The sequence below is a fragment of the Chenopodium quinoa genome, unplaced genomic scaffold (assembly GCF_001683475.1).
Source record: "Chenopodium quinoa cultivar QQ74 unplaced genomic scaffold, ASM168347v1, whole genome shotgun sequence".
NCBI classification, from domain to species: Eukaryota; Viridiplantae; Streptophyta; class Magnoliopsida; order Caryophyllales; family Amaranthaceae; genus Chenopodium; species Chenopodium quinoa.
The window spans coordinates 7,690,416-7,834,594 of record NW_018745000.1 but is presented as its reverse complement, the minus strand read 5'-3'; the positions used below and the strand labels follow the sequence as shown (position 1 = coordinate 7,834,594).

General features: G+C 38.7%; 4 protein-coding genes and 1 pseudogene across 10 annotated transcripts; 3 read left to right on the top strand and 2 right to left on the bottom strand.

The window, feature by feature from the left end:
- The first annotated feature begins 46,590 nt into the window (after positions 1 to 46,590).
- On the top strand, positions 46,591 to 76,276 carry LOC110707575 (phospholipid-transporting ATPase 2-like). 5 transcript variants are annotated; one of them, XM_021885599.1, is made up of 26 exons: positions 46,776 to 47,140; positions 47,514 to 47,644; positions 50,517 to 50,730; positions 53,431 to 53,547; positions 54,915 to 55,007; positions 55,099 to 55,273; positions 59,044 to 59,210; positions 59,340 to 59,444; positions 60,597 to 60,694; positions 60,773 to 60,915; positions 62,189 to 62,285; positions 62,419 to 62,528; positions 62,616 to 62,780; positions 63,730 to 63,884; positions 63,972 to 64,052; positions 68,618 to 68,738; positions 69,980 to 70,086; positions 71,151 to 71,282; positions 71,653 to 71,806; positions 73,551 to 73,668; positions 73,759 to 73,932; positions 74,399 to 74,450; positions 74,781 to 74,908; positions 75,271 to 75,421; positions 75,541 to 75,833; positions 76,075 to 76,276. In XM_021885599.1, exons 2-26 carry the CDS (start codon positions 47,517 to 47,519, stop codon positions 76,157 to 76,159), a joined length of 3,363 nt encoding a protein of 1,120 aa, XP_021741291.1. In that variant the 5' UTR covers positions 46,776 to 47,140; positions 47,514 to 47,516; the 3' UTR covers positions 76,160 to 76,276. The 5 variants fall into 5 exon arrangements, 4 of the variants coding, with proteins under 4 accessions (XP_021741291.1, XP_021741293.1, XP_021741292.1 ...); XM_021885601.1 differs by having other exon boundaries at positions 46,783 to 47,140; positions 75,541 to 75,829; positions 76,075 to 76,187; XM_021885600.1 differs by lacking the exon at positions 76,075 to 76,276 and having other exon boundaries at positions 46,785 to 47,140; positions 75,541 to 76,015.
- Positions 76,277 to 76,457: 181 nt separating this feature from the next.
- On the top strand, positions 76,458 to 82,216 carry LOC110707576 (annotated as a pseudogene).
- A 27,467-nt stretch (positions 82,217 to 109,683) lies between these two features.
- LOC110707573 (probable F-actin-capping protein subunit beta) lies at positions 109,684 to 114,114 on the bottom strand. Of its 2 annotated transcripts, XM_021885597.1 has the most exons (8): positions 113,830 to 114,112; positions 112,307 to 112,377; positions 111,559 to 111,672; positions 111,301 to 111,383; positions 110,917 to 110,990; positions 110,662 to 110,781; positions 110,363 to 110,458; positions 109,684 to 109,957 (listed from the first exon to the last, which is right to left on the bottom strand). In XM_021885597.1, exons 1-8 carry the CDS (start codon positions 113,956 to 113,958, stop codon positions 109,874 to 109,876), a joined length of 771 nt encoding a protein of 256 aa, XP_021741289.1. In that variant the 5' UTR covers positions 113,959 to 114,112; the 3' UTR covers positions 109,684 to 109,873. The 2 variants fall into 2 exon arrangements, with proteins under 2 accessions (XP_021741289.1, XP_021741290.1); XM_021885598.1 differs by lacking the exon at positions 109,684 to 109,957 and having other exon boundaries at positions 110,363 to 110,490; positions 113,830 to 114,114.
- Positions 114,115 to 120,204: 6,090 nt separating this feature from the next.
- On the top strand, positions 120,205 to 121,363 carry LOC110707572. The gene is made up of 2 exons (XM_021885596.1): positions 120,205 to 120,545; positions 120,810 to 121,363. Exon 2 carries the CDS (start codon positions 120,813 to 120,815, stop codon positions 121,290 to 121,292), a length of 480 nt encoding a protein of 159 aa, XP_021741288.1. The 5' UTR covers positions 120,205 to 120,545; positions 120,810 to 120,812; the 3' UTR covers positions 121,293 to 121,363.
- A 132-nt stretch (positions 121,364 to 121,495) lies between these two features.
- LOC110707571 lies at positions 121,496 to 123,362 on the bottom strand. Of its 2 annotated transcripts, XR_002508570.1 has the most exons (4): positions 123,286 to 123,362; positions 123,039 to 123,182; positions 122,052 to 122,923; positions 121,496 to 121,962 (listed from the first exon to the last, which is right to left on the bottom strand). XR_002508570.1 is itself a non-coding variant. In XM_021885595.1 (3 exons), exons 1-3 carry the CDS (start codon positions 123,343 to 123,345, stop codon positions 122,330 to 122,332), a joined length of 798 nt encoding a protein of 265 aa, XP_021741287.1. In that variant the 5' UTR covers positions 123,346 to 123,362; the 3' UTR covers positions 121,496 to 122,329. The 2 variants fall into 2 exon arrangements, 1 of the variants encoding a protein (XP_021741287.1); XM_021885595.1 differs by having other exon boundaries at positions 121,496 to 122,923.
- Positions 123,363 to 144,179: the final 20,817 nt, after the last annotated feature.

Sequence of the window (144,179 nt, the reverse complement as noted above, 5' to 3'; positions counted from 1 at the left end):
GACTGACAGATCAGGCCTAACTTCAAACAGCATCAAAACAGAAACAAGCTACACAACAGAACCTAGCTAGGAATGCTAGCTCTAAGCTGGAACAACCACTTGCAATGGCTTCTTTTCCATCTAATATCAACAAGTTGCTGGACCCTAAGAATAACCTTCGTTCGGCATAGCTTTCGAGGGTGCACCAGGGCCTTCTACCAGAGAACATTATTTCTAACAAACCATAAGTAATATACCACAACAGACAGGATAGCAAGCAAGACTTTTTTCCTTACTCGATCTTTACCAAATCTCATCCAATGCTTCCAAGTACGAGCTCCACTATAGTGAACCTTAAAAAAACCAAGCCAAGAGCTATAATATCTAAGCATGCTCTATTGTATTGACAATCAAAGAATAAGTGGTCATGCTTTTCAACAGCCATGTCACACAAAAAACACCTGTCAGTTTCACAAGCACCAAAAATGATCAATTTATCTCTTGTTCTGAGCTTTCCTTGCACAGCCATCCAAGTGATGAAGGAGTGTTTGCGAACATTGAAACGATTCCAAACCCATTTGCACCACCCGACCCTCTCCTGTTCCCCCTGTAACCATTTATAACAAGTCCCAATTTTGTATCTACTACCAAGCCAGTTACCAGAGCCAAACCCCTCTTTCAACTCATCCTTAACAGAGCACAACTTCTTCCAAGCCCACCCATCACATCTTTTGGGAGTATAATCCCACAACTCAGCATCCTTCAAGTAAATGCTATGGACCCACTTGACCCAAAGAGAGTCCTCCTTTTGTGCATACTTTCCCAGGGCAGCTTTATTCTAAGAGCTATAATCTCTAATCCCCAAACCTCCATTCTTTTTGGCTTTACAAATCCAATCTCAGGCCATAGGAGGGGTTCTACCGAGAACAGCAGAACCACACCACAAGAAAGCTTTACAGATTTGCACCATTCTTTGAATTACACCCTTAGGAAGAAGAAGACATTGAGCCCAATAGGAATGAAGACTAATAAGCACAGAATTAATGAGGGTAATTCTAGCACTGTAGGACAAGTTCCTACTTGCCCAGCAAGTCAGTCTAGCAATCATGCTGTCAAAATCAGAAATTCTGAGATACTTAGCATTGAGAGGAATGCCAAGATATTTGAAAGGAAATTTACCAACTGTAAACCTAAAGCAAGCCAACATCTCCGCCTCTCTGTCCTCCTCAACACTCCCAAAATAGATTGCAGTTTTCTCAGAATTTGCCTCCAAACCTGACACCAACTCAAAAGATTTTAAGGCTCTGGTAATCAAACGCATAGTACAGATGTCACCATGCCCAAAAAGCATCAAATCATCGGCAAAAACCAAGTGAGTCAACTGCATATGTCTACAACCTTGATGAAATTTAAAATGCCTCAGCTTACCAACTTTCTTAAGAAATCTTGACAGGTACTCCATCACTATAACAAACAAAAGAGGGGGAAACAGGATCCCCCTGTCTAATGCCCTTCTGACCCTTGAAAAAACTTTGCACACCACCATTAATCATGAGAGAAAATGAAGGAGTCGAAATGCATTCCATGACCCAGCCAATAAGCCTACTAGGAAAGTTCAATGCTTCCAGCATATCTCTAACAAAGGACCATAACACTGAGTCATAAGCTTTCCTTAAATCCACTTTAATATTACACCTAGGGCCTTTTCTCTTGTTATTATAGCTCTTGAGCATATCCTGACAAACCAGAATATTATACAAAATGGACCTACCCCCCACAAAAGCACCTTGATTCTCACTAAGTATATCAGGCAACACCTCCTTCAGCCTATAATAGAGAAGCTTAGAAATGATCTTATACACAACATTGCAACAAGCAATAGGTCTATATTGGGAGACATAAGAAGCATCCTCAACCCTAGGAACCATAGTCAAAATAGTAGCATTGACTTGTTTAAGAAGGCAACCATGATCAAAGAAAGAATGAACAGCCTTACATAAGTCATCCTTGACAATATCCCAAGAAGCTTTGTAAACTTACTTGAGAATCCATCTGGACCCGAGGCTTTGTCATCATCAATACTCCAGAGAGCAAGCTTCACATCCTCTACAGAAAAGGCTCTACATAGGCTATTCTTCTAATCATTAGATAACAGTCTACCTTCTTCAATAACAGCCTGAAGCAACTTCCTATCAGCAGGCTTACTAGAACCCAGAATTTGCTTATAATAGTCAACAAAGGTAGAAACCACAACTTCAGGATCATGAACCAACACCCCATCATTATTCACAATACCACATATCCTGTTATGCATTCTTCTCTTCTTAATAAAAGCATGAAAGTACTCTGTGTTCAAATCCCCTTCCTTCAACTAGTGAAGCTTAGCTTTTTGCCTTGCTAAGTATAAGTAAGCTGCTTTTTTCATGAATGTTGTTTTTGCCTTGCTAAGTATAAGTATTGGACTTAGCTTATATCCTCAAATTTAGCCGATTGTGTTGCCCCTAAGCAACAACAGTCGGTATCCGACTCAGATATTATACATTACCGCATGTTTTAGAGCAATCGGTAGTCTTTGTTATCCTTGTCTCATTTGATCAGTTCATAGAGCAATGTGCCACCCAAATGGGAGATGCTCTCTGCGACGAATTCACCTAGATGGATGTCGCCGAACGCCTGCTCATGTTGGGACAGACGTATTATTTTAATTTTATTTCATCAGGCCATTGGCCTTAATAGGTTGTTAAAAAGAACAACTCATAGCCACTAAGTTTATTAGTCTTTGCTTATATCTACTCATGTTGGAGTAGACTTATTTTTAATATATTAAAGATCATTCGGTCATAGGCCTTAGTTAGATCATCCGGCCATGGGCCTCCTTAGGTTTTTCTAAAAGGAACAACAAATAGCCGCTAAGTTTTTTAAAACTTAGCTTAAATTTGCTCATGTTGGAGCAGTAATTTGAAACACTAAATAAGGCCGCCTATATATTATACAAACGGTACAATTAGAGAAGTACATAAACAGTTGATAACGCAACTTCCATTGATACTTAAGTACATAATAAGATTGCAAGTCTTAGAAGTAGTATTTTTTCAAGTTATCTACGTTCCAAGTTCTGGCTAGCTGCCTGCCGTCTAGTGCTTCCAGGCGGTAGGTGCCGCCTCTTACTTCTTCATAGATCCGGTAGGGGCCTTCCCAATTTGGAGTTAGCTTTCCCTGCTCATTGGCCCCACCAGTCACCTCCATTTTTCGTAACACAAAGTCCCCTACTTTCAAGGGGCGCTTGTGCACTCTTTTGTTGTAGGCTCTCGTCATTCTCAAACAGTAGATCTCATGGCGCAAGGCAGAATTACCCCTTCGCTCTAGGAGTGAGTCTAGTGCTAGCCGCATGGCCACCCAGTTAGCCTCCTCATCATATAACATGACTCGAAGAGTCGGCTCATAGTGCTCAATAGGCGAAACGGCTTCTGACCCATAAACCATGAGAAATGGGGTTTCACCAGTCGCCCCTTTTTACGTCATCCTAATGGTCCACACAACATGTGGCAATTCGTCATCCCATAGGCCGCCAACTCTTTCTATTTTCTTCTTAATGCCTTTTGAGATTAACTTATTAAAGGCTTCAACCTGGCCGTTTGCTTGACGACGGCCGACTGATGCAAAACAATGAGAGATCCCTTGGTCTCCCAACCAACTCTTGAGAGCAGGCGTCTCAAACTGAGGACCATTGTCAAAGACCATAGACATGGGTACCCCATACCGAGTAATGACTTTTCTCCGGATGAAGGAGATAACATCTTTGGTCTTAATGCCTTTGATCACCTTTACTTCGACCCATTTGGTGAAGTAGTCGATAGCAACTAGGATATACCTCCGTCCGCCTATAGCAGGCGTATATGGTCCCAGAATGTCCATGCCCCATTTGGCGAATGGTGCTGGACTATGGATGGCCGTCAGATTAGTGGTCGGACGGTGTATGAGCTTGCCGGACCTTTGACACTTGTCACATTTTTTCACCATTTCCATGGCGTCTGCTTCAAGAGTGGGCCAAAAGTAGCCCTACCGCCTGGCTCTCTTTGTTAGGGTCCTGCCACCTATATGGGAGGCGTAGAAGCCCGAATGCAAATCTTCTAAACCTCTCGTCCCCTCTCCGGGGTAACACATTTCAACAAAGGTTGGAGATAGCCCTTCTTGAAGAGTTCTCCATTATGAATTTCAAAACTGGCCGCACGTTTTTTCATTGCAACCATCTCTGAGTAAGTATCCGGCAGGGTGTCGTCTGTTAAGTAAGCCCGAATGCCATCCATCCAGGTTGAGCTTCGGTCCAGTACTCCAATGGGATTTTCTTCAATACTTCTTCTTTCCATAACTTCCCGAAAGACTGACCTTGGTGTGTCACAAGAGGTGGATGATGCAAGTTTAGAGAGAGCATCCGCCTGATTATTCTCTGACCTAGGCACTTGACTTAGATGAAATTCATCAAGTGTCCTTGCCTCTTCCTTGACCGCCTGCAAGTATTTGATCGTACTCGGATGGGTGGCTTCATAGTCACCATGGTACTAGCTAACAATCAACTGCGAATCAGAGCAGGCGTCCATTTTCCTTGCCCCAGCCGCCTTACACATGCGGATGCCGGCTAGTAGGGCTTCATATTCTGCCTCATTATTTGAGGCTTGGAACTTGAATCGTAGTGCAGATTCATACTTGTCTTCTTCAGGAGACTGACATATGACGCCTACACCACAACCGTTCAGGGTGGAGCTCCCGTCCATATATACCTTCCAAACCTGATCAAGGTTTTCAGGATCAGCCGACCTTGTCATTTCGACAATGAAGTCGGCAAACGCCTGTCCCTTCACTGCCTTTCTTGGTTCAAAGGAAATTTCAAGGCTTTGAATTTCAATCGCCTATTTGATCATTCGGCCGGATGATTCCATGGTTGTCATTGCCCGCTTGATTGGTTGGTTTGTGTAAACCACTACCGGATGCGCCAGGAAGTAAGGTTTTAACTTCTTGACTGCCATAAAAAGGGCAAGTCCAAATTTTTCAACCATGGGGTACCTCAACTCCGCATTCCGTAAAACATGACTGATGAAATAGACCGGGAGCTGGGTGTCGCCTCTTTCAGCAAAGAGAACAGCATTGAGCGCATGGTTAAAGACGGCTAGGTACATGTGACAGGTTCTAGTTGTATCACCTAATCAAAAGTAATTCCTAAGTCCTCTAACTAAAGTAGATAGGGAAGTAGGGTCGAATCCACAGGGAAACAATGTTCTTTTATTCCTAATCAATTATTATAATCTAAATTATCAAGTAATCAATTTGTATTGTGGGAATTAAACTAACAATTAAACTAAGCAAATTAAATAAGGGACTAATCAATAATGAAAGGCCTAGGGTATAGGTTCACCAATAAATAATATTCCAGGGTAAAACATAACAATTAATCATCAATGCATAAATTAATCAGATTATAAAGGGCTTTTGCTACGTATTACAATCACAGAATTAATCTACCGGTAATAAATCGCATCTCTCGAATCTTGAATCAACCATTTATAGATTAACATGCCTATTGAAACTAAGCCTACACATCAATTCTCATCTCTCGAATCTCGAATCAATATTGCATAACTCATACAATTAAATCTGGCCAAATCTAATTGCATAGTATTTAAATCAATCAATAGGAAACTAATCAATCATCAATAATCAACAATAATAAATTACCCCTTCGTATTATTCATGGATCCCCACAACCCTAGAATTAAACCACTCGCTCATAATTAAATCTATACTATTCAAAGCAATTAAAGAAAACATAATATAATAATAACAAGAATAAAATAAACTATTATTGAAAATAAATAACAAAATTAGAGTAAACAAACAATGATAAATATAAAACTGGTACTATAATGTAACAATGAAAATCTCACGGAAAATGAAAGCAACATAAATAAAGTCAACTATCACTAAAATTGTAGGCTACTGAATTAAAAGCTACGGAAAAGCAAAAAAAACAAAACTAACCTAAAATAAAGAAAATTAAAAAATAAGCTAACCTACCCCTAACTACATACTCCTACTCCTATTTATAAAACAACTTCACCGACACAAATAAAAATCAAGTGGGCCTAAACAATTAGCCCACTGATGAAGCAAAATAGCAAGAGCGTGAACAAGGTCGTCGATTGGGCCCGGTCAGCTGAGCAATGTGTTGGGCTGCTTAGATCCTTGGATTTGTAACTTGTGCTTTTATATAATTGACCCAATTTCCTTCTTCTTGATATCCAATTATTAGACTAATAAAATTAGTACTCCAAACAAACTGAGCCCTTAATCGCCGAACCAATTTTAATTAGCTCAATCTTGGGCTTCAAATATACGGTCATAAAATACGATCCAACTCCAATATTTTTGTAATGGTATAATAAGACCGGAAATTGTCATAATTCTGCAAATTCATACAAAATAATACCAACTCTACAAAAACACTAGAAAACGTATATTAGTAATAAAAATAGCTCCGCAGAGCTCAAATAAGCACAAATATGACCATGGGACGGGGAATAAAAATATATATAAAATAGACTCATCAACATGTACAACACTTCCTTTGGCAAAGGACTAACCAGCCTTGGCAAAGAGTGCAAGTGTTGTTTCAACTTTTGAAAGGCCGCCTCTGCATCCGCCCCCCATTCAAACATTGTCTTCTTTTTAATAGCTTGGAAGAAATAGAGGCACTTATCGCCTGACCGACTGAGGAACCTCCCCAATGCCGCCAGACAACCTGTTAACTTCTGAACTTCTTTTACAGTGCGGGGCGACTGCATGTCTATGACCGCCTGTACTTTTTCTACGTTGGCCTCTATCCCTATTTGATCAATCAAAAATCCGAGAAACTTCTCAGAATCAACACCAAAGACACGCTTCTTGGGATTGAGCATGACCTGATGCCGCCTGAGTGTGGCGAATGTTTCTCGGAGGTCTGTAAGATGATCCGTCTGAAGTTTGGATTTGACTATCATGTCATCAATGTACGCCTCCACATTCCTTCCAATTTGATTAATGAAGACTGTATTAATCATTCGCTGGAAGGTAGCAGGTGCATTTTTCAAACCAAACGGCATCACAGTACAGCAGAATAACCCCTGATCAGTGACGAATGCCTTCTTTTCTTGATCTTTTTTCCACAAGGGTATCTGATGGAAACCTGAATAGGCGTCCATGAAGTTCATCAAGGCATGACTGGCTGTAGAATCCACCAACTATCAATCTTTGGCAGAGGATAACTGTCCTTCGGACAACCCTTGTTCAGATCCGTGTAATCAACACCCATGCGCCAGGTACCATTCGGCTTTTTCACGAGCACAACATTGGCAACCCAATCCGGGAAGTAGCATTGTCGAATGAACCTAGCATCCAACAGTTTTTTCACCTCGGTGGCTCCCACCTGGCTTCTTTCTTCACCATGGTTCCTCTTCTTTTGCCTAACCGGCTTCTTTTCGGATCCACAGCAAGTTTGTGGACGGCTAAATCCGGGCTGATGCCTGACATCTCGTCCACTTCAAAGGCAAAGATGTCTTTGAACTCTTTCAATTGGTTGTGAAGGTTTGCACCCATTTTAGCAAAAGCAGCTCATCCAGTACAATATCAATGTGCTCACCAGCCGGCTAGGGACGGAGTTCATCCGGCCGTTCTCCGGTCAATGATTGCTATTGCTTTTCTTTTTTCACGGCCACCAATTGGTCGACCTTTCTCTTTTTGCCGGCTGCTGTGGGGGTAGCCGCGGCTTCCTTGACTTTGTCGAGGTTTGTAGTTTCTCCACTAGGGCCGGATGCGACCACAGTGGGTTTGACGTCAGAGAGATAGCACTCCCTAGCCGTCTTTTGGTCTCCCCGTAGGGAGCCGACTATTCCATCATCCCTTTCAAACTTGAGAAGCATAAGGGAAGGAATGATAACATCTTTGGACTCATTTAGGGTGGGACGACCCAAAATCATGTTATAGGCGGTTAGCTCTTCAATAACTAAGAACCGGACCACCAAGTGGCGTCCCTCTCCCTTTTCTCCCAGCCGAATGGGTAAGTTTATTCGACCTACGGGATGCACAACTCCGCCCCCAAATCCCACTAAGGGATAAGAGACCTTGTGCATGTTCTCAGGCTTGTACTTGAGCTTGGTCAAGCACTTGTGGCTGATGAGATCAGAGGAACTGCCGGTGTCTATGAGGATTCGGCCCACCTTTTAGTTGGCCACTTGCATTCGATGACAATGGGGTCATCATGCGGCCTCCTGACATTGCCCTTGTCTCCCTCAGAGATGAAAACTTCAGGGAAAGTGTCCTTAGACGCCTGCCCCTCATCAACTGAGCTGACATCTAGCCGCCTGATGTAGTCTTTGGTTCCCCAAATTGTTGGGCCGCCTCCAGCATAACCGCCTGCTATTGTATAGATCTGTTCTTCGTCAATATCAGAACTATTAGCAGATTGAGACTTTTTCTTGGACGACTGCCCAGGGTTAGTTTGCAGGGTAACCTTGGACCTCAGAATGTAGGACTTGAGCACTCCTTTGTCAGCCAATCGGTCCAACAGCCGCCTGAGACTATAGCAGTCGTTGGTGTCGTGAATGACAATACTTACTTTTGTTCCGGTTTTTGGCGGAACCTTTCATAGCAGCCGGCTTTTCAATAGTCATCTGGTATTTTATCTCCATGAAGATGGCGTAACAATCTTTATTCAACTCGTACTTTGGGGAGTACGTTTTAGTTTCTTTCTTTTTCTTTTGGGACAGATGTTCAGAGGTATCGGCCACCCAGACTTCTTTTCTTTTCTTTTCTTCTTTCTTAGCCGGCTGTGATGGCCGACCTTCTTTTTTGTCAGACCGCTTAATGTCTGACTGCTTACTGACATTGCAGAGTTCAGTCGCTTGTATATAGGCGTCCGCCTCCATCAACGCTTCTTAGAGGGTAGCAACCCTCTTTCTGACAAGGTCGAACTTAAAGGTTGACCCGTCCTTCAGACATTTGAAAAAGTCTGTATAGGCCACTTCATCAGACAGCCCTTGAATCTGAATTCTCATCATATTGAACCTCCTGATATATGACTGAAGGCCTTCTCTCTCTCCCTGCTGAATTGCACCCAAGTCAAGACTTGTTTTCTTTGCAGGGATGTTCATTGAGAAGTTGGACGCAAACAAGTATGCAAGCGTCTTGAAATTATTGATGCATTCGGCTGGTAGGTTGCCGAACCATTGTTGAGCGACGCCCTTCAATATGGGGGGGAAGCATCGGCACCATGCGGCATCATCCAACCCTTGTAGATACATGAGGTTGGTGTATGCCATAAGGTGATCTTCAAGATTGGTGGTACCATCATAGGTACCTACCAATACATTTTTCACCTTAGCCGGCTGTGCGGCCTCAGTTATTTCCTTGGAGAACACAGAGGGTTGTTCCCTCAGTCTTAGCAGTCGGAGCTGTGACAAGCTCTAAATCGGTCGCACAATCTAGGCTAAGTCAAACATGTTTATAACAAACACCTCACTCAAACAAGTACAATGGCAAGCAAGGGTTCGATTCACGGAGAACGGGAATCAATCGCTAAATAATCTTGACACTCAAGCTAAATCGAAAGGTGTAAGTGGTGATTAACTAACAAACTACAACTAAGGATTGAATTCATGGGATTAAAACACTAGGGGAATGGGATTCACTCGACCAATAGCAATTAGGAAAATAGGGAGGAACAAGGATAATGGAATAGCAAAGACCACATGCAAGACCAACTTCAAACGATATGAAAACAACTCAAATCACTAAGCTTAGATCCCTCATTAACTTAGCAACAAAAGATACATAATCATATTGTAATAGGTAATGAAACATTCAACTCACATTTCCATGTCAAACCAAACATTTCATGCCATCAAGTTCAATAATCTAGTTTAATTACTCCTATCATGAAGAACTAACAAGCAATCCCATATAATCCATTTTAATCACAATCCATCATCAAAATCACTCTCAAACTCACATAATCACCATTAGGTTGGGTTTCACCCAACCCCTAGCTAAGGAACTACTCACACATCATATTGAAAAGCACAAAATCAAAATCTAGGGTTTAATCTTGCTCAACAATCATCAAAGAGAAATTCACCAAAATTGGTGCTAAACATTCAAGTAATCATAAATAGGGACTAAGAGATTCAAATAAACATGCAAAATAATGCAAACAAGAGATTAAGAGTAAAGAGAGATAAGAAATGTTACTAAATAAGAAACTTCAATAATCTTGGTTGCAATACTTTTCAAACTTGGAATAATCTTCAAATCAATTACAAAGTGTTTAAATTTGATTAGGAACTAAACAAAATCAAAGAAAATGTGTTTAAACCCTAAATAGAGCACTATTACTAAGACTTTCTCTCTCAACAATCTCCACTTCATAAATGAGGCAATCAATCTATTTATATTAGTCCAAAACAAAGGGGGCGGAGAGAGCAAGAAACTGCTCTGAAACAGATTAGCACGGACGTGCCAAACACTACACGGTCGCGCAGCACGGGCAGAAGATCTGGAAACTGGAGCTGGGGCCTGGCACGGACGTGCCACATACGGCATAGACGTGCCACATAGTGTCACGGGCGTGCAGCCAAGGTAGAAGCTTCGACGTGCTCAACAGCTATCTTGCATGGGCGTGCCACCATCATGCACGGCCGTGCAGCTCCCAACACGGGCGTGCCAATTGCTGCACGCCCGTGCATCCTTCACAGAAGGTTTTGCCAATCTTCAAACTTCTTTGCACGGCCGTGCCAAGCATTGCATGATCGTGAAGAGCCCCAAGTGGTCTTCAAATGAAATTCAAGCCTAGCCAAAGATACCTTAAGTCCATGAGTTCTTACCCAACCATCGGGATGTCTCGTAAGGGTCTAAGCATACCTGAAAATGCATCAAAACACTAACAAAACCCGTGAAGCATGACAAATATGAAAAAAGTGCGGAAACAGAGCGATAAGTGAGCAAAATAGCTAGAATATTGCAATAAGTGAGCACTAAATCACCCTAGCACTAAACTACGTTGTCAAGCTACCAGTCCAAGGGTTGGACATTTTGTGTCGCCTGCCCTCCAAAGAGAGTAGGCTGCATGTAAGGTTGTCCATAAGGTATGTATGGCTGTTGAGGCACATACGGGGCCGCATGGAGCATCAGGGGACTAGAGTGGGCGGACATGCCGCCTGTCTGGTGCTCTCGGTTTGATAGTGAATACCTCATTGAGGTATTTTGAAAGCTGTCTTGTTAGTTCAATGTTGAAGCTGACTCTGACAGTTGTATGTTCTTCTGCTGCTGGATTAACATCCGGGCATCAGAATAAGTTTTCTTTGAACCATCCGGCTGAACATGCCGGATGGCCTTCCTCTTCCCTGGCTCAGGGAACAGGAATTTGGCTAAATTTATCAAGGGCCTCTGTCCCTCCCTAGGTTTAGGGTAAGGAGTGGCCTCTCGGTCTTTGACCGACTTATTCCTCCCAGAATGGGGGGGCTTCTTGGCCGACTGTTCCCTGGTGGAAATAGCTGTCCGTTTATCAATCAGATCCGTGATTTCTTAGTTGAATCTTGTCTTGAAATTCATGAGCTCATCTCTGGTGATAGGGGATGCGCTTTTGGCCGCCTGGAGTTGACCAATCGGCTGGCCGCCTGGTTCGCTAGGACCCGCCTGTTCGTCGCCCGTTCCCTCCTTTCGGCGGGAAGGATGCGCTTAGTTCTTAATGACCCATCAAGGGCCACGTATGTATCGACTTCATAATCGTCATCAGTGTCTTGGTCTGTATAAACCTAAGTGTCAGCCATAGGCCGCTTCTCGTTAGAAGGCGGTATAGGTTCTTATGAAGCCATCTTAGAAGTACTCTCCTCACAGACGGCGCCAAATGTTTCGGGGTCTTTTCTGTGTCCTGCGGGAGAGTTACAATTCCAAGACTGGTTCCCGGGCACTTGTACCTACAAAATAACGGAGACTTCGGGGGGTGGGAGCTCCGCCTCCGACGATCAAGTTAGAACGTGGTTGGATGTAAAAAGTGCGGAAAGTAAATGGGATCAGGTTCCTCTTAGGAGAGGAGTGATCATCCAGCTATCTCAAACAGCCTCGAAATTCGAGCGTTAGCTCTCAAGGAGTGCAATTAAAGCTGGAGTTAATGCTCAACAATTAATGTGCACGTGCGTTTTATATTTTCTAAACCCTGTTCCTCAGGGGGAACATTGATGAGTGACATTTATGTCACTCTTAGGGGTAGTATTTAGGTCTTTTTCCTCTTTGTTTTTCTTAGGTTTTCACCTCATTGTCCTCTTATGGCTTCTTTTTGTGTTGATGAAAAGTAATGCTTATTTTGATAATCTTTATGCATTATTTTATCATCCCCATGCTCTCGTGAACTTTGGTATCTTCTGCAGGTTCCGTGACGGTCCTATGCACGGTGGGAGGCCCCTTGGCCAAGCATGGAAGCCATGGACAAAGGCAAGAGGAGCAAAAGGGAAGGAGAGGAAGCAAGAAAAGGAAGTGCAAGAGGAGGTGTGGCCGAACCTCTGGAAGGTCCGGTCGAACCTTGGTGTGGTCAAACTTTTCAAAAGTTCGACCGAACCTCCAGGGTGCAGTGAAGGCAGTGTCAAACCTGTTTTCAGCAATTTTGCAGGAGAGGTCGAACCTCAAAAGTTCGACCAAACAAGGATCAGGGAGGTTCGACCGAACCTACACAGGGTTCGACCGAACCTACCCTGAGTCCGACCGAACTTACCCAGAGTTCGGTCGGACCTTTTCCCGATCTCAGCCAATTTTGTACGGACTATTTAAGGTCCTTTTGTGATCGTTTAAAAGGACGGGGAGAAGCAGGACAGTAGCCTAGTTTTCAGAAACCTCCCTTAGTTTGAAACATTCCTTAGGATTAATTTAGCTTAGTTTTCATCAAATCAAATCATTGTATTAGTGAAATTCAAGAATTATTCTCAAAGTTTGGCAATTTGTATTCAACATTTGAAGCTTCAATTAGTAATTTCTCCAACCTTCTTCCTTTTAATTTCAGATTTTATTTGGTATTTGCATGTTATTTAAATCTTCCTAGTTCTTGGTAATTTGTTATTGGATGATAGTTATTTCAATTGTTAACCACTTTTCCCCAATTATTGAAGTATTTAGAACCCTAATTCTTGATTGCATGTTGATAAACATGAGTTGTGAGTAGTCTTCTTGCTAGGGGTTGGGTGAAGCTCGACCTTTTGGGTTAACTATGCAAATGTGGGAGAAGCATTGATGTTTGAATTGCAATTAAATTGATTATATGAGATTGCTTGTTAGTTCCTCATGATAGGTTTAGCTACCCTTGACTAAGGAGCTTGATAGTATGATATGCCTAATTTGACATGGAAGTGTAAATTGAGTACGTCATTACTTATTGTAATTTGATTATGTATCGTCTATTGCTAAACTAATGAGGAATCTAAGTTTAGTAGTGTGAGTTGTTTTCTAATTGCATGAGGTTGATTTTACATATAGTCCTTGCTATATCTTGTCTATTTTACTCCCCGTTTACCTATTTGCCTTGGTTGAGTGGATCTCATTCCCTAGTATCTTTAATTCATTGATTTAGAACCATAGTTTGTTTGTCTTCTTGACGAACCCCAATTCATCAATTGACTTCGAGTTAGCTTAAGTGTAAAGATCTTTGGCAATCATATCCCGTTCCTTGTGGACCGAACTCTTACTTGTCATTATGCTTGGTTTGTAAGGTGTTTGTTAATAAATGTGTTTGATTGAGTGTGGAATGTACGACCATTCCAACGCCCATCAAAATGGCGCCGTTGCCGGGGAACGGTGTTGTTGATAGCTAATTGATTACTTGAGTCTAGTTCACCATAAAAAAAAATTTCAAAAAAAGATTGTTTCTTTTTGGCTACACTTGTAGCCTTGGTACTAATTGCGTTTGTTGAGAGTGTATGCGCAGAACTCATAACAGGATCTTGGTACCTTACGATCCCGAGATTGAGCAAACTTATAGAAGGAGAAAAAGAGCCGGTTCTAGGCCGTTTACTACTCCCCCAGCTAGAGGGACCGATTTCGAGGAGGATCGAGATCAAATGGGTGACGCGGAACCACCACCTCAAAGACCTTTAAAGGAGTTGGGAACTCCGGGAGCTTATAGAGCTTCAAGCGGCATTGCTCCACCCGTTACTCAAGCCAATGACTTCGAGATTCGGCCCGCAATGATTAATTTGATTGAAAGGAGGCAATATAGTGGAGCAAAACATGAGAGCCCTCTTGCACACTTGAACGAGTTCGAAAAATATTGCAACACGATCAAGGTAAATGGGGTAACTCAAGAGTTTGTGAGACTAAAGTTGTTTCCTTTTTCTTTGATAGGAAGGGCTCTTGAATGGCTTGAGAAGGAGGTGAGGCCTAACTCCTTGAGAACTTGGGACGAGGTCACCACGGCTTTCTTAGGAAGATTCTATTCCCAAAAGAAGACGGCCGAGGCAAGAGCTTTGATCCAAGGTTTCCGTCAAAAAGCTAGTGAAACCATTTATGAAGCATGGGAACGATACAAGGAATATCAAAGGGAGTGCCCTCATCATGGCATTCCGTCATATCAAGTGCTTCAAATCTTCTATGGGGGTTTGAGCCCACAAGGAAAGACTAGCTTGGATGCAGGAGCGGGTGGCCCGATTATGAACAAGACGGAGGAGCAAGTCATAGAGATAATTGAGGATGTGGTGAGGCACCACATGGATTGGCAAGAAGGAGAGAGAGATTCTCTAAACAAGGGAGGAAATGCGGTTTACTCCGTTGATCACCTTAATGCTATCAACAATTTGACCTCCCAAATCGCCAACCTTGGAAAGGAGATGACGTCCATTAAGGCAAAACTAGAGACCTCTAGTTCAACACAAGAGCAACCCTCCCAATCTAAGGGGAGAGGTATGAATTCTAACTCTTCTCCCTCTACTTCTAATAACATGCCTCATGGATGTTTGTTTTGTGAAAATTGTGGGTCTTATGACCATGATACCTCTTCTTGTAATTATGATTTCCAACCCCAACCCCAATACGAAGATGGTAATGAAAATGAAAATGAACAAGTCAATGCCTTGTCTTATGATAATAGACATAGGAATGATAATCAAAGATACTTACCACCAAATAGAAGAGAACAAGGGGGGAATGCCTATAACCAAAGAGGAAATGATTACGATTACCATAATCAAAATCAATGGGGAAATAGGAACCAAAGGGACCAAAATCCCCAAGGTAACTACAACCAACAAGGTGGTTATGGTAACCATAATCATAATAATCAAGGAAACTATGGGAATCAAGGGCAATTTCACCAAGGAGGAAACTCTAATAATCGGAACAATTGGAACAACAATAATAATAGAGGTTCTTCAAATCAAAATGCGTCCAATTCGAATGTTAGAGGTAATAGGGCTTCCCAAGACAACCACTATGCACAAGCACCACATAGTAGGTCTAGCTTAGAGGAAATGTTGGAAAATCAAACTAAAATGTTCAATTCTTTCATGGCCTCAAGTGAAAAGAAATTTAGTGAAGTGATGACCCATAATAAAATGCTAGAGACACAAATTTCACAATTGGCCAATGCTTTGAAGGAAGGGACTAGCACTTCTAAACTACCACCCCAAGGACTAGATCCTAAGAGGCCTGTAAATGTTATATCAACAAGGAGTGGTAAAGTTTTGGAAGAAAGTGTTCCTAAAAAAAGCAACGAGAGAATGAACATGAGTGAGCCTCCCTTTAAAAGTGATTTTAAACAAGAGAGAGAGCAAAACCATGAGAATGAAAAGGAGAAAGAATGTGAGAAAGAAAAAGATTTTGAAAAAGAGAGTGAAGAGAGAAGAGAAAAAGAGAGTGAAAAAGAAACCAAACAATTGCAAAGACTTCCATATCCCCATAAATTTGTGAGACACAAATTAGATGTGCAATTCGGAAAATTCCTTGAAACACTGAAGCAAATTCACCTTTCAATCCCTTTTACCGATGCTATCAAGCAAATGCCTAACTATGCTAGGTTTTTAAAAGACATTTTGAGTGGAAGGAGAAAGTGTGATGTGGTGGAAACGGTGAGTCTCACCGAGAATTGTAGTGCAATTATCATGAACAAGATGCCACCCAAATTAAAAGACCCCGGTAACTTTTCTATCCCATGTGCAATATACAGGATGCAAATTGATAATGCTTTGTGTGACCTAGGGGCTAGTGTTAGCCTAATGCCATACTCGGTATACCAAAGACTTGGGATAGGGGAACTTCTACCCACCAACATCACCCTACAATTGGCCGATCGCTCTATTAAATTCCCAAAGGGTAAGGTAGAGGATGTTCCTCTAAGGGTGGGGAAGTTTGTAATCCCGGTGGATTTTGTTGTGTTAGAGATGGATGAAGATGTTAACATTCCAATAATTCTAGGAAGACCTTTTCTTGCTACTTCGGGAGCTTTAATAGATGTTCAAAGTGCTAAAATTTCACTAAAAGTAGGAGATGAGGTGATAGAATTTGATTTGAATGAGAGCATGAAATATCCAAGCTCTAGTCTTGATAATTGCATGATGATTGATACTATTGATTCTATTGTAACTTCTATGCATGAGCACTTGCTCACTACTAACGATGCCCTTGAGAATGTCCTTTTGAACAAGGAAAAGATAGGTGACAAAAGCAAAGAGATGGCATTGTATGAAGAGATGCTTGAAGGAAGTACGGAACCAAGCAATGAGCAAGTGTGCATGGGAATCACAACACATGATGCATTAGAAGTAGCTACCTCAAGAGAAGGTAAGGGTGTTCCAATGGTAGAGTTGAAACCTCTACCATCACACCTAAGGTATGAGTTTTTGGGCCCCAATTCAACTTTTCCGGTTATTGTGAATTCTTCTTTGAACGAGTGCCAAACTCAAATGTTATGTGGTGTTTTGAGAGATCACCAAGGTGCTTTAGGCTATACCATAGATAACCTCAAAGGTATTAGCCCCGCTTTATGTATGCACCACATAACACTTGAGGAGGGTGCTAAGCCTTCCATTGAGAGGCAAAGGAAACTCAATCCTCAAATGGGGGAGGTGGTGAAGAAAGAAATCACCAAACTCCTTGATGCCGGCATCATCTTCCCCATTTCGAGTTCTAGATGGGTTTCCCCCGTTCATGTGGTCCCTAAAAAGGGAGGAATGACCGTAGTTGAAAATGAGAATGGTAATCTCATTTCAACTAGAACGGTGACTGGTTGGAGGATGTGCATAGACTATAGACGTCTAAATGCATCCACCAACAAGGATCATTTTCCTCTCCCTTTTATCGACCAAATGCTTGAAAGACTAACCAAGCACAAGTATTATTGCTTTCTTGATGGCTATTCGGGTTTCTTTCAAATCCCTATAAACCCGGATGACCAAGAGAAAACAAATTTTACTTGTCCCTATGGAACCTTTGCATACAGGAGGATGCCCTTCGGGCTTTGCAACGCACCGGCAACCTTCCAAAGATGCATGATGAGTATTTTTGGGGACATGCTTGAAGCCGAAATGGAAGTTTTCATGGATGATTTCTCGGTAGGGGGCTTTTCGTTCGAGGATTGTTTGTCCAACTTGGGCAAGTGCTTGACAAGATGTGAGAAGGTCAATTTGGTTTTGAATTGGGAGAAATGCCACTTTATGGTGGAAGAGGGAATTGTCCTTGGTCACAAGATTTCAAACAAAGGGATTGAGGTTGACAAGGCCAAAGTTGAAGTGATAGAGAAGCTTCCCCCACCAATCAATGTGAGAGGAGTAAGGTCATTTTTGGGGCATGCCGGGTTCTATAGGAGATTCATCAAGGATTTCTCACAAATTGCTAGACCCCTAAATGCTCTTCTTCAAAAAGATGCCATCTTTATTTTTGATGAAGAGTGTCTCCAAGCTTTCAACAAATTAAAGGAGGCTTTAATCTCAACTCCAATTGTGCAAGGGCCGAGATGAGATTTGCCATTTGAACTTATGTGCGATGCAAGTGATGTTGCGATTGGAGGAGTATTGGGGCAAAGGATAGATAAGAGGCTTCACGTGATTTACTACATGTCTAAGACTTTGAATGAAGCTCAACGGAACTACACCACAACGGAGAAAGAGTTTCTTGCCGTGGTTCATGCTTTTGAGAAGTTTTGGAACTACCTCATTGGTTCCAAAACTATTGTTTATACCGATCACGCAGCCATTAGGTACCTTATTGCAAAGAAAGAATCCAAGCCACGTCTTCTTCGGTGGGTCCTATCTCTCCAACAATTTGATGTTGAAATCCGTGATAAAAAGGGGGCCGAGAATGTGGTTGCGGACCATCTTTCCCGACTAGAGAATGTGCAAGCTAGTGATGATGAAATCCCTATATGTGATGAATTGAGAGATGATATGCTTTACATCTTGAATGAAAAGGAGCTTCCTTGGTTCGCCGACTTGGTAAACTACTTGGCTTGTGGAGAATGCCCACCCAATTTCTCCAAGAATCAAAGGAAGAAGCTAAAAAGGGAAGCAAGACATTATGTATGGGATGATCCCATTCTCTACAAACGAGGAGTAGACGGTTTGCTCCGTAGGTGTGTCCCGGATGAACAAGTGCAAGGAGTGCTCAAGATGTGCCATTCCGATCCATGTGGAGGGCATATGGGAGCCAACAAAACTGCATTGAAAATCTTGCATAGCGGTTTGTGGTGGCCTCACATCTTCAAGGACGCTTGGGGATTTGTGAAGACTTGTGACCGGTGTCAACGAACCGGCAACATATCCAAGCGCAATGAGATGCCCCAACAACCGATTCTTGAGCTTGAGGTATTTGATGTATGGGGTATGGATTTCATGGGGCCATTCCCAAATTCTCATGGGAATCAATACATCCTTGTGGCGGTCGACTATGTATCAAAATGGGTGGAAGCCATTGCCTCCCCAACTAATGACCACAAGGTTGTCATGAAGATGTTCAAAAAAGTCATATTTCCAAGATTCAGTATTCCAAGGGCGGTGGTGAGTGACAATGGTTCACATTTTGTTCATAGTGCTTTTCAAAAGATGCTAAGAAAGCACGGGGTCCACCAAAGATTCGGCCTTACCTATCATCCACAAACAAGTGGACAAGCGAAAGTGTCTAACCGTCAAATAAAGCTAATCCTCGAGAAGACGGTTGCTAAGAACAGGAAGGATTGGTCAGAAAAGCTTGATGACGCTCTATGGGCATATAGAACGGCGTACAAGACCCCAATAGGCACAACTCCATATCGTCTAGTGTATGGAAAATCTTGTCATCTACCGGTGGAGCTTGAGCACCGGACCCAATGGGCGATCAAGAAGATTAATTTCGACTTGGCTAGCGCGGGAGAGCAAAGATGGCTTGATTTGCATGAGCTTGAAGAGCTAAGGTTGGAAGCCTATGAGTGTGCTAGCAACTATAAGAATCGCACTAAGGATTGCCACGACCGGAACATTGAAAAGAAAGCATTTCTAAAAGGCGATAAGGTACTCCTCTACAATTCTAGGATGAAATTGTTTCCCGGGAAACTTTTATCAAGGTGGAGTGGACCTTTTGTTGTCAAGGAAGTGTTTCCTCATGGAGCCGTGGAAGTTTGGGATATGGACGGCAAGAGATCTTTCAAGGTCAATGGGCATCGCCTCAAGCTTTATTATGAGGATGCTCATGTTGGTTTGATTGAGTCAATGCAATGCAATCTCATCTCTTGAATGTGTGAAGTACGTCAAGCTAGTGACGTTAAAGAAGCGCTTCCGGGAGGCAACCCGAGTTTCTAACCCTCCTCTATTCTATTTGCTTGATGTTTTCTTTTCTTCTTTCACAACTTTGGATTGATGGTTTTGCGTGTATTTGGTTTGTGTTGGTATTCTTGTTTGTCTTGCCTTAAAAAGGAATGCATTTTCCATATACCTTAGGCATGATTGTGTTGTATTTTAGTGTGTCTTGAAGGGAAGTTTTGTGCAAATTTTCAGATAGAGGGATTTAGGGGTGTTCGACCAAACTGCAACAAGGTTCGGCCGAACTTTGCAAAAGTTTGACCGAACCACCCAAGAGTTCGGCCGCTCCTCCCCTAGAACTCATAATGGGCTAAAAACTGTCGAATTCAGGAAAATCAAAGAGTTCGACCGAACTTTTCATAAGTTTGGTCGAACTCATGCTGGTCCGACCGAACCTTCAGAAAGTTCGGCCGCTCCTGTTCTGGAAATCAAATTAGGCTGAATTCTGGCAGTTTCTGGAAAATCCAAAAAGTTCGACCGGACTTTTAAAAAGTTTGGTCGAACTTATTATGGTCCGACCGAACCTCGTAAGGTCCGACCGAACCTTTTTCGATTTTGCCCAGATTTAATAGACTTGAGCCGCTGCTTTCTCACTCTTACTTCTTACATTCGGCTCTCCCTCTCCCTTTTCTTCTCCTTCTCACCCTAATACTCCATAGTCACCCCTCCTTCAACCTCAAATCTCCATAAAAATCACTCCTATCTTTTTCCCTCCTCACTTCATTTACATCCACTACTCAATTCCTAAAATCTCCCATAAAAATCACTCCTTGAATTTTCCCCAATTTCTAGGGTTTGAGTGACTTGAAACTTCTTGATTTCTACTTACTTCCAATCAATTGTGGTATGGTTATTCTAACTTTTGCAAGCTCATTTCTTCAATTTCTCTTTGTTTTACCATGTTTTACATGTTCAAGTATGATATGTGGTACAATTGATATTGTTAGTCATGGCTTGTTTGATTTAAATGGTTATTGGGATTTCCTTGTTGTAATTGGTTGGTTGTTGTTAGTAGAACTTGTTTCATGATGAATATGCATGTATGACTTGGGTTTTCATGATTTCAATTTGTTTGCTTGAATGTGTTAATCTTTCACTAGGTTGTTCATGCTACATTTTGATTGAGAAATTCTTGAGTTGGATGGAATTTTGTGACTATTACTCATTGTTCTCGGTTTGATTTCGATGAGTTTTGAGTGGATTTCATGAATTTTAGGGGACGTCATGCCCATTTTCGCCTAGGTTTTCTTAGGATTTGCATTCGATTGCCATAGGATTTTTAGCTCATGCCTTGGTTTATAAGTGTCCATTAATGCCTTGAATTGTATTGTTGCTACCGCCTACATCTATTTCACAACTCATGGCTTTTACTCTCATTGCACACACTTTTAATCTCGACGAGCTTCTTGTGCCCCCTTTTGGCTTGAATCTTCCTAATGTTAATTCTTGGCGATTTTTGTAGATTCACAATGCATCTTTTTGGCAAAAGCAAGTCCAAGAGGAAGAGGACGGGTGAATCTTCATCGTCAAATTTTCCTCCTCCTCCCGGCATCTATGATCATGGCATCATCGCTCCAAACAAACACTTTTGGGATGTCTATAAAACCCTCATAGACCGTCCCATTCGATCTACAAGGTTCTTCTGCGGGAACACCTTAAGAAAGCTTGGCATCATGGATGAAGTAGTCCGGCTCGCACAAAACTTTGGTTGGGGCGAGTTCATTGACCTCCACGCTCACACCTATGAGCGCGTCACATTGGAGTTCTTTGCTTCCCTCCGCAAGGAAGTCATTGAAGAAGATGATGAAGGGAATGAATCTCAAATTATTCTTCACTTTCGTATGTTCAACGAAGACCATTCCCTATCCGAGAGTGAGCTCAATGAGATCTTCCATTGGCAAGCAACCGGGATGCATCGGCCTTCCCATATGACCTCAATGTGTCGCATTCCCTCTAATGAACAAGAATGGTGGCAGAGCATCTCCACCAAGCCCATCTTTCGCACTAACACCGCAAAGGTCAACAACATCATCCATATTGCTTTGAGATACTTTGCCCGGCTCCTTCAGTATGCCGTATTCTTCAAGGCAAACCTCGGCTCTATGGTGAAAGATGAGGTAGCTTGCCTTTTCTTGGCCGACAATCCTCAGCGTTTAAAGTTCAAATGCTCCACCACTTTTATCTCGAGATTGTTGGACACTCGAGATGGGCGGCTTGGTGATGAGATACACATGGGGGGCATGATCACCCTCATTGCCCTTTCTTTGAATGGTGGAGCTTACAAGGACCAAATTGATTTGCTCCCCCATGTGCTCCAAAACAAAGAAGAAGAGGCCATCGGCTACCCTCCTTATGCTCTTTCTATTGTTGCTCTCCGCAACCAACGCTTCATCAACTACTCCACCCAGAATCGCAAATTTATCCTCTTGGTAGATAATGGAGAAGAATGGTGTGTCCTCCCGGATCCTCCTCACACTTCGGTAGACCCTTACAACCCGCTAAGGTGGAAGATTGCGCGAAAATTCATCCCCGATGAATTAAGGAAAAAACAAGCCCGCGGTGCAATCCCTCACCCTCAACCAGTCTACCAAGTGGAGCATAATTTTCCCCCCCCTAGTGGGGGAGGTGAGACATCTTCTTCTTCTTCCTCTTCTCCTTTTGATATGAGTGCCCTGCGTAGTACCCTCGATGGTATTCGTTTTGATAATCAGGCTTCTATTGAACAATGGGGGTACTACGCAAGGATGAACTATGATAGTCTTGTGCAAGCGGGCGTTCAAACGCCCTATGTTAACTATCCCTACCACCCGCCTCAAGAGGGCCCAGTTCCACATTGGGACACCTATGACCCTAACAACCCCTCCCCCAACACCTATGCTTATTGGGAAGGTCCTATCGACCCATCCCAACGTGTTGGTACCCCACCATACAACCCTTATCGGCCGGGTGGGTGCGACTACGCCTATGATCCGGCAAGTCCATCAACCCCGAATCCTTTTGATGGTGGTTGGGGTACCCAAGGGTGGCCCTATGAGCACTTTAACCAACCTTTCCATCCATCCATGGATCGCCCGGGGTTTGATTTCATGAACCCCCCTCAGGAACGGGAGGATAGAAACCCCCAATGAGGGTTCTCTCCCTCCATTTCCCCCCCCCCCCGGACTTTCATGCCTATTCCTTTTGCTCGAGACGTGCAAAAGACTAGCGTGGGGGAGGATGTTCCTTTTGGTTGAAGTGTACATAGGAGGGTAGTGTGGTAGGATGGTAGCTTGTGCATATGGAGAACCATCACGGATAATGAATTTATTGTAGTTAGAGATGATTTTTGGTTGGTAATATTCTTATGATGATGATGTTAAAAAAAAAAAGAAAAAATAAATAAAAAATAAAAAAAAATAAAATTTTGTTTTTCCCTCTTCTCTCTTGATCCCAAAATCCAAATCCCAAAATCCAAATTTTGTAGATAGCTTTTTGTCAATCTTTTTCTTTTGTTTATAATTCTAGTCTTTTCCTTTTGTTCACTAACTTTTCTTTGTATAGTTGTAGTGTTTCTTTTCTTTTGGCTCACTTTCCTTGTAGCTTGAAAACGGAAGCACAAAATGATGGGATAAGGAGCAACTCAAGCTCCGGAAACCTTAGTGAGATCGCAATTTTGCCTTGTGTTCTATTTCAAGCAGCATTTGGTGAGATCTTTCCCTACTTTCCTTTATTTTTCTTTGTGTGCATAGTTAGTTTAGACTAGAATGGAGTTGATTGTTCGAGGTTGTTTGCATTTGATTCCACGGAATCTGGTGATCGTTGGTATTGATGCCGAACGATCTTTGTTTGTCGATTGAGAATTATATGTTTACTAGCCTCTTATCTCTCTTGTACTCCTTGCTTTAAAAAAACAAAAAAAAAAATTTCGAAAATGTGAAAAAAAAAAAATGAAAAAGATTTTCCTTTTTATTCATGGCAAACCACGAAAAGCTTAGTTGTTTCATTTTCATTTCGAGCATAATAATGTTGACTCGTGTGTTTGAATGCTTTGCTTCTTGAGTGTTATAAGTTTGCATGCTTCGGGATTGCCATTGGTTGACTCTGGGACATGTTCATGCTAAGGTAGTTGTTCTAGAACTCGTTAGGCCCATCGAACCCAAATTCACTTGTTTGTGGTAAGAAGGTGTTGCTCTCATTAGGGGATTTGAAGCCCTAGAGATGGTTTTTGTAACCCGATGTGAGCTTTATTGTTCAAGCCTCCAACATTACTTGTATGAGCGGCGTAGGATCCTCACCAAGGCATGCTTAGATCTAGAACTTGGCGTCTGGCTCCCGAGATCGAGACCGAACTAACCTACAAATGACAAAGGCATTCTTCCTTCGGTGACTATTTTGGGTTGCATTTGCCCTTACCATGTTGAATCTTCCCCTCCTTGATTATAGCACATTGCAAGCCCATGGCCCTTTTGTTTTACTTTCACCCTTAGAATCGTGAAGCTCAAGCCATGAGGGCTTATTGTAGTTTTGATTTGAAATTTGGAAGGGAATGGTTCTACTTGGAAAGTGAAGCAGTGTTTTTGTGAATATATGTTCAAGAAAAGCAAATGTAAATCCTAGAAAAAGCCTTTGAAGCTAAAAAAAAAAAAGAGAGAATGTGACAAACGAAGGGTTGATGAATGGTGATGTAAGAGGAAAGAGAAAGCTCAAAAGTGTTTGGCATTATAGTTCAAGATTGTGGCAACGTAGTTTGAAAATTGGTTGATGATTGATTTTGAAACAGAGGCTTGATCACCCTTTGCTTCACGGTTAGGCTAAGCACCAATTTCCAAATTCCTCCACACCCTTACCCCCTAGCCATCGTTATAACCCTTCCAATGCCCTGTTGACCTAGGTTGGTTGAGTCACTAATCGGTGGAGGGAGCTGGAACTCAAGCATATAGAGAAGGCATGACTTGGTGAGATGTCGGGTTCCCCTATTTTGCAGTGTTTTATCTTTGTTCCGGTTCCTTCGAGGAGTCACTTGATGCTATCTCCAAGGGCGGATTTGAATCTAGATGAGGGAACGCGGTAAGATTGTATGGAATGCGGGGGGAGTGGTGCATGTTTGAGTTCTCTATGCTTAGCATAACTTATCCTTCAATCAACTTTCGGCATCCCCTTGCATGCTCACTTCTACTACTCAGAAAGTTTGACACTCATTCATGTTTGTTATCTCCAAAAGCTTGATTTGGCTATGATTTGTGTTGGATTTGTTGTTTCTCTTTCCCTTGTTTTTGGTTTGTCTTGAACGCAATTTTGTAAGAGTTGTGGGGTATGCTCTCTGGAAACCCTCACGAGATCACAACTCGTCCTCATCGGCGACCTTGGGGTTTAAATGGCTTGTTGCTTTTGCTAAAAGCAATTTCGGTTTTTCTTTTGTTCCTTGCATGTTTGAATAACTAATTCTTTCTCCCTTGTTCTTTTTCCTTTGCTTTGCTCGAGGGCGAGCAAAGGCTTAGCGTGGGGGAGTTTGATGAGTGACATTTATGTCACTCTTAGGGGTAGTATTTAGATCTTTTTCCTCTTTGTTTTTCTTAGGTTTTCACCTCATTGTCCTCTTATGGCTTCTTTTTGTGTTGATGAAAAGTAATGCTTATTTTGATAATCTTTATGCATTATTTTATCATCCCCATGCTCTCGTGAACTTTGGTATCTTCTGCAGGTTCCGTGACGGTCCTATGCACGGTGGGAGGCCCCTTGGCCAAGCATGGAAGCCATGGACAAAGGCAAGAGGAGCAAAAGGGAAGGAGAGGAAGCAAGAAAAGGAAGTGCAAGAGGAGGTGTGGCCGAACCTCTGGAAGGTCCGGTCGAACCTTGGTGTGGTCAAACTTTTCAAAAGTTCGACCGAACCTCCAGGGTGCAGTGAAGGCAGTGTCAAACCTGTTTTCAGCAATTTTGCAGGAGAGGTCGAACCTCAAAAGTTCGACCAAACAAGGATCAGGGAGGTTCGACCGAACCTACACAGGGTTCGACCGAACCTACCCTGAGTCCGACCGAACTTACCCAGAGTTCGGTCGGACCTTTTCCCGATCTCAGCCAATTTTGTACGGACTATTTAAGGTCCTTTTGTGATCGTTTAAAAGGACGGGGAGAAGCAGGACAGTAGCCTAGTTTTCAGAAACCTCCCTTAGTTTGAAACATTCCTTAGGATTAATTTAGCTTAGTTTTCATCAAATCAAATCATTGTATTAGTGAAATTCAAGAATTATTCTCAAAGTTTGGCAATTTGTATTCAACATTTGAAGCTTCAATTAGTAATTTCTCCAACCTTCTTCCTTTTAATTTCAGATTTTATTTGGTATTTGCATGTTATTTAAATCTTCCTAGTTCTTGGTAATTTGTTATTGGATGATAGTTATTTCAATTGTTAACCACTTTTCCCCAATTATTGAAGTATTTAGAACCCTAATTCTTGATTGCATGTTGATAAACATGAGTTGTGAGTAGTCTTCTTGCTAGGGGTTGGGTGAAGCTCGACCTTTTGGGTTAACTATGCAAATGTGGGAGAAGCATTGATGTTTGAATTGCAATTAAATTGATTATATGAGATTGCTTGTTAGTTCCTCATGATAGGTTTAGCTACCCTTGACTAAGGAGCTTGATAGTATGATATGCCTAATTTGACATGGAAGTGTAAATTGAGTACGTCATTACTTATTGTAATTTGATTATGTATCGTCTATTGCTAAACTAATGAGGAATCTAAGTTTAGTAGTGTGAGTTGTTTTCTAATTGCATGAGGTTGATTTTACATATAGTCCTTGCTATATCTTGTCTATTTTACTCCCCGTTTACCTATTTGCCTTGGTTGAGTGGATCTCATTCCCTAGTATCTTTAATTCATTGATTTAGAACCATAGTTTGTTTGTCTTCTTGACGAACCCCAATTCATCAATTGACTTCGAGTTAGCTTAAGTGTAAAGATCTTTGGCAATCATATCCCGTTCCTTGTGGACCGAACTCTTACTTGTCATTATGCTTGGTTTGTAAGGTGTTTGTTAATAAATGTGTTTGATTGAGTGTGGAATGTACGACCATTCCAACGCCCATCAAACATCTCCCTTTTAAAGGGTCTCGAAATATGTGCCAGTCTTAGGTTATCGGAAAACCTAGTTTGACTGGGCTTCCTTTGGAGTATGGGCCTTGGAAGATTGCTTGTCCAAGTTGGCAATATGTCTGCCACGTGTTGTGCTCTGAGTGGTTCACTTTGGACTCTTTACGGAGTGACTCGTGGCGGACCCTGATTGGTCCACGTGGATGACACATGGCAAAGTTTAATTGGTCCACGTGGCGGGGTTAAATCTCCTAATCAACCATGTCTAGAGTCTTGTGTGCATGTTTTCCGTCATTTTTTTAGGAGGGTAAGTCAGATATTATCCTCCCAACATAAACCATGTTTCTTAAAACTTGATTTGATCCCCATACTTGATTCCCAAAATATGCACCCATGTTTTGCTTTTTTTTAAACCAATAAGAAATGAAAGTCAATTCGAGTCAAGTGACTAAAAGAGTCAGTGGTTTAATATTACAACGCTTGGTCAAGGAGAGAAGGACGTCTAATCAAGTACAACACCTTTGTTCAAGTACTACTTTTTGATAAACCGATTTAACGAAGAAGAAGGTTTAGAATAATGGCCAATCAAGAAGAAATCGAGAAACTTCAAGAAACCGTGAATGAACTTGTTGAGATGCTTAAGAGCCTTACTACTCAAGTCAATGACCCTAACAAGCAAGTGCCAGTCGACACCATCAAATGCATAGAAGAGAGCTTGAGTCAAATGTCTAATGACTACAAGTACCATGGGATTAGCTCCAAAGGGGTCTCAGTGGATAAGGAACTTCTTTTGTAAAAGTTCTATGCCAATGACATCCCTAAGTTCAAGCCAAATGACGCTTTTGAAACAATTATGGACATTAAGGGAATTCATAGGAGAGTTTTCCCTTCACTTTTCTCGCTTTCTCTCGAAACAGTATGTCAGCAATAGTTCTTCTTTATGGACAAAGAAAAGATCGCTATTTGGGAATCTATCACAAATGCCTTTATTGGTAGATACAAATGTAATATTCAAGTAAAAATCGATCGTAGAGAGCTCGAAATGTTGAAACAAAAGGAAAATGAAGGATTTACCGCTTTCTATAATAAGTGTTTCGGGGTTTTTGGAGTCCCTCGGGAGAGTTACAATTCCAATAATGCGCGTCGACCATCTGTACCTGCAAAACCACGGAAACTCTAGTTGGGTGGAGTTCCGCCTCCGACGATCAAGTTAGAACGTTTTCGGATGTATAAAAGTGCGGAATGTAAAGGTTTTTCCCTTGGATTCCGAGAGGATTCTGCAATTAATATTGCTCGGTTTTTGTGTGTATATTTATGAATGTGTAATAAATGAGGACTTTCCTCTATTTATAGTGGAAGGGGATTAGTTCTCCTTTTAGGGTTAAAGTGCCACGTGTCAGTAGAGGATTGGATCCCCTAGGACCTCTCTGAGGCTGACACGTGTCAGCAAGCTATAAGGCCACGTGGACAGGGTATTTTTACCCTAAACATTGCCCCTCACAGGTGTGATGTGACTTGCCACGTGGCACTTGTGACAGGTGTCATGCTCTGAGAAGGTGACGCTTCCTCCTCTCTCTCTCTCTCTCTTTTTTTTTTGAATTTGAATTTGAAGAGGGGAGATGACGGTTCGCCTTCTGGGATCTTCTTCTATAAGTAGAAACCCTCCCCCTCATTTTCAACACTTTACATATTATCGAAAAACTTCCTGAGAAAAGAGCTCTGAGACCGACTGCTTTTATTTGCAAAAACTTCCCCTCTTTCACTCATCCGGCTTTCGTCTGAGTGCTCTTTGCCCAATACAAACTTCAAAACGCCTGAGGACCCTTTGACCTTTCCCTAGCTTCCAATACACCCACAGCCGGTCACAACCGTCTGGGGTATCTTCAAGCAAATTTCCAGAAAAATGTCTGGGTCTTCAGTGAAATTCAGCTGCTCTTCAAGGGGGTACATCCGGCTACCGTCTGGGGTATCATCAAGCAACAAAACGGATTTTCGACTGCTGATTTCAAGGAGTCAACCGTCTTCGGATTTTTTACAACTTCAAGGTACCGTCTCTACCCCTTGCAACTTTTTTGCGTTTTTCCGGTTGTATAGCTTGTAAAGAATAATGGACTCACCCAACACACACACGGCACGACCTAGGACAGTTGTCAGCCGATCACCGGATACAGCTGAGTCTAGGACTGGGAATGCCGTCTGGGGGTGTTTGGACCACCCTTACTCTTCTGCGAATCTGGCCGTCTCTGTTCATGTGCAGGACAGAATGGCTCGGACTAGACGGACGGTTGTAGACCCCGAATATCAGTCAGACTGGCTCGGACTAGGTAACCATGAATAATTGATTTACCTAATTACTTTGTATTTAAACATGGTTCTACCTTTAAATTTTGATGATTGTAAACAATTTTCAGATTTTCTGAAAAATCTGATTTTGGGTTTTAAATATTGATTTGGGGGTTTAAACATGAATGATTGATTTAAGTACTTACCTTGTGTTAATTATAATCCTAACCTTAATTTTTTATGAGTATAATAATTTTCAAATTTTTTTAGAAAGCTGATTTTTGGGTTCAAAGCAGGAAGATTAGATTATTTGATTATAGTATGTATATAATTATGTTTAAAATTCGATTACCCCGTTTATAAACTAAATTTCAAATTTCAAATTACATATATATATGGGTTTAAGCTATGAAATTTGAAAGTTAATTGGGTATTTATGAATATGATTGAACTTTAATCATATATTTCAAGTTTAGATGTATATATCCCTATATTTTGCTACTAAACTGAAATTTCAGATTTTAACCTTAACTTTAAATAGCTTTAAATCATGGTTATATGATGGATTTTCAAGTTCCTAACATACTAACGTACTATATAACGATTATTTCAAATGAAAACGTTTATGCGGTTGTTTTATAATTTTAAACTAAATTTTCAGATTTATAATGTTTACTTTAAAGTGCTGAAATTTTATGCTATAAGCTATACTTTTATGATTTTAGCATATAAACTCATAGTTCAAGTACTAATTATTAACTTTGGCTATTAGGAATAATTTAAGAGCATTATTTCAATGATTTAAAGGATTTTAAAGTAGTTGGTATTGCTGTAAAATATATTACTTGGGTGATTGATTGAACTACTGTTGTTTTATTTAGGAGAGGACTTCGTAGAAGGTGACTTCTAGCCTTAAGGTGGCCAATCAATTTGTTTACTCAAGGTACGTACAAGAATACGAGGAACCTTGATTTTAGGAGCATGTTTAGGGACTTGGAAAAAACCTAGAATCATGCTAGGGAACTTGTGATTGGTTGGAATTGTTTGGTAATGAGTTGTTTGATGATAGATGTGATGGTTAGTTTAATTCATGCTTGAGAAATGTGCATTGATTTTTCCTTAAGAGCAGTATTTATGCAATAATGTTCAAAGTGAGCTTAGAGGCAAAGATATAATGAATTATTTTGATTACTTGATCGTTTATATTGAAATGGAATGAGTAAAGGAAGAATTAAAGTCTTATAAGACAAAGTTGAGAATTTGAGGTGCCTTATGCACTTAAGGTGTTTATACACCGAGGTAGTTAATGGATGCAATAATAAATGTTGTTTGTCACTGATAAATTGAGAATTTAATTGGAAACTTGAATGATTTGATTGATTGATGTATGATTGGTTGAGTTGTTTGCACATGAGTCATCACCAAATTTTAAACTGGTAAATCACGTAAAGTGCAAGAAGGATGAGCAATAAAACTCTGGATTTGTGCACACCTAGAGTAATGACAAACATGGGTTGGGGTTCACGGGGTATTGGCCGTGCACTTTTCAGAGGTCGTCTGATCTACGAGTCTCTTGTTTTAAATTCTTTTAAAATTATAATGAGTTAGATGAGATCTCATACTAGCTATGGCCACGGAGTCGCGCCCGTCTGCCATTGGATGTTTATTAATGTCTTCCGAAAGGAGGCATAGGGTTTTCTTATTTAATGTTCCGGAATGGAGCACAGGGGGACAACCCGGTCTATTGCTTAATCCAATTAATTAATGAAGTGATCAATGCTATTTAAATAAAAACTTAGTAATGAGTAACTATGGAGTCATGTGTTCGAGTCAATGATAATACTGTGAGTGTATGGAATGCTTGTTAGTATCATGCTAGAACTCTTTACTATATTTCGTAACTTGTATGTACTCAGCGTTGCTGATTGCGTGCTTTTGTGTGTTTTTGTTTGGTCATGGCCTTTGCCTTCAATGACCCTGTAATGATCCAATTATTACACTTGTAATATTGGGGAGCAGATTCATCACAGGTTTTTGCATAAACAGTCTTGCATCAGGGTGATGGGATTTGAATGGAGAGTTGGTTAACCAGTTAGCTTATTTCATAACAGATTGAATTTTATTTTGGTGTTGGTTCCATTACTTCCTATTTTACTGGATTTTGAATAAGGGTCGTTATGGTTCCAACTTGTAAGACTTTGAGTTTTGACTTCCAGTTTTGAAACTTATATTCTTTTTAAAACTAAGTTAGTTTTCCGCTGCTGATTTCTGAAATTAGCCTTAACGTTTGAACCCTGGCGGTAGCACTCCAATAATTCTCTTACAGGTTATACAGGTTTTACAGGTTATACAGGTTTCACAGGTTATCACAGGTTTTTACAGGTTTTCTTTTAGAGAGAATTATTGGGGTGTTACACGGATGTTCCCCAAGAGGATGAGGAGGCATATAAATGGCCCTCTATCAACAATCCAACAGAGGCGCACATGACCGCCCCGGATGTGTTCACTCTAAATGCCACCTTACCCGCATTTTTGGAAAAGCGCCCGGTTAGGGTAGGATGGGAGATTGTGGTGCCGCCTGTAGAGGCAACCATCGTCTGGGATGACGACCTTGATCACGCCGATGATTATTTCGGCTGCTATGAAGCGGCGTTCAAAGCCGGCCTCCGGTTTCCCCTCCATAATACAATAAAAGCCATTCTAAGGGGTTATGACCTTGGCGTTTGGCAGCTAACACCAAACTCTTGGGTGAATATACTAGGATATATAGCCGCCTGCGAGATGCAGAATATAACGGCTAGCTGGGAGGTGTTTGCACATATGCACTACCTTAGCCGTGCCCCACGCGGCTAGAATGCGTGATATACATTGACCACGCATCCGGAATTCATGATGACGCTTGACAAGCCATCAAAATGGAGCAGCTGGAAGAGCAAGTTTTACATGGTTTCTTCCCCACCGTTGCAACTAAAATACCGGTTGCGTCGCTACAATACGCTATCCTTGGAAAGAAGTGCGCCCTTCCTAGAGTGCCGGAAGAGGCTTGGACACAAATAATGGAGATGGGTCTCTTCAAAAAGACCTCCTTGCCTTTGGATGATGGGACAGAAGTCATTTTCCCCAAGAACTGGGTCCCTAATCCGGACTGGCTAAAGGACGAGGCGTTCCTTTCCGCCTGAGGCCTAAGCACAATGTGGAGCAGACGTATGTTGATTGTTAACCGGCACTTTATGCCATCTGTATCATACTTGAATAGGTTTTGACTTTTTGATTTTTCTTCCTTGCACAGAAAGGATTAGAGATGGTGCCTCCTGAAAAGACACCGGCTAAATCTGTTGCAGAGATCCGGAAGAATCAATTGGAGAAAAAGAGGGCCCAACTCGTGGCCAAAGATGATGGGGTAAGCGCCGGCTGAGCTCTTTACCGTTTGTATGATTTGATGCTTATTTTGATATTAACCGACTGTTTGGTTTTCTTTTTCAGATGGGGAGCAAGAATGTTCCTCGTTCTTTAAGACAGATGCTGAAGAGACCGGGAGAGGAGCCCTCCTGGCCTGCTTCCAAATCAAGAAGGGTTCCGGCTACCCCTGCCTCAACCGGAAGGCCGCTTGTGCCTGAGAGGCCTACCTCAGCAGGCAAAAGCCTAAAACACCTTGGCCTAAGCACAAGGCCGGCTGAGGTTGAAATGAGGGAGCGCGAAATTCCCTCAAGCCGGGTGCTTGCTGTAGTATCCGGCTCCAATGTGGCTGGGGGTGGGATGACCCCTCAGCCTAAAAATCAAGGTACGGCTCTCACCTTTGATCCCCCCTGGCCGCTTGGGCCTATGTGAGTCAAGTCCCAAGCTACCCAATCAGGGGATTCTTCAGGCACCCGGCAGAATGTAGGTGCCGCCTATGCTCAGTACTTAACCAATAAATATATTGATGCAGATGCCTCTTCTCGTTGGCCGGGCCTCCAAAATTATGCCAAGAGAATGCTGAGGACCCTCACCCGGTCCGAGAAAGAGGCGATGTCGGGCGTGCACCAGGTCAACATAGACCGCATCAACTCACTGCTTGCTGAGGTAATTGACCGGTTGGGGTGCTTTTGGGCCACTTTATTCTTTTGCCGGTTGTAGCGTAATTGAAATACTAACCCCTTTCCGGATGACTTTGCAGGTGATGTTGAGGGTGGACGGCATGAAGGTCCCCTTGCGGAAGAAGCAAGAGGAGGTAAGGGATGCCAATAGAAGGGCAGCCGACCTTATTGATGTTACCCAATATAACACCCTTATATATGAAATCCAAACTAAAAGCCCGGAGATGAAACAGGAGGAGCTAATCAAGGAGCTCACGGCTGCTGCTGACACGACTAACAAGAAGGCAGCCGACTTTGAACTTCAAGTCAAAAACCTCCAAGCTGATGTCAAAGCATTTGGGGAGGCTGACAAGGAGAATACTGAGTTGCGTGCAGAGGTCAACTGCCTGAAGAATGAGTTGGCTCAGACCCAGGCGGACCATAAAGAAAAACTGGCGGCTGAGCAAGACCGGCTGATCACTGAGAATGAGCGCGACTATGAAGAGCGCATGAAGATGGCCTGGTCTATGATCCATCCAGACACCAACTAGGCTTTCTTTGACCTGTAGTACCGATACGCCACTGAGGTGTTCAATGCCCAGGTTCTTGGGACAGAGAAGCCAACTCCCTTTGAAGAGTGGGTCGGCATTGCCGAGGAGGAAGAGGAGGAGCAGGCGGAAGACCAAGCGTCGGGTGAGGCTAATGAAGCTCAAGCCCAACAAACTCAAGACGCTCCTCCTTCCGGCCAGGGCCAGCCGTCTCAACGTCAGCAACAGCAGCAGTAGTAACTTGATTAGTTTTTTTTTTCTACTTCCGGCCTGCGAGCCGTGTACTTTAGATGTATCTCCTTTCCTCAGGCATAGGTCCGGCTGACAATCATTTCTTATATATATATTTTTCCGACTGAGTCAGTTTTGCCTTTGATGTTATTTGCTTCAATTTTGCAGTTTTTTCTCGCACAAATCTTTTTCTTTTTGTAATTTAATTCGGTACGTGCGGTATGCTGGATGCATTGCCTCTGCCTGCCCCTGGACGGTTGTTTGCTTAATATACCCAACTCTAAGCAGGCAGCCGGCCAAACAAGCATCTGGACGGATAGATAGGCGGTCATTGACCGTATTTAAAGAAGTAGAATTATTCTAAGTTGGATTAACAGATGGTGCCGGCTAGGGACAACCTAGATTTTTCTTTTAACCGGCTGCGGGTTACCCTTTAAGGTATTCGTCATTGCCGGTTGCTGGGATGCAGGTGGCCAATGGCCGGGCGCATGCATCATACCCAAGTTGTGAATTAATTGCTAAGGTTTTGAACTTGCTTAATTTAGGTTTGTAACCAGCTGTAATGCTTTTGGGCAAAGACCGATTACATTTGACCAAGATTTGAGTTACCGTCTGTGTTGCTTTAAAGCAACTACCGGTTGTATCTTGGTTTCAATGAATCATTCAAATGGCCATGAGTTATCTTTACCCTAGACAGTCGGTTAAAGCCGCTTGAGTTACGATTTATAGAACAATGTACCACCCAAATGGGAGATGCTCTTCGACGAATTCACCCAGATAGGCGTCGCAGGTTGCCTGCTCATGTTGGAGCAGGTGGTTTAATATATATCCGGCCATTGGCCTTATGATGGCTAAGTTTGATACTTAGCCTACGTCTACTCAGTTTAAAGCAAACGGTTGCCCGATTGTGCATTGCACAGATGGGACTTTGTACAAAAGACAATATAAATAAAGCATTCTTTCATTAATGTACTCTATTTACAAAGATTTACAAGTCTTTATAAGTAGTACTTTTCAAGTTATCTACATTCCAAGTTCTGGCTAGCTGCCTGCCGTCTGGAGTTTCCAGGCGGTAGGTGCCGCCTCTTACTTCTTCGAAAATCCGGTAGGGACCCTCCCAATTAGGGGTTAACTTCCCTTGCTCATTAGCCCTACCGGTTGCCTCCATTTTTTGTATCACTAAGTCCCTCACTTTTAGGGGTCGTTTGTGTACTCTTTTGTTGTAGGCCCTCGTCATTTTCAGACGGTATATCTCATGACGCAAGGCGGCTCGGGAATGAATCCAATGTTAGACGCATGGCTTCCCAATTTGCCTCTTCATCATAGAGCATGATTCGAAGTGTTGGCTTATAATGTTCAATAGGCAGGACGGCTTCAGTGCCGTATGTCATGAGAAACGGGGTTTCACCGGTTGCCCCTTTTTCAGTTGTTCTAATGGCTCATAGGACATGAGGCAACTCATCCGCCCATAGACTGCCAGCCCTTTCAATTTTCTTCTTAATGCCGTCAGAGATGAACTTGTTGAAGGCTTCAACTTGGCCGTTTGCTTGGGGACGGCCGACTGATGCAAAACAATGTGAGATCCCTTGATCTCCCAACCAGCTCTTGAGGGTAGGCATTTCAAACTGAGGGCAATTGTCAAATACCATAGACATAGGTACCCCAAACCGGGTGATGATGTTCCTCCAAATGAAGGAGATGACATCCTTTGTCTTAATGCCCTTGGCCACCTCTGCCTCAACCCATTTGGTGAAGTAATCTACAGCAACCAGGATGTACCTCCGTCCTCCTGTAGCAGGCGTATATGGACCCAGGATGTCCATGCCCTATTTTGCAAATGGAACTGGGCTGTAGATAGCCATCAAATTTGTAGTCGGACGGTGTATGAGCCGGCCGAATATTTAACACTTATCGCACTTCTTCACCATTTCCATGGCGTCTGCCTCAAGAGTGGGCCAAAAGTAGCCTTGCCGCCTGACCCTCTTTACTAGAGTTCTGTCGCCTATATGCGATGTACAAAAGCCCGAGTGCAGATCCTCTAGAACTTCCTTCCCTCTTTCTAGGGTAACACATTTCAGCAGCGGCTGGAGGTAACCCTTCCTGAAGAGTTCTCCCTTATAGATCTCAAAACTTGAGGCTCGCTTTTTTAATACAGTCGCTTCTGAAGGGGCGTCTAGCAAAGTGACTTCTGCCAAATAAGCCCGGATGGCATCCATCCACGTAGAGCTTCGGTCAAGAACTCCAATGGGATCATGTTCAATGCTTCTTTTTTCCATGACTTCCCAAAAGACTGACCTAGGCGCATCACAAGAGGCGGATGATGCCAACTTAGACAGTGAATCCGCCTATTTTCTGACCTGGGCACCTGAATTAGATGAAATTCGTCAAGTGTCCCGGCCTCGTCTTTGACCGCTTGCAGATATTTGATCATAGCCGGATGGGTGGCCTCATAGTCACCATGGTATTGGCTAACGATCAACTGAGAATCTGAGCAGGCGTCAACTTTCCTTGCCCTTGCCGCCTTAAACATGCGGATACCGGCTAGCAGGGCCTCATACTTCGCCTTATTATTCGAGGCTTGGAACATGAACCGTAGTGCATATTCATATTGGTCCCCTTTCGGAGACTTACAAATTATGCCTGCACCACAGTCGTTCATAGTAGAGCTCCCGTCTACATATACCTTCCAGACCTGATCAACATTGTCCGGCTGAGCCGGCCTTGTCATTTCTACAATGAAGTCGGCGAACGCCTGACCCTTCACTGCCTTTCTTGGTTCGAAGGTGATTTCCAGACTATGCATTTCAATAACCCACTTGAGCATTCTGCCGGATGACTCCAAGGTGGACATTGGCCGCTTGAGGGTTGGTCTGTGTAGACCACCACCGGATGTGCCAAGAAGTATGGTTTCAACTTCTTGATTGCCATGAACAGGGCAAGGCCAAATTTCTCAACCAAGGGGTACCGCAGCTCAGCATTTCGAAGAACATGGCTAATGAAATAGACCGGGAGCTGAATGTCGTCTCTCTCAGCTAGGAGAACGACATTGAGGGCATGATCTGAGATAACTTAATACATATAAAGAACCTATCCTGCTAGAGGGCTGACCAGCCGTGGCAATGAGTGGAGGTGCTCTTTCAATTTCTGGAATTCCGCCTCAGCATTTTCCCCTCATTCAAATCTAGTCTTCTTTTTTACTGCCTGGAAGAAGTAGAGGCACTTGTCGCCTGACCGGCTGAGGAATCTTCCCAATGTCGCCAGACAACCGGTAAGTTTTTGCACTTCCTTGACAAGGCAGGGTGACTTCATGTCAATTACCGCCTGTACCTTTTCCGGGTTGGCCTCTACCCCCCTTTGATCAATCAAAAATCCGAAAAACTTCCCAGACTCAACACCAAAGACACATTTTTTGGGATTAAGCATGACCTTATGCTGCCTAAGGGTGGTGAAGGTTTCTCGGAGATCAGCAAGGTGATCCGTCTGTAGCTTAGATTTGACTATCATGTCATCAATGTACGCCTCTACATTCCTTCCAATTTGATTAAAGAAGACTATATTAATCATTCGCTGGAAGGTAGCAGGCGCATTCTTTAGCCCAAACGGCATCACCGTATAACAGAATAACCCTTGGTCAGTGATGAATACTGTCTTCTCTTGATCTTTCTTCCATAAGGGTATTTGATGGAAGCCTGTATAGGCGTCCATGAAGCTCATCAAGGCATGACCGGCTGTAGAGTCAACCAGACTGTCGATCTTTGGAAGTGGATAGCTATCCTTTGGACATGCCTTGTTCAAATCTGTGTAATCAACACACATTCGCCATGTGCCATTCGGCTTTTTAACAAGGACAATGTTTGCTACCCAATCCGGGTAGTAGCATTGCCGAATGAACACGGCATCTAGCAGCTTCTTGACCTCGGCAGCTGCCGCCTGAGATCTTTCCTCGCCGTGGTTCCTTTTCTTTTGCCTAACCGGCTTCTTTTTTAGATCCATGGCGAGTTTGTGGACAGCAAGATCCGGGTTGACGCCTGGCATCTCTTCCACTTCAAAGGCAAAAATGTCTTTGAATTCCTTCAGCTGTTGGTGCAAATCTGCACCCAACTTGGCAAAAGCAATCGTCCCCACTTTAACGGTTCGTTATGGACGGCTGTCATCTAGAACAATATCAATATTTTCACCAGCCGCCTGGGGACGAAGATCATGTGACCGCTCTCCGATCAGTGATTGCTCTTGCTTCTCTTTTTTAACGGCCACCAGGTGGTCCGCCTTCCTCTTTTTGCCGGTTTCTATGGGAGCAGGCGCGGCTTCCTTGAAGTCATCAAGGTCGATGGGCTCCTCGCCTTGGCCGGCTGTGGCTACAGTAGGCTTGACGTTTGAGAGATAACTGCAATCCCCCGTATTTTCTTAGTAAATAATAATTATATATATTTTTATGTATACAACTATTTTAATAATTTTATATTTATACAAAATATTTTTGGGAAGATTTCAGAAAATAAAAACAAGAATCTTTTTAAAACCCATAATTCCATTTTAATTAAGTAATTGACTCCATATTTCCCTTATTCACATTTTTTTTAAGGAAACTTGCTCCTTATTTCCCCTTCTCAAAACCCCCATATATTGCATTTACTGCTTCCCCTTATTACTCCTTCACTACCTCCCTCATTTTCCTTTCACGACTCACAAGCAAAAAAAAAAAAATTGCTGCTTCCTTTGTTGCGCCTGCTGCTGCCTCAGCCGGAACCCACCACCACCGCAGTGCCGCCGGCGACCCTCGCCGCTGCCCTCAGCCCTACTGCCGCCGCCGGTTTCCTCTACTTCCCCCTCTCTTCTATTTTCCTTTCTTTTCTTGTTTAAATTACTTTAAAGCTTTATTTTTATACGAATTTCTTTATGATTTATAATTATCATGGCTTGATTATGTTATGAGTTATAAAAGATTGTAACTTTATGGATTATACTTTATTCGAATTATGGGATTAAATTTCAGATTTAATTTATGCGTTAATTGGGGTTTTAAATGTTGATTTTCATGATTTTAGGGTTCAATAACGTGTTGCTAAAGTTATTTAATTTGAGCATAATTTGGTTATGATTTTTGCTATGACTATGATGATTTTAATTCAACAGCAAGTTCTTAATTTTTCGTAGCTAATTTTTTTAATTTCTGTTCATAAAATTTCTTAATCACATTTTAATCGCATTTTGACTGTAACTCGTCTGATTTTTGCAAAAAAATAGTGTTTTTTCGTGTGTAAATGACGTTCTAATCATAGCTCACTACCTTTGGTAGTGAGCATTACACTTTCGTGGCCAAATTCAGCTTCTAAGTATGGTTTTTGTGCAGTTTTTTATTTTTATCGAAGGTTTAATTGAGTTTTTATGAAACTAATTAAATTATAATAATATATTTCAAGTTTAGATTGTTGTATTCATACACTTTATTATTAAATTAAATTTTCAGATTTTAATCTTAACTTTAAATAGCTTTAAGTCATGGTTTTATGATGGGTTTTCAAGTTCTCAACATACTAACGTACTATATGATGATTGTTTCAAGTGAAAATGTTTGCGAGATTGTTTTACATGCTTAAAACGAATTTTCAGATTTATTACATTACTTTAAAGTTGCTGAAATTTTTGCTATAAGCCATATTTTTGTGATTTAAGCATATAAACTCATAGTTCAAGTACTAAATTATTAACTTTGGCTATTGGGAATAATTTAAGAGCATTATTTCAATGATTTAAAGGATTTTAAAGTAGTTGGTATTGCTGTAAAATATATTGCTTGGGTGATTGATTGAACTACTGTTGTTTTGTTTAGGAGAGGACTTCGTAGAAGGTGACTCCTAGCCTTAAGGTGGCTAATCAATTTGTTTACTCAAGGTACGTACAAGAATACGAGGAACCTTAGCTTGATTTTAGGAGCATGTTTAGGGACTTGGAAAAACCTAGAATCATGCTAGGGAACTGGTGGATTGGTTGGAATTGTTTGGTAATGAGTTGTTTGATGATGAATGTGATGGTTAGTTTAATTCATGCTTGAGAATGTACATTGATTTTTCCTTATGAGCAGTATTTACGCAATAATGTTCAAAGTGAGCTTAGAGGCAAAGATATAATGAATTATTTTGATTACTTGTTCGTTTATATTGAAATGGAATGAGTAAAGGAAGAATTAGTCTTATAAGACAAAGTTGAGAATTTGTGGTGCCTTATGCACTTAAGGTGTTTATACACCGAGGTAGTTAAAAGATGCAATAATAAATGATGTTTGTCACTGATAAATTGAGAATTTAATTGGAAACTTGAATGATTTGATTGATTGATGTATGATTGGTTGAGTTGTTTGCATATGAGTCATCACCAAATTTTAAACTGGTAAATCACGTAAAGTGCAAGAAGGATGAGCAATAAAACTCTGGATTTGTGCACATCTAGAGTAATGACAAACATGGGTTGGGGTTCACGGGGTATTAGCCGTGCACTTTTCAGAGGCCGTCTGATCTACGAGTCTCTTGTTTGAAATTCTTTTAAATTATAATGAGTTAGATGAGATCTCATACTAGCTATGGCCACGGAGTCACGCCCGTCTGCCATTGGATGTTTATTAATGTCTTCCGAAAGGAGGCATAGGGTTTTCTTATTTATTGTTCCGAAATGGAGCACAGGGGGACAACTCGGTCTATTGCTTAATCCAATCAATTAATGATTGATCAATGCTATTTAAATAAAAACTTAGTAATGAGTAACTATGGAGTCATGTGTTCGAGTCAATGATAATATTGTGAGTGTATGGAATGCTTGTTAGTATCATGCTAGAACTCTTTACTATATTTCGTAACTTGTATGTACTCAGCGTTGCTGATTGCGTGCTCTTGTGTGTCTTTCTTTGGTCATGGCCTTCGCCTTCAATGACCCTGTAATGATCCAATTATTACACTTGTAATATTGGGGAGCAGATTCATCACAGGTTTTTACAGATTTCCTTTTAAAGAGAATTATTGGGGTGTTACAAAGTGGTATTAGAGCCTGGGGACGAAGATCATCTGACCGCTCCCCGATTAGTGATTGCTCTTGCTTCTCTTTTTTTACGGCCACCAGGTGGTCCGCCTTCCTCTTTTTGCCGGTTGCTATGGGAGCAGGCGCGGCTTCCTTGAAGTCATCAAGGTCGATGGGCTCCTCGCCTTGGCCGGCTGCGGCTACAGTAGGCTTGACGTCTGAGAGATAACACTCCCTTGCCGTCTTCTGATCCCCATTCAGGGAACCCACCGTTCCATCATCCCTCTCAAATTTCAGCAGCATGAGGGATGGGATGATGACTGCCTTGGACTCGTTGAGGGTTGGACAACCCAAAATCAGATTTTAGGCGGTCAATTCCTCGACCACCAAGAACTTGGCGACCAGGTGCCATCCCTCCCTCTTTTCTCCTAGCCGGATGGGTAGGTCAATCCTCCCCACCGAATGCACTACCCTTCCCCCAAAACCAACTAAGGGGTAAGAAACTTTGTGCATGCTGCTAGGCTTGTACTTGAGCTTTGCCAAGCACCTGTAGCTGATAAGGTCAGACGAGCTCCCGGTATCGATAAGGATCCGGCCCACTCGTTGGTTGGCAACCTTGTATTCGATGACTATGGGGTCATCATGAGGCCGCTTGACCTTACCCCGGTCCATCTCAGAGATGATGACCTCAGGGAAGGTGTCTTTCGACACCTGGCCCTCATCCACTGAGTTGACCTCCAACTTCCTGATGTTATCCTTGGTACCCCGGATGACGGGACCCCCTTCCACGAAGTCGCCTACTATAGTAAAGATGTGCTCTTCATCAGTATCAGAGCTTATAGTAAGGTTGTCAGGCTTCTTGGACGGATGTCCATTGTTTGTTTTGGGGTTACCCTTGGACTTCAGCATATAGGACTTCAAAGTCCCCTCATCAGCTAGACAGTCAAGTAATCTCCTGAGGCTATAGCAGCCATTGGTGTCATGGTCTATATCCTTATGGAAATGAATGTACTTGCTCTTATCCCGACTTTGATGGGACTTTTCATTGTAGTCGGTTTTTCAATGGTCAACCAGTCTTTGATCTCCATGAGGATGGAGGAGCAGTCCTTGTTGAACTCGTACTTAGGGACGTACGGCTTCAACTCTCTCTTTTTCTTCTGGGACGGCTAACCAGAATGGTCTGCCACCCAGACTTCTTTACTTTTCTTGCTCTCTTCTTTTTTAGGCGGCTGAGCAGACCGGCTCTCCTTTTTGTCGGACTTTTTAGGGTCCGACGGCTGCTTGATGGCACAGAGCTCCGTCGCCTGTATGTAGGCTTCGGCTTCCATCAATGCCTCTTGGAGGGTAGCAACTCTCTTTCTGACCAGGTCGAACTTAAAGGTCGACCCATCCTTCAGACCCTTGAAGAAGTCTGTGTAGGCAACTTCGTCAAACAGCCCTTGAATCTGAATTCTCATCAGATTGAACCGCCTGACAAAGGACCTTAGTCCTTCTCTATCTCCCTGCTGAATAGCCCCCAGGTCGAGACTTGTCTTTTTGGCAGGGATGTTCATAGAGAAGTTTGACGCGAACAGGTATGCAAGTGTCTTGAAGTTGTTGATGCACCCGGCTGGTAGATTGCCAAACCATCATTGGGTTATGCCCTTCAATGTTGCCGGGAAACATCGGCACCAGGCGGCATCATCCAACCCCTGTAAGTACATAAGGTTGGTGTAAGCCATTAGGTGGTCTTCCGGGTTGGTGGTACCGTCATAGGTACCAACCAACACGTTCTTAACCTTGGCCGGCTGAGCCGCCTCGGTTATCTCCCTGGAGAACGCCGACGGCTGTTCCTTAAGGTTTAGCAGCCGGAGCTGCTAGTCCATGGGCTGGACATGTTGTGCCGCCTGACCCCAAAGAGAGCCGGCTGCATGTATGGTGATCCATACGGCATGTATGGCTGTTGGGGCACATACGGAGCCGACTGGATAATCTGAGGGTCAATACGTGCGGACATGCCGCGTGACTGACTCTCTCGGTTTGTTTTCCGAATACTTCATTGAAGTATTCCGAAAACTGTCTGGGTAAGTCGACGTTGAGGCCAACTCAGACAATTGTTAACTTCTCTTCTGCTGGATTAACATCCGGGCATTTGAGTAAGTCCTTTTTGACCCATCCGGCTGAACTTGTCGGATGGCCTTCCTTTGCCCTGATTCAGGGAAACGAAGTTTGGACAGGTCGATCATTGGCTCGTCCGCCCCCTTTGGTTTAGGGTGTGGCATAGGCACACGATCTTTCACATGCTTCTTCCCAGAAGGAGAAGGCTTCTTGGCCGACTGACCCTTGTTGGTGCCAGTTGACTTATTTATTAGGTCCTTGATTTCCCCTTTGAAACTCGTCATTAATTTCATAAGTTCGTCTCTAGTTACGGGGGCAGCACCCTCTGCCGCCTAGGGTCGCCCAGCCGGCTTGACGATTGGGCTGCTAGGACCAGCTTTGTCTTCGCCCCGTTCCCTTGTTTCCTTGGAACAGGTGCGTCTTGTTCTGAATGACCCGTCTAGGGCCACGTAGGTGTCGATCTCAAAGTCGTCACCACTATCTTGGTCCGTGTGGACCTCAGTTTCGGCCATAGGCCGTTTGCTCTCAACAGGCGGTACAGACTCTGATGCCATCTAAGAAGTACTCTCCCCATAGACGGCGCCAAATGTTTCGGGGTTTTGGAGTCCCTCGGGAGAGTTACAATTCCAAGAATGCGCGTCGACTGTCTGTACCTGCAAAACCACGGAAACTCCGGTTAGGTGGAGTTCCGCCTCCGACGATCAAGTTAAAACGTTTCCGGATGTATAAAAGTGCGGAATGTAAAGGTTTTTCCCTCGGATTTCAAGAGGATTCTGCAATTAATATTGCTCGTTTTTGTATGTATATTTATGAATGTGTAATAAATGAGGATTTTCCTCTATTTATAGTGGAAGGGGATTAGTTCCCCTTTTAGTGTTAAAGTGCCACGTGTCAGTAGAGGATTGGATCCCCTAGGACCTCTCTGAGGCTGACACTTGTCAGCATGCTATAGGGCCACGTGGACAGGGTATTTTTACCCTAAACAATAAGTGGAAGGAAACTTCTGCTAGAATGATTGAAGTCCCTAGTGAAAGGGAGTCTATAAGGATGTTCATCAAGAACCTTCAAGAAAAATACTTAAAGCATTTAAAATATCAAAACAACTTGAATACTTTCAAAGCTGTCTATAACATAGGCATTGATATTGAAGATGATACTGCAAAACAGAAAGCTGCTAACAATAGTAACAACAATGGCTGGAAAGGAAAGAAGAACGACAATCCTTCTTCTTCCAAGGCCACCCATTCTAGCAACAATGTTAGCACCTTTAACTTAAATGATGTTCTCGCCATGAATAATCAACGACAAAAGAAGCAATTTAGGAGAGACTTCACTCCTATTGGGATAAGCTATGATACTGCTTTTGACCGTCTTCATGCCAAATGACTCATTACTCCCATTGGACCTATGCAAGATCCACCAGTTGGAAGAAGAACAACTAGTTAGAATCCGAATGCACACTGCAAATATCACCAAGGTAGGGGTCACTCTACTCAGAGTTGTTGGAATTAAAAGAAGCCATTCAAGACTTGATTGATAACAACAAACTCCCAATACCTCCTACTAGCAAGAAACCAAGCATCAATACTTCTCCACTTTCGGATTCCTTAGCAATTTCTAACGAACAAGATCCTATGGATCTATCACTCCTCATTAAGCCAATAGAAGAGGCTCATGCCATTAAAGAGGAAGAGGAGACTTTCTTTGAAGCCATGAGCGACTTCCAAGAAGAAGCTAAGCCCTTAACTATTGGTAAATAGGCTGACAGTAGAGGAGAAGTATGTGCCCTTATCAACACATTAGAGGAGATAAGGCTCGAACTTGAAACTCTCCGCTAGAAAGCAGAGGAAGTTGAAAATAGACGTGCCCTTGAAAAAGAAAACCATAATTCTTCCTCAAACACTGTTGAGAGAAAACCATTCACCTTCAACGTGGTCATACACCCCCAACAAGGAGGAATGACAAAGTTTATACACTTATTGATGTCTCGTATGAGAGTATGTTCAATATGCTAATTGAATCAAGGCTAAACTAATTTAAAACAAAAGAAGAGTTTTTTTTTTGTTCGAATCGCATGCACAAGGGGGGAGGAAGGAGGGCTGCTACTGCCGGCGAGTGCTGGTGGTGGCAGCCGGCCACCCGTGCGTGGTGTGTGTGTGTCATGTAATGTGAGAAGAGGGGAGGGGGGAAAATTAAGGGAGAGAGAAAATAAGAGGAGAGAGAGAGAGAGTTTACCTTTGGGTATTCTCCACCTTGGGCAAGATCTAACTTGCTTATAAGATGGGTATTTATACCTCCTCTCTAAAACCCTCCTTAGCTTAAATTCTCTTTCTACCCTTAATGATCCCTTCTCCTATTCAAACTAGTCATTTAACTTCTTTAAAATTCCATTGACTTAAAAACTTCCTTTTATAAAATCATATGCCCCAAAGTTTCCAAGTCATGAAATAAAATATTTTCAAAACTATTAAATAAGTGAAAATAGACCTTTAATTAAAATAAATCTTTTTAGAATTAATAAATACCATAAATAATTCTTTTAGAATTATTTAAATACTTTATGAAATAATAATTTAAATTAAAATACGTATACGAGGTATTACAGATATCTTCTGCAACTTCTACTCCCAATTGAAAAATAAACAGTTCTTTTGGCTTATTTGCCTCATGCATTTCCCATCATCAACATAGTTCCCTAGAGCTTAAAGAAACAAGCAAAAAGTAAAATGACAATCCAAAAGTAACATAATAACTTTTTAGAATAGTCAGAGCATTAAGCATAATAACGAGTTGCCTTCAATGTTGCTGCAAGTAAGATTAGACCTCAGAGAAGAAATCGGACACATAAGACTTATTATAATGCCACAAACACATACGAAGTATCCTAATAAAACCATACAATTTTTACAACAATACATCAAAACAATAACAAAGAGATTACTAACCAGAAATTTAAAACTTAACACATATAATTAAAAATAGAAAAACAATTATCAACACCTCTTAAATCGATTATAATAATGCAAAAAATCATCAACACCTAATCGATTAAATAACAAATAAAAATCAGCGATAACTCATAAAAACAACAACAACTTATTAAATCACTTATTACAATACATTAACACATAAAAACATAGAAAACAACAAAAAAGACAAAAATTGGAAAAATTAAAAAAATTAGGTCACAAAATTCAGAATATATACCTACAATTTTTTCGATTGAACTAGTAGGAGGAGCAATTGTCTCATTTTTTGGAAGGTTAACATTTTCCATTATAATTTTATTATAGAAAACTAAAACTAAAATTAAAATAGACTTTAGATGAACTTACCTTAAAATAACCAAAAATTCAAAATTAGATAACATACATAACTCAAAATTGGTTGTAAAAGATGAATTACTGATCAAAACAGAAAAATTATGTTAAAACAAGATTAAATAAAAAAAAAAAAAGAACGAAATTGAAGAACAAAGGAGAGAAAGAGAGATAAAGAAGAGCAGAGGAGAGAGAAAAAGAGCAGAAAAAGAGGATAGAAACCCAGGAGGAGAGTGAAAAATAGAAACGTGAAACTTTCGCATGTGTAGACTGAGACTTAACCACCGCCATTCAATAAATTATTGTAAACCCGCTTTTTTTAAACTTTTGTGTTTAAAATAATCCAAACAGGGTCAATTCGATCCAATCTGAAAATCTGATTTTTTAAAATAATTAGATCCAATCCGATTAAATATTTGAATCTAATCTGAATTAATAACTCGGTTTGGATTGAGTTAAATTTCGATTTTAATTTGAATAATGGACACTCCTAAATATTAATTAGGGGTACAATCAATTAGTAGAATACGAGAAATACATAATAATACGGTGTACAAGCTACTTTAATGGATAAATAAAAAAAAAAAAAAAACTGTGGAACGTACCTGTCTTCCTCCATCTCTGTCTCTCTCTCCCCCTCAGTTTCCCATTGAAGCGCGCTCCACGCTCTCCATTGAAGCGCGTTCTAATATTTCTATCCTCCATTGAAGCAGCTTCTGAGGTAAGCTGTTGTTTCTTTATGTAATCCATTTCAATTCACAATCTAGGGTTAATCTTTGATCTAAACTAATTTAATTTAATTTAATTGTCATTATAGTAAATTTAGGGTTTGATTTCTTGAACTATTGGTTCTGATTATTAACGAGCGATTATGTTGTTAGAGAAGAAAATTATGAGCCTAATTTGATAATTGAATCAAATATGCCATTTCTCCCCAAAATTATGTGATTTTTCGAGCTTGATTTGATAATTGAATCAAATTTGGCTGCTAATGTAATTGCAGAACTCTTAAACGTTAGGGTTGAACTATGAACTTTGGCTGCATTAGCTTGGGTATGGCTATTGATGTGGTTTTTATGATTTTATGATTACAGAACATGATGAAGCGCTATGTTTATATCAATGACGATGAATCTGTTCATGAACTTTACTGTGATAATCGTGTATCGAATCGCAAGTACACATTGCTCAACTTCCTCCCAAAGAACTTATTGGAACAATTCAGGTGATGTGTTTTTTTCCTAATTTGTTGGGGTTTTGTATTTTGAAGCTGTTTGTTGTGTTCTTGCATTCTCAATGATGTGCTTAAGTAGTTATTAAAGTTGACTTTATCATCAACTCTCTTTGGTTGATATTCTGTTGCCAATATTATTGACTGTAATTTTGCAAGTGCTTACGTTTTCATTTTTTTTAACATGCATTTCAATAGACTTCTCACTTTCTTTGCCTCATTTGTTGTTGGTTATCTGAAGCTATGTGCTATTAATATGATAATGTCACATTGCTATGTATGATATAATTAGATTTATTACAAGAAACTATTTTGATTGTAAGTAACTGGCAAATTCATGAGTCATAAAAAACTCTGCCACGTGTTAACAGCAGTAGCATGAGTGTGTCCAGGTGTCCAGCACTACACTTCCTAGCAGAACTGAATTATATGTATACTAGATACTAGACTTATGGATTGGGCGGTCTGGTTGTTGCACGAACATTTAAGAAATGATAAGTGAAAGTGTAAAATTGATTTAATGATCTTCTATTATGAAGTATTTGAGAGGAGAATTACATGATTTTATTGGATTACTGGATAAGTTGTTTATTTTTATGCTTAGTTTGCAACATGCTTTGAATGACTACCTTTGTTTCCTTAGATGTATAAGGATAACATAAAGTGAAACCCAAAATGAGCATGCTCATATTGCCCAATACAAATATAGATGTGATCAACCATCAACCTTGCCGTCTCAGGACACTTTGTTTTCTATCTTTGAGAATAATATATCGGCCCTATATGTCGTTTATGCTACTCATACTCTTCATTTCACCTCACGTACCATGCCGGACTCTTAGACACTCGGACTTGGGTATGACACCCGGACACTTCACTTTTAGTTCAAAATCATGGAATTTTTTCACAAAATAGCCGAGTTGGACGCTTGGACACATATTTGTGTCGGATATGGGTGCCCAAGTCCAAATAACATAGTATGTCGTATATAGCTTTTTTTAAGCTTTAGGCTTTATTACGAAGGCTAAAATGGTTAGTATGAATGATTAGAGGTGTTGAATATATATTGGTTGCTATGGTTTTCATTTTGATATTTGAATCTATTAAAAATTGTCTGTACAAAATTTAATATTATTAATCTTGCAACACCTTAGATTTTGTTTCGGGAAAAGAATTTGACCCAAAAGTAATACTCTTTCCATCCTAGAATATTTCAAACACTTATTCTTTTTCATTCATTCTAGATAAGTTTGAATATTTCCTAATTGGGAAAGACCACACTATTATTGTAATACATCTTTCTTTCCATTACCAAAATGTTTAGGTCCTACTGTCTCTCACATTCATTAAAATATATACCCATATCTTCTATCACTTTCACCTTTTTGATACCATTATTTCTACTCACATCAACTTTATATCAAATAACAATTTATAACATCGCAATAGCTTATTATTGAAATTCTTTGCCAGATAAGTGTTTGAATTATCTCGCTCAGGGAATTTGTAAATTACAAACTTGTCATAGGAATTCACACGAGCACAATTGAAAACATATTTTTACCCATGGAGTATGTGGTTACTGATATTAACTGGTAGTTTAAAATTCAAACTGGTGTGACTATTCTAACATTTAGGGAGAAATGACAAAAGGGGAAAGTGTCGAAGAAAGTACCTGGCATGTGAAAAGTTAAAGGAAATAAAGCTGTGTCCACGATAATGCTCTTATGTGAATTTTCAAAATATTTCAATTCGATTTGATCCAATCCAAAAATTTGAATTTTCAAAATATTTCAATTCGATCTGATCCGATTTAAAGTGATCCAAATTGATAATTCGGTTTGGATTGGATTGGATTGGATTTCAGTTTTAATTTGAATAATGGACATTCCTATTACTTACAACTTTCCTACCATTTCACTTGAACTTGGAATGCTATTATCATGCTGAAAAAACCAAGTTCTTTTGAAATAATCTACAACTGTGTGACAGTATCTATAGGCATGGTGAGTCTGTATCTCAAATACACCTACCACTCTGCAAGAAAGTATCCGGAGCTCTATACTATCTACAACCATTATGATTGGCATCTGAGATCTATGTATTGCCACCAAACATCAATATGAAACTTAGGCTTGAGAAATTTTGGAAAATTAGAAGGGATTTAGTGGAAGAATTACAGACAGTAGGGGAAATGCTCATTCTGCGAGAGATGTTGTAAAGAGTTGGAGCACTTACAAACCCAAGCAGGGTACCTATCTAATTTATTGGTAATGGGAGGAGATGTCTGTTATCTCTCTTTATTTATTATTTATTTATTTATTATTATTATTTTTTTTTAATATGAACAAATTACATGTCCCCATTATTTATTGAGCTAATTGGTGGGTCTCTTTGATTTTAAATGCATATGGATTTATACCCATGAAAAAGTTTTGGGTTTAATACCCTTCACCTTCACAGCTTAGCTCAAGTGTTTAACTTTTATTGAATAATAAAATCTTAAAGAGTTTTGTGTATATCAGTATATGTGAGCTATGTCAAAACTGTACACACAGATAGCTATCTTTTAGTAATTATCAAAATTTATTAAATTTATTATAAAAATCCCTGCCTATGTGGACATCTTCTTATGTGCCTCAGTAAAACAAAACTTACATTACTATGAGTTGACATAATTTATTATTTTTAGCTATTTTAATTATGCTTTAGTTCATGGAATCTGTTTAATTTCTCAGTTGTATACATTAATATGCACCTTTAAATCCATTGTGAATATAAGGTGTTCATTTGTACTTAAAGATGAAACTGGCCATCTTAGGTTCTGGTTGTTTGCTGACATGATTGTATCTTCTTTTTGTTGCAGCCGATTTATGAACCAGTACTTTCTGTTGATTGCTTGTCTTCAGTTATGGCCACTCATTACCCCTGTTAATCCTGCCAGTACCTGGGGTCCACTTATATTTATATTTGCAGTATCAGCAACAAAAGAAGCATGGGATGATTACAATCGTTTTCTTTCTGACAAGAATGCAAATGAGAAAGAAGTGTGGGTTGTTAGGAATGGCATTAGAAAGCATGTATGAATTTCATCTCTTCATATATTTGCATAGCTATTTTCCTCTCTAGAGATTCTCCAGTATATCTGGCTAAAAGCCACTGGCACACAGAAAGTGGAATCAAGTAAAAATTTACCTATCATTTTAATTGTTTTGCTGAAACTAGGTTGCAGGCATTTAGAATTATATAGCTAAAATTGACAATTGGGTTTAATTCAGGTTTCTAAGTCTATATAATTGTAAAAGAATTTTATTAGATTTAGAGGATTTATTGTGTTGCTGTTGCAGGTGTTCACTCTACCGACTTTGGCCTTGAATTTTTGTATATTTGATTACGTTTTTTTTTTTTTTTTTTTACTTTGTTACAATTAAGGTGTGGAGTTGAGGTCATATCTATTTTTGGGAACTGGGAATGTGCTTTGTGGGAGCTTCCTCTTTTTCTTCACTTGCATTATCTCTTTGAACCCATGGTTAAACACTCTTGCATCATCGCTTTTTCCTTGCTTTTTATAAGGGGATGTCAATATTCTGAATATACAATTAATAAATAATGACCTAGACTGAGATATGTTCTGTTTCACCATCAATATTTTCTAGGTAGGAGAGTATAGTAGATGCAACATAATAATTTCTATGGAGAAGTCCTCATTCTCACCTTTCACCTGTAGGTTTTGGAAGCCTAATGTTCCTTAGCAAGTAAAGATATTTATTACCTTGCAGATTGATGTTAAAGAAATTTACTAAGAATTTTATAGTGCTTTTTCAATGATCAAATGAAGTGTCGTTCTTTAATTTATGTTCCTAAGGGCTACGATTAGTCCTTTATTTTACATTGCAAAAGCTACTTTCTAGTTGGAATTGACCTTAAATGTTGAAGAGTGGGTTAATTCAGACTCCTAGCTACAGTCCTTTGAAACTTGTACTTCTCTATCTGAGTTTATAAGACATCACGGGAGGCTTACTTATGGGCTGGGATTCCATTACTATGTTTTTGGTTGTTTTGGTTGTTGTGGCTAGTTAGGAATTCCATTACTGGGATTCCATTATAAGATATCAATCGGACCAGTCTTTTGTGGGATTAAGATTTTTTCTAGCCTCATGTACCCATGCTTTTGTAGCTTTGTCTAAAATATTTTGTTCAGATGTATGGAATTCTAGAATTTTAGTATCGTACTTAATTCTATCTCAATTGTATACTCTTTTACAAATACAGATTTTTTCTCTAGCTTTACAAGGGAAAAAAGGACAATGAGGCTGACAACTGGATCAACTAAGGAACATTTTTTGCAGCATGCTCTAATTATGCTAGGAGCCTAGTGGTTCTGGATTTAAAACCTATTAGAGTATTAGGTAATGCAACCTAAGCGCTAGAAGAAACTACATCCAACATTCTTAGCTATACATAAATATAGACATAGTAATCATGTAACATTTCAAGTGTAAGAAGACTACTTGCTTTAGTGGGGGATATGCTTTAGTGGGGTTATATTGGATAACCCGGTTTACTCTTCAAGCGGTGTTTGGTATGTTGGAATGAGAATTTGGGGATTAGAGAGTGGGATGAGGATTAGATATTGATTATGGGGATAAATAACACGATTACATACCTTTTCCAACATTTCTCCCTCTTGCTGTTCTTGTATGACAATTTAATCATTTCAACTCCCCTCTCGATTCTCATTCAATATTACCAGCCCCCCTAGGTTTTATTTTCATGGGAACTAGGAGTTTCTGTTCCCAATCCCTCCCCCTTCCCTCTTATGTTTCCATTCCTGGATTTGTTACAAATGGGACCAAGCTTCCCAATCTCATCTCTAATTTCCACGCACCAAATACTCCCTTAGTGAGTTAGTGCCAATCCTGTACATAGTTAGTTCATGAAGTTTGGAAGACGCAAGGGGTAGTTCACTAGTTTGGCTGGAGAGAAACGATAGGATTTGCAGTGGTTGGGAGTTTCTTTAGTTACTTTACAAGAGCATGTGTTGTATTAGCATTTCTATGCGCTCATACTCATGTGGCATTCCTATGAATCTTATAGGCTATAGCTAACTACCAATTTCATGTAGCATGTTTGGCAAGTAGTTCACCCGACATTTTTTCTTTTTAACTTTATGTCATATTTGGTAAGCATTTCTGTTCTGCTAGATTATAATTTCAGCTAACTTACGATTTCAAGTCAGTTTCCTTCTTTTTAGCTGGCTTCTCATATAATGAGATGGCTTTTCAACATCTGTTAACTTTACCCAATCTTTGCTGTTAGCTATTGTTTCAAATATATTTCAGCTTTTGGCTATTCTTTACCAATTCACCAAAAGTATTTGAGCTGTCACCTTTTTAATTTACAGCTACATTTTGAACTAGTCACCGATTTGAGCAGCTTAATGATTTCACAATTTCAGCTTGTTATACTAACAGACCTTAAGTCGAAGAAATCTTCTTTCTAGCAACCATTAGGGATGAAATATGAGACTATGAACTTTAAGCTGTCTTTGACTCAAGCCTTAGAAGAGCGCAAAACAGCTATGATTTTATAGAAAACCGGATGAATAGAAGGATAATTGGGTATGCGAAAAGGCATTTATGATTGATGGGAAAAAAACTTATAAGTCATTGTGACTAAGTCTACAAACATGTTAAGATTTCCTTTAATATATAGTTTGATATATTGCATTTGATATTTGATGTTTTTCATGCTGCAACCTTTTTTTTTTTTTTTTCCAGATTCAATCTCAAGATATTCATGTGGGCAATCTCGTGTGGCTTCGTGAAAATGATGAAGTTCCATGTGATCTTGTTTTGCTTGGTTCTTCTGATCCGCAAGGAACATGTTACGTGGAGGTGATTTGTTGATCTATTCACACACTCAAGTTGTTTGTCTGAATTACATTATTAGTTTATTACAATTATTATTGTGACTATTTTTTTTTAGGGATTTTCCATTTGGTACCATTGTAGTTTTGACTTTTCCACTTGGTACCCAATTTTTAGTTTAATTTCAAATGGTACCATTATACTTTCAATTTATTCTCTACCGTAGCATTCCATCAAATATATTATGTATTCTTTGATTTGGGTGTCATTAAAATTGATCGGTTAAAGTTTTAAGAGAATGTTTTAGCCCTTAGCGACCATAAGGTTCAAGTTTGAGGTCAAAATTAGCAAAAAAAAAAAAAAAAAAAAAAAAAAGCTAAAAAATGCCGCGGTTAATTATGTGCATAAAAAATGTCTCAATTTGTAAATTTCGATTTTTTTAGTGCAAAAAAAATGTTCGGTTAAAGTTTTGGAAGTCATTATGACCTTGAAGGATCAAAATTTGCACTCGAAATTAGAATTAAAGGACCACAATCGCCCCAAACTAATGTTACATTTAACGAAATGCTATAGTAAAGAGTAAGACAAAATGACAATGGTACCATGTGGAGTAAAAACTAAAAATTGGGTACCAAATGGAAAAACCAAAACTACAATGGTACCAAATGGAAAATAACCCCCCCCCCTCCCACCCCCCACCCCCCTCCCCCCCCTTTTTTTTTTAATGAATAAGAATAAATCAATGTGTGATGCTGATTATGAAAGAAGCTTGTCTTTGTAATATGAACCGAGTTGTAATATTAAACAAATCCAAATAGTGAATCAATTTTGCAATATATTGCACTAAAGATTGTCTTGTGATTGACATAATATAAATCCACTTTGTTTCAGACTTGTTACAGTCCAATTTTTTTCTCCCTTTGACAACCGAAAAACTATTCTGAAGGTCTACCTGAAAATAATAGATTCAGAGATTGAGTAAAAAGTAATGTGTGTAAAACTACAAAAACATCCTTGGGTGTCAAAAGGATTGCACACACCAAATTATATAATAAAAAAAATGAATTAGTCTGATACATGTGGTAATCCTTAAGGGACTTTCAAAATTATTAATGACCTCTTGGAATCGTATACCTAACATAAACAAAGTGAATTGAATCTGAAGCTGTTTCTTGTGCTTACTGATAAGTCGATAATTGTCAGTCAGCCCCATTTACTTTGAAATGCTATCTTTATATTGTTGTATAAGGAGTGCCATCCATGTATAAGAGAAGTAATCATAGTGCTTGTGTTATATCATGTTCAGATCTATCAATAAGGTCAGGAATCAGGATAGCTTTGATATTGTAAGTTTGTAACTACATCGTCTTTTCTTTGACTCAACAAATTTACAGACTGCTGCATTGGATGGAGAAACTGATCTGAAGAGAAGAGTGATTCCCTCAGCATGCATGGGCATAGACTTTGAACTACTACAAAAAATAAAGGCATGATCTCCTATTTAGTGTAGCTATGCCTTTAACTTTTAGATGGGAAATCACATCATGATAATGTAAATTCTTTTTCTACCATTGGCAGGGGGTCATTGAGTGCCCTAATCCGGATAAGGATATTATGAGATTTGATGCAAATCTCAGATTATTTCCTCCATTCATTGACAATGATTTATGCCCTTTAACAATTGATAACACAATTCTTCAGTCATGCTATCTGAGGAATACAGAATGGGCTTGTGGAGTTGCAGTCTACACTGGTCAGTCCTCAGTCCTATGTTATCTCAACAAACAGAAGATGATCTAATTATCTACACTTTCTTGCATAAAACTATTTGTGTATTCTTTGCCGAAAAGCAATCCCTTGTCTATGTTTATGCAAACTTATCTGGCTATGGGGTAAAACAAAGAATTTCTTTGTCCGATGTAGTGCTCTATAGTCTATACCACCTGATACAAGCACAAAAGCAATTATTCTGTCTCATGGAGTTTTATTCGTTTCTTAAAGTTTTGCTCTTCAGAACATAGAAAAATTATGTGTTTTGAGATATTCGCTTACGTCTTTTATTACCTTCTTTATCATTTGTCCCCTTTTCTTTCACTTGCTCTATCAATATGAAAAGGTGTTTTTGAGGAAAGCTTGTTTATCAGATATGTTTCTTGATACTGTTGTATATGTAGAGTCAAGTGTTTTATATGGAGCCACACCTTGATTTGTGGACAAAAAAATTTGTAATTCATTAAGCGTGTCTGTGTGTGATGGATTTAGCAATTGCCTGTACTGCATGGGTGACATGGTAGGTTTGCTGATGGTATTTTCACGTAAAAGAAAAAAAGAGTTTCAAAAGCATGCCTAGGCTCAGGGGCTTCTACGGCACTTTGAGAGTCAGATGTGTTGCCCCTTTTCGCCTCAAGGCGCTCCCAGTACAGTGCATTCTTGCTGGTGCAAGGCAGTACAGAACTACAGATAGAATCAGGCATCATGCAAGTGGTAGGTTTTTGACTTAATGAACACGATAAAATCTAGCTAGGAGAGAGGGGAAAAAATGTTTTAAATACTGTAGAATCACTAGTATCTCTAAGTTGACTAGGTAATTCTTAATCTTGAGTGGGGATGAGGAAGAAAGGGAGTTACATATTTAATAGTCAAAGGACCTAAGAGTTTCCTTTTTTTTTTTTTTGTTTGAAAATCTAAGGGATAACAGACTAGGTAACTCTAAATCTTGAGTGGGGATGAGGAAAAAAGGAAGTGGTGTATTTGATAAGCAAAGGACCTAAGAGTTTTTTTTTGTAAAACCTAAGGGATAACTACTCCTAACTTCTTCCCTGTTGTTACTATTTTTTATTCTTTATCCTTATCTCCTGGATATTGTACAATAAGAATGTAACTTATATTTCAACAATTGCTATACTAATACTCTATATCATGTTTACTTTTTTTCCTATTTGTATGTGTAATCTAGTAGTACATATTCTTAATTTATCTCTCTCCTCTCTCCTCTTTCCTCTCTCCAAAACCCTAGCCTCCATTGTTGAATTTTGAAGGGGCTTCCATCGGTTTTAACCGGTGGAAAGCCCCAATCCTTGTTTCTTTAAAGTTTTTTTTAGGTTTATAATAATGCTTCCTCCTTTTGGGAGGAACTTTTCTCTCTTGAAAGAAAGGGTTTCCGATCTCCTTCGAAAGACAAGGGTTTTTCGACCTCCTTCGAAAGACAAGGTTTATCTCCTCTTTTCGGGGGAGAAATTTCTTAGTTTTGAATCCATGATATTAGATCTAATGGATTGTCGCGAAATTATTTCATTGGTGAAAAAGTTATCAAGTTTTCGAATACAAACAGATGAATCAGAAGGAAAACATTTGTCAAGCGATATAAGCGGGAGATGTTCCACCGTGCAAGATCTACTCGACGATCGTAGATTTTATGAAGAAAAATTTTATTTGATTCAATATCTTATGTATTTGTTAATGTCGAATCTCTTTTGTAAATGTCGTATGACTTTTAATTAATAAAATATTTTTGCTATTAAAAAAAAAAGGAAAAAAAAAAGTAATACATATTCTTTTTGTAGGAAATTATTATCTTATGGCTGATTTTAGCACTTCATGATTTCTGTTTCTTGCTCTTTAGAAAAAAGGCGGTTTAATATCAAAAAAGCTGGTTGTGTAGAAAATATGAAGTACCAAAAAAAAAAAAAACAAAAAAAAAACTTTTTTGTCCCAAATTAAGTTCAATGTTTTTGAAAAAGTGCGTTTTCATATGTTACATGTGTACTTTAACTTTTTTCCCATTCTTTGATTTAAGTGAAACTTGTTCCCCGAGGAACCTTATGCATTTTGATAGCTCTAAAAAGAGACAAGCCATGTTACCTAGATTCTCTGTATTTCTTTATGTACCCGTATTGACATGACATGACCTTGGCATGGGTACGAAATCTGGGTCGGATCCGGCTTATATACCTCTGACTTGGTTACCTCAATTTTTGAGTTGTGGAAGCCCTATAAATTTGACTCATCAATCGTTGGGGAAAAAACTGTAAAATGTTAGGGCTTTTGGTCGCCCTAGTGAGGGAATCCTAATGGCCTTGTTCACACGCTTTTCTGATGACCTCAAGTGGTTGGAGATTGCAGGGTGGGTGGGTTGAGGAGAGAAGAGGACAGAGAGAATGAGTGTGCGCGCGCGCGCGGGGTGGAGGTTGGGGGGTTGTGGTTATTACTTTAATAGAGTATACTCATATTTCTTCATTTTATTTTTCTTACTGAAATTATAATTAAGAAGACATTATTGACTTTCAAGTTCTCCATTAGTTAAAAGTTTCTAAAATGTGTACTGTACTTGTTTTCAATATTAGAGTCCCCATGTTGGAAAATCAAGTCTGGGACTTGGTTGATTTGCCCGAAGGTTACACACCTATTGGTTGCAAATGGATTTTCAAGTTGATAACCGACAAAGAAAAAATATTAGAGTCCCTATGTAGCTTATTTTTGGAATTATAGTATCTGGCACTCAGATCTGTACCCATATCGAACTCTGCTTCCTGACTGCCATGTCTTCTTAAATGTTTTATGCATGATTATTTAATTTTGGAAAAGCTTGTTAAACTTTTATTTGAACTTAATCTCAAACTTTGTCGTGCTTTATCTTTTAAGTTTATATTATCATAAAACTCAACTTGATATTTAAAATTATAACTTCTATTCTAAAACTTTCTTCGAGCTAACTTGTTGATCTTCCCACCAATATTATGTTACTTTTTACTAAAGGTTCCAGTTAGATTTTATTGTATACTTTTTTCCGTTAGTTTTACTTGACCTATTTTGACTTTTACACTATTCAGACATGCACCTTTGACTTCCTTTTGTGATTATACATAAGAAAAACAGTCATGTGGGATCTAGTTTGAATCATCTCAAAAAATCCTATCATATTATTTAGTTGTTTTAATTTTTACTTATAATAAAGATTTGAAGATAATAATGATTAAATTTATGCATTGGCAAGGCATCAAGTAAAAATAATGGAGGAAGTATGATTCAATAGTAGATAAAAGTAAAGAAACATTTGAGCCTACTCACAAGGTTTTCAAGCCAAGCTTAGTTTTGCTCAACTCGTGAAAATTTTTAGGTGAGCTTTTATAGTTTTCGAACTTGTGACAAGAACAAGAATTTTATAAGTTTGTGTATACAATTAAAAACCAATTTTTAGACTTTGGTGTCTTTTGTAAACTTCAACCATTATAGGGTAATTGATTATTATTCTAAAAGTCACATGAACAATTGCTGCTAAATCTTTGGTTGATATCACATGAACAATATGTGAACTATAATATATCAATATCAAGCATAAGGCCATTAGGTGATGTTGATTATCTGGATTCTTTGCCACTTGAGTTCATGTGAAGAAATAGGAAATTTGTTATTGGACTTCAAATATTTGGTTCAATGTTTCTAGCGACGGCTTGAGATTTTGAAAAGATTCGGTGAAGCTGCTGTATTCTTTTACTTGACAATTTCCCCATTTTCAATATCCAGGCAATGAAACCAAGCTTGGAATGAGCCGGGGGATCCCTGAGCCCAAGTTAACTGCTGTTGATGCCATGATTGACAAGTTAACTGGGGCAATATTTGTTTTCCAGATAGTGGTTGTGACTGTTCTTGGTGTAGCTGGAAATGTCTGGAAAGATTCTGAAGCAAGAAAGGTCTGCTTCTGCTTGCAAATGTTGTATAAGTTAATTTACTGTTTGTGTTTGTGTCTATATAAGTTAGAAAAATGTTGTAAAAATTAATGCTTGACTAATAATTCTCCTTTCTTCTCCTTGCTCTGGCAGCAATGGTACGTTTTATATCCGAAGGAGAGCCCATGGTATGAACTGCTGATTATCCCTTTACGGTTTGAGCTGCTATGTTCCATAATGATTCCCATTTCAATAAAGGTAGGCAGCTTATTTTACCTCTCATGTAAGTTTGACCAAACTTGCTTTTGTGAGTTAGCATGTTTCTTTAATACCCTTTTCAATTGTCTGTGTGCGTCTTTTTTTGTTTCACTTATCCTATGTGGCGTTTTTTTCCTTATTTTTCCGACTTATCATCCCCTTCCTTTGGTTCTTTCCTGTGTCTCCTTTTATGGATCATATTGGCGTGTTCTGTTCGGGGATTGCTTGGAGCTCTCTGCTCCTAATTGAGCTTTCCTCTTTGTTTCCTTCTATACTGCTTCTCCTGGTGATATTATAAACCATTTCAATCTTATTGCTGTTTTTCTGTCCTTTGCTGTTTGCATTTCATGGTTCCTTTCTTTAAAGTTTTGGTGTAGCTGTTGTCAAGTAGTATTAAGTTCTGAGTGACACTTGGCATTTTTTGCTTATGTAGATAAATATTTTCACGATAGCTTGATTGAATGAGTCCTTCAATCTTTATCTTTCCTTTGTTTATGGGTGACAATGTGACATCCTGTTGGTGTCTTTCTAGTTTATTTTCTGTATCACTTTATTGGAATAAGCCTTTCCACAGATGCATTCAATATTCAAGTTTCATTGTAAGTGGCTGGGTTATTGCCTGGTTCACATTTTAAAAACTTCCTGCCTTTTCAGTTGAAAGTATTTTTTTAATGGTTAGGCGGGTTCTTGATTATGTTTTAAGTCCTAGGCTATGCCATTCTCTTCCTATTTATTGTTACTTTCGTGGGCATCGAGAAAAACTGGGCCATATAGAATGAGTATCTGGTACTGTAAACTATCTTTGGTTTATTTCGAAGATTTAGATCTGTAGCTGAAGTAGTGGTTAGGATTATATGAAGATACCATGAGAAACCTGCTTATTGACAGATATAACCATAGAAAATGGCATACTAATAACAGAAGTTTTGGTCATGTAGATATGTCTGTGTCTGAAAACGTACAAAACTTTGATATGTACACTAATTTGAGTTAGATGAGCATGTATTCTGGCTTTGGAGTTAGACGGATATGTATACTGGCTTTGGACTGATGAACATGTATACTGGTGTTGAAAAAAATATAATAATCATCTATGTATAATTATGTGCAGTGTGTCTTATATGTGAAGTTTGTATACTTTGATTTTGGCAGGTATCTCTTGATCTGGTAAAGAGTTTATATGCAAAGTTTATTGACTGGGATCTTGAAATGTTTGACCAAGAAACAGGTGTCCCTTCTCATGCAGCAAAGTAAGATATGATTCTTTGCTTCTATAAGTCCAATACATGATGAATGTGGAAGGATATTATTGTATTTTTCTTTTGCAGTACAGCAATTAGTGAAGACTTGGGACAAGTTGAATATATTTTGACTGACAAAACTGGTACCTTAACTGAGAACAAAATGGTCTTCAAGAAGTGCTGCATTGGTGGAGTTTTCTATGGGAGTGAAAATGGGGATGCCTTGAAAGGTTTGTTTTTGGCCAGGATTTGTGATGCTATCTGTAATTTGCTGTTTCAGTTTCATTTGTTTATTAGGTCTTCAAATTTCGTAGTGGCATACATTCACAGGTATTATAGGGGTGTTGTCAAAATATATCTGTTTAGAGTATTCCTTTGTTAAAATCTGAAACTGGCTTTCCTGGGATATTCAATAAATAAATGATGAATGGTGTGTTTGAGATTTTTTATTACTAATTTCTACAGTCGCCAGGTCTGTTTACTTTCTTTAGGTCTTATTAATGAAAAAAAATCTCTTCTGACAATTGCTTATTAACTTTAAAAGGTTAGAAATTATGAAATAGGAATTGAACTTTTTAAAACCTACCTAAAATAGAAACATTTCAACCAAAAAGAAACTTCCCAAAAGGGATACAGTCAACTAATTTGGAACAAAAGGAAGTATATAGGTTTCTTAAGATGAGTGACTCCAACTAAGAGAATATGATTGTTTTTTAAGCAAGAGGCTTGTTGTGGGAAATGTTGAAGCAATTTCATATCTTTGAAAAACCGTAAGTGGATTCACAGAATGTTAAAAAACTCAGCAAGGTTTAGTATTCTCGTGTATGAGGATCACTGGAGGGCTAATTAAGCTCTTTAGTACTTGGAGTTGAGTCTAGGCCGCAGAATCCACGTTTTGTTAAGGTTGGTAGAGTACCATATACTGTGGTTAAACTGGTCACTGATTGCCTGATTGTCCTAGCTGTGTTTTAATTTTGTGCACGTAAAGGATAATGAATCTGGCCTAAGTTATAGCTGTTGAATTAGCAGAACAATTGCCACTTTTCTTATCAGCGGTATAAAGAAAATAGATTTTTGGTTTCTAGGAAAAAGATGTCCCTGTCATCCCCGCATTACTTGACTACAGTTGATGGGGAAGAGGGGAAGGGGGTATAGCCTTATGTTTTGGTTTATTGTATCTTTATATATAATTTATTTGGGTGCAGCTTTTGTTTGAATTGTATTCTCACAACTGCCAATTCTGTAATGTGTGAAGCAGCAAATGTTGGCATGATAATAAAACACAATAGACTTACTGCTTATTCCTTGGAAGTTTAAATATCAGACCTACTTTTACCTATTCCTCTATAATTTTGTGATTACACCAGTTGTCCTCATGGTAAATGCCTCTTCAATATTGTAAATCCTAAACCTGTGAAACTACATGGGAAGCCTGGTTTGATCATGTATAAATTTGTTTGGGGTTTGTGTGCTGGCTCTTAATTCTTTACATATATTGTACAGATGCTGCACTTCTTGATGCTGTTTCCAGTGGCTCTTCAGATATCATCAGATCTCTAACTGTTATGGCAATATGTAATACAGTTATACCAACAAAGAGGTGACCTTTATATTTGAGTTGAATTTCACTTTAATTAGGCTCTTTTCTTTTGTATGATTTGTACTGCTGAGGTTTGCGTTTAATCTTATAGTAAAGTTCTGTGTTGTCCATTTCTGTCTATCTTAATCTTCAGTAAAAGGGGAGATGTTGTGTATAAGTCACAATCTCAGGATGAAGAGGCCCTAGTTCAAGCTGCTGCTCAATTGCATATGTTTCTAATCAATAAGGCTGCAAATATTCTTGGTATCATTCTGTTTCTGTCTTATCTATATAAGTACATGTCAGGTGTTTATATATCTGTCAGTCTTATAATTTGAATTCTTTTTCCAGAGATAAATTGCAATGGGTCTTTGATACAATATGAACTACTGGACGTACTTGAGTTCACCTCTGATAGGAAGAGAATGTCAGTTGTCGTGAGAGATTATCAGAATGGGAAGATTATGCTATTGTCGAAAGGGGCTGATGAAGCAATTTTTCCTTGTGCAATTACTGGTAAAAAACCTTCCTTCGTTTTCTATTTTGATTAGTAGGGGTAAGGCTGCTCCCATTTGGACCATCCAAGATCCCGCCTCAGTGGGTTTAATAATAGGTCCTCTTCTTTTAATATATTTTATTTATATATTATTATATTTTTGAGTGGCAAAAACAGAGGGGGGAGGTCTTGTTCTTTTTATTGGAAATCATCATGCTATAGAATCTCATATCCTTTGAGAGGGACAATTAATATAGCTTGTCAAAGTTGTAGAGGTGGTTCACATAACGCTAATGTTAAAGATGCGGTATTGAGTGATGTTTGGTGCGTTTATGAATGCAGTTATGCAGTGTTTTTTTTAAAGGTGTTATTTTCTTTTCTTTTTTTTATTTTTGAGATGGCTGACATGGAAAATTGTGTGGATATGGAACAGTATAGTAGACGTTTACTAGAACGAGTTTGATGATATAAAGTTTTGACCTAGTCTTCAATTAGATTAATTTGATAACCAGACCAAGAAAGGGAGTTTATGTAAGGACAAGTACATGGTTTCTAGTCTCTCTCTCTCAATATTATTTCTTAAATATTTGAACAATGTTTTTTCTTCTAAACTTCAGTATCTCTCATGCCTGTACACGAAATAATTGATAATAGCTTATAGTGTGGTGTAATTGCCACCTGTTAAAAACTTCAAATTTCCCTGGTGTTGAAGTGAGTTATTTTGTCTTAAAAACTCTCAAAATTCTTCTTCATAATGTCACCCAACTTAATGCCATTTTTTTCTTTGACCTATTTTGATATGCAGTATTTATTTCTGATCATGATGTGCATCATGCTTGCAAGTGTGGGCTTTGGTTCTGTAGTCAAGAGATGTGCCTTCACAGGATCAACACGGGATTTTTTTGCTGTTTTATTATAGATATGATATTCTTTTTGCCACTTTATTGATTATTAGCTTTCTGAAACTAGGTCAACATATACGGACATTTACCGAAGCTGTTGAACATTATGCTCAACTGGGATTACGGACTTTATGTTTGGCATGTCGTGAGCTCAAGGAGGATGAATATCGTGAATGGTCTTTGATGTTTAAGGAGGCTAGTAGTACTTTGGTTGATAGGGAGGTAACTCTACATCTCACCAGTATCTAGCTACTATGATTATATTACAATATCTCGGTTTCCTTGAATATAATATACATTGATTTGCAGTGGCGGATAGCCGAAGTGTGCCAATTAATAGAACATGACCTTGAAATTCTTGCTGTGACTGCAATAGAAGACCGTTTACAAGTAAGTACCCTATTATGAAGACGTTAAATTGTTTTCTAATTTCGGCATGGAAAAACTTAAATTTTGATTGCAAACTTATGGCGTGTTTATTGCTGTTTGTTTTTACATTCATTACATTCATATAATTTTATTTTTTCGCTTGGTTTTGTGGCCTTTCTGAGCTAGTTCAGATATTTTATACATCTTCTGTTCATAAATAGTCGTACCGTCTCTGAATGGCTCATATGTTAAGAAAATGGAGAGAGAATGTCAAAAATACAATTCTGCCCTTGGCACTCAACAGCAAGCACCCACTGCCATCCTGGGAAGCATGGCTATAGATATCATGACTATTACCACTGTTACATCACCTAACCACCACCATCATACCACCACAATCACTTAAATTTCAATGCCCCAAATTCCCGAAACCACCACAATGCCTCCAACATCCAACAATTTAAACAGAGATTGAGAACCTACCACACTTGGATCCAACATCTAATTAAAAATTAATTATAATAAAAACATGGCAAAAATCACAGTAACATTTCAAACCAATTCTAAAATTACAAGTCACTCAGCAAATTTGAAAGAACAAGAACTACAAAGCAAAACCCATCAAATTAGCAACTAGATGAGAAAAACCTGACAAAATTTTGAATTTGGTAGAGAAAATACAATCAAAGAGAAATGATGAACTATGCTTGGTGGTTGAATTTGGGTATTAAGGTTTTGGATCTGCGACCTCTTTACTCATGCTACAGCATAAGGAAAGAAGCTTAGGTTGGTTATACATGTGAATTTGGTTGTCGGAGCTGTGGGAAAGGATGAGTTCAAGGTTGATGACAATAGAGGGTATGGGGTAGGAGATGCTGATGTGGTACTGGTACGGCATGTTTGGCAGGCTAGAATGGAGAAGATGAAGACTGAGAGGAGAGACCTAGGAAGTAAAGATGGGAGTGGATGATAAAATACAATTACAATATGTCGGAGAGAACTTTTGTGATCATTTAATGGTCTCAGAACTTTTTATAAGACTAGTTCTATAATAAGGTTGGCCAGATGTGATATTAGCATATGCCTTTTGCAACTGGATTCTTTTGACGCCAAGTAATTAAGGAGCTAGAACCATTATAGTATCTTAAGTCCTTATAATGTTATGATACTTTGATTTTGCATGAACCTGCTTGGGGCTGTTCAGAGTGCAGTCCAAACTGCAAACCAAATAGTCTATTAGCAGTTTGGGTAATTTAACCGATTATAGTTTGTGGTTTAGATGCAGTTCCTAAAAATTTTGGAATTAAACCGCTCTGCAAACTGCAATTTAATGCGGTATTTGGTCCAAAGCACATATCACATTAGATCATTAGTCTTTATCATTTTATTCAGATGCAGTTCCTAAAAATTTTGGAATTAAACCGCTCTGCAAACTGCAATTTAATGCAGTATTTGGTCCAAACCACATATCACATTCGATCATTAGTCTTTATCATTTTGTTTTGTTAAATAAAAAGTTGAAGAAATAAATCCAGGGGTATCTTTTGTGCAATTTATTTTAGATGATGTGATTAAATTGCATCGGAGCAAACCGTGTATAATTTTTTTGTTTTTCTTTTTTTTTGGAATTAAACCGTGTATGTTTTGTTGTGCTTTAGACAAAATAATTTAAGCCAAAAATAGTTTTAATTAATAGGGAAAATGTCGGAATTTTTAGTATTTATTGTTAACTCATTTTTTCCCAATTTCCATTGTAATCTCATTTTTGTGGTGCACTTTTGTTGTGCTTCAGACAAAATAAGTTGAACCAAACATAGATTTAATAGGGAATTCTTGGATTTTTAGTGTTTATTGTTAACTCATTTTTTTCACACTCTGTCTTGGCAACAAGGTCATTGCTTTTGCATGTCTAGCACATATACCTGCCTATTAACCATGTGGTTTTGAAGAGTTAAAAAAGAAAAACAGCTATTGTTTAGTTGGCGGACCTGGAGGCTTGCGGGTAGAAGTACTATCCTTTCCACGGGTGGAGGAATAAGCAATTAAAAGCGGGTAGATCGCCCACTCGGGATAGGCAATGGTTTGTGCATCTGGTGGGGCGTGGTTCTGATGGTTTGGTGAACCAAAGGGTGAAGCGCAAGTGCAGAACTGCCAATGATAGTGGATATGATGATGGTCTGGGTGTTATCATTCAAGGTTACTGCGGTGATGGTCGTGATGTCAGAAATTGTCATCATGATGAAGAAGGAATTAGTGAAGCTTGTAGGAAATGACAGGGATAACATCGACTTTATCGCTGCCCTAGAGAATAATTCAGCAGACATTATTAAGGGTAATTTGATCACACACCTTGAGGTTGGATAAGGAGCTTGCAATTAAATTGGGAAAAACGGGAAAGGATCTGAATTACAACTCATATATCTGTAGATGTAAAGCAAGGGATTTTGGACATTCTCTAAACCATTTATTTCAACCCTCACCTCACCTATAAACCCAACCCAAGTTTGGATAGCTTCACAAATCTATTAAACATAAACCTCTTGGTTAGTAGCTCATCTAAGCCCATATAGAGAGGGCATGAGCCTCACTTGGTTGATGCCCAATGCCTAAAATTTCAACCCACATATCTTCACCCGTCACCTTACAACTCCTACATTATTAAATCCAACCTTCTTACCCAGTCTTTCAGCCCACAAAACTCCAACTCCAGCACCTATCCACCTCTTTACCTCAGTTTACCCTCATTCATCCTGTTGCAAACCCAACAGTAAGCACTAAGAACTCCACCTAGACATTACAACTGTTCATAACCATACTTAACCTTTAGTACAAAAATCGTTTTTATTATGCCTCCAACTCACTAGATTCCAGCACCAAACCCATCCTACTCTTGATATCATTCCATGGGAGTCTCATAACTATTTTTCATGGCTCAACCATTGAAAGAAAAGATAAAAGCTCATTGGTGGGTAGTTTAATGTTAAGCTTATGTAGTTTCTCGGTTTTGTGAAGCGACAAGTGGGATGTTGATCATTGTTGCCTAGGCTGGGAATCAAATGCTAACTACTATCTACAGGAAAAGGTGAAAGTTTGGAGTTAGGTTGTGATAAGCATCAAAGTAAGGTGGAGTGAGGTGGGGGGTTATTTATGTAGTGATGTTATAATATAGTTTGCTTGATGAAAAGGGTAGATAGTTATCTAGAGGGGAAGCACTACATATATAGGGAAGATTAGAGGGTGGCAATTCATCTTGAGTATTGATGAGAGTTTTAGTTGGCTTTTAGATTGTTAAATAGGAGAGAATCAAACCTGTCGAAGTTTATATATCCTTTTGTTATTGCTGTTTTTTCCTGAAATTAATCAATCAAGCTTCCCTCTCTTAACAGTATCCTCCATTTTGTTCTTCTAAATACAGCCTTTATAGTGATGTTGAGAGATTACAAGATTATTAGATCTAGGCCTCTTTGTGGAGCTTTTTTCGGATTTGTTTTTTTTTTTTTTTTTTTTTTTTTTTTTTTTTTTTTTTTTTTAAAACAAGAAAAATGATTTCATTAATGAAAGATAATCAAACGACACTTACAAACTATTCGTAGGAAAATTAGAATTCCAACACAAGTACAAATCACCTTACAACTAGATACATCGCAGATTCGATCAATGATAGCCTTAATAAAAAACTTCATATGAAGCAATACAATCTGTGAATTAACACTAATTCGGCTTGAGATCCACTGATGAAAAGTTGTTTGAGTGAAAATACTCATATGGTCTTCTAGATATTTCGGAGATTATGAAACCCTAAATCTTCAATTTTCGGCAGACAAACAAAAAAAGAAAGTAACCCTAATAGAATAACCATCATCTCAAAGATGGGATCCATTTATTGAAAGCAATTAAAAAGTTTTTTGGGGCTTACCACCGGTAAAAACACCGATGGAAGCCCCAAAGATTCACAAAAGAGACCAGAAGAAGAGAGATGAAAAAGAAAGAGAAAAAAGGAGAAGAGTGAAGGAAAACCTTCAAAAAAGCAGGAAAAAATCTAGCTATGGAGGCTAGAAAAACCCTCCCAAGGGATAAACCCTAGAGGGAACTAGAAAAACTCTTCCAAGGAGAAACCCTAGAGGGAACCTTTCGTAATTATCCGGATTTGTTTGTTTACAACAACATTAACTACAAAGCCTTAGTCCCAAAATGATTTGGGGTCGGCACATAAATCTTCATAAAGAACTGTCCGAAAAGGAAAAAGAGCACAGCAAAATAATCGATTGAATAAAAGTTGGATAAAAGCGTGTAAAGTGAAAAACAGAAAGAGTATACAAATAATATTTACGAGATTTTGAAAAGAGTGGTAAGGGGATAAAAAGGAGAGGTAAAACATGCTAGTAAAAACATTAAGGTATGAGAAAACATTAGCAAAAGAAATAAGTAAAGTTTGCAAAACACAAAGTGAGTAAATGAAAGTAAATGCTAAACACGAGGTGCATTCTTCGTCTCTTTGTGGATTTGTTTGTTTGAGAAAAAATAGAGAACATTCACAAAACCTGCATTGGAACTTCTTTTTATTGGTATGCTTCTGTGTTGTGCAGAATGGGGTACCAGAAACCATTGACACCCTCAGAAAAGCTGGAATAAACTTTTGGATGTTAACTGGAGACAAGCAGGGAACTGCTATTCAAATTGCTCTTTCTTGCAATTTTGTATTCCCAGGTACTTTAATTTGTGTTAATTGCTGTTTTCTTTTTATCTTGGTATATACACTGGGTAAAAGCCCCAGAGATATGAAAACCAATCTGGAAAAACATAAAACCTCAAATCTCAGAAGTGTCACACATTTCAATGTCTTGTATAGCAGACGCCTCCTCTGCTGTGGGGGATCTATTTGTTAATGTAATAGAACATCAGCAAATATATCTCATTTGTCTAATATACATTAATTCAAATGATTCATTGGATAGAGAGCCTACTCTTTTCCTGAATCTCTGTTTGTAATTTCTTATTCTGGCAACAATAACTTTGATAAATGGTTCATGTTTAAAGGGCTTCATGCTAATATGAATCTCATATGTGTGGTACAAAAACTTTAGGTTTTTACGAATGCATCCTTTTCCATGTGCTAGATACTTTCTACTCCTTGCATGCCCATATAAACGCCCTATCTGCCTTATGCACACATGTATTGGATGGTGAATAGAATATTAAGATAGTGGGGATTGGTTGAGTAAAAGTGAATAAAAAAGGAATATAAGAGAGGTTTGGTTAGTCATGTCCGCTTAGGGCTAGGTGCCTGTGACCAAATTCAAGAAAATGTCTCTTTTTGGATATGCCTTGGCTCGTAGCATATATGGCCATTGTTTTTATTTAGAGAGAGCCGCAAAGGGCATACAGTTCTTGGGTACCACTTCGCAATGATTTACTCTATGTGATCCAAGGCAGATGGGGATTTCAAATATTACTCAATCTGGTATAGCGCGGAATTGGGGTTATTTTTAAATCCGTTTACTTTGTGAGGTTACTTTATCCTTATGCTTTATTCAATTTACTATTTCAACTTCCAAAAATATATAAGCACTGTCAGGGCCATCAAAATTCAAGGATGGTCAATAGAATAGTGAGTTCACCTAATCCCTCTCTTGAGGATCACTCGTAAATCAAATATTTAGATGATTGCACACTATTCCCCTCTAAAAAGACAAAAGAGAAAAAAAGTAAGCAAGGTGATTACTAACTCCCACTCTTCCACATTATCCGAGTTGCTCTGTTCTGATTTTATTCATCAGAAGATTTGGATACTTAGCTCAGCATTTGTTGAATACATGACCTCATTTCCATGTAATATATGTGGAATTCACTTGCTTTGCTTTCTTTTCCTATCTACAGATACTGAGGTAATCGTATCATGTCTATCATCTCAATAATAAGGGTTATAACTTTTTCTGAACTTTGGACAGAACCAAAAGGTCAGCTCCTGTTGATTGATGGGAAAACTGCAGATGAAGTTCGCAGAAACTTGGAAAGGGTCCTGTGTACAATGAGAATAACAACTGCTGAGCCAAAGGTACTGTTATATCATTTTTAGTGGTTTTGGTCTGATGATAGGACTCTCCACTGTGTTTGTTGCTCTATATTCTGTTTGTGTGAACTGTTAATAATCCATTCATTTTTTAGAAGCTATGGCTCCTCTGATCAATAATTCAAGTATATGATCTTCAAAGTGTGTATAGTAGCTGGTTTAAACGAATATACTGATTATGAATTGCTTATTTGAATAAATTCATCTACAATCTGTCACTTGATTCATTAACCTACTTTGAAGTTAATGTAAAAAAAAATAGGTGACAATGAAATAAGTTGATATATGGATGGGTTCGCTGACTTTGTGACACTCGATAAATTTCTTATGACATGGATTTGTCGAATATAAAATTATCTATTGCAATTTTTTAGGATAATGGGAATTTCGTTGTTAATTATATGCTGTACTTCCTCCAAATTTTTAGATGAAACATCTCTTATTTCATGCTTGTCAATGCATATTCAAACGTTTATATTTTTAATTACCAAGAAGTGAAATTGTAAAAAAATAAAAACTAAAAAAAATATATTTGGAAAGTATGAATGAAGACAAATCTAACAAAGAAATCACCAAGAAAGTGATTGATATTGTGTGCGATGTAAAATTACAAGTGTTTCATCTTAAAAGGGAAAAAAACTGTAGGTACTAATTGAAAATGCATATGCTTGTACCTTCACTTTGATATTGAAGCACTTGTTTTTATTCTATGTGGCTAAACGTAGACTCACTTGTATTTGAAAGTGAAATTAGAAGCATGCTTTATTTGTGACGGGGAGAGCATTTAGTTTATAAACTTGCATAGTCATAGTTGTATATATCTAGCTGAAAACGCTGGACAAATGGTGCAGCTGAAAATGCTTTGCATAGAGTCATAGTTGTATATATCTAGCTTTTCCACCATTTGTCATCTGTTTATGATTTATTCATAGAAAATATGGCGAGAAGGGGAGACGGAGAGCAATAGATGTCTTCTCATGGTTGTTTCATATCATTTTATGTTCTTCTATCAATATTTTTCTTTTCATTTTTTTTTCCTTTTAATGCAGGATGTGGCCTTTGTAATAGATGGCTGGGCACTTGAAATTGCACTGAAGCATAGCAAAAAAGAGTTCTCTGAATTAGCAATACTGTCAAGAACTGCCATATGTTGCCGTGTGACTCCATCACAGAAGGCACAGGTGCAGTTTGTTGTGACTTTTTATTTATGGTCTCTACATTATTACATCATATTCTCTTACCCAATGCACTTTCATCCGTTGATTTTTTTTTTAATCGAACCTAAGTATAGTTACAAAAGAAGTTGGATGGACTTATCTATGTTTTATTGCCCATAAACAATTGAAAACATGGCTATGCTCTTTTTGCAAATGGTAGATGGGTACCCCAAAACTGATAGAATTCTGTATCCCTGAAGCCCACAAAAATTTACCTATTTAGGCTAACATACTTGTGCTGGAAGATTAATTGTTATCTAAAAAATGTTGTTACATGGACGTATGAGTGTTCGTGAATGCATCGTGACTATTTTTTTTTGACCCTGGATTGCAGCTTGTACAGCTCTTAAAGTCATGTGACTATAAAACATTGGCTATCGGTGATGGTGGCAATGATGTAAGGATGATACAGCAAGCTGATATTGGTGTTGGAATCAGTGGGAGGGAAGGATTACAGGCTGCAAGGGCAGCTGATTATAGCATTGGGAGTACGTATTTTCAAGATTTTTTTTTTTGTTAATTTTACTCCTCATCTCATGTAATTAATTGTGGTCCAGTTGTGTCAAGTTAATTATCTTATTACCAATTATTGAATTCTAATTAAGAAAAGTTAACATTGATTAGAGAAACTAAAATCTTCTCAGATAATCTTTTTTTGTTTTTTCCCCCATGTGTTTATTTTGTAAATCTTATGAAGGAAATCAAAATTATCAGTTAAAGCAACTGCTTGTTTAGTCTGAAAATAATGCTTCCTCTCTTTTTAATATTTGCAACACACACTTTTCACGGTACTTAAGAAAAGTGGGTCTCACATGATTTAATACACTTAAAATGAGGGTGGGCCATGAGCTTTAAATAAGGGTGATGGTACAACTTTCAGCATAAAAAACTTTCCAATTATAGTGTGCTGCAAATATTGTGATATTTCCATTTTAGGGAAGCATTGCAAGTATTAAAATACGGAGGAAGTATTTGTTTGCATGAAATGGAATTAAGATACCACCAATATAAATTTAGTTGAGCTATCTTAAATTATTTCTCTTGTTGAAGTAGGCAAGCCTATCTTTTCCTTTTGGAAATTATCTGTTAATGTGATCCGATTAAAGTTAGTAAGCTTATCTTCGTATTTCCTTCCCTCAATCGTTAGCAATTTTTAAAGCAAACTTTCCTAGGACTGTTAGATCCCGATCTATGGCAGTTTAGTTGCATCAGGTGCCCAATGTAGCCTTCTGTTACACATAATGGATAGACATGCATCTTTAAGTGTGCTCGAGGTATTTATGAACTGCTGTGCGAGAAGTATCAAGTGATTCTTGGCATTAAATCAAATATTGTTTAGAATTCTAGATACTACCTCCGTTCCTCATAACACAGTTTGACTTTTTACACCATTCATATACTAACTTTGACTATAGCTTTTTATTAAATTATATATAATAATAATAGAAAAAAAAAGGGTATTACCATGTAAATTGTTGCTAAATAAGTATTGATTTAAAGTTTCATAATTTCACATGTATATAGTCAGTTATTCCATAATGGAGGGAGTAGTACGTAAAGCAAATGGATTGAATTATCCATTGATGAATATGGAAAGATAAGAGTTGATAGACAGAATGAGAAAAACCAAGGTATATAGACATGGTCCTGATCTATTGGTAGTTTCCTATAAATATATTAGTGATATTGTTTTCTTTTTTTTTGGTAGAAGTTTTAGAGTTGTGTCCAGACTTTGTCCATAAATAATTTTTCAGACTCAGATTTATCCGAAAGGCACCTCGTATATCATTTTCTTTTTATATTTTATCAACTCAGTCGGTTGACCATATTTGTGTCTTGATGATTTTAAGCAACTACCAGATTACCACACGTTCAAAAATCCTGATTGTTGATTGTAGGTTGCAGGATCATCTCTCTAGCTGAAGATGATTGAACATCTTTTGACTTTATAGAATTTATAAATATTACATATGATAATTCATTTTCAAGCTAATTTATGGAAGAGGAGCAACCTTTTGTACTCTGTAGTTTTCCTTTTCATTTCCTTCCTTATTGAATATTGCATAATATTTCTTATTAAGAATTTAAAACTGTTTATTAAATGTTCCTTCTTAGAGAAATATTTTGACGTGGATCTTGGAAGCCTCTTAAATATGTTGGATGTGTTTTTTGGGCTTGTCTTTGGTCTAAATTCTTATGTTAATGTGTCTCACAAGAATATCTCAATTGCAGGATTCCAATTTTTGAAGAGATTGATTCTTGTGCATGGACGCTATTCATATAACCGCACTGCATTTCTTTCCCAATACTCCTTTTACAAGTCCCTAATTATCTGCTTCATACAAATATTGTATGCCACTTTTAAAGCTCTTAATCTTCGTACTTTTATTTTATATGGCTTCATTTAATACAATATACCTAACTCTTCTGGGACATTCAGTTACTCTTTTGTTTCAGGCATATCTGGAACTAGCCTTTTCAATTCTGTCAGTTTAATGGCTTATAATGTTTTCTACACAAGTGTTCCTGTTCTAGTTAGTGTCCTTGACAAAGATCTAAATGAGAGGACAGTTATGCAGCATCCCCAGATCTTATTTTACTGTCAAGCTGGAAGGTCTGCACTTTTCTCTTGGAGCTTGAAATATATGGTTCACTGGGGGGGGGGGGGGCAAAGAAAAATTAATTTGTTGGTTTGCTGCCTTGTTAAATACATGTTTAGTCTGATGTCTTCAGAGATGATGGAAAGAGTAGTTTAAATACCTAGTGAAATCATGTAATTTTGCAGAATAATGGGTAAAAGACTGATCAAGATATGTTGGTAAAAAACTTGTGATACATTCTAGTAGAATTTAGAATTTTTTTGTCAGACTGGGTGAGACAGATTAACTCTATATTTCTCAATAATTCCATGAATTTGCTCGGCATTGATTTTATATTTATATTTTAATTTAGGACTATTCTTTTGATTATAACTCTTATTGGGATAAATTGTTTATAAAAACAAAAATATCTCTGATTTAGCATTTAATATATAATCAGCTGAGTGTACTATGTGTCTCATAGTTGCTCCTTTGTAACAGGGTTCTGAATCCAAGTACCTTTGCTGGGTGGTTTGGACGGTCTCTTTTCCATGTACGTATATTAATCCTCATTTGCGTCTATAGTATTGTAATTTATTGAGAATAGTGACGAAATGAAAGTCCTTAGTGAGTTAGTGCACAAATTTTAAGCAGAACAATTAATTTCTTCAGGCATTTCTACCCCCTTGAGACAGTTTTCACTAGTTTGATCATCTTTATCTGCCACCTTAGGAAAGTCTCATCACACATTAAAAATTCCTGATTGCATTTGGTACTGGTTATCCATCACTATGTATTTAAGTTGCATTAATCCATTGAGCTAATTTCCTATATATTCATCTTCTTGCTTGTCTTTAACTGGCCAAGTTGATGCAATATGCAGGCTATTGTTGTATTTATTATCAGTTTAAATGCATATGCTGGTGAAAAAAGTGAAACGGAGCAGGTAGCTATGGTTGCGCTGTCTGGATGCATTTGGCTGCAAGCTTTTGTTGTAGCTCTGGAAACAAAGTAAGCCCTAAACAATACTTGTCTCTGATTTCTAGATTTAGAATATGCTGGTTGAAGAAAGTAATATGCTGGCGAGGAATTTTGAATGAAAGATGTAGATTTTTCTTTCTCCCCAACCCCCTCCCCCCAGTTAAAGGCAATTCTCTTGGGACCCAATGTGGGTCTCTAAAACCTTTCATCATTAAATGCGGTTATTAAATTGCAAGTTCGGGAGCTAAATATTGAGGTTGGGGTGGTTCACACTTTGGCCCAGTTATGTACCTTGATTGGTTTGATGTTTGATCTACAGTATTATTATTTCATACTTTGCCCCCTTGTTAGTTTATCCTGTCAAACTTATCTTCTTGTTTCCCTGGTTTTAGTTCTTTTACGATATTACAGCACCTTGCAATATGGGGAAATTTGGTTGCCTTCTACATCATCAATCTCATTGTCAGCACTATTCCATCTTCAGGAATGCACACAATCATGTTCCGGTTGTGTAAGCAACCATCGTACTGGATTACTATGTTTGTAAGTCTCTACTCGATGGATATCTGTTAGACTCCCTATAAATACCTTTCCTTGCCTGCTGCTTTCTTCTTCTGTGTTTTTTTTTGTTTGACTTACAGAAACCTTTGTGTTTGTTTCAGCTAATTGTTGTTGCGGGAATGGGTCCCATACTAGCTCTAAAATACTTCCGCTTCACATATAGACCAAGTAAGATCAACATATTACAGCAAGCTGAGCGCTTGGGTGGCCCCATCTTATCTCTAGGTAATATTGAACCGCAGCCTAGGCTAATTGAGAACGAAGCTATACCCATGTCTGTAGCTCACCCGAAGAGGACTCCAGTGTTTGAGCCTCTGTTGCCTGGCTCCCCGAATTCCACCAGAAGGTCATTTGGCCCAGGGACACCATTTGAGTTTTTCCAGACACAAGGCAGGTTATCTTCTAACTACTCGAGAAATTGTAAGACGAATTGATTCTGCAGCATGATGAGAGTGTATAGCTTATCATACATAGCCCTTGTATTGTTTGTAATATCATCATTTAGGCTTAAATATAGAATGTGAGTATTATGTGTACAGAGGGAAAAAAAAAGGGGGGGGGGGGGGGTTATGCACCTTTTTTGGGGATGGGGTTACAATTTTGAGTTTAACCTTGTAATAACATTCTATTTTCAGAGTGACATTCGCAAGGATGCTTATCTCTACTACTTACGGGTGGTTATCACTCATCGCATGGATTCTACGTTGTGGTGGTGGTTGATCAAACTTTGTATTAATTGGGATAAATCAAAATCAAAATAAAAATGTAATTACAATAAAAATTTGAATAAAAAATTTATAATGTATTATAATACTTTCTCTGTTATTCTTGTGGACATGTAACTTTGTCATGCTTCTCATTGCATAAATTCAATCAGTTGCTTTTAGATAATATCATTAAAATAAGGATTGTTTTTAGAAATAACCCACCTACTGTTGTTATTATTAACTTATCATATTAGTACCCGTAAAAAACTTATCATATTAGTAATAACTGGGTGAGCACAACCGAGTCCCCGGTCAAAAACTAAGGAACCGAGGGAGATGACTACTGTTGCTACTGCTTACTTTGTTTAGCAATTTTGGGGGATGGCAAGGTTAAAATCAACGTTTATTTTGGCACTTGGGTATTATCACACTTGTTAAAATTTTGACTAGTATTTTTTTTTTTTTTACAAAATTGATTCTCAACGTTAATAGTAATTAGGATTATTTTTATATTTAATAATGATTTGTAAGTACGCATGGTTTTGGGTTAGGGTTTATGAGTGTAGAATTTGCAATTAAGAATTTAACTTGCAAATAATCAGTAAAGATCAATAATTTATAATCTCGTTTTTTGTATAGTATTGGGATGTGGTGTCTTTTGTGTAGGTGGAGATCATCACAAACTATTTACACGAACTATGTTGTTAGCTTAAAATGGGAAATGGACAGAGTAGGAGGAAACCAGTGTAGGTTTGTTAGGTATGAACAAATACATAACAATATTAAATATAATAAAAGTATATAGAAGAGAGATAAAAAAAAAAAAAGTGTTCTGAAATTGTGAATCCATTATTATCTCTCTTCAGAAGTATCTAGAAGGCCATATGAGTTTTTTCACCTAAACAACTATTCATCCGTGGATCTCAAGCTAAATTAGTGCTAACTCACAGATTGTATTGCTTCGGATGAAGATTTTTATTAAGGCTATCGTTTATCGAATCTGTAATGAAAGTGCCGTTTGACTCTTTCATCAATGAAATCTTTTTTATGTTGTAAAAAAACAAAAACAAAAAAAATCTTAAAAAAAAAAAAAAAACTATCTCGATTTCCTCGATGTTTGTTAGTATTTGTAAATGCCCCACTAACCTGCTTTTGAAATACCTGGAAAATAACCCATTGAAAAGCAAATGTGAAAAATAAAAAACGGACTCACAAGTCACAATAGCCCTGCCTCCTCCTCTCTGTCAGTTCTCCATTGAAGCGCACTCAACATCGCACTTGACGTTCTTCATCATTGAAGCAGCTTTTGAGGTAACTTCGTTCTTATTTCTTTTTGTAATCATCATATCAATTTCACAATCTAGGGTTTTATTTTATTTTATTTAATTCTCAATGCATAAGTTTAGGGTTCCAAAATCGAGAACAAAATTATGAGCCTAATAAAAGCTAATAATATTATATGATTTTTCGAGATAATTGAAACAAATTTGGTTGCTAATGTATTGCACAACCCTTTAATGTTAGGATTCAACTATGAATTTATTGTTTTTTTTTTTGCTTGTATACAGCCCGTAATGGAAAATAGACCAGATTTGGAGGATGATGATGATTTTAGTGATATCTACAAGGCGTATACTGGACCAATTGGATCTTCTGTAGTGAATGTACAAAAAAAGCCAAAAGTAAATACCAAAAAATCCCAAGCTAGCTCCGATGAGGAAGATGAGCGTGACCCTAATGCTGTCCCGACAGATTTTACGAGTCGAGAGGCTAAGGTTTGGGAGGCTAAATCTAAAGCAACAGAGAGGAACTGGAAGAAGAGGAAGGAAGAAGAAATGATTTGCAAAATTTGTGTAGAATCTGGTCACTTTACTCAGGTTAGGGTCAATGTTGCATATTTACTGTCTATATTAATTATTGGGGTTTTTAACCCTGTGTTATTGCTCTTCAGAGTTGGCAATCGACAATAAAGTATTATCGATGGTAACCCTATACTCGATTTATATCAACCATGACGTTAATCACCATTAAAACCTATAGATAACTTAAATTTTTAATCATGGTTAGCAATTAATATTACCCTACTTGGCTACCACACTAGTTAACTTCATTTTTTTTCTTCTTTACCCTACTAGGCTATCACACACACACCCAAAAAAAACAAAATTTAAACTGATGAACACTATATTTTCTTTGACAGCAACGATGGGTATCGTGAACTTGCTGGTTTTGATGAGGGCCAAATTGAGAAACAGTAACCACCATTATCGTAAAAAAAATTATTTTAAAGAAACACCAACAAACAAAACCCCAACTCACATTGTAAACTTGGAATTCATCAACCATAAAATCTACTTAGATGGTTAAAATATCATGAAGATTTGAGATACCCAGATGAAAAGTGAAGCAGAATTAGAGGTCTCAATCTACAAATCAATTCTTTTTAGGAAAGAAATTGTGGGAATGGGAAATTAACACACGCTGTTTAGCACCTGAACTTATTCAATGTTTGAAGAAATTGCTGGGAAAAACCTACAATCTACAGTGAAAAAGAGCTAATGATAGAGACAAAGAGATGTGAAACCATCACTACATCAAGGTGGTGGGAGAATTCTTCATAAAGGAAGGGGCAAACTCATCTTAACTTTGGAATTGTTTACAGTAGCTAGCAACTTAAGTTATTATTATGATTAGAAAAATGGTCATTAATGTCGTGGTTGATATAAACCAAGAGTATGGAATTAACATTGATGATAACCTCTTTTTGATTTTTTTTTTCTCCGATTACCAAAATCAAAAGTGCAATAATACAGGGTTACCAATAAGAATTTCCCTTGATCATTATATCCTAAAGCACATCAGGTTTGAAGAAATTAAACTATAATAGCTTCCAAAATATGATGTGGGTTTACACCAATCTTAGGCTCCATTTTAAATAAGAGATAATGGGAAAGAATGATAAATCTCTCTCTGATTGATGAAGGGTCCTCCATAAAAAACCTCTGATTGCATACATCTGAATCCCTTGAGCAGGAGGTTCTGGTAGAAACATTGGGATGATGATATTATTGTCAGATTTTATTTTCTTAGTTGGTTACATGGCCATTCATCTCCTGATGCGATTTGTTGTCAGCCCTCTGTTTGCTGATTTATGCTGCTGTATGATATCCTTTTTTTATTTTACTTGTGCTTTTAGCCTCGGTTTACCAACTCTTTGCTTCAATGTTGCTGGACTATGAAACAATTGCAGGGATGTCCATTTACCCTTGGAGGGAACCGCAACTCCCAGGATTTCTTTGAAAGGGTGGTGCAAGAGAAGCAAGTGAGAGCACTTTTCACAGATAAAGTGATCGAGAAGATTTAGCTAGACAATGGCTGCAAAATCAAGATGGATGAGAAGTTTATCATTGTTAGTGGCAAGGATAGATTAATCTTGAGAAAAGGTGTAGATGAAGTGCATAAAGTGATTAAAGATGAATGTAATGATAGGAGCTCTCCTGGTTCTCATACGGGTAGGTCTAAGTCGCCAGAGCGCAGTCCTATTGGTACTCGGATTTCACGCTCAGAACCCCGAAGATCTAGGTCACCTGAGCGCAGTCCTTTCAGTAATCGATTTACGCGCTCAGAATCCCAAAGATCTAACCCTAGCCCTAGAAATGCATCACAGTTTCATCAGAGATTTGGCAGACAAGATAGAGGTCTTGAGGACCGTATTCGTGGGGATCTGCAGAAACCTTCTAGAAATTCTCCACAAGGTAGGGCAACTAAAAGCTATACCTGTAACGCTATTACAGAACTGATAATTAGTGACTATATTGCAGTACTGTATCTCAACATTTTGAGCTCTATTGTAATGTTTTATGGACCGTCATCTGTATTGTACTTGAAGTTCTAGTAACATTGCATGTTGTTTATCTGTGATTGCAGCAAGAGGTAAGTTCTTTTACCATACCATGTTGGATATTGAAGTGAGTTTCGCGAAGGGATCTGATTTTCCCAAGTTGTCTTCAAAAGTTACTGTAAAGTGCATCAAAGGGATTCTAAGTATAGTTTATCTAGTTAGAGCTACTATATATGTTAGGCGATGCTGAAACAAATGGTTAATATAGTATCATTTACTGAAGCTTATGTTAGTGATGGAGGACGAGGTCGTGCAAGCCGTTCGCGATCTCCAGCGCGTGCTGCTTATAGTGGCAGTTCATACACCACATATCAGGGGCCCTACAGATCCCATGGTTGGGAAACTGAGAGACGGGGATTTGATGTCCATGCTGATAATAAGGTTGAGCATCCCTTATTGCCACAACCACTTGAGGATGTGGAGTTGGAATACAAAAGAGAGGCCATGGATCTAGCCAGACTTCGTGATCAGCAAGAAGACGAGGAGAATTACAAGCACCGTGAGGTATGTGTGCGTATCAGTGTGTGTGTGCGTGCTTGTGTAACGTGTGTGTGTGTGTGTGTGTAATGTTTTGTGTGTCTGTATGCTTATGTGTGTGTCTCCTGCTGCTAGTATTGATAAAATGCTAAGAAGGTCTGTGCAAGAGTATTAGTCCAATTCTTAGAGCAAATGCCTTTTGTTTAGAATCTCAAGGGTAGATATTTTGTGCTGGCTTCACGTGAGGGTTGACTTTATAATAGTGCATATAAGTTGAAAATCCTGACATTCTTGCTGAGAATCAAAGGTCTAAGCTACCATTGGTTATAAACATAGAATTAGAATATAAAGCCATTTTTTTTAACATATATGGGCCCGTTTAGCTGTTCTGGAGGTGTAACAATCTGGCTCTGTGAAGTGTATAAGGAGCAATTAGTCTGTTGTAGGTTGTTTTATTGGTTAAGTTGTACTACTAAATGCTTTGTTGGCAACATTATTATTGCAGCCTATAAACAAAGAGTGACATGTTTGTACTTTCAGTGTATTAATGTGATAAAAAATCTTATTCAAAGCAGTATAACACCATATTACTTTATCCGCTGTTGATCTGAACCTTAAGATATTGAAAATTGCATCTTGCTCACAACATTCTCTCCCTCCATAAATTAAATTAAATTAAATTTGTAAGCTCATATTTTGGTTATCTCTGCAAAACTTCATCATAACTCTTATGTATACTCCAAATATATAATTGCGCTGCTTGGTCAACTTTGCTTAAGTGTAATGTTTCCATGTAGCAATTTGCCCATTTGTCGTCGTTAGCTCACGTCGTTGCTTGTATTCCCTCTGTCCTTTATTGTTTGCCTCATTTCTATTTTCTTTTATCATGGGGACCACAACTTCACTCTTGCATAAAATATATTTGGCCCCACCACTTTTGTTATCAACTCCACTCAACCAAAAATTAACAAAGTGCAAAATGGCTTGGGGGCTAAAAATTAAGGACGGAAGGAGCACTTAAGTGGCTGTTTGTTGATGATATTGCTGCACTAAACTGGCATTGAGTTTTCTGTTGATATATGTATATTCAAATTGATACGAATCATCTTTATTAAAATGTCAAATGTTTCCCTCTGTGGTGCTCAAAATAATATTAGGTTATCAGAGACTTGAGAGAGACTTACATGAAAAGGCTTGCTGGTTTACGAAGCTCTCATGCTAAACAGTGGGATGAGTTCCTTCACTTGGATGCTCAAAGACGTCAGCAGGTGCACCAGCAGCAGACGCCAACTTCAGGTTTTGGTGGTTATCAGCAGTCCACTTTTTCTGATTATGATTCATTACACAGTCAGCCCTATGCTGGGTCAAACTTTCACATAGAGCCAAGGGGCCAATACACAACTCCTGCTGAGCACTTTCTACACCCTAGGCCCCGTGATGCTTACACTGATATTCAGCATCAGAGACTAGATGGTTATGGGAGAGCATACAATAGATATTAAGTAGTTATGCTTAAACAAATATTGGTGAGTGTGCCTTGCTCCCTCAGAATAAGTTCATGTGTATTCTTGCTTTTTTTTTTCCCACTTGTAAATGCACCGTCTGTTTTACAAGGACTTGGTTCCATGTTTTGGTAAGATTTGGAGTTATAAGCATTCCTTGTTAGGTATCTTAGATTCACCTTGGGATCAATTGGCTCTACTGCATTGTATGATGTTAGCTTAATAACTATAGCAATACTTTATAGTAGAAGGGTTAGAGGTGCTGGAATTTAATGAATATAGGCCATTTCTTTATCAACAATGCAATAAATTAAATGTTCACTTCAAAACTTTCCAGGGCTCAGGGCTCAGGGCTCAGGGCTTGATGGTTACATATGCTAGTGGAGTCTGAACCCTAGGTAAGTTCTATAGAATTCTTTTTAGGTTGTTGAGAGATGAGCGAAGATCATCATAATCGTTTGATGCCATTGTGGTTCTGCCTTGTAAAACCACGTGCTTTGTTAATTTTGACCCTTGTTTCACCCCGTTGGTTTAGCGATATTCAACCTATGATGTTAAACCTTGTTTGGGTTTGGTCATGTCTTTGAATTATTGGATCAATTGAATGGCTATTTGCTTTATTTAACAGTAGTGGTCTTTCATTCAAATACAGCTGTTTGAACTTGTTTCTATATCTGTGCTGCAATCGTACATGCAGGCGATGCAACCTACTGTTTTACTCATAGTAGATAAGGTCAATAACTCAGTATAAGTAGGTTGGGTGCAAACCTTGAAATGGCTAAAAGTGGCTTGCTTGATTATTCGCAATGGCATTTGAATGGTGGAAGCTTTAAATTCTACCTAATGGACTTTTCACTTGATGGCATCATCCCAAAATGAAAGTCAGTGTGGAAAGAATTGTGGAATTTACGAAATTGTTCCAATAACTATACCGTAAATCTCTACAATGGAACTTTCTGTGCTTTCTTTACACATTTCTTGGAAGCCTGCCTTATGGTCACAACTTCAAAAACTTTGAAAGGGCGGATATCTTTGGGTAATTGAGATTAACGTGAGCTCTCGGATTGTGGATGTATTAGACAAACTTTGTTTAACAGTAACTTTCAAGCTAGCTTGAACAAGTTAGCTAGAAGATTATTTTTATTCTTCCATGGATCATGAGTAGTATAGAGCCGTTGGCAGCATTTACATGTCTGCATAATTGAAGGATTGATCAGGTATGATTGACCAGGCAGATATTTGTTAGTCAATTGTCTACGAATATGGCTGATTTGATGTTCATCAATGATTGCATGAAGGTTCATTTCAACTATGGCTGTCAATGATTCTATGAATGTTCGGTTCAAGTATGGCTGATCATCAAAATGAATTTCATAATTAATTTGAATTGATAAGTAATGTCTATAATCGTGAAGAAAAATTGAATTTTATTGACAAATCACTTGTCTACAACCACAAATGAAGCATTTATTGAGGTTTGTCAATAAACGTTTAGTTGAATATGATTGATATAATTTGTTATATAATTATATGAGAAGTTCAAAAAAATAATTTTAACTAGTGTTCAAAAAAAAAAAAAAAAAAAAAAAAAAAAAGTCGAACCATACCGAAATTTTTCATCCTGTTCTTTTTTCCTCCATCTAACTGGTCATTCACTCTAAAATCGCCCACATTGGTTGACATTCGAGGACATAAAAAAAAACACAAGTTTTACTATTTTTTGGCTTTATATATGTAGGATAGAAATTAATATTGGGTTAGGCTATAATTTGGATATGGACCATAGTTTGGTTTGGATTTTGGTTTTTGGGGCCAAATCTTAAAACCAAAACCAAACCATATTAATTCGGTTTTGGAATTCTTCAAACCGCACCGAACTATATTTAAAAAAAAAAAAAAAAAAAAAAAAAAAAAAAAAAAAAAAAAAAAACCACACCACATTTCAAATTCGGTTTGGTTTGAGGTTTGGTTTAGTTTTAAACCACATCAGTTTCACCCCTACTTGTGATGCATTATACAAAGTACCGTATTTTTATTTCTATTTTTTTTTTATTTTTTTTACGAAAAGTAAGAAATATAAAATTCTAGAAGCCCTCCTCACAAGGGAAAATATTTGTATTTGTAATTGTTCCCAAAATTTATTAATTACGAAATTTTAAAACTAAGTTATTAAAGAAAATTGTAAATTAATTTCATTGGAACCATCCTAACTTAGGAATAACCGAATTTAGTACAAAATCAATCTAGGAATGACTGACTTGTGTTTAGGGCTGAGCAAAACTATCTGAAAATCCGAAAATCCGATTATCCGATCCGCATCCGATCCGAAAATTATGGATATCCGATCCGAAAAAATCAGATATCAGATATCCAAATTTAATATCCAAATTTTGGATTTGGATATCCAATATCCGAAAAAAGGTCGGATATCGGATATCGGTATCCGATCCGATATCCTAGGAAATTACTCATTATACCGTATCATTTTTTATTGTACATGTTATAGCACATGCCAAACCCCAAAGTTTGAGACCCCTAATAAAAATGGGGGTTGTTAAATGTCGCTCCCAATTTACTAGGCGTCGCTCGCATTTTTTCCTTGAAATTTCGTATTTACCCCTCGTATATAAATACTCACGACACTTACAACACATTTCACGCTCATACTTCTCTCTCTAAAATTTTATCTCTATAAAATCTCTCCAAAAATTAAAAAATCAGAAATTTAAAAAAAAAAATCTGAAAATCAAAAAAGAAAAAAAAACAGAAAATTCAAAAGAAAAACACCTACAACCAATCCAAGGAGGGTAGAAGAAATCCGGTGATGGCGGACCAGCGGCGAACAGGTAATTTACGGAAATTTGTTGTTTGAATCGGAAAAAAAAAATTAAAAAGTTTCAGAAATTTGGGACATCAGCCTGAAATTTCCGGATGTCCCAAGGAGGATCTGGAAATTTCAGGCGACTGTCCCATTCAGAATTTTTTTTTCGTGCTTATTGATTTTTTTTTCGTGATTAATATTTTTTAAATAACCGATTAATATTATTATTATTAGTAATGTTATTAGTATTAGGATTGTTATTATTATTAGCAATATTACTATTATTATCATTATTGTTGTTATTATTATTATTGTTGTTATTGTTATTAGTATTATTATCATTATTATTATTGTTGTTGTTATTATTATTGTTGTTGTTGTTGTTTTGTAATATTGTTAGTAGTATGTTGTGAAATTTGTGGTTTATAATAATAATTATTATTATTATTGTTATTAATATTGTTAATATTGTAATTATTATTTGTTTTTTTTTCGAAATTTTTTTTTTTTAATATTAGTTGTTCAACTTTTATATCATTGTTATATTTGTAATTATTACTGATATTTGATTTTGTATTTATTTAATGTAGATTGAGGGTTCGGGTGCTCGTCATGAAATATTAAGACGTTTGAATGCGTCTGTTAGGAGGGAGTCAGGTCGTTCAGTAATTACAGGGGCACCGTTTCATCATGAGCAGCAATATGGGTCTCCTGGTATTTGGTCGGGAGAGCATTTGTCACAAGGGAGCCTCCCCATGTACTCGTCGGGTGGAGTGCTTACATGCCTACATCTGACGATGAGGACGAAGAGCGGGCAAGTCATGCCGATCGAGATGAAGAGTATGACCCTCAGGATTATCATACGGTATATTGGGGTCAGCATGGGAGATTTGTTAGTAGTAGTTAAGCGAGTCAACCTTCTACCAGCTCAGCAGAGACGTGGTTAGTGCAGCAGCCGATGCCAGGTGGTCCTGAGTGTTTTGGGGTTTTTGGAGTCCCTCGGGAGAGTTACAATTCCAAGAATGCGCGTCGACCGTCTGTACCTGCAAAACCACGGAAACTCCGGTTGGGTGGAGTTCTGCCTCCGACGATCAAGTTAGAACGTGTCCGGATGTATAAAAGTGCGGAATGTAAAGGTTTTTCTCTCGGATTCCGAGAGAATTCTGCAATTAATATTGCTCGGGTTTTGTGTGTGTATTTATGAATGTGCAATAAATGAGGATTTTCCTCTGTTTATAGTGAGAGGGGATTAGTTCCCCTTTCATAAGTTGGAGTGCCATGTGTCACTAGAGGATTGGTTCTTTCAGAACCCCTCTGATGCCGACACGTGTCAGCACACGATTGGTCCACGTGGATAGGGTTCTTACCCTAAACATTTGCCCCTCACAGGTGTGACTAGCACCTGTGACAGGTGTCATGCTATGAGAATGTGACGTTTCATCTCCTTTTCTCTCTTTCTCTCTCCTTTTTTTTTTTTTTTTGAATTTGAATTGGGAAGGTGACGGTTCGTCTCTTTCTGGGGTTTTCTATAGGTAGAGATGCCCCCCCCCCTCATTTTTAACACTTTGCCATTTTTTGATAAATTTTCCTAAGAAAGAGAGAAAGCTCTGATACCGGCTGCTATTTCTTGCACAACCATCTTTCTCTTCTTCACTCAACCAGCTTCCATATGAGTGCTCATCACCCAAAACACATTAAAACCGCCTGGGGGTCCTTTGATTGATTCCAATTGTTTTTAATACACCCACAACCGGCCGACCGTCTGGGGGTATCTTCAAGCAAAGCTTTTGAGGAACGGCTGGGTTGTTCAACAATCCTCAATTGCTCTTCAAGAGGGTACATCCGGGCAACCGTCTGGGCTTTTTCTCCAATTTTCAGTTGCTCTTCAAGAGGGTACATCTGGGCTACCATCTGGGTAATTAGCAAGCAACAAAAAGATTTTCGGCTGCTGATCCAGATAGCCAACTTTCCCCACTCAAAGTATCTTCAAGGTATCGTCTCTACTCCTTGCAACTTTTTTGAGTTTTTCCGATTGTATAGCTTGTAAAGAATAATGGACTCACCCAACACACACACGGCACGGCCTAGGACAGTTGTCAGCCGGTCACTAGATACGGTTAGTCTAGGACTGGGGATGCCGTCCGGGGGTGTTTGGACCACCCATACTCTTCTGCGAATCCGACCGTCTCTGTTCATGTGCAGGACAGAATGGCTCGGATGAGACGGACGACTGTAGACCCTGAATACTAATCAGACGGCTCAGCCGAAGCTCCGGCTGACATTGTACATTATGACCATTCGGGTGTACCTAGCACGCCCAGTGATGAGATGTTTGAAGAGTCTAAGGATATAGGCGGTGAAGAAACCGTCCAACAATCAGACTCTTCGGAGTCTACCATGGAACCGGATGCCCCCCAAGGGGATGAGGAGGCGTATAAATGGCCCTCAATTAATAATCCAACAAAGGCGCACATGACCGCCAGGGATGTGGTCACCCTAAATGCCACCTTACCCGGATTTTTACAGAAGCGCCCGGTTGTGGTAGGGTGGGAAATTGTTGTGCCGCCTGTAGAGGCAACCGTCGTCTGGGATGACGACCTTGATCATGCCGACGACTATTTCGGCTGCTATAAGGCGGCATTCAAAGCCGGCCTCCGGTTCCCCCTCCATGATACAATAAAAGTCATTCTAAGGGGCTACGACCTTGGCGTTTGGCAGTTAACACCCAATTCTTGGGTGAACATATTAGGATACATTGGCGCCTGCGAGATGCTGAACATAACGCCTAGCTGGGAGGCATTTGCACATATGCATTACCTCAGCCGTGCCCAGGCGGCTGGAATGCGTGGTATACCCATTGACCACGCATCAGGAATACATGATGACGCTTGACAAGCCGTCAAAGTGGAGTAGCTGGAAGAGTAAGTTTTACTTGGTTTCTTCACCATCGCTGCGTCTAAACCACCGGCTGCGTCACTACAATATGCCCCCGGCTCTCCTTGGGAAGAAACGTGCCTTTCCTAGAGTACCGGAAGAGGCCTAGATGCAAATAACGGAGACAGGGCTCTTCAAGAAGACCTCCCTACCTTTGAATGATGGGACTGAGGTCATTGTCCCCAAGAACTAGGTCCCTCATCCGGACTAGCTAAAGGACGAGGCGTTCCTTTCCGCCTGTGGCCTCAGCACAATGTTTAGCAGACGTATGTTGACTGATAACCGGCACTTTATGTCGCCTGTATCATTCTTGAATGACATTTGACTTTTTGATTTTCTTCTTTGCAAAGAAAGGATTAGAGATGGTGCCTCCAAGGAAGACACCCGCTAAATCGGCTGCTCAGATCCGAAGGATCAGTTGGAGAAGAAGAGGGTCTAGCTGGCGGCCAAGGATGATGGGGTAAGTGCCAGCTGAGCTCTTTTACCGTTTGTATTGTTTGAAATCAACTCTGCTATTAACCGGCTATTTTGTTTTCTTTTTCAGACGGGGAGCAAGAACGTTCCTCGCTCTTTAACGAAGATGTTAAAGAGACCGGACGAGGAGCCCTCTCAGCCTGCTTCCAAATCCAGGAGGGTACCGGCTGCCCCTCCCTCTTCTGGAAGGCCGCCTGTGCCTGACAGGCCTACATCAGCAGGCAAGAGCCTGAAAGTCCTTGGCCTAACAACAGGACCGGCTGAGGTGGAGATGAGGGAGCCTGAAACTCCCTCGAGCCGGCTGCTTCCTGTAGTGACCGGTTCCAATGAAGCTGCGGGTGGGATGACCCCTCAGCCTGAAAATGAAGGTATGGCTCTCACCTTTGATCCCCCCTGGCCGCTTGGGCCTATGCGAGTCAAGTCCCAAGCTACCCAATTAGGGGATTCTTCGACAGAATGTTGGTGCCGCCTATGCTCAATACTTAACAAATAAATATGTTGATGCAGATGCCTCTTCTCGTTGGCCTGACCTCCAACAGTATGCTAAGAGGATGCTGAGGACCCTCACCCGGTCCGAAAAAAAAGGCGGTGCTGGGTGTGCACCAGGTCAACATTGACCGCATCAACTAGCTGCTTGCTAAGGTAATTGGCCGGTTGGGGTGCTTTTATACAATTTACTTTTTTGCCGGTAGTACCATAAATGAGAGACTAACCCTTTTTCGGCTGACTTTGTAGGTGATGATAAGGGTAGACGGCCTCAAGGCTCCCTTGAGGAAGAAGCAAGAGTAGGTAAGAGACGCCAATAGGCGGGCGGCTGACCTTATTGATGTTACTCAATACAACACCCTAATGTATGAAATACAAACTAAAAGTCGGGAGATAAAACAGGAGGAGAAAATCAAGGAGCTCACGGCTGCTGCTGAGACGGCCAACAAGAAGGCAACTGATTTTGAGCTGCAAGTTAAAAACCTCCAGGCGGACGTCAAAGCGCTGGGGGATGCCGACAAGGAGAACACTAAACTGAGGGAAGACGTCTCCTAGCTGAAGAATGAGCTGGCCCAGACGCAGGCTGATCACAAAGCCAAGCAGGAAGCCGAGCAGGACCAGATAGTTGCTGAGAACGAGCACCGCATGAAAATGGCCTGGACCCTCATCCACTCGGACACCGAATGGGAGTTTTTCAACTTGAGGTACAAGTACGCCACCGAGGTGTACGACGCTCAAACCCTTGGGCTTGAGAATCTGACTCCCTTCGAGGAATGGGCTGGCATTGTCGAGGAAGAAGAGGAGGAGCAGGCGGAAGAACGAGTGTCGGGTGAGGATAATGAAGCTCAACCCCAGCAAACTCAAGACGCTCCTCCATCCGGCCAGGGCCAGACGTCTCAGCCTCGCCAACAGCAGTGACTTGATTGTTTCTTTTTTTATTTCCGGCCTGCGAACCGAGTATTTCATGTACTTCTTTTCCCCAGACGTAGTTCTGGTTGACAATGATATTTAATTAATAGAATTTGCCGACTGAGTCGGTTTGCCTTTGATATAATTTACTTCAATTTTTGCACTTTCACGTATGCTTGATGAGTGACATTTATTTTACCCTTAGGGGTAGTGTATTGGTGTCTTTTCTCTTGTTTTTCTTAGGTTTTCTACCTCTTTTCTCCTCTTATGGCTTCCTTTTCTTTTATGGATGAAAAGTATGCTTATTTGCGCTTGTTTTGATAATCTTTATGCATAATTTTATCATCCCCATGCTCTCGTGATCTTTGCTATCTTTTGCAGGTTCCATGACGGTCCTAAGCACGGTAGGAGGCCCCTTGGCCAAGTATGGAGGCATGGACAAAGACAAGAGGAGCAAAAGGGAAGAAGAGGAAGCAAGAAGAGGAAGTTCAAGAGGAGGTGTGGCCGAACCTCTAAGAGGTTCGGTCGAACCAGGGTGTGGTCAAACTTTTGAAAAGTTCGACCGAACCTCCAAGGCAGTTTCAACCAAGTTTTCAGCATGTTTACAGGAGGGGTCGAACCAGGAAAGTTCGACCAAACAAGGATCAGGGAGGTTCGACCGAACCTACCCTGAGTCCGACCGAACCTACACAGAGTTCGGTCGGACCTTTTCCCGTTTCAGCTGACTTTTTGCGGAGCTTCCTAGGCAATTTTGTAAGGGGTATAAATAGATTTTTTTGCTCATTAAAAAAAAAGATTTTTCAGTTTTAGAATAATTTTTAGGTTAGTTTTAGGTTTTTAGAGAGAGAAACTCTCAAATTTTGGAGAGAGAAAGTGAGGAGCACAATGGTTTTCATGGATTTTGGATAATCAAAGGAGGAATTTGATGATTTGAAGATCTCCATTTTATATCAATGAGCATTTCTTACTCTCTTCTCTCTTTATGCTTTATTAATTGCTTTGTTAATCATGTTTGAGTAGATTTCCTTCTACTAGGTGTTGAGTGAAGCTTTGTTATGGTTAATTGAGTTATTTGAGATAAATTTGATGATAATTGTGTGATTAAATTGATTGAATTGATGATGGCATGTTGTTTGTTTTAGATTGGATTGATCTCCCAAGATAACAAACTTAATTGCATGTTAGTTCTAGTTTGACAAGGGATTGTGAATTAGAATTTATATATTTGATTGCATTTTGGGTAAATTTCTTCTATGCACCTAGTCAATGAGGGATCTAGGCTAGGAATTTGAGAGATTGCTCTTGATGGTAATTAATTCCCATTTTAATTCTTTCTTTGCATGATTGATTATCAAATCGATTCCCATTAACTTGTTAATTGTTCAAAGTGGATCTTTTCCCCTAGTAGACTTTATCATACCTTGTTCTTTATATGTGTTTTAGTGTAGTTTTAGTGTCCTTTATCCGTAAATCGACTTCGGCATAGCTTAGGCATTAGATTAAGAACAATCTAGCATTACCGTTCCTTGTGGTTCGACTCCGAACTTACCACTAGACTTGTTTAGGGGTTAGTTTTAGGATTTATAAATTTATTTGATTGAGTGTGGAATGTGCGACCGTTCTAACGCCCGTCAAAATGGCGTCGTTGCCGGGGAACGGTGTCAATGCTTGATTGTTTTTGATTGCTTGAGTGTCTTTGTGTATACTTTTCTTTTTATTTTATTTTTTTTAATTTTTGCTTATTTTTGTAAAAAAAAAATGGCAAGTAACTCGTTTCCTCAATATGACAATGAGCCTTTTTGTGAATATTTCAATAGACTTGAGAGATATTTGGATTTTGATTGTTGTAGTCTTTGGGAGGCTTGTGAGATTTGTTATTTTGGTTTGAATGAGCAAACTAGGGATGAAGTTGAATGCATGCATAATGGTGAATTTAGAGCATTATCAATTGATGATGCTTGGGATTTTTATGTTTGGTTTGCTTGGGATGTCTATAATAAGGGTAATCATGATTCTATTACTGATATGCAATGTGTTGGTACTTCTAATATTAGCATGAATTCCCATGATTTGTTACATGATCCTTTAAGTGAGCCTAAAACACATGATTTCAACTCTATTTCCTCTTTTGTTCATGATGATGAGGTACATGCTCAAGTTGATGCTAATGGTGTGTTTCAATATTCTTCATTATTTACCATGCCTTCTTGTGATGAGCTTCGTTCCCTTAATGATGAATCTCATGTGTTTGATTGTGCCCCCACTCCCCAATGTGATGTATATGCTCATGATCTTAATGTTGATTTTTCCAATCTTGGTTGTACTTCTTCTTCTCTTGTTGAGCCTCAACCTTCAACACCTTTTGAATCCCTTATTGCTACTTTTAAATCTCAAATTAGGTGCATTGAGCTTGATAATGAGCTTGGGCCTAGTAAGGAAATGATTCTTAATTCTATGAGAGGTCAATTAGAGATAATGAAAAAGAATGAGGAGCGTCTTGAGGAGGGAAGGAGAAGAAAAGAAGAGTTAGAAAGCCAATTGTCACCCTTGATGCTTGTTTGTGAAAAATCCCAATTTAATGTGTGTGTTGAGGATGATGATGATGATTTTGAGCAACCAAGAGAGTGTGAGGATCCCATTGGTGAGCATATGAGTGATGGTGAAGGAGTTGAGAATGAAGAGAGTGTTGATTTTGAAAATCCTAACCCTTTTTCCCATCTTGATGAGTCTCAAGTGCATGATTGTGATCCTTTTATCCATGAGTATTTTGATTCATTTAAGGTTATGTCTAATGTGTTTATTGAGTGTCAAATGAAAACCCATAGCCTTTTGAGTGAGTTCATTAAGAATGCTTCATGGGAGAGAGACCATTTTGAAATGAATTTGCATCCATTCATGCATGGCTTTGAGATTTTAGGCTTTAAGGAAGTTGAGGGAGTTGTTGTTCATGATTGTAGTGAAGGGGATTATGTAGTTCCTCTTGGAAGTTGGATGTTTGAGGGAGATCATGATCATGAGTGTTCTTCTTTTGAGGATTCTATGATTGATTTTCATGCTCAAATTGGTGATTTGAGGAATGGTGGTGAAGAAGAGACCATTTGTAAGACCATTGCTCCTATCCCCTTCTCTCATGTCCCTTTTTCAAGGAATTTCAACCATATCCCCTACACTCCTATATCCCTTCCTTCCTTTGTTAATGAGCCTATTGGGGACCCCCTTGCCTATGAAGATTTTTATGTCCCTCATTCGTCTTCAATTGAGGAAAAGGGTGATTTTGCCACCCAAAAAGATTTTTGTGAAGAGAGTTTGCCTTTCTATTCTTCTTCTTATTTTCTTGAATTTTCTTTTGATTCTTCTTCTTCTTGGAAACTCCCTCTTCACCTTCTTTTGCGTGCACTAATCTTGGTGCATGCCCTTCTTATATCATTTGCTTACTTGTTATCTTATGAGATGTGTAGTAGTGCATTTGACAAGCTCTTGCGATCGTTGCAATATTATTTACTAGAGCGGTCAAGCTTGGACCTTAAGCAAGCCTTTCTCGGGAAGTAACCCGTGTTTTATTGCTTTCATTTTCTTTTCTTTTTAGAATAGATTTTCTCTCATGGAAATGTTTGTGTGCCTTTTTCTAGGTACATAACTTGATATACTTTGGTGCATTGATTTGGATCAAGAATCAAGGAAGTTTGGCACCACAATTGCTATCATATGGAAAACAAGATTCAATTCTTGAGAAGAGTGGCTTTGAAAATTTTAATTGGGTCATTTGCGGGTATATACACCCACCTAAAATCCGGTAATATCCTTCCTTGCTATTCCTCTAATGATTTGTGACTTGTTGGACATATGTTGGTTGGTTGGATGACTTTCTTTCTTTTCTTCTCCCATGGATTCTTTGGTTTAAAGTTTGAGCATGTTGCCTCATTCAAGCTTGGGGGAGGGTATTCTATCATGTTTGGTAGAATTTTGATTCATATATGCCATGCACATTTGTATATGCATTTCCATTTTCTTTATTTTGAAAATTCCAAAAAGATTTTGTTTCTATCAAGGCAAATTTGCAATGTGTTTTCTTTTGTTCTTGCTTTGGACATAATATTTTTGGACTTGTATTCTTGAATGTCTTTCTTCCTAAATTTTAGAGGTGTGCACGGTTTGAGAATGTGTTAGGTTGACTCTAGGATATGGTATGCTAAGGTAGTTGGCTAAGAACTTTGGGACCATGAAGCTCTAGTTCACTTGCTTGTGGTAAGATGGAGTTGCTCTCTATAGTGGATATGAAATCAAGAGTTAGTTATTGCTATCCCTAGTGATGTATAATTGTTCTAGCCTTCATCATACTTTGTTGAGCGGCATATTTGGATCCTTGGCTATTGCATTCTCATATCTAGAACTTGACTTTTAGCTCCCAAGATCGCGACTGAGCCACTTTAGGGGATGGCAAAGACATTTCTCTTTTTATAGGATTAATTTTCAATTTTGGATTTGGTTTGCAATTGCCCCTATTACTAGCCCATTTGAGCCATATACATTCTTTTCTCTAACCTTAATACAAGCCTTCCAGCCTTAGTTTCACTTTAAATCCTACCTTTAGTTTGTGAAGCAATTTTGTTTTGGAGCTTGTTTTATTGTTTATGGTGCAAGTTTAGAATTATAAGTTCATTTGCAAAGCAAGTATGTGTTGTATATAATTTTTTGCATAAAACCAAATACATTTTGAGAAAAAGCCGTCCAAAGTTAAAAGAGGCAAGGACATTTAAAAAAAAAAAAAAAAAAAAGCTTGGAAAAAGGAATTATTGAAAAAAAAAAAGTAAAGAAGAATGTAAAGCACACAAAAAAAAAAGGGGGGGTTTTGTTATTGTTGTTCTCCCTGTTTTTGTTATTTTGTGTTAAATAAGCTTGGGGGAAAGTTATTTAATAAGCATACTTGGCACTTTTGTTTTGGAATCGTTTGGATCTTGTGGAAGAAGTTCCACCCGTGCTTCACATAGGTTTACCACCAATTTCAAGAGTTCTCCACACCTTTACTCTCCTAGCTTATATGTTAATACCTTGAAAGTCCTTTTGATCCTAGAGGGTTAAGTCATTCAATGATGGCGGGAAATAGGAATCAAGCCTATAGAGCGAGTTTGCATAGCCAAGATGTCGGGTAACCTTCTCAATATTTTTAATTTCTTATTTATTTTCCGATTTCTTCGTGGAATCATGAGAATCTAACTTGAAAGTGGATTTGAAACTAGTAGAGAGAACGTGGTTTGATTGGTTGAAACAAAAGGTGGAATGTGTTTCCTTTAGTTCTCTATGCTTAGCATATGTTATGTTTCAATCAACCTTGGACATCTTAGAACGTGCATACCTTTATTATTTTAGAAAGATTGACATTCATTAGTGTTTGTTCCATCATAAAAGTCCACTCTAGAACGCTTGTAACTTTTCTCTTACTTCGATTTATTTTATTTTATTTATTTGTTGCCTTGCCTTGATTTTTGTCAAGAGTTATGGGTTAAACTCTTAGGACACCCTTACGAGAGCTTACTCGTCCTCTAGAGCGATCTATGGGGTTTAAAGTGCTTGATGCATGCGCTAAATGCATTCGTGATTCCTACGAAAGTGAGTTAGTGTATATTCTTTCTCTTCTAGTTTTATTTTATTTTATTGTTTTTTTTTTAAAAAAAAAAAATATACATCGTTTTCCGTTGTGTTTGTTTTGTTTTGCTCGAGGATGAGCAAAAGTTAAGCTTGGGGGTGTTTGATGAGTGACATTTATGTTACCCTTAGGGGTAGTGTATTGGTGTCTTTTCTCTTGTTTTTCTTAGGTTTTCTACCTCTTTTCTCCTCTTATGGCTTCCTTTTCTTTTATGGATGAAAAGTATGCTTATTTGCGCTTGTTTTGATAATCTTTATGCATAATTTTATCATCCCCATGCTCTCGTGATCTTTGCTATCTTTTGCAGGTTCCATGACGGTCCTAAGCACGGTAGGAGGACCCTTGGCCAAGTATGGAGGCATGGACAAAGACAAGAGGAGCAAAAGGGAAGAAGAGGAAGCAAGAAGAGGAAGTTCAAGAGGAGGTGTGGCCGAACCTCTAAGAGGTTCGGTCGAACCAGGGTGTGGTCAAACTTTTGAAAAGTTCGACCGAACCTCCAAGGCAGTTTCAACCAAGTTTTCAGCATGTTTACAGGAGGGGTCGAACCAGGAAAGTTCGACCAAACAAGGATCGGGGAGGTTCGACCGAACCTACCCTGAGTCCGACCGAACCTACACAGAGTTCGGTCGGACCTTTTCCCGTTTCAGCTGACTTTTTGCGGAGCTTCCTAAGCAATTTTGTAAGGGGTATAAATAGATTTTTTTGCTCATTAAAAAAAAAAGATTTTTCAGTTTTAGAATAGTTTTTAGGTTAGTTTTAGGTTTTTAGAGAGAGAAACTCTCAAATTTTGGAGAGAGAAAGTGAGGAGCACAATGGTTTTCATGGATTTTGGATAATCAAAGGAGGAATTTGATGATTTGAAGATCTCCATTTTATATCAATGAGCATTTCTTACTCTCTTCTCTCTTTATGCTTTATTAATTGCTTTGTTAATCATGTTTGAGTAGATTTCCTTCTACTAGGTGTTGAGTGAAGCTTTGTTATGGTTAATTGAGTTATTTGAGATAAATTTGATGATAATTGTGTGATTAAATTGATTGAATTGATGATGGCATGTTGTTTGTTTTAGATTGGATTGATCTCCCAAGATAGCAAACTTAATTGCATGTTAGTTCTAGTTTGACAAGGGATTGTGAATTAGAATTTATATATTTGATTGCATTTTGGGTAAATTTCTTCTATGCACCTAGTCAATGAGGGATCTAGGCTAGGAATTTGAGAGATTGCTCTTGATGGTAATTAATTCCCATTTTAATTCTTTCTTTGCATGATTGATTATCAAATCGATTCCCATTAACTTGTTAATTGTTCAAAGTGGATCTTTTCCCCTAGTAGACTTTATCATACCTTGTTCTTTATATGTGTTTTAGTGTAGTTGTAGTGTCCTTTATCCGTAAATCGACTTCGGCATAGCTTAGGCATTAGATTAAGAACAATCTAGCATTACCGTTCCTTGTGGTTCGACTCCGAACTTACCACTAGACTTGTTTAGGGGTTAGTTTTAGGATTTATAAATTTATTTGATTGAGTGTGGAATGTGCGACCGTTCTAACGCCCGTCAATGCTCGTACAAATCTTTCAATATTTGCCAAATGACTCAGCACATGCGATATGCCGGATGCATTGGCTATACCTGCCCCTGAATGGTTGTTTTCTTGGAATTGCCCAACCATAAGCAGGCAGCCGTCTAATCAAGCATCCGGACGGATAGACAGACGGTCATTTACCATATTAAAAGTAGAATTATTCCAAGTTGGATTAGCAGACGGTGCCGGCTAGGGCTAACCTAGATTATTCATTTAATCGACTGCGAGTTACCCCTTAGGTATCTGCCATCGCCGTTTGTTAGGATGACGGTGGCCATTGGCCGGATGTAGGCATCATAACCTGGTTATAAATTAATTGCTAAAGTTTTGACCTTACTTAATTTGGGTTTGTAACCGGCTGTAGTGCCTTTGGGCGAAGACCGGTTATATTTGACCAAGATATCCGTTACCGTTTGTGTTGCTTTGAAGCAACGACCGATTGTATCTAGGTTTCAATTGATTATTCAAACGGCCGTGAGTTATCTTTAACCTAGACAATGGTTAAAGCCGCTTGAGTTATGATTTATAGAACAATGTACCACCCAAATGGGAGATGCTCTCTTCGACGAATTCACCCAAATGGGCGTTGCCGGTTGCCTGTTCATGTTGGAGCAAGCGGTTTGAAAACTATCCGGCCATTGTTCTTATAAATAGCTGCAAGTTTGATACTTACCTTATATTTACTCAGTTTAGATCAGACGTTTGCCCGGTTGTGCATTGCATAGACGGGACTTTGTACAAAAAACAATGAAAATAAAGCATTCTTTCATTAATATACTCTATTTACAAAGATTTACAAGTCTTTAGAAGTAGTACTTTTTCAAGTTATCTACATTCCAAGTTTTGGCTAGCTGCCTGCCGTCTGGAGTTTCCAGGCAGTAGGTGACGCCTCTAAATTCTTCAAAAATCTGGTAGGGGCCTTCCCAATTAGGGGTTAACTTTCCTTGTTCATTGGCCTTATTGGTTGCCTCCATTTTTCATAACACAACGTTCCCCACCTTTAAGGGCCGCTTGTGCACTCTTCTGTTGTAGGCTCTCGTCATTCTCAGACGATATACCTCATGACGCAAGGCGGCATTGCCCCTGCACTCCAGGAGTGAATCCAATGCTAATCGCATGGCCTCCCAATTAGCCACTTCATCATAGAGCATGATTCGAAGTGTTGGCTCATAATGTTCAATAGGCAGGACGGCTTCAGTGCCGTATGTCATGAGAAACAGGGTTTCACCGGTTGCCTCTTTTCAGTTATTCTGATGGACCATAGGACATGAGGCAACTCATCTCCCAATTTTCAGTTATTCGGGGTTTTTGGAGTCCCTCGGGAGAGTTACAATTCCAAGAATGCGCGTCGACCGTCTGTACCTGCAAAACCACGGAAACTTCGGTTGAGTGGCGTTCCGCCTCCGACGACCAAGTTAGAACGTGTCCGGATGTATAAAAGTGCGGAATGTAAATGTTTTTCTCTCGGATTTCGAGAGAATTCTGCAATTAATATTGCTCGAGTTTTGTGTGTGTATTTATGAATGTGCATTAAATGAGGATTTTCCTCTATTTATAGTGAGAGGGGATCAGTTCCCCTTTCATAGGTTGGAGTGCCACTTGTCACCAGAGGATTGGTTCTCTCAGAACCCTTTGATGCTGACACCCTTTGATGCTGACGTGTCAGCACACGAATTGGTTCACGTGGACAGGGGGTATTTTTACCCTAAACACTAAGGATGGTACTGTTATCCCTAGTTTTAGTGGTCATGTGGCATCATATACATGGGCGGGCAGGAGCTTAATGTTTTGCGCTGTTTGAGCAGGACACAGTTGTGTTCTGAATTGGTTAACTGGCGAGGTCGTCTTGCATAGGAGCACCTGGAATTGATTGATGGTAGTGGTCTGTCTCACTTACCCGGGATCATGTTTAGGCGTTTTGACTGGCCGTTGATTTCTGCTTTTGTTGAGAGATGGCAGCCAGATACGAACACGTTTCATATGCCATTTGGGGAGATGACGATCATGCTGCACGATGTGTACCATATTCTTGGGCTTCGTGTTGATGGTTCCATGGTTTCCACTACTCCTAGAACGAACGTCATATGACACGTGTGCTCGGTTACCATGGATATGACTGCGGAAGAGTTGAATGAGAAGTGCGGTACTAAAACCATTTGGTAGGGTAGTGGGGTGCTGACCGAGAGGATTTTGGATTCGAATTTAGAGGCGCAGAGGCCCTTCAGTGTCCATTATAGTGCCTTTTATGGTTAGTACTAGGCGGATCATTGTTTTTGGACATGAGTGGTAACTGCACTCATCCTTCATTTCTCATCGAGCTTGTTGTTGATGATCTCCCGATTAATGAGCACTCTTGGGGTCAGCTACTCTAGCCTATCTGTATCGGCAGTTGGGTACGACATCACAAAAGATGCTACGATCGCTGGTTGTCTCACACTTCCGCAAGCGTGGATCTACGAGTACTTTCCGTGTTTTCGGCCTTAGCAGGGTACCTTACGAGGGAGCTTAGTATTCCTCGTGCGTCTGCGTGGGATGTTGGACCGGGGTGCTCTAACAAGAGCATGGAGCGCCTCCTCGCTTTTCGTGCTAGATTGGATCAGCTGACTGACCTTGAAGTTAACTGGCTCCCGTACCCTTGCGTTGAACCAAGTAGCAATAGGAAATAAATCCTAAATTGCAACCATCCAATGCCGTGAATCCACCGCCCTACCATCCCATCAAATACGTTCTAAATTCATCCAAACCCTTCCAATCCCGTAAATCCTTTCGTACAACATTGGATGAGCGGCGACCTCGTTTGCTATTGTTTCCCGAGCATCAAACCATTGCGCTTGATCACCGAAGAAGAAGTCAGCCACACAACGAAAGCCACAGTTACCATCACCAATGACATCCTTCTATGACATGATGTAAGGCAACATCGGTCCTGGAAGCAAGTACAAATACCTGCATTGGCGGATGTCACATGGATCTTCTCCACAAAATTAATGTTTAGTTATTAGTACGCTACAAGATGAAATACGTGTAAATCACAATAGCCGTGTACTTCACAAGTGCAAATATACTAACTTACCTGAGGTCGCTCCTGTTTTTTGTGTACCACGTTGAGTGTTTCGACGGTTGACATGTTCGAAATAACAAGGATTACGTCTTGTATCATTGTTCCTTCGTCAACCTCGAACGTTGTGGTTTACTTGTGGTTCTTCAAGGTTTGAATGATCCGGATGCAACTCCTCCTCAGTGATGCAAGATATATTTCAAAGTACAGCAGGATCACTACCAATGACTTCATCAACCAGGGAACGAAAATTTACAGCTTCCTCGGTCGAGTCGTTAATGAACATAGGTACATCAACACCATCACCAATAACCAAGGTTTTCCAGAATGGATGAATTTGCCTTATATACAAGCCTGACTGTGCAACTAGTGAATCATGTATCTGGCAAGCACATAGCAAACCGTGGGTCACACGCATTGCACATCCACAACGCTCATACACCTAGTAACTCAACTCCCTCATCCTTCTCGTCTCATCATCGAGAACTTTCAAACAATGCTGAGACACCTTGCCGTTTATACGTGACAGTGGCAATTGTGTGTACTTCTCACCAATCTTCGACCTTGATGCCTCCAAACCATTACGAATTGCAATGATTTGATTACCAATATGACAATGTACTCGGGCCCATACGGTATCCAAAGAACCTGCCGTTGATTCAAATTATAAAAAAAACGTTATGATTTATAATTAAAATAACAAAGACGAAGTAAATACAACAACTACAACATTATAACAACGAACCTGTCGATGATTCAAACCACGTCTTCACGACCGAATGTTGGCTCTCAACTCTGCAAGTACTCGTGTTACCAAAGTGAAGAGCTTGGTTCGTCCAAAATGTCACAAATTTGGTTTTATGACAAAGCCATGTTCTCTCATCGTAACTAATCACTGCCGGATAACTTGCCCACCGAGCTTTCATTGTATCTACAGCAGCATTATAATCCGCCTCGGTTGCAGCATCCATGATACGTTTCCATTTGCCGTTTTTAAAACTAGCACCGATCCTCTTGTTTTTGAACATGTCAGTCACCCTAGCCTCCACATCTTTGTTAATGTGCCATCGACAAAGTAAATGCGACGTCCCTGGAAACACTTCTCTCAATGCCGCACAGAGGCCAAGCTCACGGTCTGTCAAAAATACGGACGGTTCTTTATCATACCCAATCAACTCCCTTAATCTCTACAACACCCACCGATAGCTTGTCGTGCACTCGTTGCACATGAACACATAATCGATGAGGAAATTCTGATTTGTCGGTGTCACACCTACTATCTCAAAAAACGGCATCCTTTATCAGTTGGTCTTGTATGTCGAATCCATACCAATCACATGTGGGTACGTGCGTAGTATGTTTACCGTGATTGGGTTCACTATAAATGCATGTTGTAGAACGCCGAGGTCATCGGCCATGACCTAGTAAATATACTAACTTTGTCTCGCCAATTGAAGAAATTGCTGAACAACTCCTCTGCCTTCAGACATCTCCGTTCTCAAGTTATTCCGGCAATTGTAAATGTGTCTGATGTTTGGATGATCATCAGGAAATTATTTTGCAATAGTTGCCATGATGTTACGCGGTGCAACCTTGGACTTTGTCATGTCACGCACAACCTTCTTTGCATCCGGGCTCAAGCCACTAATTTTACGATGACCCTCCTGATACACAATCATTGGATGGTTATGGGTCCTAGTTGCATCATTTTTTGCCCGGATCTTCCAACTGTCTGTGATGAACTCATAATATATCTTGATGTAGAAAGGACAACCATTAGCTTTGGTTTTTGTGTCCTTTCAAATTGCGTTCTCCAAATCTCTCGGCTTGCTCTTTCGTCTCCGATCACATCTCAAATATCGATACGGCCTACCATCTCTAGTTTTGTTGTAAGACGATTTAACCAAAATAAAACCAAAATTTATGGAAGCAGCATCCGCCCATTTAACATCATCATCAAACGTTGGAAAAAACGTGTCTGTGACAAAATTCACACTATAATTCACACCGTCACCGCCGTCTTCAAACTCCAAATTCTGTAAAAATAAAAGAAAACACACAAAATTCTCCAATATTACTAATTACAATAATAACGACACAACAACAACAATAATATCACAACATTAACTAATATTATCTCATTAACTAATATCATAACATCAACTAGCACTAACATTAACTAATATCACAACATTAAATAATATTAACTAACATTAACATTAACTAATATGACAAAAATAACAAATATTAACTAATAATACTAATGCTTTAAAAAGAAAAACTAATACTAATACTAATTACTTAAATTATCACAAAAATAATAATAATCACAATAAAAAATATAATAATCATACAAAGATTACATTAATAAATTGAATTAGTTGGTTTATAAAAAACAAAAATAATTTGATTAATTATCAATAAAATACAAACAAAAAAACAAAATAAAAAAAAAAATATCGACATCCACATGGAATTGTTGGATCCTCCATGTACATTTGTCTAAAATTGTTGGATCTTCCATGGTGGATCCGAAAATTTCAGGCGGATCCACCATGGAGGATCCAACAATTTTAGGCGGATGTCCCAATTTCAAATAAAAAAAAAGTTCGGCGACTTACCGAATCCCCCGACGATGCTTCCGGTGTACGATCGTTGTCGTTGTCCATCGTCCTAAACCCGTCGTTAAAGTTTAATAAATTTTTTTTAAATAAATCGGGTTTTTGTTGGTGGGCCTCGGCAATTTTTTTAAGCAAGTGGTGAATGTAAGGTGTCGGGATTAATATTAAAAAGCTCGGGAATCTTTTTAACTAAGTGCTAGACCCTTATATAGCCCAAGTTATGAAAAGGGAAAAATGGTCATTTCATGTCAAAATGAGAGCGACGCCTGGTAAATTGGGAGCGACGTTTAGCAATTCACATACAAACTTCCGACAACCCCCCCAACCCGCCTCTCTTTCTCTCTCCTCTTCTCTATCATCAACCTCTAACTTTCTCTCTCCTCTAAATTTTAGTCTCTCATTTTCTCAGATCTCCTCCATTGACAGGCTTATCAGTTTCTCACTCAATCATCGCTGCTTTGTCCTTACAATTAACACTTCACTAGTTGTTCTCACTCAACCCGCAACTCTACGGCCTATCGTTCTCAACCTTTGCAAGTTTGCGGCTCCGCCTCACTGGAATTTGGTCAGATTGAAAAAAAATGGAGGACTAATACTTCAATTTGGTATTGCTGTACAAATTGCCATGAGTATATACAAGTATATGGTAATTGCATGATTTGGGGTTTAATTCTCTTGAATAAAAGTATGGTTTTATAACTTTATTCTGTTCAAATTAGCTTTTAATAGTAAATACAAAGTAATATATATTATGTATGATAAATTGTTGATGTAATCTTTCTAAGTTGATTGTTTATGAATTTTGATGTCCTAAGACAATACGAATTCTGTTCAATTTTTATTTTTTTAAAGATGTTTTTCTTTCAATTAGTAAATTAATGTCAAATGGTTAAAAAAAAAAAAAAAAAAATAAAAAAAATCAATTTCTGTTAGTGGATATCTGAACTATCCGATCTGAAATATTTGGATATCCGAAAATTTCGGATCGGATATCGGATATCAAATTTAAGAATTTTCGGATTCAGATATCCAATCCTTCCCTACTTGTGTTAGCATTTAAGTGGGTTTGTAGTATTTTATCCCTCCCTGCATCCATCGCACATTTGCAAAATCAGAACAAATGTTGCTGATCCTCATCAGGTTTTCCGCAAATATCACAATGGATTTAAGATTTGGTGATAGATAGGTTAAAGCCCTTCATTTGATTTTAAGATTACATTGGATTCACTCAAGACGAGAATTTACCTTATAAAATTCCACCTTTTCTCTCTTTTAAGTCTTGAGGTATTTTAGTTAAACGAAAATATTAAAAGTTCTTGACACATTTCAAATCAATGAATTTCCTAATGCTTTTCTCCTAAAATTATAATGAAATTTTTTTCTTTTCACAACTATAAATATTACATGATGAAAGTGAGGGACAACTTAATTTGTTAAAACTTCTCTTTTGATTTTAAGAATTCAATATCAATTCTCTTCACCAGCTTTTGTAGCTCTCTTAACACCACCACCAAAAAAAAACAAAAAAAAAATAAATAAATAATAATTTACATGATAAATCAAACCTTCCTAAGCTCCTAATCTCAGTGCTCACCGTCTCTTTCAACAACTAGAATGCTAGACTGTTTTTTTTTTGACAAAAAAAAAAAAAAAACTAATTTTTTTTTTTTTAGCCAAGCTTAGTTTTTAATATCAATATGTATGAAAAAATAATTGATAGATAGGGAAATTTTTCATAAACTACATTGTAAAGCACATTATACTCGTATAACCTCATACGGAGAAACGTGGAATGTATACTCGAATTCTACTCGTTGACTTAAACCTTCAAAGTTGACCACCCACCCCCCTCCCATCCTTCCTTTGTTTGGTTCCCAAATCTGTCCCTTCTCTTCTTTTCTACCTTTCGTTCTGTCTTTTGCTTTCTTCTTTATCCCTTCTTTCATTTTGAAGTAGTAATTTTTCCATACATTATATTTATAATTAGGGGTGAGCACAGATCGGATATTCGTATCCGAAAATTTCTATATTTGATATCCGAATCCGATCCGAAAATTTTCGGATATCCGAAAAGTTCGGATCGGATAGTTCGGATATCTATTATCCGACTGTTTAATGTTGTTTAAATACTAATTTAATGGCATATTAATTCACTGCAACAATTCTCTAAACAAAAAAATTAACTCAATGCAACAATTTGTTCAAGGAGAAGATAAATAGACTAGAAATTTTAAAAATCCAATTCTAAAGTACAAACAAAGAAATTTATTAAACTCACTGTCACAAATGGTAAAACAAAGAAATTTCAAAGTAATTCTCTCTCCTCTGCTACAAATTCATCATCCACAACAACAAAATCTGAAAGGGGATGGGATTTTAGATCTGAAAGAGTGAAAGGGGGATCAATAATGGTGTTGCACTGTTGCGGGCAGGAATTAAAGCTCGAGGGAGCGACGTCGTTGTTGTTGCGGATGTTGATGATGGTTGCGTGAGGAGGGTGGAAGGATGCCGCTGGTGGTTGCGCGAGGATCGGCGGAGGGAAGTCAGGCGGGCAAGTCGTCGATGCCAGTGGGGATGAATTAAGGGAGATCTGAGAGGATGAAAGTTTTGCCCTTTGAGATTTGAGAGGAGAGAGAAGAGAGAGAGAGGGGCGGTGTTTTGAGGAAATGAGTTAGAGTTTGTTGGTTTAAGTATTGGGGAAAATATTATTAAAGAAATAAAAATAAAATATAATAAAGTAAGTCTTCAGTAAAAAGTACTTTGCAAAAAAATTCTTATGTACGTGATTTTTTCGGATATCTGAGCAGATATCTGTATCCGAAATATTGGATATTCAATATCCGATATCTGATTTTTTCGGATCGGATATCTAATCCGAAATTGATTTCTGATTGAATATCCATAATTTTTGGATCAGATACAAATCAAATTTTCAGATAATTTTGCTCAATCCTATTTATAATATACTACCTCCGTTTTTTTTATGCGTAACTTTGGCACAAGTTGCGGTTCACAAGACAAAAGATTGAAGGGCAAAGATTAAGAAAATATAATGGTGATTAATATATTATAGGAGTATGTAATTAAGGTGAATACTTAATGTTTGGATAATTAATCAAACCACCCACTGCCACCACCAAGACCAGCCACCACCGCTGGCGCCTTCACCAACACCACCGCCGACTTCACCACCACCACTACCACCCCCACGAAACCACCACCACAACCAACCCCACGAAACCATCACCACAACCAACCCCACGAAACCACCACCACCCTCACGTCTTTCCCTCCTTTTTCCGGCAGCCCCCTCCCTAACCAAAAAACCTAGAAATCTAACATTCCCCTCCACCACCAGCCCTAACCACCTCCAACCCAGACCACCCCACCACCCAGACCCACCCCCAGATCACCCCACAACCCAAACCCACCTCTAACCCAGACCACCCCACCACCCAAACACACCTCTAACCCAAACCACCCCACCACCCACGCCACCAAGACCCACCTCTAACCCAGACCACCCCACCACCCACGCCACCAAGACCCAACCCTAACTCAGACCACCCCACCACCGATGTACCCAGACCCACCCACCACCGTAGAAAACCCTTTAATCCTAACCCACCCACCACCCCTTAATCCTAACCCACCCCCTTAATCAAAACCCAGAAAATCAAAATCAAAATCAAAACCCAGAAATACAAAATCAAAACCTAGAAAATCAAAACTCAGGAAATCGAAATCAAAACCCAGAAATTCGAAACTCAGAAAATCGAAAAAATACCCAGAAAATTCGAACATAAATCACCAAAAAAAACGAAAAAAAAGATGAAGAGAGAAAGCCAGTGGTTGCAGAAAGCCGTGGTCATAGGGAGCAGAACGCCGGTGGGATGGAAAGTGGTTGTGAAGGAGGAGAGAGAATGGTGGTGGGAGGGGCGGTGGTCGTGACCCTTGAGGGAGGAGGGTGATGAAGGGGGTGAAGGTGAAAAAGATGAAAAGATGAAAAGGGTGAAGCAGAGATGAAGAGGGTGAATGGGTGGTGGGTAGATGAGTAAATGGGTGGGTAAAATTAGGTTAATGATTTTATATTAGACAAAAAAGTTATTGTGATTAAAATAAGATAAGGGTAATATTAAGAAAATCTAAATTTTTAAGTAATGGTAATTTGTAATTTTTAGGATTTTTGTTTACTAAAAATAGAAAGAAAATAGAAAGTTGCACATAATTGTAAGCAGACTAAAATGCCAAAAGTTGCACATAAAAAAAACGGAGGTAGTAGTTTCACAAGAACTGTTTGGTAAGGTAATTTATCACAATTTTTTCACAAGTTAACGTAATTCAAAATTTTAAAAAAGCCTACCATATTAATTAATAGACTAAGGCCCTGTTCTCTTCACCTTAAAAAAATAATATTAAGTAAAAATAATTTCAGTTCAGTAAAAATCAGTTTTAATCAGTAAAAATATTTAAGTTCAGTAAAAATAAGTTCAGTAAAAATAATTTCAGTTCAGCAAAAATAATTTCAGTTCAGTAAAAATAATTTAAGCTCAGCAATAATAATTTCAGCAAAATTAATTTAAGTTCATGTACTTTGATGCTTTTTTTTACTAGGCTTTTTTTTATGTAAAATATTTTTTCCATATATTGCAAAATATTGTCGTACAAGATTTTTTAATACTTCACATATATTTTTTTTATGCATCACTTTTGTCTATACTTTTATCACATATTGTATAGTTATAAAATATAATATCTTTTTTTTTGTCAAGTATAAAATATTATGTTTTATTGATAATATTGTAGTCGGTGATATTTGGTAAATACAAGTACTATATTTTATAAAAGGGTAACAAAATTCATCGTAATAGCATACCTAATCAATTACATCGCACTTACTACTAATCATCAGAAATTGCTTTGGGTGAAGTCAAGGGGTATAGCTTTTCCTGGAGACTATTATACTCCCCAATTAGATGATGAAATAAATGACTAGGACTTGTCATAAGTAATAAAAACTAATGTGGTGGAGATTATTATGATGAGATAAATGAGTGTTTATTTTAATAAAAACTTTGGTCTTTCCATAATATGAATAAAATAATTTCATTTTATTTCTTTTGACGTATTATTATTATTATTATTATTATTTTACTATTATAGCATAACATATTTGGCAATCAGTTAGGGACATCGAGGAAGAAGATCATCATATGGACGTTGAATAATAAACTTAAATAGTCATATGCAATAAGAAGCAATCCTTGTAATAATATGATTATAATAAAGTTATGATTTTATTCTTATTATTATTAGTTTAATTGTTTTGGTATGTTTGGTTGTAAAGTTAGGCAATGAAATTAAAGGCAGTATCCCTAAACCTAATATCATATACAAGTATATCAAATACATATTCCCATAATATATAGGCCAACCATTTTTATATACGATATTATGTAAATTTAAATGGTTGGCATAATATATTATCGTTATATATACCAACTATATAAATTACAAAAATAGATTATTTTACCTAATATATATATATATATATATATATATATATATATATATATATATATTAAATCAGTAAAAATAAAATCTAAATCAGTAAAAATAAGTTCATTTTAGTAAAAATAACTTCAGTTCAGTAAAATAAGTTCAGTTCAGTAAAAATAATTTCAGTAATAATAAGTTCAGTAAAATTCAGTTTTAATTAGTAAAAATAATTTCAGTTCATCAAAATTAAGGTGAAGTGAACGGGGCCTAAATTGTCACATCAATACATCTTACCTTCTTTCTTTTTTTTTTTTTTTTTTCTTTTTTCTTTTGCACTTTCTCTCTCCATATTCAAATATTTTGATTTCTTTGTCTTACTCTAAGCTCATACCTAGGCACATTCATATCCTCCAAGTTCTTCAAATACATCAATTTAAGGAAGGCAGAGTTTGGGAATCAACATTTCATTTCAAATCTGGGAATTGAAATACTACTATTCAATTCCAAATATACTGTTTGGAACACCGTAGAAGTTTAAATTCATGAAATTTTATTTTTCTATGTTGTTTGGAAAAATTATGGAAGTTCAATTCTACAACTTAAATCGTTTAACAAAATTTCTTAAGAGAGTAAAAATTAAACACATCTCAAATTTAAATCTCAAACACAATCATGTTTCCTCAATATAACAAAGTATGAACATTTCGATCAATTTTTTGGGAAAAGTGATGAACCCTAACTTTAGAATCCCAAAACAATTTTTTTTTCCTTTATTTAATTTTTTTTTTTTAAACATAGTATCAAATCCAATTGAGATTTTGTATGTACATCTACTTTGAGGTATCAATCTGCATCCCTCAAATTCCTCCAATTAGAAGTGCGTCAGTGATGGTGGAAGATTGGTGGCTTGAATGCGACGGCAGTAGACATTGATGTTGTGGTGGTGGTTGTGAAAACTAATGTCATCGCGGTGGTGGAGATATGATGGTGGTTATGGAGGAAAGAGATTAGTAGCGTAGAATGAGAGATTGAGGAGAGAGAAAGATCACAAATTGCAAATACTGTCTTTTAGAAGAAGAAACAATCAATGTATGAGAGTAGGGACCTCATGGAATTTCAAATGACTGGTTATTATTTGTCATTTCCAATTAATCATTTATAAGCTATTTCTGATTACCTTAGAATTTGAACAAGTTCTATCATTTCAAATTCTTGGCTCTCCAAACAATGGAATTGGCCCAATTCCAAAATTTGAAATGAAATCATAGAATCCAAACAGAGCATTAAGATATTGCACAATAAAACATAAATTGTGGAAACTCAAAATTTTTCTAGTTTTTGAAATTTCTGCAAACTTTCAGTCAATAACAATTGTGCCTATTTTCTGAACCATAGTAGAATTTTCGTATTTTGAGAGCAACCTTTCTACATCTTTCAAAGTATTGTAATGTATTTATCTTATATTCAATCTATGTTTGATTAATGACAAAAACATCCAGAAACTAATTTCAATCTTTTATCTGGCTTAGTCAAGAAATCAACCATAAATGCATTGCACGCAAATAAAATAATTTTTTCTTTTAAAAAAAAAAAGTAATACAAATTGCAAGCTGAAGCTCCACAAGTAAAGCATAGAACCCAAAACAATTTCAAAAATTAAGCGAGAGCCAACAAAATGGAAAAGTCTACCAGAGGATATTGAATTCCAATTCAACCAAATTCTATAACACATAACCAGAGATTCAAATAAATGATGATAATACACTAATAATCCACAATATCATACTTTTAGATCATGATTCAAAGACATACAAATCAGCTATCAGGCAGTTTTATCGTTGCCAATTCAGCAGGTGGCCGCAAAGTGCAAACCATCTCTCTTGTCTTCCCAAAGTAAACCTATTCAGATTCAGCAGCATAACATACTAGCTCAGTAAAACATTCTTAAGTATACTTCCTCCTTCCCAGATTAGTCATCACATTGTTCCAAGTCTCCCAACCCAACCCTAATATTTACGGTGACCATAATAATGTTTACTGTATTATTTTCCCCTTCCCATCATATTCTGAATAATTTAAGGATGGCATAGCAGAAAATGTAATCATATAAACCATTACTGTTAAGCAAATGTAACAATTTTTTCTAGATATCCTATAGAAGAATGTGAGAGTATATGCACAGGTATAAAGCTGCCCACTTCAAACATAAACATAGAGCAACACGTCTAGGTGTGGAGTGGGTGCATTGAACTGGCATGTCCCATAAACTATCAAAAGCATCAAATTTTCAGTCATGCATAGTACCTGATCCAGTGAGTTTCGAAGCTTGCCTTCCAATTCTTCAATCATTTTTCCCATGTTACAAAGATGACCTTCGGCCACTGACAGTTGCATACTCATCTACACCATGAAAAGAAAACTGAAGTACAAACCTAGAAAAAGGATGTAAGTGAAAATTATGAAGTATTCTGGTATTTGCCCCAGTGATCACTGTATGATAATAACCAGTCAAACAGCTTAACATGACCATATCAAAGGGGCAACACAGTGTAAAGTTGAGATTATAATGGTCACAGTTTCCGTTTGCAGAACAAGTACATTACCTGTCTTCTAATAGATCCAGATAAGCTGAATGTCCCGCAGGAGTCACTATTTGTAGTCAAAGATAGCATGACAGTACTGGTTAAACAGTACCTGGCAGTTCCTTCATCCTCAGGTCCCACCTATATTATCATTGAAATAATTTGGTGCTTGATGAGTAAATGACATGGGGAACCATCTTTGGGAAAAGGAAAATGGTAAAATAAAATGAGGTTGCATAGAATTGTAGTTCACAAGTAGAAGATCAGTAGACTTACCTCAATAACATGGATGGCATCCCACTGTCCTTCATGCAAATAACCTCTTCGCCCATGACCAGACTTTGAACCATCTAATACACAGAATGAGTCCACAGGGCAGTCAAATATTAAAGACTAGTATGCATTATCCTCATAAATTTTGATTTGTCAACTTTACAACACCCCACCACCCCCCCCACCCCACCCCCCAATAAAAAAAAAAAAAAAAAAAAAAAAAAGCGCACAAGCAATAACTGAATGTTGAGTTATCCAATATATACATATATATATATATATATATATATATATATATATATATATATATATATATATATTTTTCTTTTTTTTTTTCCTCATTTCAGTTTAGGGAAGATTCACCCAGGAAAAAAGGTATAGAATCACCTTTCTTTATCAAGAAGCATGCGACAAATCCTTCATTATCATCTTCCCACATATAAACAGATGAAATTCCACCTTCATAATACCTAGCAATAAAAGATAATTTATTTCCCTCAAACCTTCTAAAAATCAGCGAAGAAAGAAGAAATAAATGGAAGGGGCCTTGAACAAAAGGACAAAAAAATACAGAAAGAATACTGACAGTAATTAGCATTGCCACTGAACTAGAAAACCAAGTACGAGGCAAGTAAAGAACCTCACTGGTCACAATATACAGCAAAAACATCATTGGCTTCAACTTCGAGGTTCCTCAGCTCTACAGAAGGATAAAGGCCATCCTCCAATGGTGGCTGGTACTTATTTGTCCATGGCGACCTATAATGAAAAAAGGGGAAACAAAATTGAATTACAGCTTTGAAACAGTGCTACAGAAAAACAGTTAGAAGTGACAACATTCACTAGGACAAGCATCAAGTCAACAGGCTAAGAGCTATGTACAGATTCACCATGGTATCTTAAAAAATGCCAGTATTGCAACTATGAGGAGCCAATGGAGTAAAATTCCAGTTTGTCAATGGGCTCACTAACCAGAGAGGCATGTTGAACACGTAACAAAGATTAGCTTTGTACTTTGTGCTATTGTATATCAGAATTGTCAATGAGCTAAGCACAAATCACTGATGCAATACTTGAATTAATGTTAAAGATAAAAATAAAAATAAAATAAAAAACGAGTAATACCTTCTACATTCAGAAGACATGTATATATGAACATGGATTACGCTGCAATGGAAAAATCTACACTACACTAGAAAGCATCACGAAAAGCCCCTAAACAAACTCTATAAATTTGACTTATAATCTGAATGGTCAACTCTTGGCTCAGACAACATACGTGAAAGAAGGCAGAAAGTAAGACAAGTGAATCGTAAAACATGTTTAAGAAATTAAAAATGTATTGATAATATAAAAGAGTAAGAAAATAACGTATGTCAGTTAACTTTTTCACCTGTAGGAATCAGCATCTCTGTTATATTCGCACAATATGAACTCCTTTCCATTTTCTTGATCACATAAAACCTGCTTCCGCAAACCAGAAAATAATCTACTTAATCTGACATCCTGGATACCCATAACATATATGACAGTATTGCGCAAAAGACGATGTGATAAAATAAAATAGCTAAAAGTTAGCAAGATACTCAAATAAAAGCCTCCGAAAGAGAATTTATACAAAATGAAAATTACTCAGTTTACCAGACGAAAAAAAAAAAAAAAAAAAAAAATCATCCAAATCAAAGTAGAACGTATAATTTCTGGCTAATATCATCCATAATTCTAACAGATTAATTATCTTTTCTTTGAACTGTTGGTATATTAACATGCAAGCTTCTTACACTCTATTATGAGAAAAGGACTGCCATGAATAGCAATATTCTCTAATGGCGCATAAGAAAGTTCTGATTCATTTCCAACCACAACTAGGAGATTCCTCATTAATTTTTTTTTCCCACTTGTTTAACATAAGCAAATAACTTTTGTAGGCTAAAGCAGTTAAAGAAGAACCAAAGCTTTAAGGATCCCGTTTGTTTTTGGGGGTGGTCCAGGATAACTCCAAAATGATGCTTGGAAAAGCGAACTCAAACATCTAGAAGTGGAATTAACAATCAGGAAGTATATACTCCGTAATTATTAAAAGTTTTAAGTTAATTCATGATCAAACACACTACTCAGAATTAGCATCCAATAGCATTGACTTTCAATCTATCAAGTACTTGTATATAGAAATTAGAAACCACAAGCAAACCCTGAACAAATCCAAAGGGCAAGAATAGTCGCAATAAACTCAATACATTGATTACAGAACAGTTAAAAGCATATAGAAAACCCCACTGATTCATATCTCTAAGTTATGCTCAATTACATCGATCGATAGTACACTCAAAAAATAATCCTCTACGGCTTGGTTGAAGTGAAGGGGTCGCAATGTACGATGGTGTTACATAAAGCAGCCCAAGATTGCAAATTAGGTTCTTTAGCGTAGGCTAGTCAATTTACTTGGAGTAGCTTTCCCGCTGCCCTCCCAGTTGGCTAAAGATCCGATTCGAGGCAACAAATGTAACCCTTTGTGATTATATATGTCACACCCATACAAGTTTCTTATTAAACCAGCACATCATTTCAATTTTGTTACAAATTCACCCATAAAATCAACAGCAAGTCAATGACCAATTCTCGCATTAACTTCTTACTAAACTGTTCATATCCAAACCCAATCAATACAACATTCTAAATACATTCAACAATAGATAAATCCACAATCATAATTCTGCATAAATCAATAGACAAAGCAAATCCCAAAACACAATATTAAAACCCTAAACAAAGATAAACACCCACAACCCAGAAAGTCAAAATCAAGCAAGATCAAATAAAACCCAACAAAATACATCTTCCAATCCATAAAAAGCAAAAAAAAATCCATGAAATTGAAAGAAAAGTGGATGAATTTCCAGAAACAGGGGTCAAAACCTGGAGAGGTTGATCGACTTGAGAGAGGAGATCAGAGGAATGCTCAGGCATGAGAGAAAGAAGAGCAGAGAGAGCGGTATCAGTGTGCTTAGGATGAATCCTTCGCATCAACCCCATTGCAGCTTCCATATTTTGTTTCACTTCTTTGTTTAGTGGGTGTTTGATCAACCCAGAAAATGGGCAGAAAGAGAGATATAGTAGGCTTTGGTTCGAAGCAATGAGCAATGTGGGTAGTCCAATCTCGGAGAAAATACCCTTTTGTTGCGTCTAAAAAGTAATAAAGGATCAGAGTTATTACATGTTAACTCGCTTCATTTATACGAGGTTGCAAAGTCATTTCAGTTACTTTTGTAGGGGTAAAACTGTAATTTTCCCTGTGTCCAAGTTAACAGAGTGAATGTTAGTTAACACTTGCCTTTTGTTACTCCGTTTTAAGTTGACCATGTGAACAAATTTCATTTACGAAGCAAGAAGAGGGTAAATGGAACTGTGTTTCCTTTGATTCGAGCTGAAGTAAATGGAATTATGCAAATCCTAAGAAATTTAGGGAGAAAGAAGAGGGTGTAGCGTTTAGGCAGCCAACCGTGGAGGTAGTTTGCGAGCTACGGTTTCAAAGGTAAGTTTCGCCTGTGTATGGTTCGCATCAATATATAGTTTGTAATTGTTGAAATATTTGCAGTGTTTCCTGTTATTTACATTGATTTAATAGATTGAATTTGTTTTGAGTGCTGAATTTTGCATTTGATGTAAGATTTTGTTTTGGTGAGAAGTTTACTTCGTCGATAGTATGTATAATACTGATGATGTTGATTTCGATTATAATTCGAACTTGTATTTAAGGTGTGTTTTATAACTAAACTTCACTGAACTTATTAGACCTTATTAAAACTTATTTTAGTTGTAATTGAACTTGGGAACTAAACTTATCCGATCTTATTAGACCGGCAAAAAAGTGAAAATAAGGTGAACCAAACATACCCTTAATCACATTGGAAAAAATAAAACCTAAAGTTAATTAAAACATAAAATGATGATAACCACTACTACCAAAATGTATGTTAGTGAGAATAAGCTTACAAATTACAAACCTTACCACCATAAAAGAAAAGAATACAGTAAAATGTTTTTTATTTGGTAATAAATGATTAACCATCTTCAACAAATGACTGGATTAGAAATATGCTTCGATCCTCCACCTCTGGTTAAGACTTACTTACAAGAATGAAAATATTCATCTAACACCTTTAAAGTTAACTTTACACCTTGGGGCACTATTCTCTCAAGGTTTGCAACTTGATTGCACACTCTAACGTCACTTGGTAGTGAAGGCGCCAAAGGCATGATCTCCACAATAACTTAAGGTCAATTGGAAGTCTGATATTTGCCACAAAACTCTAGTGTTTGCAAGCTTCTGAGGGAGCGCCCATTACGTCTCGCTATCTTCCTAAAAGGCATTCCATCAAACACTTAAAACCGCAACAAGTAAAAAAATTCAGCACACCATTACAAGGAATCACTGGATCCAGAAATTTGATGATATGCAGCATGTATAGGTTCATATGGGGCTTACTCAATAAAAATAGTTGTTACATAGCAGATTTAAGAAATTCATCGTCAAACCATTCCTTTTTTAAAGACTAATGCTCAATAAAACAAGGTCGGATCTATAAATGTACAATATGAACAACTCCATACTTTTCTACCCCTAAAGCATTATATAGCTTCCCCGGAGCACTTCATCTGAGACTGAAAAGAGGGGTGCCTACCTTTACAGTTAGTCTCTGTAGTAGAGGAGATGCCTCAATTAAGTCTACCCATCCAAGGAGGCTTTGTTCACACGACGCAAAGACATCGAGTTCTAGATGCTTTAGGTTTATCATAGCGGGTGAGTTATTGATCCCTAAATTATACTGCATTAAAAAGATACATTAACAAGACAGCAAGCCAAGCACATGCATTGGACAAAGCATTCAAACAAATTTCATGGAATACCTCATCGCATGGTATATCATCTTCATATAGTTGCATTTGCCACCTCAGATACTCTAATTGTGAAAAGTACTTTGAAAGGGACTTAGTAGCATATGCCACAATGTCTCCTGCCAATAATGATTCACCAATTGACACCTTCAAAAGCAAAGAAGCATTTTGAATACGCATTTCTATAGGGTTGCCATAATATATAAATTACAAGAGCTTTGGGGCCAAAATATCAATGGTTCTCTAGCATCGACTGTAATACCCCTCATGATTGCTTTAAAGGGAATTAATATACTACTCATACCAACACGATACATCTTCCTTTTATGGCGCCCATATACTAAGATACTTCTCAGTTAAGCGTGTTGGTTTGTGAGGAAAGTTGTTGGCCCTTGATGCGCATTTTGTGAGAATAGGCTCCACTCTAATTTGTTGGGGCCAGGGTGTTAAAACGATAGTTAGATAACTCTAAGTTTATTAATTGCAAAGGTGAGTCAAAAGCAATAACATGTCTCAAAGATCGTGATGTATCTATGCACAGATTCTCAAGGACCATGCAAGAACGCAAAATGCAATCAATATATTTGAAGTTATGTTGACATATTGAGACATAGAGAACGGAGGCAAGACTTAAAGACGACTATATGTTGTTGAGCAATACACTTTTGCCATTTATTAGGAGGTGAATCATTGCACATTCCATAAAGTGGTGTGGAGTTTAATTCAAGTCTTTTAACTTGTTTAGTCCATGCAAAAACCACCCACTATCCACATCAGATTGATAATATTTGTCCAAATTAAAAATCACCTTTAGTTCATCTATACTCTGACCAAGATTAGCTTCCAAAACTTGATTCACCCACCTCAAAAAGTTTAATCCTTCTTCGGGAATAGGTTTCTCATCTCCCAACATCCTCTTCATTGCAAGATAATCTTCAAAGATCAAGACAGGGAAACATCGCCACATGTTATCTCATTTATGAGAAAGAACACTAGTTCTTGCTGCTTCCTTCATTGTTAAGAAGGACATGATCAAGAACAAGAGATCATCTGACAATTGATTCAATTGATCGTTCGTCTTATAACACTGAGTTTACAATTCCTCAATTAATATGATTTCTCCAATTACAATAAAACTTTGGTTTCTCTAAACATTCTATAATTAACTCTAGTTTCTTTAATCACAAGTTAATTGTAAATACAAACCCCTTCAAACATAACACCCAAAATTCAATTCTCTTCATCTCCCTGCTTCTTCTTCTGCTCCTAAATAGCCTTGTATCTCCTAGCTACAAAACGTCTGATCTTTCTCTTCTTCCACGGTGGTAACCCTTTCTTCCTCAGTCAAAATATTACTCCTCTTGTTAGTGTCATCTTCAATCACATCCCTCTTGAGAAACCTAATCGAGCGACGAGGTTGAGGATAGGCTTGGATGCACGACACATGCTCGGCAGGAGTGGACACATGAACCCTAATATTTGAATCCTTGCTACCATATTTGATGGCGTATCGGAATTCCAACCAAGAAGTGACAAGAAAACAGGGGCGGATTTATGTTCAAGGCAATGGGGTCAGTTGACCCCACTTAATTTTGTAAAACAAATATCTGTTACAAATATTTTAAAGATGAAGAAATAATAAGTTATTTAACATTGAATTATTTAATATGAGAAAAGTGATAATAATTTGGAAAATTTGCCGAGAATAAAACGACTTTTGGCCAGTTTTCCAAAAATAAAACGACCTTTCGATTATTCCAAAATAAAATAACCTTTCATAAGCATCTGCTCAAAATAGAATAAAAAAATCGGTAACCTATTTAATAGGTTTAAATCGGACAAATGTTACATTGTAATTGGTTAGAATTTTTTGTTTTTGTTTTACCTTTCTCCTTTTTAAAAAGGAAAATTTGTAAAAAAAAACACCCTTTTAAATGCCTCATTTTGCAAGAAAAAACCTTTAAAACGATTTTTTGTTTAAAAAAACCACCACGATCACTTTTTTTATTTAATGAAATCTGGGCTCTCTTTTCCGGCATTGACTTCCAATTTCAGGCGTTGACCCATGAGTTTTCCTACTTGCTGCCACTTATTTTGATAATTGCACTCCCCTTTTTATTTTTTCACTCTTAATTTCCCTCCAAAGAATTTCTTCTTTATTCTCTCTACCCTTTCCTCCACGAATGCTCTGCAACACTATCACATCAAATTGGGTTTCTCTCAGGTCGCCATTAATACTATGATCATAAATTGATGTAAGTGTAAAATCATCAGCTCTATACTCGAAATGGTAAGCAGCATCCCTCACCCCACAATACCACTGTTTCACCACTCACACCCACCGAACCAAACCCTCCTGCCATTAACGCCCAAATCGCAACCCACACCTCAATTCCCCACCCAACACTCTCCATGCCACCACCTTCATTATCCCTACAACAGAAGTCGCAATTGACACCGCAGCCCACCATTCACACCTCTCCTAGCACCGACCCACCACCAGCCGCCGCACACAGCAGCAACACTGCCAGCAGCACCACCAATCGAATTCGGCAGCCCCGCCAATCGTAGCAACAAGCACCAATTCAGCCCCAAATCGATGACCCATTAGAGCGGTCACCCTTCATTACGACGCGGGCGCTTCTCAATCATCCAATTTCATCAATTTCAGGCAGAAGCAAAGAGTGTCCGCTCCAATGGGTATGAGCGGCCGCTCCGTTTTATCGGGTCCAATTGCACGGAATTAAAAGAAATTGGACGGCTGCGATTAACTTACTCAAATCACGAGTGAGATCGGAGATGATGGTGTTTGAATTGGAGATTATGGCCGTCGATGATGATGATGCGTGGATGATGATGAAATCAGAGCAGCAAAGTGAATGAAGAAGAGGGGGGAATTCGTGGATTTGATTGTTTGGGAATTAGTGGGTTTTTGTTTTATTTCCCTTTATTTTCTATTTTCTTTTTTGTTTTATCCAAAAGTAGGCTGCAAGTAGGATAACTCATGGGTCAACGCCTGGAATTGGGAGTCAATGCTGGAAAAGAGAGCCCAGGTTTCATTAAAAAAAAAAGTGATCGTGGTGGTTTTTTTAAACAAAGAACTGTTTAAAAGGTTTTTTCTTGCAAAATGAGGCGTTTAAAAGGTTCTTTTGGACAAATTTTCCATTTAAAAATATGGATTTTTAATAAAATAAAAACAAATTTATTAAAAAACAAAATTTTTTCTCTCCCCTCCCTTCCTCCTCCCCCTCCCCCTCCCCATCAGTCATTTGATTGATCAGAACCAGTGAACCTCGCCACCTCACCTGCTCATCCACTCCATACTTCGTCCACAAGCTACCACAACCACCTTCCCCTCCTAGCTTCCTTTGCGTTGGAAATCGATAACCACCACTACGGCGACCCCTTCACAAATGTAGCCCCCCGCCGACCAACTCTTTCCTTCGAACTCCCACCTTGACCTCGTCAAGAGCAACGGCGATTCTTGTGGGAATGGCGAGGTGTGCTGGAGGTGGTGTTCATCGACATGTGTGGTGCAGGTGTGGGGATGGAGTGGTGGGTGCGGTGATTTTTGAAGGACGAGTGAGGTAGTGGGTCAGTTTTCTGGTGGTTTTGGGGAAAGGGAGGTAGGATGGGTGGGTTATCTAGTGGTTTAAGGGTAAGGGAGATGGGATTTTTGGTGGTTTCCGAGAGGTGGGGAAAGGTAGGGCATTGATGGTGGTGGTGGGTGGTCAGTGAAGGGCAGGGGTTGATGGGGTGGTGGCTTGTTTTTTATTTTTTAATTAAAATCAATTCTTTGTAAAAGAACAATGTAAAAAAAAAAAAAAAAAAAAAGAAGCTACCATTCACATTGCAACACATGTCCAATTAACCTGTTAAATAAGTTATCAATAGGTTACATTCTATTTTGAGTAAATGTCTGTCAAAGATTGTTTTATTTTAGAATAATCAAAAGGTCGTTTTATTTTTGGAAGAATGCTCAAAGGTCGTTTTATTCTTGACAAATTTTCCTACAAATTAATGATTAATTTATCAATATCAATAATTTGATGTGTCAATAATGTCCAATATACACTAATAGAAAAGTGGACATTTGCTACGGTTTTTTTTTTCGGGGTATTTGCTATGGTTTTGAACCGTAAAAGTAGTGAGCATAGCAAATAAGGTAAACAATTTGCTACGGTTTAAAACCGTAGCGATTTTTTAATTTTCTGTTACAGTTTTTTTTAGCAAACCGTAGCGTTTTATAACTTTTGCTACGGTTTCTTAAGTATAATCTTTGCGTTTTCCTTACATATTTGTTTATTTATTTATTTTTTTACAAAAATTAGCAACCTGCAACCTATATATATATAGGGATATTTTGGATTTTAACACCTTACAAAAGGCTGAAAATGTTTTTTAACACCCCCCAAAAAAAAACTTTTATTTTAACACCTCCCAAAAATATAAAAGTTGGAAGTTAACACCAAAATCCATCTTCCGTTAACAGAACTGTTAGTGGGGCCCACCCCAACGGATATATTTTTAAAAGATCTGTATATAAGAACCATTCTTCCACGATTCTTGCACGATATATAAGAACCATTCTTGCACGATTCTCCCCCAATGAACGAAATTGTTGTTCTTATTGAATAGCAGCAGCGCATTGCATTGTTGCACGATACTTGAAACAATTCTTTCACGATTCTTCCACGATTTTTGAGAAGAGGAACAGATTGAAGCTGCTGAAACAGGTGAGTGCGGTCAATTGTTCGGTTGTTTGGTAATTATGGTTTAAATTCTCTTCAATTATTATTTGCAATTGTTTCGTACTCAGATTAATGGTTGGATTATGTTATGTACGCATCTAAATGCCCAATTGCGAAATTAGGGTTCGTCAGAAATTGAATTTGGGGCTTTTCGTATTATGAAATTAAAAATGAATTTTGTTGCTGTCAATGTTAATTCGTCAGTGTACAAATCTGACGAATGTGACTGTCGATCTAAAATTGATGCAGATTATGTCGTTTGTTAGCTCTTCCCCTCCTGAGGCCAGAAAATGTAAGTGTGGTGTGCCAATGGCCAAGCTCACTAGCTGGACAAGGGAGAATCCAGGCAGGAAGTTCATATCATGTAAGTTTTATGACCCAATAACAGAAACAAGGGGTTGCAAAGCTTTCGAATGGGTTGATCAACCTGATGGAACAGATTGGCAAACAGGGGTTATCAACAACCTGTTGTTGGATAAGAAGCTGCTAAAGGGTGAAGTTAATGAATTGAAAAGGGAAGTTGATGAAATCAGTGGCCAAAGGAGGTGCCTACTTAATGAAGTTGATAATTTGAAGATGAGATGCAAGGCCTTGAACGCTGACAGGAAGAGAATGAACAGGGAGTGCAATGAAGGGAAGGTGTCTTCAATCAGCTGTTTTGGTTGGGTGGGCATGGCCATTTGTATAGGTTTGTCAATGGGTGTAATTTTCCTAATGGCTAGGGGTGTGTAATAGTAAGCTGTATTAAGTAGTTATAATTTCTTGTAATGACTTGAAGTGTTATAAATATGTCTTTTAATCAACCTATTTATGCCTTGTCTAAGTTCCTATTTATGCCTTGTCTTTTAATCAACCTATTTAAACATGTGAAACATTAAAACATGGGAAATATGTGAAACACTAAGATAGTTCAAGTACAGGTTGACAAAAGAACCTTACTTCAACATGTTTCAATGGCAATCAAAGCCATGCAACCATTACAATTCAATATCTAATTGTTCAAATTTGTTAAGGGAAGCCACTAAAAAACTAGCAAGTTACATAACCAGTCATGAGTACATAATAAAAGTTTGAAATTGTTCAACAGACATAATGTTTGATATCCAGCATGAGTACATCACTGAGTAAGGTTGTTGAGGGATTGCAGCCTGGCCCTTGTTACAACACCTGTGGCTGTTGTAGGCTGACTTGAGGAAGACCTTGTCTTTCTTTTTGGTTGGCTTGAGGCAGGCTGACTTGAGGAAGGCTGAGCTGAGGATGGCTGACTAGAGGATGGCTGAGCTGAGGAATGCTTAGCTGAGGAAGACTGTGGCTGTGGGCGCTTGCTGAATGGCAGACAACCTTCTTGCTCTTGAGGAAACTTTTTGTTTCCTATGCTGTTTGGTCCAGCCCCAATTGCACTCTATGACATGCATATAAAAATAAAAAGTCAATGGAAAAGACACATACATATATAAAACAAAGGGGGAGTTGGTGTAATGCTTGTGTTACCTTTTTAGCAGCCCTAATCTCTTTCTTCTTCCTCTCCTCCACCATCCAAGGAGTGTTCAGTGGGGGTCTGCCTGCTGACTTTATCAGCTCTGTAGCTGGTGCAGCAGGTACTTTGCAAGTCTTGGCATAATGCCTATATCCCCCACAGTTGCTGCATTGCTTCTTCCTCTTGGTACTTGCCTGACCACCTGAAGAAGAACATTCTCCTGGCTCAAGCTTCCTTTTTTTGCTCTTTGGTCTCCCAGGTTGCACCTTAACAGAAGGGGGTAGTGGTTCCCTCATTCTGACTGTCTCCCAGTGCTTTGGGCCAGGCATTGGTTGGACAGCTGGTTCATAAGCAGACCTGTATGTGTCCATGCGTATGGGTCAACAACAGCCTCTATGTCACCCCTCATATCCAATATGCAGGCATAAGCATGAACACATGGAATGCCAGTGAGTTCCCAATGGTAACATGTGCAGGTCTCCTTGTCCAAATCAACCAACACCTGGTCATCCTTCAGCTGCACCTCAAATGTATTCCCTCTGGATGGCTGCACCACACAGGACCTAGCCACAAAGTCTATCCTCCCCAGAACATGCCTCACATATGGCACTAAGTTGTGTGTAATTGTTTTTGAATCCTCCCACTTTTCATTATTCCTGTTCATAATATACCTCCTCATCCATTCCATTTGGGTGAGGATAGGTTTATCTCTGGCAGGCCTAATGACTGCATTGAAAGTCTCACACATGTTGTTCAACAACATGTTGGACTTGCAGTTTGGTGTGAATGCATGTCTAGACCAATGGTGGGGAGGAATGTTGATTAAATACTCATATGCCTCTTCATCGAGGAATTTGATAGACTCCATGGCAATTTCATGCTCAAACTGACATATAAAAGCATACCAGAAATCACACCAAGCATATACAAGCTAACCAATATAAAAACACACCAACAGTCATATAAAAGCATAGGCTAGCTTCAACAATCAATAAACTTACAATGGTGGTGGCCCTAGCTGCTCTCCAAAACAGCTCCTTAAAGGTTGATCCAGTGAAGTTGAGCTTGAAGTTAGCCCAAATATGCCTCACACAAAACCTTTGCTCAGCTTTGGGAATAACATCAGCCATTGCTTTAATCAAACCCTACCAAATGCAGACAAAAGTATAATCATCAGTCAATCACATACATACACATGAAAACTTAGAAATTGAACCTAAATAGTTAAGAGGGAAACAGAAGCATTACCTTTTGCCTGTCAGACATGATGGTCAGCCCAGCTCCTTGATCATGTGTGAACATTGACATAAGGGATTCCAAGAACCAACCCCAAGTTTCCTGGTTTTTCAATCTCCACTGTGGCCCAAGCTAGAGGAAACAAGTTGTTATTCCCATCCTTAGCAACTGCCACCAGAATTTGCCCAGGAAAGGCACCCTTGAGGTGACAACCATCCAACCCTATTAAAGGCCTACAACCCTTTGCAAATCCATCTCTCAATGGCCTTAAACAGATGAACATCCTCATGAACAATGGTGGCTCTGGCCTGTCAATACCATCAACAACAACATTGCACCCTGAACCAGGGTTGTACTTCATCACAGCTTTCCCATAATCCCACACCCTAGCATACTGCTCCCTAGCTGAACCAAATATCAGTAGTTTTGCCCTACACCTAGCTAGCCATGCCTTATAGTAACTCACATCAACTCCTAAATCATTCAAAATCCTAGCCCTAATCTCCTTAATTCTCCAACCAGGGTTACTCCTAAACTCTTCTAAATACCTCTCTGCTATGTATTCAGCAGTAAGCATCTTGTTCTTCTTTACTCTGAAGCAGGAATGGTCTAAATTCAAGGTTTTGATTTGCCAAGTTTGCTGCTTAACAAGTTTTGATGCAAACACCTTGAACTGACACTTTACCCCCCCCACACATGTACAAGCAGGCATTCTACAAGTGTAGCTATTGAACTCACAGCCACATCTATATCTACACTGAACTGTAATCCTTTTACTGTCATTATGCAAGTAGTAGAACTCATACCTGTTTTGAATGGCATGAAGTCTTAAGGCCCTCCTCAAGACTGAAGCATTACTGAATTTCTGATTTAACTTCAACTTGATTGGGTTGTCAAAGTCCACATCAGCATTAAACCAAGGAGCATAGTCCTGTTCCTCATCAGATCCACACAAACTCCTTGAATCATCTGAATCAGCATCACTTTCTGGATTCACCTTCGGTTTTCCAACATCCAAATCATTTCTCAACTCTACTCTCTTATCTTTGCCAACCCTGTCATCTACTGCACTCTCCAAACCTTTCCTAAGGCTCTTGTTCACTTTGGCCAAGATCTCCTTTGACCCTTCAATATACCATTCCTCATCCCCTTCATCAAATTCTTCTTCACCAGGTTCCCAATCTTGTCCCTCATCACTCAAATCTGAACTTGAATAACCAGATCCTTCACATCCATCATCCTTTTCTTCATCAAACCTCAACACTTTAGCATTAGCTGAGGCTTTCCTAGGTGGACTCTCCTCCCTTTGTTCAGTTTCTGTCTTCTTAAACCTAGGGCTCCTCCTAATAGTCGATGTATTTGAACTTTCTACCTTCTTATCCTTTTTTTTTTGTCTTTGCAGGATTGGGTTGGGCCTCTTGTATGGGCTGACTAGGAGCTTCTGTTGTTACAAAAACCTCAACATACCCCTCTTCATTTACTGTCTCCAAAAGGCCCTTAACCTCTTCACTGTTAACTAGTTCCCTTTTCCCAGTGTTAAAGGTTTTCCCCTTCTGCCTATACCAACAGCTGTAATGCATAGGCACATCCATATCACCATTAACAAAACCATGAATTGCAGCTGTTCTAATCAAATGCACATCCAACTTAGATACTTGAACCTTCCTCTTCCAGTAACACCAACCACCACACCAACACAGCAGCTGCCTGTTTTTGGTTACTCTTTTAGGGACAAAAGCACCTCCCACTCTAAGGCAGATGTCAACCAAACTATCCTTGTCACCCATTATCTACCCACCAGTGAAAAACATATAAAACATATTAAAAGCCATGTAACTATACATGCACAATACGAATAAACAAATCCATCACAGCCACACAAACAAACACATAAAAAAATTGAAAATAAACATATACAAGCCAATGTAGGTGCTCAGTAACATAAATTAATCAACAAACCACACTTGCTAGTTTAATTAACAATAAACCACCTTAATTAATCTCTACTTTCAATTACGAAATCCAATTAACCTAAGTCGCATAGTCAGTTACAGAAATTGATTTATCAAGGCTTTCCTACTGTGGTCCCAAAATTTACCCTAATTACCCAATTATTGCAAGGTTTACAGCAATGAAGCACCAGTAATTGACGAAATTGCTATCAAAGGAGAGCAATTTTACCTTATTTTCTGTGAATTTCAAGCGGCTTTCGCACTTTTGTAGTTGAAGAAGATGATGAAGAAACCCTCCTGAGCTTATCTTCTCCAACGTTGACACCACCCTACACTCCACTTCTCAGCCAAGATCTCCTTTGGTTCAAAAGCGAAATCAATGAAGGTTCAGAAAGAATTCAATGCAGAAGGTTGCTGCGAATTCAATGAAGAAAGAAGTTTCGTGTTTTGCTGGGTGAAAATTGAAGTTCAAGCCAATTTGTGGGACCCACGTTAAATTTCCGTGACGGAAATCGTTAACTGGTGTTAACTTCCAACTTTTATATTTTTGGGAGGTGTTAAAATAAAAGTTTTTTTTTGGGGGGTGTTAAAAAACATTTTCAGCCTTTTGTAAGGTGTTAAAATCCAAAATATCCTATATATAGCTACAAAATGTGTGTTACAAAGTATAATTAACAAAACATTCATCAAGTATATTTCTAATCTAAATTCCAAACTAAACTAGAAACGACGCATGAAGTACAACAACAAGCATCGGTAAAAAACTGGGCTAACTTGTCTCGAATTTGGTCGATCTTTGAAATAGTGAATGACCCTTTTCTTGCCGTCTTGAAACCTAAAATAAGACAAATTATAAGAGAGGTATATTATAACATAACAAAAAAATAAAGGCATAGAAATTTATGGTATAGAAACTCATAAATAAGTACTTAAGGCATGGTTTAGGTGTACTTTATTCATATACATTAAAACATGGAAAATGGGAAAGTTACAAGTCATTTTGCCCATTTTGGAACCTTTTTAGTCTTATATGTACTCTATAAATTAGGTAACTTTGAATATTTATGAGATTGCAAGTCATAGAATCACATAACTAAGTACTTTAGACATGATTTGAGTGTTATTTTACTCATTCACATTAAAACGTGGAATTCAGGCGAATTCGAAGTCATTTTGCTAATTTTAGTCTACTTTGGTCTCAATAAGTCTATAAACTAAGTAAATTGGCATATTAATGGTATTCAAAGGCATAGACACTTATAACTAAGTAATTTAGACATGATAAGAGTGTTATTTTACTCATTCACTTAAACACATAGAAAATGGGCATGTTAGAAGTCATTTTGCTCATTTTGGGACCATTATGGTCATGTTTAGTTCCAAAACTAAGTAACTTGGTACATTAATGGTATTATTGTTCCTAGATACTCATAACTAAGTAATTTAGACATGATATTGACGAGGGTTAAATCGGTCGCTACAATCTAACTCTCAATCAAACAATACTTATACGAACACCCTATAACCAAGTACAATGGCAAATAAAGGTTCGGTCCACGAGGAACGAGAGTAATTGCAAATCAATCTTAAACCTAAGCTAGTTCGAAATCAATGGAAAATGGTGTTCTAAAATACTACTAATAAGATGGAATAAATCAATAAACTAAGACACTAGGGAGAACGGGAATCCGCCTAACCATTGGTAACTAAGCAACAAGGAATCACAGAGACAAACGGGATATGCAAAGATTATAAGTCTGATCAATATCATGTGATAGGAAGACAACGGGCAATACTAAGCTTGGATTTCTCATGCACTTAACATTACTCGATACATAATCAAACCACATTCAATAATGAAATACTCAATTCACAATCTCTTGTTCAAATCAAGAATATCATGCAATCAAATTCAAGATTCTAGGTTAGCTACTCCTATTATAATGAATTAACATGCAATCGCATATAATCAATTTAATCACAATCCGTTTATCAAAATCAATCCTCAATTACATAGATTACCTAGGCCGGGTTTCATCCCGAAACCCTAGCTAGGAGACTACTCACACATATTCATAATCAAAGCAATAATGAATTCCAAAAGCATAATAGATATAAACATGAATTCTGATTAAGGAATAATAAAGCTTGATTAATAAACAAGAATGAATAATACCAATTGTATTGATGCGAATCAATGGAAAAGTTCAGAACTTTGATATCCGTCGTCAATGAATAATACAAAGAATCTTCGCAAATCTTGCTTCAAATCAATCCAAGAAAACTAAAATCTCTAGAAATATCTCTAAGAAAACTAATGAATCTCTAATACTAAGAACGTTCTCCAATAACTCTCTACAAAGGCTCTCAAAACTATCTCTAAAAAACTATCTCTTAACCCTTACAATCGGGCTATATATATATATGTTTTAAATCGGAAAGTAAATCGCAGGCTGCCCTTTGTGAATCGGCACGGACGTGCTGGAAGTGGCACGGTCGTGCAAGCATGGCAGTAGCTGATCCGCAATATCTTCAATTATGGCACGGCCGTGCTAAATTTGGCACGGCCGTGCTAATGCCTGGCACGGCCGTGCTGAATCTGGCACGGCCGTGCTGAATCTGGCACTGGCACGGGCATGGAAATTGGCTTGGCACGGCCGTGCTAATTCCTGGCACGGCCGTGCTAAAAGTGGCACGGCCGTGCAGCATAGGCAGGAAGGTTGCAAGCACTTTGGTCTTCTTAAAACAATCACAACTTCTTATCCAGAGCTCCGTTTGAGGCGTGCAATATATCGTTGGAAAGCTCTTCAAGTCTACTTTTTAATGCAATTGAAATCACTCCATTATCATTTGTATACCGAAAGTTGTGAGCAAAATAGTGAACAGGTGTCATATTTGTGAACTGTTCTGCCTTGCCTGCTACTTAACTTGCCTTTCAAGGCCTTGAGAACCGCAGCAAAGCCTTAGCTTGGTGGACTAGGATCGATAATAGCCTGATTACGCACCAATGGTTCGGGACTCGACATAACTTGGTCAAATATACCTGTTAACACACCAAAAACAGACCGAAACCCGTGAAGCACGTAATATGAAGGAAACGAGTGTAACAAGGCAATAAACGACCAAAACGGGCCTAAATACATCCAAAATCACCCATATATATGCCTTAAAGCGCGCCCTAATGTGCTCTTGTCAGATATGAGTGTTCTTTTTATGCATTTATTTAAAAACATGAAAATTGGGAAAAGTAAGAGTCATATTATTCATTATGGAACCGTTTTGGTCATATATAGTCCCAAATCTATGTTACTTGATAAATTAATGGTATTTTAAGGACATAGAAATTAGAAACTCATAACGAAGTACTTAAGGCATGGTTTGAGTGTTACTTTATTCATATACATTAAAACATGGAAATGGACAAGTTAGAAGGCATTTTGCCTATTTAGAAACCTTTTTGGTTTTATTTACTCTTAAAATTAGGTAACTTCAAATATTTATTCCATTGCAAGTCATAGAAACACATAACTAAGTACTTTAGACCAGTGGCAAGTCATAGAAACATATAACACCCTAATTTTCTTACGGGATTAAAGACTATGAACAGAGTCAATCAGAGAATAAGGAAAAAAAATATATAACATATATATATGAGCTTTGCCCTCTTGATGCATCCTGCAATGCCTGAACAACCAAGATCCTATCACTTACTACCACAACCTTAGTGCTTTCCCTTTCAATAGAAAGCTTCAGCCCATACCACACAACTTTAGCCTGCACTAATTGAAAGGAATGGTGTCCTTGGTATAAGTGTATTATTCCGATAGAGGGTTCATAATCAATTATGGAGTTAGTTATTTAGTAAAGTCGAGTGATCGGAAATTCGGGCTAAAGGCCATCTCCGATCAGTGAGATTAATTATATTAATCTCACAGCTTTCCTTTTAACTGAACCCGACGGGTCACACCCAAGCATGCAACCAAACTAAGGCGACGAATTAAGCCAAAGGCCTTAATACGTCAAACAAGAGGATACGTACTCCAACGTCGGATTCTGAGCTTAGAGCGTCGAAGCCGAGCGTCAAACGTCGAATTAATTCAAGGAATCAACGATGACAATAAATAAGTCAAACAACATATCGTACTAGGGCCAGAAGCCTAGTACAAGATCTTGCCATACCGCGAGAGTGGGGCAAGAGCCATGGCGCAAGTGTGTGCCATAAGCACCAGCAGCACCGCAAGGGCCTAGCATGCCGCTAGCCTTGTGCGTGCTTGTTGGTAGCTCACAGGCTCTAGTCGTATCACCTAATCAAAAGTAATTCCTAAGACCACTAACTAATAATATATAGGGAAGTAGGGTCGAGTCCATAGGGAAACAACGTTTTTCTATTCCTAATCAATAAAAATAATCTAAATTATCAAGAGACAAATAGGTTTGAATGAATTAATCTAAGGGAGAAATCAATAATAAAAGGCCTAGGGTCACAGGTTCACCAATAATTAATATTTCGGGATAAAACATAACAATCAACAATTAATATTACAAACATAACATGATTAATAGGCTCTTGCAATTTATTAATCAACATAGATCTAACAGGCTGTTGCAATTTACTAGACCTAAGTTCCTATTGAAAATAGCCTTTAATATCAAATTAACATCCGCTCGATTCTTCAATTCAATATTGCTATACTTTTACAATTAAATCACATCTGCTTGATTCATAATCCAATTGTATTGAATTAAAACAATCCAATAAGAAGTTATTATGCAATATCAATAATCAACCAACATCCAATAAGAAGTTATTATGCAATATCAATAATCAACCAAAACAATTTATCCATTCATATTAATTATGGATCCCCCTAGAACCCTAGAAATTAACTACTCACACATAATTAAATCTAAACTAATCAAAGCATATATAAAAGGCATGATTGAAATCAAAGCACAAAAATAGCAAAGCAATTAAAATCAAAGCAATAAAAGAAACGAGAAAAATAATACCGAATGAAGGAGATAAGATTGCACTAAAAGGGGAAAAGTTGAGTTCAACAATAATCTCTTACTAAAATCTCTCTAAAAGCTTAAGAATGAAATTTGTAATCTAAAAAACGTAGCTAATAAAGCTTACAAAAGAGTTTAAATACTAAAGCTTACGAAAGAGTTTAAATACTAAACCCAAAAATAACTCAAAACATGAATCCTAAAGCCTCCAGAAAAACACGCGCCCGATTAGGCTAAGGGCCGCCCGATCGGGCTCGCCTTTTTTTCTCTCTCTGCCTTACTGAGCATCCACCCGATCGGGCTCGGTCTTTTTTCTTAGGCCGAGTCTTCTTTCTTCTTTTCCTTTGGGCTCCAAACACTTGTGGCCCAAATTTACTTCTTCCTTGGTCCATTACTTGGACCAATTCCACGAACCAAGCCCTTAGTATCGAAATAATCGGTCTTGGGCTACAAACGACGGTCATGAATGTGATCATAGCTTCAATATCTCGTAGTGGTCGGAAAACCATAGAAATCACCAACAATTCAGGGAAATTCCTACAAAACAAATGCCAACTCTACAACACACTCGAAAACCACACATTAGTACTAAAAATAGCCCTGAAGAGCTCAAATATGCATAAAAATGACCGTGGGACGGGGAATAAAATAGTATATAAAACACATATATCAAACTCCCTCAAGCCAAACCTTTGCTTGTCCCTTAGCAAAGAAATGAATCAAACATATCTAAACTTCACCCCATATCCATTTTAAAACCACGATACAACTCAAGGCAAATCTAACAAACATGCATCATAATCAATCACTCAAATCCATCCAATTACTAATCCTCCCTAACAATTGTCAAGTAGAGCAAACCACAAGAGCATATAGAATTCAAGACTAGTGCTCAAACACTCAACTCTTATTTATGTGGCGAGTAAAAGATGTACTCGATCGCTCTCCATCCCAACCCCTTTATATGCGAACAATGCCCTCCAAAAGACATACACTCAACCTAGTAGTCGACTTGGAATATATCAAATCATTTTTAGCATTGGTAAACAACTACTTTCACATTCACACAACTTTATGTACAAAGGTCGGAAGGTATTCAAAGCTTGTAACGTAAGGCTTAGGTAAAGGGTAGGATAAATTTGGGAAAATGTGAGAGAAAAGTCATGGCTTTAGGGAGCCAAATCCTATTAATACCAAGGTCATAGTAAATAATGACCAATCACCTCCAACATAACTCAACACTACAAAAGTTCACCAAACAATCAAACCAATTTCTTCACAAATTCTCTAACACTTACAATTTCACTCATACAAATATAATAATGTAGAACTTGAGTGAACAAACAAACTTTGAACTTTTTTTTTTTCTTTTTTTCCTTTCCCTTTTTTTTTTAAAACCTTTTTTTTTTCCTCTCTTTTATTTTTCTTTAGCAACTTCAATTAGAACACTTGAACATTGAAACAATTTATTTTTTTTTGCTCTTTTTATTTTCTTTTCATCTCACATTGGAATTTTTTCACTTTGAACAACAATTTTCTCATTTTTTCCAATCACAACATCAAAAGAACAAATTACTCCTCTTATTCACCCACATTGTGCAAATTATGTGCACACTACAACTCCCTCACCTCACTAACCAATAGCTCCCCCAAGCCAAGCTTGGGACTAGTAACCAATGGGGAAAAATAGGCTTGTAATGTGGCTAGATAAACAATAAAAGGGCACAAGCAACAACATGGGTATCAAGAAGGGAACAAATGTATCTAATATCGTCTGAAGGCCACCTAAAAAAAAACGCCTTCGTCCTCCTCATTGTGCATAATATTGAATCATACAAACATTACTCATAGTTAAAGACCAATACTTAACTTCATTGATATACCAGGAACTAACATACATTCCTCACCAAATCAACTAGTCAAGCACTATATTCACAAGTAGTTGGGCAAAATTGACGCATGTTAAGACTTCAAGGAAATCAAACATCAAATCATGACCAACTAATCTACAATGTTCATCATCAATAACCAAGAGTCAAAACAAATTTTCCAAACAATTTTCATCAAGGGGCACAGGGAAGCATGATTTATCTTTTCATTGGAACGTATTTTTGCATTTTTTTTAAAGCAATAAATCTAATCCTAAGAAAGCAATAAAATAGAGAAGAGAGAGAGAATACCGTATATACAAAACCATCTCCCCTCAAGCCAAATCAAGCAATGCCCTCATTGAACTTGGGAGTGTAGCTACGTGTAGCTACTCATCATCATCACCATCTGCATCCATCCTAGCATAGCCACCACCACCTCCATGGCTAGAACCAGCACCTCCATGACCCGAACTACCTGCAAAATATTTAGGATCCACATTCCCACCTAACCCTCCAAAAGGAACATCGGCCCCATAACCATGGAAAGAAGAGTAGTCTACATAAGAATTATAAACACTAGGGGCGGTGTACCCTCCTTGGGGAGGTTGAAACTAATCGGGAAGCATAGCTTCGGGGGGAATAGCACCTCGGCGTGCATAGTCATCATACATGGGATATAAACCCCTCCCTAGGTTTCGCTCAACATACCCAACCCTTCTATCAATTGACCCCACCCTTCTAACAAGGGATTGAACCATTCCCTCTACCCTTCCTTGCCCTCTATCGATCCTATCCCCCTAAGAGCCGAAAAGTCATATGGTGCATTAGGATCAATGTTATAGTCATGAGAGGAGGAGGGGATGTCTTGCATGTAAGGTTGGGGTTGGGGTTCAAATTGGGGTGGAGGTTGAGGTTGGAATTGTGGTGGAGGTTGAGGAGCTTCTTGAGCTTCTCCTTCATTGCCAATGACATAAGTGTAAGATGTCTTACCCCTATCAAACTTAGTCATAGCGGGGTTGGGCAATTTAAAAGCTCAGTCTCTCCTACTCGGTTCTCTATGGACTATCCACCATAACTCATTAGGCCGACTTACACCATAGGTAGGTTGAAACCAATTAAGCCCTCCTAAGTAGGTTAGGTCCATCAATGTACTCCCATCCACGCACCCTCCTATGGTCATCAGGCTCAAACCCCAACAATTTAACCGCAATGTAGGTTACTAACCCACCAAAGTAAATAGAGGTTCCCGCCCTCGGTGTTTCAAAATCCTTAGCACTACGGTGAAAATGTTGGGCCATCTTTAACGGGATGTTAAGCTTCCCACACTCGAGGTACAAATAGGAGGTTAGGAGTTCTAGTTCATCCCCCCTAATGTAACACCCCAATAATACTCCCTTTTCCAAACCGCTTAATCTAAATAAAATAGAGGAGAACCATTGGCATGTTACTGCCACGTGTTAAAATGTTAAGGCTTAATCAAAGTACACTACAAGAAAACAGTTGGATTCCGACGGAAAAATTCCGTCGGAATCAGGCTTTCTAACGGAATTCTGTCGGAGTTAGTCTGTCATAACAGCCTTTGTCGGAAATTCGACCTTTTCCGACGGAAATTCCGTCGGAAGGCGTTATTCCGACGGATCTAATTATGTCGGTGCTGTTTTTGACTTTATTTGAAATTCCGTCGCAAATTTCCGACGGAAATTTCCGTCGGAGGTGGGTAGGTTTCCGACGGAATTTTCCATCGGAAATGATATATTCAGATGGAAAATTCCGTCGGAAAAGTTAATAAATAAAAAAAAAAAACAGAGCAGCCCCACCCCACAGCCTTGCCCCCTGCCCCCTAACCACCCTCACGCACCACCCCTACCAGCCCCTGCCCCTGCACCCTACCCCCTACTTCCTGTCCCCTGCCCCTGCCCCCTAACCACCCTCACGCACCACCCCTACCACCCTCACGCACCACCCCTGCCAGCCCCAACCACGCAACACCACCGAAACCACCCACACCCAAACCCACTAGCCCACCACCGTACACCACCACCTATCCCACCTTCACACACCACCACCAACCCACACCCAAACCCACTACCGTATACAACCATATCGCAACCCTCCTAACCACCGAAACCCACCTCACCACCACCAAAACCCACCTCACCACCATCGAAACCCACCTCACCACCCGAAACAACCACCGAAAACAAAACATAAAAAAAATCCATAATTCACCAACACCATATATTTCAAAAAATCCAGAAAATTCAACAAATTAATTAAAATCAAAATTTAGAAGAAAAAAAAGAGAAACATACCTTAATTTGACCAAAAAAAAGTCAAAATTGGGTTTATAAGGTCAAATTCGACCATGAAAACTCTAGATCTAGAGTTTTCATGGTCGAATTTGACATGAAAACCTTGATTTTCATAAGTTGCCATTGAATATCTTGAAATAACCTTGAGTTGGCAAAGAAAACGAAACAAAAAAAAAGAAAGAGGGGAAGAGGAAAGAGAAACAGGGAAGAGGAGAGGAAGGAGAAAGAAGGGAAGAGGAAGGATGTGTGCGCCGAGGAAGGAGAAGGGAGGAAAGGAAGGAGAAAGAGGGGAAGAGGAAAGAAGAGAGGAGAGAGAAAGAGAAGGGAGGTGGGGAGAGAGAAAGGAGTGTGGGTTTTTAGGGTTTTTTTTATGTTTTAAAGAGGTTTTTTTTTATTATTTAATTAATTTCCGACGGATTTTTATTCAGTCGGAAATTTAACGTTTCGACGGAATATTCCGTCGGAAACTTCCGACGGATTTTTTTCCGTCAGAATATAAATTTTTCGACAGAATATTCCGTCGGAATGCCCATATATTCCGACGGATTTTTATTCCGTAGAAATTCCGTCGGAATATTCTGACGGAATAAAAATCCGCCGGAATATATAGGATTTCCCACGAAATTTTGTGTCCGTTGGAATCTACCCTTTTTCTTGTAGTGGTATCGCAGCGAAAAACCAAACTTTGTGTCCGTCGGAATCTACCCACTAAATCATTTTGGTCCCAAATGACCATTTAAAATAAAAATATAACGCGATGCAAGAATGAGCGCGACTCCATTCTCACAAAGTTAGTCTAGGATCCCATCTAACTTTCATTATAAAATAAAAATGTAAATACCAAAAGAAAAGTGGACATGTTGATCAAACAAGCCTCGGAAAGCCACGGGCTACCACCGTGTACCCCAACCCATAATTGTCAATACTCTAGAAGTAGTGCACGCTTTCCAGAGTTTTATTGCTCATCCATGTTTCACTTTACGTGATTGAAAGTTTACTTAATAACCGACTTATTCAAGTAAACCATACATAATAATCATACATATAATTCACTTTTAATCTTATTTAGGAAAACGATGATCACACCACAAATTGACCTTTTAATTCCATTAATCTTCCATGATATCTAAAATTTTTGAACATAGTCAACCCATCTTGCCATTTCGGCTTAATCCACCTTTACTCAACATACTAACAAGTCATGCTTGAGTAATAAATAAAATAATAATAACCTCATGGATTGATTAGTAAATTCATTCCACTTAAACCATTCAATTCCAATCCTTCAATAATCCAATGTGGTTAATAAGCCAATCCAATAAAAATATGCTTGTATCAACATTCCATACAAACAATTAATCCAATATAATTCAACATGCTTGCATCCATAATTCCATTCAAACATAATCAATTCACCAAAACATGTTGTTTAGGGTAAAAATACCCTTGTCCACATGGACCAATAGCATGCTGACACGTGTTAGCCTCAGAGAGGTTCTGAAAGAACTAATCCTCTTAAGTCACGTGGCAGTCCAAGTCATGAAAGGGGAGTTGATCCTCAAACCCTATAAATAGGGAGAGATCCCCATTTATTGCAGATTCAGAAATATTCAAACAAACCAGAGCAATATTAATTGCAGATACTCTTTACATTCCGCACCTTTAACTCCGTCCGTACACATACTAACTTGATCGTCGGAGGCGGAACTCCACTCAATAGGAGTTTCCGTGGTTTTGAAGGTACAGACGGTCGGCATCCATTCTTGGAATTTTAACTTTCCCGAGGGACTCCAAAAACCCCAAAACATTTGGCGCCGTCTGTGGGGAGAGTACTTCTAAGATGGCTTCATAGCAGTCTGTACCGCCTGCTAATGAGAAACGGCCTTTGGCCAGAGTAGAGGTCTATACGGACCAAGACAGTGGTGACGACTTCGATGTCGACACCTATGTGGCCCAGATGGGTCACGACGCACCCATTCCAAGGAAACAAGGGAATGGGACGAAGACAAAGCTGGTCCTAGTAGCCCAACCGTCAAGCTGGCTGGATAAGCCCAGGCGGTGGAGGGTGTTTCCCCCATTACAAGAGACGAACTCATGAAATTCATGACAAGTTTCAAAGGGGAGATCAATGACCTGATAAACAAGAAGACGACTGGCACCAACAAGGGTTAGTCGGCTAAGAAGCCTTCTCCTTCAGGGAAGAAGCATGTGAAGGATCGTGTGCCTACTCCTTACCCTAAACCAAAGGGGACGGATGGGCCCATGATTGATTTATTAAAATTCTATTTCCCTGAAGCAGGGAAAAGGAAGGCCATCTGGCAAGTTCAGCCGGATGGATAAAAAAAGACTTGTTCGGATGTCCGGATGTTAATCTAGCAGAAGAGAAGTCAACAATTATTTGAGTCGGCTTCAACGTCGACTTACCCAGACAGTTTCCCGAATACTTCGATGAGGTATTCGGAAACAAATCGAGAGAGTTAGTCACGCGGCATGTCTGCACGTACTGGCCCTCAGATTATCCAGCCGGCTCCGTGTAATCCCCCGTATTTTTAAATATTTCATGAGTGAAATTTTATTTTATTTATAGTATTTATTTGTATTTTTTCAGAATTTAATTTTCAAATTATTAATTTGGGTCAAAAATTATTTTAGGCTAAATTATTTTATGAACCTTTATCCTATAATCCATTATCATAAAAACAAAGCCTAGCCCATTTGTTTATTTAATTGGCCCATTATTTTCATGAAACCCAATTCTACCCTACAATTCTCTCCTATAAATACCCCATGAATCCCCAAATTTTCCCCACATAAAAAGGTTAGTCTTATTTTCTTCCTCCTTTATTTCTTATTATTTTCATAATGCTTATGCAATTGATTTTTGGGTTTTGGTTTTTATTGCTTGAATTTAGTTTATTTAGTATCAAAATCATGTTTTTGATGTTTTAAACTAATAAATTTCAGATTATAATTGTTGTATTAATTTTCAGATTTTGTAATTTTAAACCTAGGGTTTTAATTTAGTTAAATTGGGATTTTAGGGTTCTAATGATCAATTAATTTGGGGCTTTTGTTCCTATTAAATTTCTAATGATTAATTAAGCATAAAAACAAATTTTTCAGTTTTCCGTAATCAACTTATGATCTCCGTTCTTAATTTTTTTTATTCACGTTTTAATCACGTTTAGATTTTAGCTCGTTCGATTTTTACAAAAAAAATAGTGTTTTTCGTGTGTAAACGACGTTTTAATCAAAACTCACTATCTTTAGTTGTGAGCACCACCCTCTCGTGGCCAAATTCAGCCTCTAAATATGGTTTTCGGGCAGTTTTTGATTTTTAACGAAGGTTTAATGTTTAAAATAAATTTTCAGATTTTTATAAAGCTCTAAACTTGCTGTAATTTTATGAATAAGTATGTATTTTAATGTTTTTATGTAAGAAATTTTAAGAATAATATATAAGCTTTTAATTCTAGCAAAAAGGAAGGTTTTAAAGTGTTGTTTGATTGAATTTTGAAGGTTTGATTGAGTTTTTATGAAACTACTTGAATTCTAATTATATATTTCAAGTTTAGATTGTTGTATTCATACATTCTACTATTAAATTAAATTTTCAGATTTTTAATCTTGATTTTAAAGGTTTTAAATCATGGTTTTATGATGGATTTTTAGGTTTTTAACATACTAACCTACTATATAATGATTATTTCAAGTAGAGATGTTTATGAGGTTGTTTTATAATTTTAAACTAAATTTCCAGATTATAATCCTTACTTTAAAGTTGCTGGAATTCTATGTTATAAGCTACATTTTCATGATTTTAACATATAAACTTATAGTTGAAGTATTAAATTATTAACTTTGACTATTGTGAGTAATTTAAAAGCATTATTTCAATGGCTTAAGGGGTTTTAAAGTAAGTTAGTATTAATGTAAATTATATTGCTTGAATATTGATTGAATTATTATTGTTTGGTTTAGGAGAGGACTTTGTAGAAGGCGATTTCTAGTTCCTAAAGTGGCCAACCAACTCGTTTACTCAAGGTACGTACAAGGATACGAAAACCTTGACTGTAGGAGCATGTTTAAGGACTGGGAAAAAATTAGAATCATGTTAGGAAACTTGTAGATTGGACGAAATTGTTTGGTAGTGAGTTTGATTGATGATTAATGTGATGATTGGTTTGATTCATGTATGAGGAATGCGTATTAATTTATCTTGTAAGTATTATTTATGCATTAACATGCAAGATGAGCTTAGAGGCAAACGTACGTGAATATGTGGAATGAATTATTTTAATACTCGTTCATGTTTATTGAAATGGAATGAGTAAAGGGAGAATTAAAGTCTTATAAGACGAGGTCGAGGATTTGAGGTGCCTTATGCACTTAAGGTGTTTATACACCGAGGTAGTTAAAGGATTCAATACTAAATATTGTTTGTCACTAATAAATCAAGAATTGAATTAGAAATTTGAATTGTTTGAATGATGGATGTATGATTGGTTGTATTGTTTTGCATTTGAGTCATCACTAAGTTTAAACTTGTAAATCACGTAAAGTGCAAGATGTGAATAAAACTCTGGATTTGTGCACATCTAAAGTAATGACAAACAGGGGTTGGGGCACATGGGGTATTAGCCGTGTACTTTCTAGGGGCCGTCTGATCTATGAGTCTCTTGTTTACAAATGCTTTTTAAAACTATAAGGAGTTAAATGAGATCTCATACTAGCTATGGCCACGGAGTCGTGCCCGTCTGCCATTGGATGTTTATTAATGTTTCCGAAAGGAGGCATAGGGTTTTTCTTTTATTGATGTTCCGAATTGGAGCATGGGGAGACAACTTGGCTCTGATACCACTTTGTAACACCCCAATAATTCTCTCTTAAAAACCTGTAAATACCTTTAACAATCTGCAAGAGAATTACTGACGTGCTACCGCCACATGTTCAAACGTTAAGGTTAGTTCAGAATTTAGCAGCGGAAAAACTAACTTATTTAGCACGTCAGTAATTCTCTTGCAGATTGTTAAAGGTATTTACAGGTTTTTAAGAGAGAATTATTAGGGTGTTACACTCCGTATGTGCCCCAACAGCCATACTTGCCATATGGATCAACGTACATGCAGCCGGCCCTCTTTGGGGGTCAGGCGGCACAGATTTTCCAGCCAATGCACTGGCAGCTCCGGCTGCTAAAACTTGGGGAACAGCCATCGGCGTTCTCTAGGGAGATAACCGAGGCAGCTCAGCCGACCAAGGTTAAGAATGTGTTGCTTGGTACCTATGACGGTACCACCAATCCGGAAGACCACCTAATGACATACACCAACCTCATGTATTTACAGGGGTTGGATGACGCCGCCTGGTGCCGATGCTTCCCGGTGACATTGAAGGGTATAGCTCAACGATGGTTTGGCAATCTGCAAGCCGGATGCATCAAGAATTTCAAGACGCTTACATACTTGTTCGCGTCCAACTTCTCTATGAATATCCCCGCCAAAAAGACAAGTCTTGACTTAGGAGCTATTCAGCAGGGAGATAGAGAGGGGCTAAGGTTCTATGTCAGGCGGTTCAATCTAATGAGAATTCAGATTCAAGGGCTGTCTGACGAAGTTTCCTACACAGACTTATCCAAGGGTTCGAAGGACGGGTCGACCTTTAAGTTCGACCTGGTCAGAAAGAGGGTTGCTACCCTCCAAGAAGCTTTAATGGAAGCCGAAGCCTATATACAGGAGACGGAGCTTTGAGCCATCAAGCAGCCGTCGGAGCCTAAAAAGTCCGACAAAAAAGAGAGTCGGTCAGCTCAGTCGGCTAAAAAAGAAGACAGCAAGAAAAGGAATGAGGTCTGGGTGGCGGACAATTCTGGTCAGCCATCCCAGAAGAAAAAGAAAGAGTTGAAACCGTACGTCCCCAAGTACGAGTTCAACAAGGATTGTTACTCCATCCTCATGGAGATCAAAGACCGGGTGACTATTGAGAAACCGGCTGCAATGAAAAGTCCTATCAAAAGTCGGGACAAGGACAAATATTGTCACTTCCATGAGGATATAGGCCATGACACCAACGATTGCTATAGCCTCAGGCGGTCGTTGGACCGTCTGTCTGACAAAGGGGTACTGAAGTCCTACATTCTGAAGTCCAAGGTGACCCTCAAACAAATCGTGGACAACCGTCCAAAAAGTTAAACCAGCTTGCTATTAGCTCGAACACTAATGAAGACCAGATCTATACTATAGCAGGCGGTTTTGCTGAAGGGGGTCCTACCATCCGGGGAACCAAGGACTACATCAGAAGGCTGGAGGTCAACTCAGTTGATAAGGGTCAGGCGTCGAAAGACACCTTTCTTGAGGTCATCATCTCTGAGAAAGACCGCGGCAAGGTCAGGCGGCCACATGATGACCCCATAGTCATCGAGTGCAAGGTCGCCAATCAACGAGTAGGCCGGATCCTTATTGATACCGAAAGCTCGTTTGACCTTATCAGCTACAGGTGCTGGGCAAAGCTCAAGTACAAGCCTAGCAGCATGCACAAAGTCTCTCACCCCTTAGTCGGTTTTGGGGATGGAGTAGTGCATCCGGTGGGAAGGATTGACCTACCCATCCGGCTAGGAGAAAAGGGGGAAGGATGCCACATGGTCGTCAAATTCTTAGTGGTTGAAGAATTGACCGCCTACAATCTGATTTTGGGCCGTCCAACCCTCAACGAGTCCAAGGCAGTCATCATCCCATTTCTCATGCTACTAAAATTTGAGAGGGATGATGGATCAGTTGGTTCCCTGAATGGGGATCAGAAGACGGCAAGGGAGTGCTATATCTCAGACGTCAAGCCTACTATGGCCGCAGCCGGCCAAGGCGAAGAACCCATTGACCTTTATGACTTAAAGGAAGCCGCGCCTGCTCCTAAAGCAGTCGGCAAAAAAAGGAAGGCGAACTAGTTTGTGGCCGTCAAGAAAGAAAAGCAATAGCAATCACTGATTGGGAAACGGTCAAACGATCTCCGTCCCTAGCCGGCTGGTGAGCATATTAACATTCCTCTGGACGATGCACGTCCGGAGCGAACTGTTAAGGTGGGGACGGCTGCTTTTGCAAAGTTGGGTGCCGACTTGCACCAACTACTGAAAGAATTCAAAGAAATCTTTGCCTTTGAAGTGAAAGAGATTCCAGGCGTCAGCCCGGATCTTGCTGTCCACAAACTCGCCGTGGATCGAAAAAACGAAGCCAGTTAGGCAAAAGAAGTGAAATCATGGCGAGGAGAGATCTCAGGCGGCTGCCGCCAAGGTCAAGAAGCTAATGGATGTGGGTTCATTTAACAATGTCACTACCCCGATTGGGTAGCAAACATTGTTCTTGTGAAAAAGCCGAATGGTACCTGGCGCATGTGTGTTGATTACACAGATCTGAACAAGGCATGTCCAAAGGATAGCTATCCACTTCCAAATATCGACAGTTTGGTCGACTCTACAGCCGGTCATGCCTTGATGAGTTTCATGGACGCCTACTCAGGCTTTCATCAGATACCCTTATGGAAAAAAGATCAAGAGAAGACGACATTCGTTACTGATCAAGGGTTGTTCTGTTATACGGTGATGCCGCTGGGCTGAAGAATGCCCCTGCTACTTTTCAAAGAATGATTAATACATTCTTCATTAATCAGAATGGGAGGAATGTAGAGGCGTACACTGATGACATGATAGTCAAATCTAAGCTACAACCAAATCACCTTGCTGACTTCTGGGGAACATTCACCACCCTCAGGGGGGACAAGGTCATGCTTAATCCCAAGAAGTGTGTCTTTGGTGTTGTGTCTGGGAAGTTTCTCGGATTTTTGATTGATCAAAGGGGGATAGAGGCCAATTCAGAAAAGGTGCAGGCGGTAATTGACATACAGTCACCCCGCACTGTCAAAGAGGTTTAAAAGTTAACCGGTTGCCTAGCTGCATTGGGGAGATTCCTCAGCCGGTCAGGCGACAAGTGCCTTTATTTCTTCCAAGCAATCAAGAAGAAGACTAGATTTGAATGAGGGGAAAATGCTGAGGCGGCATTTCAGAAATTGAAAGAGCACCTGCACTCGTTGCCAAGGCTGGTTAGCCCCCTAGCCGGGGAGGTTCTTTACATGTATTTGGCCATCTCAGATCATGCCCTCAGTGCCGTTCTCCTAGCTGAGAGAGACGACATTCAGCTCCCGGTCTATTGCATTAGCCATGTTCTTTGAAATACTAAACTGCGGTACCCCTTGGTTGAAAAATTTGGCCTTGCCCTTTTCATGGCAATCAAGAAGTTGAAACCCTACTTCTTGGCTCATCCGATGGTGGTTTACACAGATCAACCCCTCAAGTGGCCAATGACAACTTTGGAGTCATCCGGTAGGATGCTCAAATGGGCTATTGAAATGCAAAGCCTTGAAATCACTTTTGAACCTAGAAAGGAAGTGAAGGGTCAGGCAATTGCTGACTTCATTGTTGAAATGACAAGGCCGGCTCAGCCGGAAAATCTTGATCAGGTTTGGAAAGTGTATGTAGACGGAGCTCTACTATGAACGCCTGTGGTGCATGAATAATATGCCAGTCTCCAGAAGGGGAAAAATATGAATATGCACTACGGTTCAAGTTTCAAGCCTCGAATAATGAGGCAGAATATGAGGCCCTGCTAGCCGGTATCCGCATGTGTAAGGCGACAGGAGCAAGAAAGGTTGACGCCTGCTCTGATTCTCAGTTGATCATTAGCCAATACCATGGTGATTACGAGGCCACCCATCCGGCTATGATCAAATATCTGCAGGCGGTCAAAATCGAGGCCGGAACACTTGACGAATTTCATCTAAGTCAAGTGCCCAGGTTAGAAAACAATTAGGCGGATGCGCTCTCTAAACTGGCATCATCCACCTCCTGTGATACGCTTAGGTTACTCTTTTGGGAAGTCATGGAGAAGAGAAGTATTGAACATGATCCCATTGGAATTCTTGACCGAAGCTCGACCTGGATGGATGGCATCTGGTCCTATCTGGCAAACGACACTTTGCTGGATGCGCATTTAGAAGCGACTGCATTGAAGTAACGGGCTGCAAGTTTTGAGATCCATAATGAAGAACTCTTCAAGAAAGGTTACCTCCATCCGTTGCTGAAATATGTTACCCCGGAAAAGGGGAAAGAAGTTCTAGAGGATCTGCACTCGGGCTTTTGTGCATCACATATAGGCGGAAGAACTCTAGCAAAAAGGGGCAGGTGACAAGGCTACTTTTGGCCCACTCTTGAGGCAGATTCCATGGAAATGGTGAAGAAGTGTGATAAATGTAAAAAATTCGGCAAACTCATCCACCGTCCGGCTACTAATTTAACGACTATCTACAGCCCAGTGCCATTCGCCAAATGGGGCATGGACATTCTGGGTCCATATACGCCTCCAACAGGTGGACGGAGGTACATTCTAGTTGCCGTCGATTACTTCACCAAATGGGTAGAGGCAGAGGCGGTCAAGGGAAAAACTGGATGTGATCTCCTTCATAAGAAAGAGGCATAACTGGATGTGATCTCCTTCATTTGGAGGAACATTATCACCTAGTTTAAGGTACCTATGTCTATGGTCTTTGACAATGGCCCTCAGTTTGAGATGCCTACCCTTAAGAGTTGGTTGGGAGATCAAGGGATCTTACATTGTTTTGCCTCAGTCGGCCGTCCCCAAGCAAACGGCCAAGTTGAAGCCTTCAACAAGCTCATCTCAGACGGCATTAAAAAGAAAATTGAAAGGGCTGGTTGCCTATGGGCA

Bases quoted from the DNA above. Each gene is read 5' to 3' on its own strand.
- LOC110707572 (XM_021885596.1), top strand. From the start codon at position 120,813: ATGTCGTTTGTTAGCTCTTCCCCTCCTGAGGCCAGAAAATGTAAGTGT.
- LOC110707573 (XM_021885597.1), bottom strand. From the start codon at position 113,958: ATGGAAGCTGCAATGGGGTTGATGCGAAGGATTCATCCTAAGCACACT. The intron at 110,991-111,300 runs GTGATTCTATAC...TCTGTGTATTAG, and splicing joins ATGCTTCTTGATAAAGAAAG to ATGGTTCAAAGTCTGGTCAT. The intron at 110,459-110,661 runs GTAATGTACTTG...TTCATGGTGTAG, and splicing joins CTGGATCTATTAGAAGACAG to ATGAGTATGCAACTGTCAGT.
- LOC110707575 (XM_021885599.1), top strand. From the start codon at position 47,517: ATGATGAAGCGCTATGTTTATATCAATGACGATGAATCTGTTCATGAA. The intron at 55,008-55,098 runs GCATGATCTCCT...TACCATTGGCAG, and splicing joins AACTACTACAAAAAATAAAG to GGGGTCATTGAGTGCCCTAA. The intron at 60,916-62,188 runs GTTTGTTTTTGG...TATATTGTACAG, and splicing joins AAATGGGGATGCCTTGAAAG to ATGCTGCACTTCTTGATGCT.
- LOC110707571 (XM_021885595.1), bottom strand. From the start codon at position 123,345: ATGTCAATGTTCACACATGATCAAGGAGCTGGGCTGACCATCATGTCT. The intron at 123,183-123,285 runs GTAATGCTTCTG...TGCATTTGGTAG, and splicing joins TCATGTCTGACAGGCAAAAG to GGTTTGATTAAAGCAATGGC. The intron at 122,924-123,038 runs GTAAGTTTATTG...TTTATATGTCAG, and splicing joins CAGCTAGGGCCACCACCATT to TTTGAGCATGAAATTGCCAT.